Here is a 144,179-nt window from a genome sequence, read left to right on the forward strand (position 1 = left end):
GGAGAGTTGCGATAAATCAAAGATGTTTACAGAGACTCTTCTTGTGGAATAAGGAAAAAGCTAATTGCACTGTGCATATGATATTAAACTGCTTTCCAAATTGCACTGTGCACACTTTATTGCTACTCAGGGTTATATTACAATTTAATATCATTAACAGAGGATACAGAATGACTGTAAAGAAGGACTGTGGCACAACATTTTACCAGCTATACAGTAGAGTCCAAATGCTTTACAGGTAGTTTAAAAATACTAATGATGCATTGACTACCATAAGCACCTCTTGCTGAAATAGGGGGTAACAGTTGGATGTTTCACCAGGACCATTACCAATTATCATTCGAGAGAGATTATATGATCATCGTACAAAAAGGTTGATGTGTGATCAATCAGCTGGGATCAGGAATGATTTGATGCTGGTGTAACCTCTCTGTGTACAATACACATACACTTCAGTGCCTACAACATCCTTGTCTTTCACTATTGTTTAAAGAACATTATGTGTTCACTTGTGCTTACAATCAGGATTGTTCGATTGTAGGTTTAATGACGCACTCAGAGAAGCATCAGTCACTAAAGAACTGTGTTGTATTTGATCTCAACATGCTCAATATTGAAGTCTGATATTACTGGTCTTCATCAGCTGTTCAAGCACAAGCTGTTACTGTATGTGTGTTGTGCCAATTTATGTCCGGTAACCAGCCTGCAGATAATAATTACAATAATAATCCAGAAATATCCTTTCATTCCGTCCTTTTTTTAACTTCTCAACTGTTGAACTTATGTTGAAATTTAAAGGGGACATATTATGCCTATTTTCAGGTTCATACTTGTATTTTGGGTTTCTATTACAACATGTTTGCATGCTTTAATATTCAAAAACTCATTATATTTCTGACAGTGTCCATCTGAATATACCTTCACTTTTCTGTCTGAAACGCTCCGTTTTAGCGTCTGTCTCTTTAAGCCCCCCTCCCGAAAAAGCCCAGTCTGCTCTGATCTGTCAGGTTCTTCCATATATGCACTCTCTGTTTCTCTGTACCATCATTGCAGCCAGGACATGTCTGGAACAACACTGTAGCGGCACTTTCTACTTATTTTAGTTGTGACATCACAACCTGTACAGAAGTCCTGACGGCTTGTTTAAAGTCAGTTTCTGAATACAGGTTGTGTGCATTTCTCTGTGGATTGAGTGTTGTGATACTTTCACAGTATTTATGTAGCATCTTAACCTGCTTTACAGTAAAAAAAAGGATATGGAAATCTAATTTTTTACAGTATGGGACCTTTAAATACAACATTAAATACTAGTATTATTACACAGAGGCCAAAATAGGTTTTGAGTTTTTGAATGAACATTCACTGTAAAATTGTACACATCATAAGTTGATTGTAAGACATTAACAGATGTGTACAAACCTAAAATGTCTTGTCACTCGCTGTCTTGTCATGAAAGATAACAGTCATCTGAGGATAGATTAAATTTTCCTGACACAATTTCAGCAGCAACTATGAGTTTACAAATTCTTTACGTTTGAATTTAAGGCTGTACTGAAAAGAAACATGTCTCGACTTCTGAAGTGTATTGGTTTTAGTACGCCAGTCATGTTGGATTACTGTTATGACATACTGTTATTTTGAAACTTGTGTATAATGAAATCATGCAATCTAACTGCTTGGCTTTGCTATAAAGGAAAAGCAAATGTGCAAATGCATGCATGATTTATCGTGTGTACGTGAGTACTTACCTGCCTTCTTACATTAAATGATTTCATTAAATGTTAAATAAAAAATGAAAAAAGGTATTAACCCTTTCCCTGCACAGCACCTGACATGCTGCTAGGGCATTTTGCTGATCATTTTCCATGTTGGTGTTGTCTTTTTTACAGTCATTGCCTTGAAAAGATACCTACAGCAGTCCCTTGCATTTAATCTATTGAAGTCCGGATGTTTTTGCTGACCACATACCTGTATGCAACAGGGTCTAAACACATACGATTAAAGTCTTATACTATTCTTCATCAACAGACTTCGTTCAGCTGTACATACACAAGCTGTTATTGTATGTGTGTTGTTCCTATGGCAGCTCTGAGAGATGAAGTAGAGGAGTGGACGTCCCAGCTCATGTCTGGAAACATGCCTGTTGGACTCGCTTGGCCATCTGAGCTGCCAAAGTGGAAACAGTCCTTGGTCTTCCTGGAAGTGATAGAGGCACTTAAAAACGCTAGTAGTCAGAGACACTACCCACTACAGACTCACACAGGGGTGTCAAAATGTAGAACCTTTACATGTCAAACACTAATGCAGTTTACAATTGTCGAATAGTTTTTTTTGAATGATACATAAAAAGTATGTGTCATTTTAAGGAGAGCTCATTTGATTTTCATCTTTATTTATTCTTCTGTTGATCTTCAGTTAATGCAGGTAATGAACACAGCAATGATCAGCAGAATGTCATTTTAAATACATGAATCAACACGTAAAATGGTCCAATTTTGCAACGGCCCCTTACACAGAGGCTATTGCAAAATTGTACATATCATCTGATGACTGGAGGATAAAATGACTAAACCTAAACTGTTATGATTCCCACACTTTCACACAAGTTCACGTCTCAAATGTAGGTGTGTTCATCAAACAGTTAACAAGAAACTGTGACTGTGTTCACAGACGAGAACCTGTACAAACCCAGTGTGGCTTTAATGACAGTGAGTGAGCACTCACACTTAATTGATGACAATTGATAGCCCGAGCAAGTTGGAATATCCGAGGATGAATTGTCCCATCAGGACTATGAAGCTTTGTCTCATTTGCCTAGGTATGAAGTCCAATTTCAAAGCGTCTACATTTTTTTACTGAGTGTCATCATTAATTCAGATCACAGTAACTTCATTTATCTATTTCTATACCAGCGACACCTTGGGCTCCCCAGTTTTGTGCCTTGTTACGCAGAGAAAACTCTTGCCTTGGGCTAATGAGCATGGAGTGAGATGTCATGAACAAACTGCAAATGCCACCTTCAAAGGAGACATGCAGTGCCCCAGTTTTCATGGCCACAGGGAGCTGTCTGCCAGGACTAAGTTTAAAATTTTCTCTTGTTACCATAAAATTTCTGGTCAAAGATTACATGTGGAAGGAGTTAGAGTGACCTATAAGGCCCGGGTCTCAGGGTGAAACTATATAAGCTAATGTACAGTGTACATGTTTAACTAAAGAGTGTATATTATAAAGTCAAACACACACATTGTCATCATGCATGCTGACCTAGACTTACCCTACACGGAGGATATTGGTGTCTTGCAGCTGGCAACATTATTCTTGTCGTGTGTTCCCATCAAAGGCTGAAAACAGAGGTTGCACTTTCCTAATGAGGAAGTGAGGACAGAGCAAAGACTTTACAGTTTAAATTTGACATCAAGCATTTTTAATCTATCATACTGTGGCCTTTGTAATCCTCTATGTCTAAAGAGGAGTTTGGGGTTGTGGCTGAAACAGGAGAAGCCACAAGAGAGGACTTGCCATCCTAGGTATAAGTAAACTAAGGCGCCACAAGCTTTTAAATAAATAAATAAATAAATAACCAAGAAGCAAAATATGGGGTCACTGGAAGGCTCGATCACTGAGATACACCGGTGGTATAATAAGGGCTAATGCACTCTATTCATGTATTTTTCTCTCCTCTTCCTGTCTCTCCTCATCTTTAATTCCCTCCAAAAATGAAAAAGTGCAGTGATTCAAACAAGCAACAGTGATCATTTGAAGGGTCAAGGTCTTGTTGGACACTTCTGGTCTGCTCAGCAGGATATAGTCAAGAATTTATTAGCCTGATTGCCTTTGAAGTCCTCAAAATGAATGCAAGAAACGTTCCTGCCTGATCAAAGGAGGAAAGACATAGGAAATCAGAATAATGTGCTGTTTTGCTGGAGCTTAATGGATGATATTGTATACACCCTTTAGCTATGAGTTATTGGGAGCATTATGATATATTGAAGTGTAGAGTTGCTCAAGGAATAATATACATTTCTAATTATCTGCTGAGGGAAAATCTGCAAATGCAGCGAGCAATTTAGAAGAATTTGATTCAGCCTCAGTGTTAATGTCCTTAAAGCTCATCTGAGAGTTATTTTCCATCATCAATGCAGGAACAAATACAAAAAAAAAAATCATCTGGAAATGAAACTGAATGCGCTCAGTATTGAACCAATCAGTGAGGTGGACACCAACCCCTGACGATTCGCATCAATCATATGCACCTACAGTATTGTATTTACGACACAGCCGATATTTTCCATAACTATCCATGTAAATTAATGATGCATTAAACATCACACTGTATAAGATTAGGTGTTTGGGATTAGATGTATAAATTTCATCCCACTGCATGCTGTCATATCTTTGGCTGCTCATCTAACCTCTTCAAAAAATGAAAGGTAAGAGGGTTCATGCAGAAAGGCTCTCTGATGAGTGTCAAGTGGGCTTAGTTTATGAAAGATAATCTGTTGATAGAGATTAGCATGTGAAAGCAGAATCTATAGGCAACAGCAGAGATTTGGTTAGCGGGAGCGGCCTGGTTTCTGTTTGTAAGCCAAGTAGCATTTACCAGTCACGTCTGAGCAGACTTCTGAGATTGACGAAAGATGAACAGAAAGTTTTTAACAAATGGCAAGGTTTTAAAATGTTATAATTCAGTTTACTGTTTAAATGTGTTGTCCGGAAAGGTTATTTTCCTAAAGGAGACCTAAATGCTATTTCACGCCCAGGAATACAGTTCTGGTGGATGGAATATTGATTTGCCTGTTTGTTGGAATAACAATAGTCTATAATATATTTAACCTAAAAAAAAAAGTACTGGAATCAGCCTATAAAATATCAACCAAGTGTTGTTTTTGCGGAATAATCACAAAAGAAAGAGTAGAAAAAAAAACCCTATTCATTTGACACCTACAGTCAACATCAAACTTTACCATTGTAAAACATCAGGTTAAAACGAGACCTACAGGAAAGACACAAAAACCTGAAGGTAATGATAACATGTAAGACTGAATTCTGACTCACTGAAAAGAAAAGGGTTGATTTTTTTTATGTTCCATTTAGCGTCATCAATTTTGATCAGCCAAGCCAACTCAAACACAGAAATCAGGACGTGCATTAAGTCACTTGAGAAACAACAGTTACAGTCCAAATGTGGTTTAAGGCATCCAGTCACTGCCAGACATTCTTCTTTTCTTTCTTTGCACTACTGCCCACAGTTTAAGGGAGATTGGAATAATCATTTCAATTCAACAAGCAAAAAAAAAGTTTGACTTTGTACTCTAAATGCCTTTAAGCAAGGACTATGAGTCTGCATTTTCCAACAATCTGTTTACTTTTTAAATATTTTGTAGGATTATTCTTTACCCCCCCCCCCTCACCACACACACACGGAAAATGACTCAATATTCTTCTCTTTTGTTAATTTTCTGTATTTAACCAGACTGATAACAACTGCAAACATCAGCTAGAGGTCTTCCATATTGTCTTGCTTTCATCATGACCCAAGACATTAGCTTGGTTCATTGACACAGTGATGGCCCTCTCCAGTATCTCTGCTTCCCAAGATAGAAGCAGATGACTGAGAGCTTCCTGCTGCTCTGTGTCTTCTGTATCTGCGTCACTGCCTGATAATCCCAACTTTACCGGCAGCCTTCACTTGATGCTTTATCTCAACCTGAGCGTGCCAAAACAGATACACGCCAATATGGGCTCCACCTTCCCAAACAAGGGAGTATGCGCAGGGGTGTTGGGATCTGGACACTCATCGGTGATCAGAGTATCAAAGGTGAGTGTGTCAACAAGTCTCCTCTTTTATTTAAACCCGTACCACACAGAAGGGAGACAATTTGAGTGGGATTGTTTTTATCCAGTAACTGTACCTCTATGTCTTTTCTTTCAATTTCTCATGACAAACTAATTATGTTATTATAGCTTTCCCTTAAACAGTACATGTCAGATTTGATAAATTGGTCAATTTTTGTGGCGGACGACTTAAAAAGTCAGACTCTGAAGTTAAAGCTTGCCACGGTTCTTTTATATAATTTAAGCTTGTTACATGTGGTATTTGGAACGATGTTACATGATGTGGAATTCTGCTTTCATGCCCCCACAGTTGTCCATTGAGAGGATGTGTCATTTAAATAGACAATAACACATGGTTGTTACTTTTCATAAACATTCTGGATATCCTCAAGCCTCTTGAATTTCGTCCAGTACTTCAAGGCATTGCGTCAAAGGTCTTCTTGGTATGAATGTCAATTCTACTGCACTATACACTACATATATGTAACTAAAAGCTAGATGAATATCTAGCAATGTCGTGCTTTGTAGTACAATCAGCTGACAGCTCTTTGCAGTAAACCCTGTGAAGATGAGTGATGACTGCAAGGTTATAGAAGAGGTTATCGCAAACTCTTCACTGTCCATCTCACTTCATGTGGACTACACTTGAGATGTGACCCTAATGCAGCAGTACTTAAGGTCGTACTTTCCTCTTTTTGTCTTACTCTGGAGTTGCAGTCTTTCATTTGCAGTATGTGTAATTAAAAGACAGAAGATTGACAAAAGTTTTACAGGTTATCATCAGCATGTATTTTGCACATTTAAAACCATTATTAATGACACTATCTAACAGTGTGGCAATATCACAACAGATATAAACAACAAACAAAAATCAGCCGTCTCAATCCAGATTTGCAAAAAGGTTCTTTAATAAATAGCAGCAAACAGGCTGACTTTAAAAACATCAGTAGCTCTTCTGGGCAAATATGTAAGACAATAAGCCACCGGAAGAGCTATACTATCACTTTGTTCGCTGTGGAATATGATCACCATTTCTAGATACAACAAGCACAGGTTACAAAGAGGGTGCTGAGAGGATTTTAATTCACACCTTGCATAAGTAATGAACATGTATGAAGGTCCTTTTTGTGGAGAATTTGAAACTGGTCGATGCAATTGTGACAAACTCAAAGGAGGGAAAAATCTGTTTGAAATGGTTGGACAAGCAATGTATCGTTTTGATCCCATAGATAATGCCAGAAAACATTAAGCCTTGCCCCAACCCCCCCAAACATCCGGAGTAAACATTCCACAAACACAAGGACAGACCAGGAAGTCCTTGGAGGGATCTAGACACACTGTGGGGTTATCAGCTCATCCCACATTTTCTCTCTCCGTGGCTACGGTGAGTGGTGATGGCTCTCCGTTTTTACATTTTCTAAGTGACAACCACTGGAGGTTCTGTTGTGCTTCTAGGGTCATAATGTCCATGCCTTGTTGTCTGTTCATTGCCCCATTGTTTCCATTTGTGGCTTTCTTTGGACTGCTACTGTAGAAACAGTATACTAAAAGCCATGACGACACAGCAGCAAGCCACCCAGGGACTCTTCCGCTCACCTGAAGAGGAGAACTAAATTTCAGGGCTACATTGTTTAGCAACATTTCATTGATAGGAGAAAAAAAATTTATTAATGTAAAAACAAGAAATATAGAGCAATCATTGGCTTACCTATCCTGGCACACTTCCAGAAAATCCCTAGAAGCCTAAAAGGTAAAATAATTCGAGAAATTACAAGCAGGAACAATTACCTTATTGTTTTATTGCTTCATAAATTTAATTTGCCTTTTACTGCAACAAAACAGAAAGACAGGAAGGGCTCTGTTGTGGTGATATTAAGAGTTAAACATAGTATTTCTGTAAGTAAGCCTGTGGTATTTATGTCAAGGTGGTAGCTACAGTAACTGCTAGTCAGACTCCTGTCAAAATTTTACAAGAGGACTGAGCTCATTCCTACAAAACCAAGCAAGCCATCGGTTGAGAGAGGGACAGCAGGCAAGTCTTATTATCTCTGGTAAAAGCTGAGGCTAATGTGGCATTCCAGGCTTTCACTTTTCTGATGAGTTTGTCGGCCTTTGTGAGAGTGTGTGTCTGCGAATATACATGTTTAAAAAGCTAACTTTATTCAACTTCCAAACCGACCAGATGGTGTCAGCAACCCATTGTAGAACTTTTCTTTTATTGACTTAAGACGAGTTACATTTTCTACAGGATAATGTACAGATGTTTTTCTCTACAAAACATACATTCTTGCCCTCTCATGTCTTAGTCAACAAATCAATGAAGAGGGAAAAACTATTAAATCATCCCATCTGCTACACTAAGTGTCATGGGTTTGTCTGAAGAGGATGTCCCTCCCTGCTCCAATGGTGTGTTTGTGAGAGGAGTGTGTAAGCAAATGTGTGAGAGTGTGTCTGGCTGTCCCTGAGCTGTGCCAGACGTTTTAGAAGTGAATCATGAAGTTTGTATATCCAAGAAAAACAATGATCCAGTGAATATGAACATGTAGGCCTTCTGATACTTCACTTGCTTCAATTAAGAGCTTCATGTTAGCTGAAGTGTCATTTAGGCAAGTGTCCGTAGAAGCTACAGTGAGTTACAGTAGGATGGATGATTTTAAATTCAAGGGTTTATACACCAAAAGCTCAGCTTTATCACAGACCATTTATTGTTGGTAAAATTTAGTTTTATTACTACAGAAATAAATGGCTCTAATACTTGTTGAAATTGTGAACTAATGTTGAACTTGAAAAAAAAGTTGGTGACAGGACCTTGAAGGACAAAGCAGAATGTATAGCACTTACATAAAACGCATATCATTTGTGTGTCATGCGATTGCCTTTAGCATTGTCAGTGAATACTGACTGAAATTACAGGGGCCATAATGTGATCTTTTTCAATGTCCTTATTACACCCTAAGGCTTAGACTTCAATGATTAGTGTATTAACACCCCAATGATTTGGTTATGCAGCTTGATATAACATGGTCTCCCATTAAAAAAAACAAACAAATGCGGGTATTTGAGGGGCAAATTAAAAACTTCCATTGCAGTGTCGTTTTTTTTTAAGTATGTGAAATAGTATCTGATCATACCCGGTCTTGTTCTTGTCTAGCAGGCTGGGAGCCAGCGCTCTGATGTAGGCACAGGTACAGATCAGGAGGAGAATCACTGTCAACAGTGACTGGAAGTTGAAAATTGCCGACTGCAAGATGAAAGATAATTATATATTTAGTACAGACATGATCTTGTGCAGCTTATCAACAATAAGTCATATACAAATTTAAACCACAGACCTCGCTTCAGTTGATTTTCTGTAACACTGATGTAATGTTTGTCAAAAGGAATGTTGTTGTACCAGCTGTTCATTTTTCTATGTGACAAGAAGTGGGCTGGCTCAATGCCAGACAGGGGAAGCATGTTTTTCCTTAGAGTGCGAGTCAAAATGATCCTTCATATTAATTTACAAGTTCAACCATCTTCCTAAAAAGGTATTGTGGCTTTAGAAAAATCTAACTCTCATACTGACATATTCAATAACAGAGACCCAAGAGTGCTCTGCCTGGCTTTAAGCTACGTAACTTATTTTGGCTACAAGCTATATTTTTGCATTTCCATTGTCAAAAATTGTGGATGGTACCAATGTAACCACTCAATTCCATCCTGTTTTTTTCTCTGTTACCCCTGTGTTGTATCTAGCACACAGATCAGATACTAAAAGGCGGAGTTAGAAAAACTGCAGGTGAAGAGGAAATGTAGCGAGAGCTGGATGGCGCAGTGAGGAATGAAAAGATTTTTCATCTAGTTTCTGGCTGCCAATGGCTTCGATTGCATGTCCGAGCAATGCAGGAGGACATGTAAAAAGTAAAAACAACATGCTACTTATGTGGTTGACGTGGCTCTTACGATCCGGTAAGGGTCCAGTGTGCAGTTGAAACAAAAAACAAATCTAATGTTGAGCTGCACATCTGTATTGGTACGAAAAGGTACTATGCGGAAAGTGTTTGATTGAAACATGGCTACCACTGTTCTAATGTGTAGTGAACTGAACTGCTGGGTGGAAATGAGGCTGTAGGACCCCACTTCATTACAAACTGACTTGGGTGTTTGTTATTTTGTGCATTAAAAGGTATATTTTTCCATCTTATCACCTATGTGTCTGCTGATGCTTCTGACATGGTAAGAACTCCAAATGAAGATGATAATGAAATCATAGTTCTCCCACTACATTGGCTAAATCATTCCATACCTATGTGGGTATACATTTGTGTTCCTGTGGTTATACAGATATGTCATATACAGTTAGGAAACAGTTAAAACTCTAAATCTACAATATACTGGAGTGGCGCTTAGTTAGCCAACAATAATGGATATCTCACACACAGATGCTCAAAGATTTAATCAACTACTTGCGTCACTCTAAAGCTCCCAAGGGGACATTCTGTTTACTTATAGAAATATACGCATTAATCCAGAGACTGACTCAGTTAATGTATTATCATTCTGGGATGACCTCAAATGCACACTTTACAAGAGAAATCTAGCAATCACCTTTAAAATATTATAGGCAGATACTCCTAACATGGTGATTGACACACCTTTTCAGGATAATTGGACAATTGTATGCATTAAAAAATATCTTATTAATCAACAAACATTAATTTCTAAAATGTTACTATTGGGAAATACTTACATTATAGCATTACATTTTTTTGAAATATATGTGTTTTGTACGTTGTTATGTACATAGCCTATGATTTCCTGCGTGTACCCATCTTTCATGGCTGTTTGTTGTTGCTACTAAATTACATGTTTTATTCAAGAAGAAAGTTTTAATAAGTTGCTTGTACTTAAAAATTTCCGTCAAATAAGGTATCCCGGGACCTACCAAGTTACTTAGATTCGTGTTATCTAAGGTTTAAAATATTCCCGTTAATATGCTTAGAAACAACAACCTCGTAATGCCAATCCACAATGTGTTGCCACACACACACTAAAAAAAGTCCCTCTGAACTAAAGTGCAGATACGTGGCACACACCTTAAAACATTGCGATGCTTGCTTCGTACATAATTAATGTGATATATTTAACCTTTGTTGTAAATAGACTCGCATTGACACCGCAACTTAGCTTTACTTGCTGAAATAAAATACATTATAATTACAGAAACATACATGCGCTAGCTAAATTGACCAGATAGCTTTTAGCCCATTTAGCTATCTAATGCTAGCGAGCTAGTTTAGCATTTACTACACGTCCTGCTTTACACCGAATACTAACATTCGTTGTTATCAAAGTGTATTTCCGACACATATATTATGTAGACTGTGTGTTAATGATTATGCTCAAAATACGATGTACAAGAGCAGAAGCACTTGATTAAGACAAAACAATCTTACCATATTTGTTGTGAGTCAAAGCCACATCACACTTCCTACCCTCTGGAACGTACGTAACGTAACCCCAAAGAGGTTTACGTAACGTCATTACGTACGACGCCGCGAAACGTCTTTTGCTGATTGGCTGAGAGAACACAGTAGTTTAAGGTTGACATTTCTGTCAAAAAGCCGTCAACAAAGATAGCACCAATTCTCTCAGTTTATTACAAAAATGCATTCGGTTGGACATCGTAGTAGTTAGCCCATACGATACCGTAAGTGTGTGAGGAAATGTGTACCAACATTATAGTGAATTTAGTCGAGGCTGTAAGAGAAAACCCCTGATAAGCGGCGCGGATCCACTGCAGCACGTTAAAAACTGAAGGTAACTGTAAGAACCCTCGCAGAAGCCGGAAGTTGTTATAACGTTATATTCATACCGGCACTCTATGGTTATATTAAGTGGATGGATGGATGGTGTAAGTAGACTGAATTATAATACAATATGAGTTATGTGAAAGAGAAGGAAGTGTTCATATGTATCATAAGGTGCAAGTTGACTGCTGGAATAGTAACCTGTCTTCATTTTTGACATGCTGTAGCGTTAGACTTCACAAGCAATACAAACAATCATTAGTTTTATTATTTTTTTTGCGGTACATTTTTTCCCTCACATTAATCCCCCTCAACCCTTCCTTTACAGACACTCCTGGAGAGCTCTGCATGTAGAATCATGTTTTGCATATATTAATACAAGTTTTGGATTAAAAAAAAAAGCAAGCAAGTGTAGTTGAAACAGACCTACATTCCTGTTATTATGATGCACTTTTATAACACATGCATGCCTGATTACTTCAGTCAAAGCAAGGCTTGATTTAGCACCGGTATGTGTAATCTTTTTATTAGAGAAAACAATCTCTTTAGAATAACATTTAGAGTTCAAAGCCAAGAGTAAAACTTTCTTCAGGCAATGATAAATGTTGCAAATTGTGATTGCAGGGGAAGTGATGCTGGGAGTAGTGCAGAGACAATGGTCACGTGGATTCTTTGCAGTTTTGACCCTCAAAGAAAATATACCTTGAGCAAATGGGAATAAAAGATAGGCTAATTTCCCCACCTGTTTAGTGTTTTCACAGGTTGTATTGTGCCTCTAATCTTCACTGAGAGTTGCTTTACCGAGCGCTGCTTAGTCTTTTCTATTAAGCTGCTGTAACATATGCAGATATGAGAGATGTGAAAATGACCTGTTATTGTGTGGCTGAATCCCGGGTTAGCAAGATGTTGTGCACAACATGATACGGAAGAGTTGAGGTCAGGAGGACAACCTTGCAGGCTAGCGGTGTGTGTTTGTTTAAAGGATTGCCCGTTTGTTAAAATGAGTCATCTCTTCTACGGTTTAAATGTTGATGGGATTGCTGTTTGTCTGTGGCTCACTTTTTGTTTGTTCTTAGTAGATTTCAGATTACTTTGCGAACAACCAGTGAGGCGGTTTCTATTCTCAAATGTGTTATTAACTGAATTAATATTTATACCTTGCATCATTTCAGTGGAATTTAATTTGCTGCATGTAGCATGGATTTCTACATGTATAACTAACTCTGATAACAGTAGAGTTACAGCTATTATTTCAGATTATGTCAAGGGAGTATGTTCTGAGGTCTAGAGTAGTAGAGAAGTGAGACACATGAAGCGTAATACTTTTGTTACAAAAGACACATTGCTAATGATGTTAGATATAGGTCTGAAACTTGTTGTAACTAATCTCAAATTCTTTTCTTACCTCATGGGGACAAGAATATTTTAATCTATAAGGAGTTCTGCATTTAGATAAGGGATATCTTGTCGTAGCCCACTGCAAGAGACGAAGCACGACCCTGACCCATCAACACTACATCACAGTCTCCTCTGCAAGCAGCAAGATTATAAGTAGTAAAAATGTCCATGGTCAAAGTATAGTAGTTTTTCAAACATGGTCTGTATGTTGAGACATGCATCAGTCAATTTATGGTCACACATGCTCTACCCATAGGCGCTTGATTTATTGTAGTGTGTGTTTTATTTGCTAATACTGTTTCTATTTGTCAAGTGGCTTGGGGTAGTCGATACGTGAAAGAGCAATGGATCAAAGGCTATGGCACAGTCTGTTGCTGTTTAGGGCTGCACTGCTTTAATTCCTGGCTGGTCCTGATATCAGTGGACTAGCCACAGAGTTTTAGAAAATATCTGAGCATGAGAGGAAAGTCCAGTGAAAGGACAGCGATAGTTCTGGCCTAATTGCCCGGGCCCAATAGAGAGACAGTTTACTGCCTTTAAAGCTTTTTCTACTTTGTGTGAACTCCTCATTTAAGACACAAGTTGCATAATTAGAGGCCCTCTTTGTGACTCCTTTACCCAGTACTTCCTAGTTAAGTCTTGTAATTTCCATATGCGACAATGCTGAAAAAATTACAATAAAAAGGTTGAGCAAAAAATTACAAAGGGAGTAAGATAATAGGATAAGGACATCTGTGTGTCAAAGTCGTAGAGGAGCTTTGGTCGGTGATTTAAGCGTTCCAGTGATTGTGTCCACCGATCGAGTAACTGAACAGGAAGACTTTGGGATTGACTTTGAAGATTTTGCCCAGCTCTCCATTCCTGACAGACAGCCCTGTTTATTTAATTGGAGTGTCCTTCTGTCATTACCACAGGGTCATCGTCCCTGCACAGCAGATGTTACAGTAACTAATGAGTAGCCTGGCTCATTTTATGAGGTTAAAGTTGAGGTTAAAGTTGAACCCTTCAGCTCCCTCATCTTGTTCATCCCCTTTTGTCCAGCCGCACCCCTTCTTAAAGCACAAAGGGTCAACTTTTATCTGCTGCAAGCTTCTTTTTATGTACGTGTGTGGAGAGGGCACACGTGTATGTCTATGTCAGATCTCTGCTGTACTCATTTTGAATAACCTTGACCACCTGCTCTGTCAGCATATATGGTGGGGGATGCAAAGAGAGAATACTAAAAAAACTTGCTGTCACATCCTAACTTATAGCACTGTGTGTGAAGGCGCTCATTTTCATTTTTTCCAAACATGTCCAGTTTGGCTAACTGCCAATTTAGCTGTCCTTTTCCCTCCATCTCCACACTCTTTGCCCTGTAGTTAAGCAGCGAAGATGTCCAACTCACCTCTCACTTCACGTGGAAGCAGTAATCACATGTTCTGGCCTGGACATCCGTAATCAAGTAAAAGTTTATGAAGCCCTTTGAGAAGAAAAAAAAACAATGTGCAGCCAGGAAACCAAAAGGACATGTCAAGAACAATCTCATGGATCCAATGTTATCCTTAGATCAACATCTTTTGTAACTTATCTGTTGAACATAGGCTGCTTCTGGCAGGGGACTTAACTTTAACTGCAGCAGTGAATCAGTTAGCCAAGGCATTAGCCTGAGGGCAAGGTGACATTACCAAACAAGCTCGCTCAGCACACTTATCGAGCAGTGTAGGATTGGCAAAAAATGATTTAGTTTCACAGTATGAAGTAACTCTTAGAGCATGGATTCTACAAGTTTTGCTTAGCCTACTTTGCTCTGGCATGGCAATGCATCAAATATCTTGATTGTGATTGAACACATGACTTACAGGGCTGTCATGGCTCTTTGCTTCATATTTTCAAACATGATTCAATTCAATTCAATTCAAAAAACTTTATTTGTCCCCGGGGGGCAATTCAGGGCACACAGAGCAGCAAATAACAACAGTGCAACTATACAAAAACATTTTAACCTAACAACAAGAATAAGGTGTAAGAGAAGAATAAGTGTCATGATGGTTCCTAATGTAAATTTCTCCCAAACTATCCACCAAGATCTAAATAAATTTGAGGTGAGAAATATTCCACACAGCTGCAGAATCATGGTTCATTTAATGGTTGTTACAAAGCTTTGTGATTTCAGAGAGCTTAATTGAGCTCAGTCCACTCGAGAGTGGATGTTTCCAGGCTTCAAGTTGTAATCCATAAGAATCGAGATACGTTGTTCTTCGCAGCCGCTTTGGCGGTAAGATGTAACTACAGATGGGCCTCTGGGACCTCATCTCTTGAGCCGAACAGTGTCGAATGCAAATCTCACCTCCACGATTTAGCATGACACCTTCACATGCTCCATATGTCTGTTGATTCTCCATTGTGAGTCAGCATTAATAAAATGTTACTACACCAGTCAGAGATATAAGAGCAAGCCTGACGCTGAATTCAGTCTCAAACATTCCGTTTCATTGTACTTTTACTTGTCAGAATCTGGAAGTTCCCAATTTCCGAGTACAATCGAACGCAGCATAATCACCAGTGACGTTCTTCACCTGGGAAGACCAACCGCTGCTTACTGACGTCAAAAGTGTCAGTAATCTTGCGGCACATTTGAATAAAGCTAAGGAAAGTCGCCACAGACACACAGATGGTATTTCTTGGCAAAGAGTACAAAAAAGTACAAGTGCTTTCATAAGTCGGTCATATGATCAATCACTCACTTTTTGATAGATAGTAACTTGTTAGTAACTCTAGTAACTTAACTAACAGATTATAATTTTCAATCTTATTGTGTAAATCCATGAGATGTCATTTGACTGTGTGAGGCTTGGCTATCCAGACTCACTCTCAGGAATATATGTACTGTAGATCATTTGACACATATACACACTGACTAGAATGAGACCAACTGGGCATTTTCGTTAATATTCTTCTGTTTATCTGTAACGTTGCTGGTGGTCAGGGACCCCTGCGATAAGATGCCAAAATCTCTGTATGGTTCCACTGACTCAGACCCCATTGAAGACACGCACGGGGTTGTTTCTTGCCAAATCCAAGAAGTAATACAATGAGGCTCATTGATGCAACTGGAAGATCAACACAACCTTGCAACATCATGGAATGATAGGGGGGCTGTCTTTGAAAGAGGTCCTAGGACCTAAAAGGACTGCATATTAGCGATACATATGATAGAGGGGCTATGATTGAATATATTGCGATAATGTAAGAAAGGCATTATATGAGTGTATTGCAACTTTAAAAAATCTCTCTGAATGTAAGAATATATAAAGAACACACCAATTTATGCATATGTTGGAGACTCAAATTGCTGAAGACTCAAATTGCTGAAGACTTAAATTGCTGAAGATACATCACAACACTGCTACCAAGCGGTCGGGTTTAAACAACAAAAAATGAACCACTATCTGCCGCCAATCTTTGCATTTAAACTATTAAATAAAAATAGATAGTGTTTTTAAGAACCCATACAGTAATATAAAGGCATCTTGTTAAGAGTTTCTTAATTCCTGTCGTTGATTTTCTGCAGGTCATGAGTGGTACAGTCCGACAGATCACTGTAGCTTCGGATCCAGTCACCCCCTATTTCCTGCGAGTAGACTGGGCTGTGGACCTGGGTGCTGGGTTCACATTAGCTCTCACCGATGGCAACTCGGCATGGATCGGAGAAGGTAAAGACTACTCAAATGATTCAAAACGCAACAGTCTCAGGCCACGTTCGTTTGGATTGGACCCATAATTTTCAGCTCATGTGTTCTACGCAGACTTAAAGCTTTTGACTATTGACTAGACTGGGTTGTCACCAGGTTTACCATTAATTAGACTGTCCAAACCATGTAGGCACCTGGCTGAACCCCATCTCACAATATTGTGACTGTATTAAACATAAATCCTTTTAACCAGAGGGACAGCAGTGACCTTGTTTCATCATCCCTCTTCACTCCTGTGGTGCAGCTCACAGGTGTAGAAAGTAGATTAAATTCTACAAGGCTTGTCTTTGTGTGTGTGTGTGTGTGTGTGTGTGTGTGTGTGTGTGTGTGTGTGTGTGTGTGTGTGTGTGTGTGTGTGTGTGTGTGTGTGTGTGTGTGTGTGTGTGTGTGTGTGTGTGTGTGTGTGTGTGTGTGTGTGTGTGTGTGTGTGTGTGTGTGTGTGTGTGTGTGTGTGTGTGTGTGTGTGTGTGTGTGTGTGTGTGTGTGTGTGTGGTTACATATGCACATGAGTACATTTTCTCTGGAAAGACACCTGGAACATAACTGCTCCCTAGTTTTCTATTGCTGTCCATCTGCACAGTTGACAGGCAGAGATGGGGTTGTGACAGCTAAGTGCGGGCTTCTGAGTCGTCAGTGTTTCTGTGTTTGATGTGTTAATTGGGACCCTCAGCCCCGTGTGAGCAGCTGTGCAACAGCTGACGACATTCCCCTCAGTTTCTCTGCATGCTTACTTTTAAATCTTACATGTACATCCATGCATTTCAACATAATTAATGTTTATAGTTTTTGCTCTGGAGTCTGCCATCACCTCTCTGCTTTCTGTCAACTGTATGACTTTAAAATGATGCAAAAGTGAGAAAAAATGCCTCCTTTGTGTCCAGTTTCAGAGGATGAGGTGGCAAGTGAAGTCAATGATATGGGATCCACAAGGGAAAGATATCTTGAGGATCTTCTTCAAGCTCTAACAGGAGGTGAAGGAGGAAGAGGAAGAGGAGGAGGAGGAAGGAGAGGAGGCGACAAGGAGATGTATTCTTTCCACGTCACTCCAGATCACTGTCATCTCTCATATCAGAAGATCTGTAATGAGATCTCGGTGAGCAAAAGATTTAGGTTGATTTTTGTTATTATACTCTGAGTGTTGCGAGATCTTCACTGTTACCAGTATGGTGGTCTAGCTGACAGAGCCTTTACATTTTTACGTTTAAGTTAATATAATAAGTGGTAAAAAGACAGATCACACAAGCACAGCCTTAATAAATGCAGCCCCCTCATTTATTTCAATGGGGCTGGTGCCTTGGCACAGCAGTAATGTCAACTCCGGCAAAAATAATGCAGGGTTGCCTGGAAAAAACGTTGAACCTGGCTCAATTTTTGCTGCAATGCAATGCAACGTCATCAGGTATGTTGTTTAAGCAACTACGTGCAAGTGCACATTTCTGGTAGATTGCTTTGTAATGTGAACGCCATATTTCTAATGTTTACCTAGCAATCTTTGTCACAAAAGCTTAATGAAATCTATGTCACTGTGTTAACTTTTTGGCATCTGACCTTCAAATTCATGAACTTTTCTGAAAAGTTTTCAGAATCTGAAAAGCATGCCTCAGCCAACGCCACCAACAATGCCTGCAGGAAGGCACAGCAAGTGTAAAATGTGCATCAGTTATTAACTTAACTTAGCTGTAGATGGAGCATATCGACATTTCTGCATTCTTAAACCGCTTCTCTTGCCGACATATGGCTCAAGGTTGGAATTGAACTGCAGCTGTGAAACTGCTGTGGCTACTGTGGATCTGTAGCTGGACATTAGCTGGAACTGGTTTTGGGTGCTTTGCGTATTTTTAGACACATCAGACAAACAGTATAGTAATGAATCAAAAGAGGTATAGAAATTCATTAACTAAAGTGGGTAGTGTGAAACGTGAGTGTTTTGGAATCTGTGGTTGAAGATCCATTTTAGAGGGTTCTTATTCATACTTAATTATACAGATAAATGTATCGGTAGTTCACCCTTGAATTCCACATCATGCACTTCCCCCTTGTCTCTGTTCCCTGAGGATAAATGCATCTAACGACATACAACAAAATAGAAAGGAAGTCTTATTTTTTACTGGGGGCTGTTAAAAAGATAGGGTTTATAGTGTCCCCACATTAAAGCAGAATTAGAATGGCTTCAGGCCACTGTGGAAAAAGAAAGAGATAGGAATCATTCAGTCATCCAATACCAACAATATAAGGCAGTTGTCTAACCGCCACAGCTCATAAAGTTTGGGGGAAAAAGGTTTGCTGATTGAAGGTTTGTTAAATAGTAAGGTGGAGCTAGCTTGCACTTATGTAAACAATCAGTTCCCGGTATAAAAGCACATCTCTTTTTGAATTTATGCAGCAGACGCTGACAGAGGCATGTATTACATGCTGTGCTAAGGCGAGTTTTGCATGGTTCACAGTGACTGACAGGTTTGATGGAGTACAGGTCACTGTGCTTTCAGTGGATTTTGGGTTTATTCTTCCAAACTGTGAGAGGATGTTGTTGCCTCCGGGGAGCAGGTCACTTGGGGTCCTGGGACTGCTGTGCAGGTAGAAGAGACCAGAGGGAGAAGGCCAGGGGGTTAGGAACACTGAAGAGACCATAAAACCCTGATTTATGGACCGGGCTGTCCCATCTAACAATGTTAAACAACAGTTGATTAGACCCTTTTGCTTTTCTTTCTCCAACTCCCCCTGGTTTTCTTTGTGTCTGTGAGTGTGTGTTGTGTATACAAGTGTGCCTATGCGTGCAAGTGTCTGTCTGGACATGTACAGACATACTGTTGGTTTTAGATGAGCAATTAAATGTTTTGACCTGCATCTGTAGCTACACATGAAAGCATGGAAGGATAACCGTAACTTCTCCATCTTTCCATAATAACAATAAAATAGTAAAGCTGAGCCTGTCAGTAAAAACAAGCCCATTTAGTAGATGTACAATGATGGTCGTTCTCGTCCCGTTCGATTACATTGCAGCCTGGTTTGTGGCGGCCAGGCTGCAGCGCTCAGGCAATTTCAGAAAAAGTGTTTGCTATTAATCACTAACACAGAAATACATAGGGTAACTGCGTCAAGGTTCAAAAATATCAAAATTACCCTAATGGGTTCTTCCAGCCAGTGTATCAGGCCAGTAGATTTTCTGTAATCCTGCTGACAGACCGACAAAACCAAACTGAAAATATAACTTCCTTGGTGGATGGAGGTAATAATTAAATTGTGATTCAAATAGTCACAAGAATGGATATTTTAAACAACCCATATTTTTTGGTTGTGTTTTTGTTGATGATCAGATTCAGAAACACATAGTCCTACAGGTACACAAGACTTCCCAAAATGTAGCTCAGTTTAAGTGTTAATGTAAAATAAAATTCACAATGATGTTACCCTTTTGGTAACATTAGTTAATCAATGCTATTTTGAATGGAATAATAGATAACCTTATTGATATGACAGTCATTTGCGATACATTTCTGATGCCTTGATTATTGTTACTCTTTGTGCCTCATTGCATTCCATTAAATCACTGAGACTTCTTTAAAATGCATGATATCACAAGGGACTGAACCCAACAGGGACTAACACAGAAACAGCAGACACCATTTGACTTTTGTATTCCCAAATGAAAAAATTTCACTGGTTTGGACATGACATGAATTGACTTTTTGCAGTTGTGTAGGTGGAATTTATATTTTCCTTTTTTTGTGCAGGGAAAAGTTGTTGCCACACTAGACCACACAAATCTGTCCAGCCTCAAGTGTGCTTTTAAAAAATTGTAATCCATGCTCACATTGTTGCTGACAGCAATCATCACTGTGGAGTATGTGTGCGGTGGATATAAATCTAGGAATCCTTGTAGACTATATTCATTAAGAGCTAACTACCACTCTTGTCCAACACCTGCTTCTTTTCTTCTTTTTTTTCTTGCTCTCCCTTATTTTTTTCAACACATCAGAGGTTAAAAAGTACAACATATTTTCCCAGCCAGATAATTTCAGGTTGCAGAAATGACCAAAATGAGGCAGGTTTCCTTTGGGGATAGAAGAAAGGAGGCTGGAGTCAAAACAGGTGGTGAACTTAACCTGACATTAATATTTTATGAATATGACCCCAGAAGTTGTAATGATGAATGTAATTTGGGGGTATGTTGTTAAACTGCTACTAAGCAGGTGTTTTACATGGCTAAGTAAGACATTGTCTCCCCTTTAATGTCTGTTTAAGTACCAATCCGTCATTGGTGGAAAAATAAATATTCTAGTTCTGACAGTTGCTTATCCATATCCAGACACCTAATGTCTAATCAAAGGACTGTGGAACATTTAAGTTGAATTAACAGATCCTGTGTGTCAGTTAAGGATTACCTACATTTGGTTTCCAAAGGGTTTTAACTATATATATTTACATATTTGTGTATATATATATATATGTATATATATATACATATATATATAATAATTTTCTGCCTGTTTTGCCTCTCCTTGTGAAAAGTGAAAAATCTTTCGAAATACACAATGTAGTGCTGTAACACGCAGTATGATGGTCAGACACATGTCTGCTCAGTTATCCAGAGGCTTCCTGTCATTTTATAAAAATTGTCGCTCTGTCTTTGAGTCCCACCGAGCTACACAGTTTTTACTTCAGACCAGCTTTCTCTAATTCTTAACAGTTGTGGTAGCTGTAGCCACAGGATTCTGGATGAGTCTGGGTGGATGCATCTCACACTGACTGTCAATGTTTTATGTTTGTCAAATAGAATTTGTGTTATAGTTCCCTGGGGATTACAGCTGTGCAGCATGACGCCAGTACTTCATGTTTTCTTATTCTGATTGAATTATCCCAAATTCAGAAGTGTGAAATGATACAATATGTACTTTTGAGTGTGTTTATTCATTCACAGCTTGAGTTTGTCAACATTATTTACAAACGCTACCATTTGTAAATCATGTGCATGATCATATTTTAGTGTGGAGGCCAAAAGTAAAAACTTCATAGATAAGATTATGACAAAGAATTAAAGTGACATTTCAGCGTAAAATCATCCCATGGTCTTTTTCAACACTTGCACACATCAAATAAGCCTTTGAGACAGTGTTTTTTGTGTATAAACTATTAACGGAGATTAACGGAGAGCTAACAGCTGGACGTAGCTAACACTGATTAGCTCAAGGCATCATGGTGATGGCATTAAAACGGCTTTTTTAACCACTAATATTGCGCAAAATAACACCAAACCTCTGCAGTAGCACGGTTAGAGTCCATACACATAAAACGAAGCACCAACAATGTAGTTAGCAAACCCAGAGTTTATTTAAAGAGTGTTTTGAAATTCTTACCTACTGGCCCCGATACCAGCTCCTCTCGTAGTAAAGTCAATTCAAGTCGATTACCAAATGAAATCCAAAAGGAAGGAGACCACTGATGCTGTGTTTTATGTGTAAGTACTCTCATCATGCTACTGCAGAGGTTTGGCGTTATTTTGAGCAGTATTAGTGGTTAAAAAAAAGGCTTTTTAATGCCTTCACCGTAATGCCCCGGGCTAATCGGTGTTAGCCACGTTCAGCTGTTAGCGAATCTACCGCATTTCACTGTTAATAGTTCATAAACGAAAAAACTGTCTCCTTAATAGGTGACCTATTTCTGTCCTAGCCACTTTTTTTTAGCAACTTTGGTAATGCTACATCATGGTCCTTGTAACAATCATCAGTTAATAGGTGACTAGGGCCTTATAAGCTACATAAGTAACATTATTATGTGTTAATAGGACTGTATATAGTGTTAATTATAGCTTCATAAACATGTTTGATGTTAGATTATAAGACATTTATAAGCACTAATAAATGCTATTTTCCATTTAATTCAGTCATATATTTATTTTTAAATATTTCTATTTTTGCATTATTTTTATTTATTTTACAAATTTTAACATTCTTTATTATTATTTATCTTTTCTGTATTCTTTTATTCATACATTTATTGTTGCATTTCTTCTTCATTAAGCGAATGACATGTGTGTCATGGGGTCAACTTTTTGCCTATTGGTTGATAGACATCAGAGTTACCTGATGTGTGTAGCTAACTGCCAATCAACCCCTAAACAGGCAGGTTAACAACTACCTCCTGTCAGGAGATCACTGTGTTAGTACTGTGGTCAAACCAGCTGTCACTCATATCTCCATGGTCAAATCAGCTGACACTACAACTGTAGTGCACCCTCATACTGACATTCATGGTAGATGTCATCAAACAGCCCAGATCAAGCTGGCGATGAGAGCTAGCAACGGAGTGGGAAAAGCCAGCCATGAACCTACCGTGAGCATATACATATGTGACTATGTCCGGTTTTCAAAATAAAGTGCCGGGTGTCGTTATATTCACAGTAAGATAAGATTTATCCACATCACAGTATATAGTTTTTCACAAAGTTAATATTACGCATGTACCCCAGCCTTGCTATAAACATATTTTAACCCAGTGTTCTAGCTCTGGTACTGTGCCATAGAATCCCCTATGTTTATGGGAACATTCATGTTATCGGGGACAGACTGAGTACTGTCGCCCCTCACTTCCTGCTCTTTATCTGGCCTCACGCCTCTGCACGGCGGACGAAGGAGCTGATGGGACAAGCTGATCTCTGCTCCGTGCCCACATTTCCCATACAAAGCACCCTTGCCCATCCTTGAACACTGTCTCTTTGTCATCATGCACACAGTTCTCACCCACTCACTTCCCTGTACACTTGGACACAATCATTATTTTGAAATAGAACAAAAGGAGACATGCTCACTATATTTTTGCCCTCATATGAAATAATATAATGATTATATAATCATTTTTTATTATGAGCTGGACTTTCTGTCAGCAACTAAGATGAATACATATCTCCAGAATGTGCCAGATATCGTTAATCTTTGAATTCCAATGATGCCAACTTACTGTGATATTATTGATTATTTATTATTTGTTGATGGGGGTCATTGTCCTCAGATTCATGGGAAATGGTGGGATTAGTCTCCAGAGATTTGTTAAACAGTATGATAAGGGAAGCTTTGTGTCCCACAGTGTGTTATGGTATCTTTTTCACTGGGATTGTGTTCTTTTGGCTTTGTCCTCCACACCTACGTCCCCTCTTCTCCACAGGTTTGACCTTATGGCCTGGCTAGCTGTCCAGAGACGCACACACACAAACAAACAGACCACACACACATCGGATCATGTTGTAATGTCAGCAAACTTATCCTTAAACCTGAATCCTGAAAGATTTTACATTCACATCTTTTGCTAAATATATTTTTGCATGTTTTGTTACATTATGTTTCATCCCATATAATGTATGTTTGTTGTATGTTTGCAAGGTCTTTATCTCAGAGAGATGTAGGAAGCATCTCATCTCACTTTAGAGGTATTTTATTCTTCTGTCCGTCTTGTCCCGTCACGTTATCTGCATTGATCTTTAATTGTCATAAATCAGTCCACTTTGTCCTATAAAAGTCATACGTCTAATGCTATCATAGGCTGAAACAGCAGCTACAAACAATTCCTTATTTTATTGTTGTTTTAGTAACAGTAGAAAAATGTGGCAGTGGGTCGTGGATCACATACAAACAATCTGACCTCCCACACTTTGGCAGAATCTGGCAACAGTGTGTGGACTGACCTTTAACTTTATCTGTGTGTCTCAGGAGAAAAGCAGGAGCTCAAGAAAATAAAGAGAGCTTTTTAGCCCTTTGGTAACTTAAATCAATAAAAAAAAACATTCACTTTGATCTATCACTGTTATATAAAACTTATCATGCTGCTTGCCTATTATTTCCAGATTTATATTTTGTTTAGTGCATCCTTCCTTTTTCCATGCTGCACAGTAAGCTTAAGGTAAACTTCTAGTGATCTGGAATTCACATGTTTACTGCAGTAGGTCTTCTTAGAAACACTGAAAGTAAAGACAGGGAAACACACAACCTTTAGTATTTGAAAGCAGAATAAACAGCAGCTGCAGTGTCACTTCCAATGGTAATCCAGTAAATAAGGGTTGTGCTTCTTGTACTTTAGATCTCTGTATCTGGTGTCTGGTAATAAAAGTTAAACTGGTAATACCATGTTAACATGTTAGTCAGGAAAATTTATGGCCTTTAATGGTGTCAGTAGGTTAAACTTTGATGACTAAGTTTGACTCCTAAGTGAGTTTTGTACAGTGAATGTAGGACATTACACCATTCTTCAAAGTGTGGAAATACTGTATAATACCTAACATGTCAGAGTCTGAAGCCTTCGCATTATCCTTTCTGACGTGGCTGATTTATTGCTAAATTACTTTCCTCTGGAAGCACAGTGGAGATTTAGGTGCAGGTAGTAAAAGTTAGAGGAGGGGTCCGAAGAGAAGATGGAAGGGACTTTTGAGGTAAGAACCATGCTTTCACAGTTATCACGCCTTCTATGTGTGCCAGGGCTTGCCAACATTAGCTTTTTACTTTTGACAATTGCGATTATGCTTTAAAAATGAAAGAAGTGGTCTCCATTTGTAAAGATTATCTTTCTGTACAAACACGTCAAAACCCGTCTTATTTTCTGCATTAATCCAAATCCAATAGAAAATCTCATTGGCTTTTTGTCTGTTTTTTAATAAATACATAATACATAGGGACAGGAAAATGTGCACTCCAAAATAATAATAATAATAATAATAAAAAAATGGTTAGGTATTTAAATGTTATTGCTAAAGTGTGTGTGTGTGTGTGTGTGTGTACAGGGATCTATTTGAGAGATGTTGTTATATCTTTGAAGTGGACATGACGACTAACTCACTACTCAATCTCACGTTCATGACCAAGCCAAACATCAGGCATTTTTACTGGGCCTTTTCCTACACCAATCTCACTGTTTCTTATTAATGGTGGACCATCTTGCACAGACGAAGAATCATCGCCACGTCAACTTGCCGATGATTTATGTATCTCAGTGTCACACAAATGTCCTCTTAATCCCTGAGAGGAGCCTGCATTGTATCACTTTAACATCCTGATGTTTCTCTAGACTTTTATGAGTTCTTGGGAACCTCATCCTCCTTAGATCCTGGGTGGTCTCCTCTTTGTCCCCATCCTATGTTAAATCACTGATTTAATCAGCCTTGCACTGGCACTATTCAAAGATTTTATTTTATTTTATTTTTTACAGAATGATCTCTTAATCTATATTTTTGTTGTGCAACGATACTGAATGGTGTCTTTCTCTTACTCATGCTCAAAAAGCATGTGAGGACACACAAGCTTCTCATGTTGATGTCCATACTCATGGCATTTTTCTTTATTGCAGAGGGCAGTACTGTATGGGAGGTTGGTGGCGTTCAAGCCCCTAAAGGAAAACAAGAAAAAGACTACATATAAACAAGACCAAGAGTCTACGGGCACACTAGCGGCTCTGTGAGACCGTATGAAGCGAACCAGAAATGTGATTAGATCTAAGTATGTGAGAAGATGATTGAGGTTTAGCATTGAACTCGATTGGTTAGGGTTAGGGTTAGGTTAGCCCATTGGTTAGGGGAAAGAACCTGAATAATTTTTTACGGTTCAGATTTGATAGTGACCTTTGTTACTGGGCCTTTGAGCTAAATGCTAGCTTTAGCATGCTAACATTGTTCACAGTGACAATGCTAACATGGTGATGTTCAGCAGGTGTAATGTGTACCATGTTCACCAATCAGAGTAGTATAGAAATACATGTGCTTGCATGCACACACACACACACACACACACACACACACACACACACACACACACACACACACACACACACACACACACACACACACACACACACACACACACAAACACACACCTATATCTTTTTAATGTCTCTCCGTTGAATGTCTTTTTCTTTTAATACTTGACACTTTGACATGCTGTCTTTTGTTACACTAATGCCAGTAAAGCATCTTGAATAGAATTGAGCTGATATTATTGCTATTGTTTACTTATCATGCACAAAACATTGCAGAAAAGTTTGTTTTATTAGAGACTAGAGTGAGAGGTAGGGGAAATTTGACACTGAGAGAAAGCATCTGTCAAAGAAAGAAAAGCAAAGATAAGGCAGTGAAGCTGTGGTAGCGATGTGAAGTAAATGACCACTCAACATGCTAAGGTTCACCAGTGGAGAGGAAAACAGCTGTGTGGCCTGCCAGGACAGCATCAGTGCGGGACAAAAATGACAAGTATTTTATGGGAGCTTTTGAAGATGGCGGCTTTATTACAGTGGGTCTGCAACTTCGACACAGCCCAGTGAAGATTTAACACTTCGTCACCTTCTGGTTTCCCAGTGCATCATGAGCGGTACCTATGTGTATGTGTGTGGACAGGAGAATCTCCAAGGCAACAAGCAAACAAAAATTGTGCAGCTATTTGAAAATTGGTGTGGCAGCTTTGATGAGCACAATCAAGGTAGAACTGTTTTTCCGTGCCTCTGGGTATTCTCTATTTAATTTTAGGTGTTAACTGTGGATTGAGTCCTATTTTGTCAATTCAAAATTGAAGTGCTACGGTGGAATTTTGAAAATTTGACACATCAACTAAATGTTCCAAAACTAATGCATTTTTCTGTCACCCGCTGCAATGCCTCAACCCCGCTCTGTGACTTAGAGCCAAACTGCAATCCAAATGAGGAATGTTTTATTACATCTGAAGCCTGTCTGTGATTCCAAAGAGTCACAGACAAGAAGCAACAGAGAGGAAACTGTGTGCTCACTTTCATAGTGTATAGGTGACTAATGAATTCATCCTCCATTTCTCCCAGACGGAAGAAAACACCTCAACATCATAAAAAAATCTCAGACTTCAAAGAAAATGGGATGTAATGGTTTGTTGCACCTCTGCATTGCAAAGCTATGATGTAAAGGTTTTTTCACTGTAAGCAGGTTTTGGAAGCTGCTTTAGATGTAAGGTTATTGCGTTAATACATTAATCTATTAATCAGTGCCAGATTTTCTTTTCTTACGTGACTTTCCTCAGCTTGTCCTAGAAGATTCCCCGAACACCCGGGGCAGTTGGGAGGTGTAGTCTTAAATCTGTCCTGTTGTCTCCACCCGGTCGGTCATGCTCAAAGAGAGGCACCCAGAGATTTTGCTAACAATGTGCCATGAACTATATTAACTGTCACCTGTCAATGCAAAGGGAGACCAGTTGAGAACTGAGGTCCTCCCACATTGCTGAGCTCCTCAACTGTTCATGAATAAGGAAGCCAGCCAAACTGCAGAGAAAATGTGAAGATTTAATAGCTGGTGCTCATGCTCACTGAAATTTGTACTCTCATTTGATATCTCATTTTCCTCCTCCTCCCCCCCTACTCTTCATCCCCTCCTTTCTTCAGGTGCACCTGGGTTCTGTGGAGCTCCAGCCAGCTCCAGACCCTCTAGAGCTTAACCGGGAGATGATTGGCCAGTCCCTAAAGCGCAGTACAGATCTGGAGTCAAAAAACTGTCACCTGTTGGAGGAGAACCATAGACTAAAACAGGAGCACCAGAGAATACTCAGAAAGTAAGGATGAGGAGAGAAGGAGAGTGGCCCTGTGTTGCGTGCTGATTGATTTAAATGTGTGTTTATGAAAAATAAGTGATGGAGAGCAAATGTCACGTTCCAATGGAAAATACCCCAACAGAATCTAATTAGAGTATTTTCCCAAGATGTTCAGTGCTGATACTTGTTGACTTGTTGCTTTTGAAATTGCACTGCCAGCTGTTTACATGCACAGCATTCAACCAGTATGACATCATCATTGGTCGCCCTTTTGAGAGTATTTAAGGGTTCCACCCAGTGTTGCAAACTGGGTTTATGATTTCTGGGAACTTGTATGTTCTTTTTGTGTAATTGTTCATCTGCGTATTGATTTCTTGGCCAATGAATGGCCTGTTACCAGAGACGGAGGATGAATGTGACTTACTGTACGTCTGCAGGGTGGCGGCATCGGCATCATTCCTCTCAATTGCTTTCAGAAGGAAAACAAACAAGAATCCTCAGCTTTTGAAACATGAAGTTGTCTGTGTGTCCATGTGCAAGTGGAAGTCCATTTGCCTGCATGTATGTTTTTGTACATACGTTGTTGTGTTTTTCTCCAGGCTGCAGCAGCAGGTCGAAGGTAAAGCGATGCTGGAGGAGGAGCTGTACTCACGTTTTGTCCTGGTGCTGAATGAGAAGAAAGCCAAGATCAGAGGCCTGCAGGATGCTATCCGCCAGCTCCAAGAGACTGACGAGCAACAGAGAAATGAGGAGGGAAGACAAAGGTCAGTCAACACATTTCGCCTTGCTTCCATACTTTAAAATGCAGTTGAAACAGTGAAATATGTTTTATATATACGTTTTTTCTATGTTTTTCTTTTTTTTATACACTGTTTACCTATCTATGAATGTATGTGGTCATTATAAGAACCTCTGGGTCTGATGAAATGCTAGCTACCAGGGGTTACCTTGAAGTATTTATGCATATGAACTCCAGCCAATGTCAGGAGAATCAGGTCCAGAGTTGCCCTCGCACACATGTAGCACACAACAGGAGAGTGGTCATGTCAAGCACGATCTCACTTAATGGAATTTGTTTGATGATTCCGGCATCGGCCCTTACCGACAGAAGTCGGCGAATGTCGTTGTCTCTTCAGTTAGACATTTCTGTTGATGTCTTGTGGAATTCTCTTTATGTTCATCTATACGTCACCCTTGGATGTTTGTTTTCTTCTGGTATCAAACACGCCCACTGGTTTGCTGCGAATTCTCCAGACAATGAGCTACTCTATTTGCACATGGGTGCAATAAGATTTGTTTTTAGTTTCACACTTGCAAGTTGTATTCCCAAGCAGGTCAGCACAGTGCTGTCAGATCTGCGAATGTGTTTGCCTTACCTTTGCAGAACACAGACGGTGGCTATTTTGTTTCTTTACAAGCCTGTGTTATTCAATCTTCCATCGTAGCATAGATGGAAGATTTTACTCATAATCACTGTTTATGTATCTGGCTGTGCCACTGTCCCTTCTGTCGGTCAATATATGAAATATTAAAAGATGATTACCCAAAGGTTTTGCCAGCATATTAGAATGAAATGCTGTGTCTTCTAGATCATAAATTTACCTTAACTCAGTTTTTCATGTTTATTTCCCCCCACACTCTTCCTCATTCACACTGATTTTATGAAATATTTTCTCTTCCTCTCTCATTTCTTTTAGTGGCAATGAAGCAACTCACACTGAATACGGCAGTCAGGACAGAAGAGAGGAGACAGTCCATAGCATACATCAATCTCAGGAGCCAACTATTCTCATCACAGGTGTGTGTGTGTGTAGTGTCTAGTGTGAAAGTCTAGCTTCTTTTTTTTTTTTTTTTTTTTTACATTCGGAGAGATAACTAGCCAATTAAATAAACTATTCTCTGCCAACTCCGCAATTTATAATTGCGTATCACAAATGAATAATATAAAAAATGAAAAAAAAAAGTTCATTGTTTCAACAATAATATAACCTCCTTGCCCTCTAATTACTCTGAATTAAATAACAAAGACTTTTCTCTAAGGATGAGTTGATCCAATGCAATTCATAACATGATGAGAATTGGCAGTTAGCTGTGTATTTGTGAGTAAAAAAAAAAGCACAAATTTGTGTGAGTTTGATCACAGTGTTAGCTGAAGTATCCTCTATGTTTAGCTGACAGGATTATGATTGTAGTGCTGAATATTAAAGCATAAACACAAAGCTATAACGCATACGGTATATCAATTAAGCCTTTGTTACACTGCTTATTCTTAGCCCAGGGCTATTAGCTACCTCGCCTGGGGCTAAGTGTTGTTTAAAGAGGGTAGAGGACAGAGCCAAATACGCTGAATGCACTTTAGGATGTTTCAGAAAGTAATTTCAAACTTTGGTCTTCAGTTGGGACTTTCTCATAGGTCACCTTTTCTAGAAATGTACTATTGCAATGACGTACCATCAGCACATTGTGCTCCAATATTCCAGTTTCTTATACATGCGCCATGTTTTGGTGGAGCAGGGTGTGCAAGTATTGAACATGGCAAATCTTCACCCATTCCCGGTTCTCCTACCTATGTCATAGGTCAGGATGTGACTCAGTAATGATGCAGACTCTAAGTGAAACTCTTGAGTTTTTGCTTTCCTTGAAACGATTTTACTGTCTTATAAACTTGACAGTTGAATGTAATTGATCATGTAAGCAGGGGGTTTTAACGTTAACTTAAAAGCACACACAAGCAGAGAATATACCCTCGGGTGGCTGGGTTCTGGGAAACACTTTCAGTGAGTCATAAACCCACCCAGTGAAGTCTGCTGTGATTACTTCAACGCGGCCAGTCACGAGGTGGTCGTCCCTTTCCTGCATCACGCAGAGCAGGCGTGATGTCACATCTGCTGACTCATACCCCCCCCTACTATAACTTGCAATCTGCTGGGATAACCCACTCCCACCCAGCCCTCTCTCTCAATGGCTGTGCTTGTGTTCAAAGCCAAACTTGAACTCCCCCCCGAGAGGCTAATACAGTTGCAAAAGACATTGATGCTGTGGTGACTTCAGCAGGTTTTGTTTAGCTCTCATTTTCTGCACTTTCTCTGACTCACACACATATGCACACGCACCCAATCCTTCAGTAATGGATGAAGGTTGTACAGTAAATTGCACAGTATGGGTCTTGGCTCACACACTTTGCTGTTTGCAATCCAGAAGGGTTTTTACAATGCTTTCTTGTGTTTTTAGCTTGTTAGAAAAAAATCATCCTTCCTCTCTTCTCTTCGCATCTTGATGAATTTGCCCTCATATTCTCTCCATATTAACATTATGGGTGTGTTTCCAAAATTTGTGTTTTCCAAAGTATTTACACTAATTCAGCTGTCCAACAAATCCTTCTCTGGGCGTTTCTTTCTTGGCCATCACATGGGCATGGTAGAAACACGCAATAAATTCATATCAATGTTTGTTACAATACTCTAATGGATGCCTAATGCATTATTATTTCTTCTGGTTTATATTGTACAGCCTTAGTCTGGAAACCCCAGCAACCCATCAATTCACAGGTTTACAAATCCAGTGAACAATGAATACAATACGTAGGTTAAGGAAACTCACTGACATTTGTCCAAATCTAGTTCCCGCCCAACAGCAAACTGATGTTTTATTTGAATTTAGAAATGTACCCAAACTTTACTGACATAGTGGGCTACACAACCCCCATTTGAATTGCTTGGCCTCAGTTAACCAATTTGCCTTGGGGTGTGTTTTCATATTGCCAAGAGCCTGATAAGAGAGAGTAATGGAAGGGCAGCATTGGAGACAAAAGAAGACACTCTCTCTTTGACCTGTTCGCTCCAGTTTAGCATCTGATAGTGACAACATAGGAAGCATATCACTCACTGGGGATAAAAGAGATAGAGATGGAAGAAGGGAAATGAAAGGAGAGGAAGGAGGCAGAGTAACTAAAGGGGATGAGGGAGTGTCTGAGGGGTAGGAAAGTAATGGGTAAATGTGACAGAAGGGACCTTTTTAACAGTCGGATGGACTGTAATGTCAGACTTGATTCGCTCTTCATTCACTTTACTGTGAATATCAACAGTAACATTCATTTCACCATCCACATTGGAAGTGTTATCTTGTAATCAGACAGCTTATAAAGTCTTCTAAGTATTTCTTTTTATCTGACACGGCTGGTTAATCTGTCAATCTTTAAATTTGAATGGGCTAGCAGCAGAGTTAAAGGGCAAACAGGTGTGTTTGTGTCAGTCCCTATAGAAACGATCGGATGACCGGTCTTGTGAGGAATGCCAGATCTCGATTCCCGATAATGGACTTCAGGTGTGGAATTGTTCAGGGTTAACAAAGGTTATCTGAGGCTGTATGCCCTGAGACTGCCTCAAATGTGCCACAAATGACACTAATGGAGAATCAGTCGAAAGCAATGAAGACGGAGAATTTGGAACAAGACAAGACAGTGATGTCTTGTCTTGTCAGGCATTTAGAGGCATTTAGACAGATTTGAAGAACTTGCATTCCAACAATCAGAGGAAAAAGTGTAATTAGCCTCTTTAACCTTAGATTTGGACTGCCCTGATAGTTACGGTATATTATGTGTATATATACAGTATGTCTGTTTTGATTTTAAAGGTCAAGGTGCTATATAAATACTGTGAAAGCATAAAAACACTCAATCCACAAAGAAATGTACACAGTCCCTTTTCAGAAACTGAGCCTTTAAATGAGCCGTCAGGACTTCTGTACGGTTCTGATGTCCCATCTGTAGCGATAGAGAAAGTGCCACTACAGGGCCGTTACAGTCATTCCTCAGCTGCAATGACGCAGATTGTGCAGATGAACAATCATAAGAGACTGATTTTTTTTGGAGGGTGCTTAAAGATATATTTCAGACAGGGTCAAAAAAGGTATAATCAGTCAAACAGGTATGAGAAAAATAATGTGTTTTTTGAACATTAAAGCATGTAGAGTATGCATAGCAATGTTGTGGTAAGACCCATGGTATCAGAGCTGGTTTACTCAACAGTGGTGTTATGTGTGCCTCTATGTGTTTATGTGCGCTGTATATATTGTATGCAGGTCGTAATTTGGTGTGCCAGGGCATCCCTTTGGACCGGACTTTTTCTGATGAAGAAGATGAACAACCAGGCCGAAAGCGAAGGTTGCTTCACACCCCAAGCCCCGAAGCTATTGAGCAGAAATAATACCGCAGGTTAGTCAGACAAGTAGTGTATCACCATATTTGGTATCATAGTTGTTTTTGCCACCGCTTCCCCTAGATGACTTACATTTTTTAGCTGTTCACAGCTGTTTTAAGCCTCTCTTCACATAAAATAGTAGTTTAAGGACAAAAATCATCACTGGAGGGAGGAAGACATGGGGAAAACAAGATTATATATTTAACACATTAACACATAAACTCTCCAGTTTCCATTCAGTTAAAAAATAAGCTGTTCCATGTGGCCCTACATTTAACAACAATATAAGGAAATCATTCAAAGCTTTGTTTATTGGCCAAATATTTCTTGTTTCCCTAAATTATATATATATATATATATATATATTTTATTTTTCATTTTACTGCATTTAGACATACTTCTGAAAAACCTCCACAGTAATTGATGTAGGGGTGTCCTACTGAATTTTTATCCCTCATTCCTTCCACTCCTCCTATTTTAAAGAGCGTTGAATCATCATCAATTTTTCTTCATCTTTGGTGTTTCAGAAAAGCCCACACATGCACACTTCTTGGCATCCAACAATATCAGTTCTGGCCCTTGTAAATTTCTGCATAATTATCTGTTGTTGGTTTTTTTTCATCTTACACCTATATGGTATTGACTGCATGACTTAGCTTTAGTCTCAGGCCACACAAAATGTTCTCAGCAAAGAAAAAAGAAGCAAAATTACCAGTGACATTTAACTTCTTAAACTCTTGATTCTCCCTCTGGGATCGTTAATATTATTTCTAAAACATTTCTTTGGGTGTGATTTAGAAAGATGGACTCAGTGGTGGGTCTGACAGAGTTTAATGTTTGGGTTTTCAGAGGTGTCTCCTGAACATCCGGCTCATAAATACAATGTTGTGAGGTCTTTCCACATTCAACAGCTGCATGCTTTCTCATTCTGACACACTGCAATAGAATGACCAGAGGTTATTGGACTGCTGCCTTTTAGGACTACATATTGCCTCAGACTAACATTGCATCTTGATCGTATGCTACTGCTGCAAGGAAAGGAGTCTAAAAAACAACAACATTTATGTGATATATCTATTTTCAGAAAATGCAAAAATAAGCATTTAAGAATAACTTTAACACCTCCAGATTCAGTGGATGTTATCACGTTATCAATCAATACATGGTTCATCTGGTAAGTTGATCACCTCTCCTACATTTGTTGTAGAAACAATTTTGTTGTGGTAACATTTCTTTTAGATCTAAAAAATCTCATAACATCCTCCCACAGCTTACATATGGGTGTTGGCTGGCAAATAAACAAAACAGAAAATTACTGCAGTATGTCGTGTCACTTGGTCCAACTAAGCAGTGACAGCAGTAGTGTTTGTGTTCCAGTGAAAACATGCACTTCTCTCATTTGCACACTGGCCTTCGCGTTATATCAGATTTCATTTGTTGCTCACATCTTTTTTCATGAACTTCTTGGGCAGAATACATGTTAATATTATTCAGCCTTGGTTGATAACAAGATATTGAACTGTTTTTCAAGTACCTCTTCATATTTAAGGATCAAATACACTATACATTTTAATATGATGTTTTATTAGTGCACATTACAACTTCTAACTTCCCCCCCTCTCTACTCTCTATCTCTCTGCTTCTCTTTCTTCCCGCCTTGTCCCCACCCTTTCTCCTCCATGAATAGACGACGTCCTGGAATCATCATGAATGTAATGCCCCTAAAATCTAAGGCTTTTTTCTGATAAACAGGTTTTCTTGATCCCTCTCCAGTTATGTGGCAAGCGAATTTCGGCTAGTTCAACTCTCCCCTCGATACACACAACCAAAACAGTCACAACCAGGCAACAATGTCCTGGAGGTGTCCCCAGATTTGATGCCAGATTTTACCCCAGATTGAGAAAAGAAATTCTCAGAAAGCCATCTGGTTTGCTTTAACTGTGACAATTACCTGCCACAGCTCTCATGAGAGAATTGCTGCTTGTCTCCCGTCTTCAATAAATCAAGAGACGAGCAATTAATGATGCTATATTTTTCCAAACACTCAAGACTGCATACTCCATTCAGAGCTACCATCAAAACCTTGCCCAGATGTGTTAGTGCTCATGTGATAACAGGCCCTCATCCAGCGCTTCCTCAGGAACTGATTTAGCTGCTAATGACTTGGACAACGCGGTAGAGCATCTGGACCAGGAGTATGGTAGCAGTTTCCCTTCGCCCTGAGCTCAAATTTGGCTGCCAAGACCATCTTGCTTTGAGACTGGAGAAAGAGTAACAACTACTGAGGGACAAAAGGCTACACCCAGAAAACAGGGTGTCACCAACAACGAACCAAAGCCGTGTTGTTGTTGCAGCTTATTCATCATGCCTTGCTGATGGTTTCTTACCTCTTTTCATTATGAAAATAAACTATACACCATCTCTTTCATTACCACTTTATAAACTAGGATTTTGAGAACAATAATTGGACCTCCTTGTTTTCTTGTTTTCATCTGCCCTTTTAATCTGTAGACGTTCTGTGGCCCAGACTACCTGAATAGCGTTCTGCAGAGGGTAATAGGGTTGTGTTGTCTCTTCCTTTTCACCTCTTCACCTCTTCCTTTACCTCTGCTACCAGCTTTAGGTCCTGAGGTCATCACAGTGTGTCTTCACACTGACAGTAATGAACCTATGGAGATCTATTCATGGTCTTTTATCTGACCATTCTACCTTTGACTTCTGGACCTCCCTGCTGTTTTTTATGATTTTGATGATACCTAAATGTCTACTGAAGACCACGGGCGGCCGCGTGGATAATCCCACAACACGCGCTTGCTGGTTAAGTAATCCCTATAGGAATGTCACACTCTCTGCTCTATACATCCAATGAATGAGGCATTTTCTACAGCTCAGTGCATGACAACATGCAGTGGAGGATGAGAAAAAGTGTGAAAGATTAGGACACTACTAAATATTTCAATCGGTGGTTTCATTCAGAATATGACAATAGCATGCTTAGTTATTGAATGCAAAATATTCTAAAACAGGCCTGTTTGTGTTCTTTCCTTCTTTTGAATTGAACTTGATGATATTCTTTTCTAATCCAAAACATATTTTGAATGTTTCCACTTTCAATCAGTTGATTCGAGAATATTTTAATTTGATTTTAGATGTATCCAATATTTCTTGGAAATGTAAGAAGAAAGTAATATTTTATTTATTTTAACGTGATGTATTGTAAATGTTCAAACATTTTCTGGGTTAATATCTTTTGTGAAATGTCTTAGAAGACAAGACATTTTAATTCAACCTGACTTGAATAAACATTTTACTTTTCAAAACTTTTGCCTTTTCAGTATTTTTTAAACATCATCGCCCAAGAAACAAGACTGTTTTTGAACAGTCATGCGCAAATGAAATCTGTTTCAATGAAGCCATTTATGTCACAATCCCACCACTCCTGGCTCTGACTCTGCATCCACACACACCTCCGCATAGAAATCGTCGCTGTTGCTCCACAAAAAGCCATAATTAAAAATGTGTTTCAAGTTTGACATCTTTGTTTTTCAGTTCAGGACCATTTCTGTCCTGAAAGGTTTTATACTGTCGAGTGAAAACATGACATGTCAGAATAAAACAACACACTGGGGATGCTTTTAATATACAGTACTGTAGGGGTGTAATTTGAGAAGGAGTTGTTAGTGTGAAGATCATTGATCCTAGTAAGAATGTAACGGTTAAGAATTAACATTTTGTTTTTAGAAAGAATGTATTTTAAAATAAAATGTCAGTTTATTTTTTTATTAATACAAACGTAAAAGGAAGGAGATATAAGTGTAATTGGTTATGATTTTGCATGAGCTGTAGCAGTTGTACAGTGTGGCCTGTGTGGACACTTTTATATTAACTAACTAATGAAGAAGATACATATAGTTAAGTCAGTGTTTCTACTACAAGTTCCAATTTGAGCAGATAATCTAATTATTCTTTAAAGCATCCAATTAATTTGCATATTAATTAAATGGGTATTAAGCAGCAATCGTTTCTGTTGTGTTGGAGCCATATAGTAACTGCACTTTAATTTCCAACGGTAGGCTACAAGGCCTAAAAGGATTTTCAGGGCTTAACCCGCTCTGCGTTGGCTTATACTAGCTTCAGTTAAATTGTAACTAATTGACAATTATGTTGAAAAGTTGGTGCGTGTTGAATTCCTATTAGTCAATTGATTTTTTTATACATTTGATAGCATTTTAAAACCATGGAGTTACAACCACAAAGCCTTCTGGCAAGGATCAACAGGGCAATACAGCAGCCCATTTAGCTAAAAGGGTTAACGTTGTTTGTGAGAGAGTGATGAAGGCTGTGCCAGGTTGAAATTAAACATTCAGTCACTTATCATCGTCATTCACTTACTGCGTGCACCTGTAGGATCCCCATCATCCAGGGAGTCTTCCTGCTTTCCCGCCACGGAGCTGCATTAAGACAGAGTGGTCTTTGTTGTCAGGCTTTGCTGTCCTCTCACTGCTCACCGCCTTATACTGTAATGTCTGAAAACAACTTGGCCCTGCATAAACCATGTTTGAAAACTGAAGATGACAGCTATGAGAATATATAATCAAATACTCTGTTATGAGTAACAGTCTACTCATCCTTCAGACATGTCAGACCAATTGGCGAATGCTTCCACTTTGGATTATCGCATCACAGTCCTCTTGAGAGTAAATCATCCAAATACAAGATTCAATGAAATCAGATGGGCAAAACAGATTTTAAATGCTACTTCATCTGTTGTTTTATTTTTACAATTCAGAAATTGAATTGGTTGTATTGTGCCAGTCATGTCAGACTGCATTATGTGTTACTTCTTTTTCTCACAGTGGGCAGTACAGCTGTTTCTGCTGGGGGCGGCACACAGATGAAAGTAAAGCAGTGGGCATGCTGTTTAAAACTGAGGGAATATATTTCAGGGTAATACAACACCAGCAGTGAGCCTTCCTGTTGGACCACTTTGAACTGAATGTGTTAGCTTCTGCAGTGTCTGTAAGAGACCAAAGTGAACTAGTCTTTACACATATATATGCTTTACTTCTGGCACAGCCTTTATCTTCTAGTATAACACAAAGACCATGATATTCAACATATGCAACTACTTTCCATATTCCGAATATTCATAGATGATGTAAAAATAAATGTAGTGGGAGATGTCATTGCTTACATACATACTATAAAAAGCTACAAAGCTACACACACTCACACACACAAGCTACATATACTGTACATTTCAGGTAAAAATCTGATATATATATATATATATATATATATATATATACATATGAGCTTTTTACCTGTTCATACCTTAACGCATTTCACAGGATTTTTTCCAACCTCCTCCCTACCCAGACTTTTTCAGTTGTATGTCAGTTTATGACTCACCTATCATAATTACTGCGGCCACTAGAGGCCGCCACCACTATAAACGTACAACGCGGTTGTGATAAGCTGCTTGTACAAACGACCTTTGGGGGCTTTTCAGGGGAGGACAGACTTAGTTTACCGCTTATTTTATCACCCTTTAAGTATGTAAAAGTTGGTACATATTCACATTTTTGTTTGCTAAGATAAATCGGAACATTTCCAAGTGTGTTGGATTTTGCACGTGAGAGTGCTACTTAGAAATGTACAGCAATGTATTGTTACCACTAAGCAATTTAAAACATCCTTGTATGCCACCCAAGCATTCAAATGGATGACCGAAACGGATTTTTATTGCCGTTTTACCAAACAGCCTTTAAAATGGTAATTTGAACCAATGAAACCAAAATGACTTTCTACAGTTGAATTGAATTTCCCTCATGACTGGGAATGCATTATGTTATTATCTTGACTTCCCTCTTCTTCAGAGACCAAAGGATCGACGGGCTATCAACATTGCCTTCTCTCGTGTAGGCCTAATTGCTGCCTCGTTGAATAAATAAGTGCCTCACACACCCATTTTTTTTTTCTGTGGTTGAAGTACAGTGACTCCTCTGGGAGATGTCAGCATAGGGATTTGTGCAAATGTCATAGATTACATTTTTAAATACGTTGGTACTAAGCTGTCAAATATGACACAAACTTAGTTTGAAATATTGTAATCCTGAGTCCCCAGAGGTTGTGTATCGGGTGATTATAGTAGAAGCGATGAGGTTAGAGAATTAAATGGTTCCCACAATGCTGCATTATCTTAACTGCAATTGCCAAAAATCTGTGACATGGGAATGGTCTGGTTCTGGTTATCAAACCATTATCTCCACCCCCTTTTCTCTCTCACTCACTTCCTCTGTCTTTGTTCCTTTGCCATCCTCTCAGATTAAAGTGGTTTGCAAGAAGGTGGGAGATGCGGTGAATCATACAGTTCCAGTCTGATGAGCCTCTCAAACTGTCACCATCAGAACTCGATCCACTCACAAGGGCTTTGACGCTGAGGTTTGGGTTGGGTGGTTGAATCACAGTGTGATGAAATCTTGTAACCAATGAGACAACAAATTTGTCATTTCTCAGGAAAATGTGTTAACATGTATTAAATTTCAGGCTGCTCTCATTCACTGTTCATGAATACAACTACATAAGGTTATGCACTGTCATTTGTGTGTGATGGGTTAGGGTTTCACCAAGTGGTGTTCGTGTTTCGTGTCCCCACTAAGTCAAGCCACAACATTTTTTCTTATCCCTAGTCAATTTGATGTCTAACCCTAACCGCCATTGGTTGTTTGCCTAAACTTAACCGGTCACGTAATGTCAGTTTTGCTGCCTAAACCTAAAACTGTCATATTTTGTTGCTATGACAATACGGCCGCTTCACAGCGAATGTAATATTTCGCGAATGTAATATTTCGTAAGATATATGAACCTCTTTCATAGCGCTAAATAGAACATTATATTTTGGAAGATATCATATGAATTGTTGTGCATAACTTTTCGTAAGATATCATACAAACCGGTTAATGAGAATAGACGTCGCACATTTAACGAATAGGCCTTATTGTCATAATGACTCAGCCTCACTACAGCCACTCTGCTGTGATTTTACCTCTCACTTTTCAGGAGGTGATGATTGACTGACTGTCTCAGTAGAGCTGGAGTAGGAAGGACATCCCTTTTCGAAAATGGAGCCTTAATCTGGTCTGAAATTTGCCAACACCCCGTGACTCAAGAGTAGAGTGATGTGAAATTGTGAAGACGGAAGTGTGGAGAGAAAAATAAAGCACCAGATGAATGACAAAATAAAAGGTAGACAGATATCTGGGTTAGTCTTACTCATTTTCAGTTGATTCATTGGTTCTGTGAATTTAACATAGTTCAACCTCTATGTCACTATGGTAACTTATGCTGGGAAACTAGTTGATCTGTTAACGGAAATAAGTCAGAATAACTGAAAAAAGTTTGGTAAATTCTCTTTATGGAACAGTCCTCGATGGCTCTCACTCGAGGCGCCAATTAGTGGACAGTGGGGAAAGCCTACAACACCCGTCGGACCGACTGACAGTCCACCAGCTGTCACCGCTGTGACTGACACCTGCTTGTTGATTGACACCTGGTACTGTGGACTCTAGACACTTATGCCACTGGTGCAGCCGTCCACACCATGGCAGTGTGCAGCTTCCTTTTCTTGTCTTTCAATTATTTTTATGTTGTTCGGAAGTCGTAGAAATGGGTAGGCGTGGCATTCAGCTGCTGCTGTCTGGTTGTGTTTCTATTAAAACAAAGTTCATAGTTTACTGTAACATTGCTGGGTCTAAAAAATGTTCGACTTGGCTTGCAAGGTTAAAGCAGTAATAACCTTTATTGGAACCTGACTGATGATATCATAACATGCCTATGACTACTGATCTCTACGTTGGCACATATATGAATATACATTGCTGTAGAGAAATCTTTTAGACACTATTTGCCTGATTCAAGTTCAATATTTAATCAATCTATTTGACGTATTTGTGTTTTATTAATGATCATTGATTTACTGTTACAAATGTGCACTCGTCTGACTGCTAATGTCATGTTTATTGTTAACACTGTATGTCTTTCACAAATCTATAACTACATTTTAGGGCTCAATGTCAGAAATCTGTTTGACTCAAACACCAATATCAGCACTCGCCTCAAAAATCTCATGTTACTTACACAGTGACTTTTTTTGCACAGTTGCATAAAGCTTCCTTCGTGGTACTTTTTCCTTAGACAATATTGCTAAATATGGTTTTTGAGAAAACTCTGAATAAACATGATTAAAATCCGTTCCTGTCCTGTCGCTTACCTCGCTTGGCCTCTTCCTAAAGCTGAAGGGATCAGCTTCGGTGGTCTGGGCCTCCGCACTTGGCTCCAAAGGATCAGGGTTCATGTCTGTCCAGAGGTAACTTCATTTCTCCACATTTTCTGCTCCAAACAGCGGGTTCACTCACACACACGCATACACACACGCACACGCACACGCACACACATACACACACACAAGCTTGTTTCCCTGTGCCTTGGGAAATCACAGCAATCTTTGTATTCCCTGCGCATCACAGGTTTGGCTTCTCTGACTATTGAATTGTACATTGTGTTTCACACTGTTATTCATTTTGTTTATTTAAACAGTAGCAAACATATTAGGTGACTTCAGGGTTATTCCAAATTTTCCTTTATTCCACTTATGCATAAATTGAAATTAATTTAATGATTTTCTTGTACAGAATCACAGAATAATCCTGATTTGGATGGAAACTGTGAGACATATAATCAATAAAACACATTAAAATCAGAGCAGCTTTGGCCTTCCAAATTGGGAGTTTCACTAGAACAGATCCCTTGGGGTCAGAGCAATGTGACGCCCTTTTTACACTGTCTGAGGTGGCATGGGGCCAGAGGTAGACTACCTTTTATAGGTCATGTGATATTTAGGTCATCTTGGGGCCCGCACAGCGGACCAGGATCAAACACTCTTTGATTGGCTCTTTGACTCATTGATTTATGGCTACTGAAAGGCAACAGGAGTTCCACGGTTACATATAGAGACGTTTTACACTGCAGTAAGTGACTTGCAACTTTTAACTTACAAGTAGTAAAATGATTAAATGATTCCCATAACTCTAAAACTGAGTAGTTGTTAATTATGCTGGGGTCAGGTGGCAAATTCCAGCCAGAATCAGGTCAGTTTGAGCTCGTTGTCAAGTTGTTTGGTTAGAGTATGAAACCTGTTTACTGGTGCTTTGACATCAGAATGTAATCTATCTTTGTCTGAGACTGTTATTGATGGCGGCACATGCACCTTTGTTTTCTTCTGCATGCTCAGAGTTCAAATTTTACAAACTGCTTACAGTGAAGATGTGTTTAGGTGTCATTTTCTAATTGTCTAATGGAGACTTAATGCCACAGTAAATGGCAGGTTGTACATGTGAGATAGGAAATTAGTCAAAATTGACAAGCTGTTAACTCCAGCCTCCCCTGTTAGTCTCACCTAGTGCTTCTGTCATCTCTTTTTCTGACTGTGGCTGTCCAGACCAGTCCAGCCTTGCAGAGGAGTGATCTACTGTGGGTAACTTGTGCAGAGCCCTGAGACCTGATTACAATGCACACAGGTATGGAAAAGGCACCCACAACTTTTTACAAGGGCCCTCAGGCTTCAAGGACAATCTTCTGTGTTAGAGGCTTATCACCTCTAAGGATCTCAGTTGGTGTGAGTGCTTTCAGAAGGCAACACCATGATTTTAAACTTTAATTAAGCTGTCCTCACAGTAGAGTCAGCATCCTACCATCACCATCTATACTATCAGTGTGAAGCCTCTCTCTGGCTGTTATTAAGGAACAATATAAACATAACCATTGTGTAACCATCTTCTGGTCATTCATGATGTTGGACTGGTAAAACAAAAAAGGCTCCTCTGTCAAGTATGTTGGAGGAGATTTGTATATTCACTTTTTCATTTCTGTTGATCTTAAAAGATTAATGAGTTGAGATGAATGTTGATTGTTTTATGCAATGAGCACATTGGCAGTCCTCAATGATCCCCTTCATTAGTTGCAAGTGCCTTTTTCTATACTATACTTTGCAATCACTCTGCATTGCGTAATCTTAAAGCAAGATGGTAGCACAATTGTATACAGCTAGCTTCTTAAAAAGTCACTAAATGTTTATAGTTACTATACAAACATGGATAGGTCTTGAATCATTTTATGTTTAGGTTACTAAAGTTGCTTTGGCTCAAGGAGGATTCCTCATACACTGAAACCCCAAAACGGATTTTTATCAAATGGCAGTAAAGCGGGTTGCCAGTCCTTCAGAGTGCATATTGTAGAAAAAATAACTTGCATAGACAGCATATATGTTTGCACCGAACACTATTCTGGTTTTACAACAGATAAACAACTAATTGCATTATACAGTGTTTTATATTTGTTTGTCACGCTAAGAATGCACATTTTAATGTTGAGTCTAACTCGAATCAGACAGAATCAAATGATTTGCTGTTCTGTGAAGACAGACCAGAAAAGACACGACTTATCCCACACTGCTGGAAGTTATAATCACTGCCAGACAGAAGATTACCTACCACAAGCACACACACACACACACACACACACACACACACACACACACACACACACACACACACACACACACACACACACACACACACACACACACACACACACACACACACTCACACTCTCACACTCACACTCACACTCACACTCACACTCACACTCACTCAGCTAAGCCCTCCTACAGATGCAGCAGTAGCCAATCCTGGTGATTATTAGGCAGGAATTGATCAACTGTGGTCCATCCTCTCCCCCGTGTGGAAAAGCCAAGCACAGAGGTTAACAGTAAAGCACTGTCTGCTGACTCCCCAGTCAGGTAGTCAGATGATCCATTTCTGTAGATGAACCCTTTTTTTCTAATCACGTACTTCATAATATAAACCCACAACCACATTCCAATTAAAACTCTAAAATGAAACAACTTATTCTAAGTTAAACTTTATTCATATCTATTTTGTCTGTGGCATCTCGAAATATTAAAACTGTCTAGCCTGGCTCAATAGGGTGGATGGGAACTACTCCCTCCTAATATTGACAGAAATGTGTTGGAGCCAAACAGACTGTGACTCAAATTCAACCATGACTGCACCACCCCGTTTCCATTGCGCACCCTTGGATATGACTGGAGCGCTGCAGGGAGGGCATCAACATGAAACTTTAGTAATCAACGATTTTGATTATAATATATGCATCACTCACTCATAATAAAAGTTTGTTTTGGCATGATTAATTTGCTCTATGCAATGGAAATATGAGATTTGGAACTTGTCCGAAGTGAAGGTGCGCTCACTCTAAAATGACAGATGTAACGCCTGCACAAATGATCCACGTGATTTCGTGGCAGATGATTGTATTCTGATTGGATGAGAATGCACATCTCAGGCACAGGGCCAAATTAAGTTTTCCCCCTCTCCTCCCCAGGGTGTCTCATTCACTTTTTAGATGGGCACGCTGCCCCTCCTCTCTAACACTGACGAAATAACAGTGTGCGTTAGGCAAAATTGAACTCGTTGCTTGCCAGCACTTCGCGGTTTGTGTCACTTCGTTCAGAACCAGGATCATCCCGGAGTGGGACCCTGCAACTCTGGAGCATCACGAAGAGAGAGGCGCGCCGGGGAGATAAGTGCTGTTGCGCCGCTGTTGGAGTGGACATATTTGGGCAATTTTTACGTACCCATGTTACACACTGAGACTTACTGGATTTAAGGACAAATCGATGTTTCTGCATTTTATGGACTAAAACGCATTTAAACGTAAGTTATTTTCTGTATTATATGAACTATAAATTGAGACTTTTCCTCGATGCATGCATGCATTCTTGGCTTTTTGCTTTCTCAATATTTAAACTTGTATTATGATATGGAGCAAATATTAGACACGTAAAACAAATAAATCCGTTTCAGTTAACTTCTCAGTCTACAAATTGTGATGGACGCACCCAGTGATGCCGTGTTGTCCTTAGATAACCTACACTGGTGTGTCCCGCAGCTGACTGAGGCAAGTGAAATTCCGAAATCAGCCTTGCGGATTGGACAGTACTCCACAGTTTTAGAAATAATTTCACATTTTTTACTATTCTGAAATTACAATAATGCATGGTATTCATATGGCTGATGGACAAGCAGCAGGTGTTTCAGTGCAGAAAAAGGAAAAAGTCATACAAATGGCACCAGAACCAGAAGTCAAAGACTAAATTTCTTACTGATGACTCTATCAGTTTTTTAGTTCCCAGTAGATCATTTTGTTTCATAGCAAGGAGCATCTACAAAAATCTGCTCCAAATTATACGCCTGTGATGCTGATCTTTCTTTGACTGACCACTATCATCATTATACAAATATATAGATATTTATTTATATTTTACATAAATGGGAAATGAATATGCAGTAAGCGATGTAACGTTATTAGGCTTGGACATCTTTCTCTTATTGTCTCCCCAAAGTGTAATTTAAGTTTCCATTAGGGTGGGTCTGTTGACTTGGTATAAGTCACAATATACCCACCCTTTATACTTATGATTGAGTGTCTCATTTTAGTAGAACAGTTTTCAGCTTCCACTGCGACCCACCACTTGTGTTTATACAGTGGGGTGGAAATGAGGACAGGGGGCTCACTGCTCCTGTTGGTTCGGCAGTTTGACCCAACAGGAAGATTTATTTTTTACAGGAACAAATTAAAATTGTCTGCCAGCTAATGTGATATGTCAGATAAACGTGATGTCCCTGGTTTCCACAAGTTGTTTTTAAGAGGGCAATAGATCCATTGTTATATAGAAAAATGCTTTATCAAAGTGTATTTATTTTTGTTTAAAGTTTATATCATTTCATTCCTGTTAGTATTGCTTTGTTAAAGAAAGGTTTTAGGCTTTCCTCTGAAGCCAAGGTGTGATAGAAATTATCTAAAGCAGGCTAATCTATTATAACTCAACAAATGCATGTCTCCCTCTGTGGATTCAGTAAAAAAGAAAAAAGAAAACCTAAAAGAAACAACATAAAATGAAAAGACCTTGTATGAGATGTATCTAATGTTCATTTTAAATTTTTTTTCCAACAGATGATACCATATATAAAGTATATCCTGTGGTTGTGTTGTCTCTGTGAAGCTGCAACTGCAACAGGTACGTTTGAAATGAGTAAATGCTTCTCCCTCTAGCTCTGTCTTTCTCATGTCGCTCCTCCCTCTCTCCTCCCCAAATCTCCCCCTCGCTCTCTTCTTTTCTTTATCTTCCTCCTTTTCTCCCTTCCCCTCACCCCTTCCCCTCACCCCTTCTCTTCCCCTGTCCACCTGTGTGAGTTTCACCAAACGTATAGTTATTTGTCACATTCAGATGACGTCCGTATGCTACAGCTTATCCGCAGCAAACTGACCGATGTTTCAGAGGTGCCTTGCAGCGTTAAAGTTTCACTCTGTTCTTAAAGTAGCAGACTGTTACAAGCCCCCTCCAGTCTTCTTGTGAAGCCTGCAAGACTTCACTCAATGGTGAAGGTGACAGTGTTGGCCATTGAGGTTTACATCTCAAGCCCCGCTGGCCCCCCCTGACACTCCCGGTCTCTGGGTACGGATGGACACCTTTCAATTAGACTTGGTTCTCAGTCTTGAAATAACAGCTGGTTTCATCCTTCATCCTAATAAGGCCCTCTATTAAGGCACACACACTCATGCCTCTGGGGCTGTCCCACCACTGTTTCCAGAGCATTCCCCACATTGTTCCCTGTGAAAGTTGAATCTTCTTCCTCTCTACGGGGCTAAGCGTGATTCAGCCTGTTGCCATTTGTTTGTGTCTGGTATCCTGTCTGACATCCCCTTTGCTTTGCCTTATCACATAGAAGTGGAGTGAGATGAAGATACAGTCAACAGTGGACAGATCCCGGGGGGTGGAGGGTTCATGACAGTAACAGTTCATCTTGTCTGGCTTAGCAGTAGTGTAATTCTTTAGTTTTTACAGAATATCCAAAATGTGGGATTCCATTAAATATCCTTAGATAAAGTAGAGAGTCATAAGAAGGGAGATATACAATATTGTCCAGTGTGCAGCACGCTGATGACATTTTTGAATTATTTTCTGTGGTTCTACCTGTCATCATCATGAAGGTGAATGAGGAATTATTTGAGAGTGAAAACTAACATGCACATAACTCAGTAGTGGCCAAACATGAACTAATGCAACCACTACTCCACTATTTAAGCAATTATCTTTAACTTCATACAAACATGCTAGTGTACATACACTGTAGTCAGTGTTGAATGTGTTCCCACACCCAGCCTTTTAAGGATGAGGTTTGACTTTCCGACAGTCATTTTGAGGCCATGATGCATGTTTTCTTTTATTAGTCTGGGTGTAGTTGTCACACCCCGTCAATGTAAATGAGTCGGGCAGTTTATAGTGTCTACTTGCATCAGTTAGAATGAGTGTAAACAGAAGAGGCTTACTTGTAGGAATAAAGTCGGAAAAATGAAGAAAACAAAGAGCCGAAAAAAACAAACAAACAAATAATACAGTAGTGACTACATGTACATGATTTGGAAATGCATTTAACCCTTTTTCCTTTTTGCATTTCAGCCTCCAATGCATTATCGATAATTAGACCAGTCACTGGGTCACTCTCTGGGAAGGTAAATCTTCCCTGCTTCTTCTCTACCATCCCAACGTCAGCGCCAGTGATTGGTCCCAATGGAACTGCCATTTATAGCAGAGATTACTTGCGAATCAAATGGACCAAAATAGAAGGAGAAGTGGAATCCACAGTGATGGTGGCACAAAATGGCGTCATCAAAATAGGCTCCAGCTACAGAAACCGAGTATCAGTACCCAGTCACCCTGAGGATGTAGGTGACGCCTCACTGACAATGGTCAAGCTGCGTGCCAGTGATGCAGGCACATATCGATGTGAGGTCATGTACGGCATTGAGGACACCCAGGATACAGTTAACCTTGATGTCAATGGTAAGAGATTCATGATATCCTCTCTCTGTCATACAAACGACTCTAAAATTGCTTCCCCAAGATACTCTCTGAACGTACAGGGGGGTTGCTGCAAGGGTTTAATAATAGTGAAATGCAATACAAGTGGTGATAGAAATGTAAACTATATGAAAGAACTATGGGCGCCCTTCTGCTTACTTTGATAGAAGCAGCTACCCAGTAGTTACAGAGTAACCACAGTTTTCAGTTCATCTTTTAGAGGCAATGCCCTTCTAAAAAGAGATGAGACTTCGGGTCCCTGTCCATAACAACCACTGCAATGTGTTCAGCCAGTCACCCAATAAGCCATTAGACTCCAAATATAGATGTTTTCCACATGGTGGCAGGACAAAGGCTATGCTATAACCTCATCCATCCCTGTCATCTTCAGTGCCACCTTGTCAGTGGGGTTACCAGTCCTTACCTATTGTCATTATGTGCATTCTATGTGTCACTTGAGAAGTATTCTGGGAGATATAACTCATTTTTGAGATGAAGAAAACATGGGTGGGGTGGGGGATACCGGGATAGTTTTGGTTTGCACTGGTTTATAATCTGCACAACCTCTTTTCCAACTATCTGCAATGTTAATTAGGTGCATCAATCATATCTTTTGCATTTGTTTACTGTCCACAAATATGGGGATTTCAGGGCCATGGCATCATCTGCACTTATCTTGTTCATTTGTGGTGAACTGTAGAGTACTTCCCTTATCCTCTTGGTTTATTGCAAAGTTCCCCCTTTCCAACAAAGCTGAAATGGTGTGTGTTTTATTTGACATAATTTATAGCACAGAAATTATGCTGATGAATTCCAGATCACTATGTTCATGTTTCTGCACAAAACTTCATTAAGTTTCGTTTTTGGATGGTCATTATTTAAAATTCTATTTGTTTCCAGGTGTTGTGTTTCACTACCGCGCAAGCACCAACAGGTACAATTTTGACTACCAGAAGGCCATCCAAGCTTGCCAAAATATTGGAGCATCCATTGCTACATATGACCAGCTGAAAGCTGCTTATGAGGATGGCTTTGATCAATGTGATGCCGGCTGGATTGCTGACCAAACAGTGAGGTTAGCTGCCTTTAATGATCTGGCATAAAATAATTTATTTTAAAAATGCTATTCAATATTTGACTGTATTCTGATGTAATACATGCATACATATATATAGTACCAGTCAAAAGTTTGGACACGCTTTCTCATTCACTTGAATAGAGAAACGTGTGAATCTTTTGACTCCGACCACCTCCTGTACATATAATTTCTCTCTTTTTCTCTACCTTTACAGATACCCGATAACAAAGCCAAGGAAAGGCTGCTATGGCAACCTACAGGCTAAACCTGGTGTTAGGTCATATGGGACCAGGAAACCTACGGACACCTATGATGTATACTGTTACGTGGACAAACTAGATGGTGAGCCAACCACAAAACTAGGAATTTCTAGTTCTAATCAATGAGGTGTCATTTAGAGGCATCGACACACCCTCTGAAATGATGAAATCCCCAAATGATCTCAGTGCCAAATCAAATTATTTTCACAGTTTATAAGACTGCTGTGGAAACACATTGCTTTATTTGAAATCTGCCTTGGTGACAATGTGTGATTATTTCTTGTGCCAAACAATTTCACATGTTGTAGAAACAGAGTTAGGGTTAGAGAGAAACTCAAAATAGTTTGACACTAAAGCAGGTATCAAAATTCATTTTTTTACCATAATGGTTTTTGAAAAAGTTGGCAACCAATTTGTAATAATAGGGTTTTTAAATGTCTTTGGCACTGCTTATGGGAATTCATCAATCCTTAGCCAGCAGTCATTGTCTGTCTGTTAATTATCAAGCCTGTTACTGCTGATGGACTCACAATCCACTCAGTGTTTTATGAGCGTTATCATTTCCCTTTAAAACATCTTTGACTCCAGTCAGCCCTTTGTAGTTGCTTTTTTATACCTGGGATTTATACAATGCAGCCCTGCAGTACAAAATATACCTTTCAATTATTTGAGCATAATTTCCAAATAAATAAGTCGTGAATATAAAGCCATCAGTCAGTCTAGTGACATTTTTATTATTGGTGTTATGAACAAAAGTAGACAATGGCTGTTGCCAGAAAACATTTTCTGCCAGAAATCTGGTTGGGTTTAGGTAGAAGAAGTTTTAGAAAAAGATCTAAGTTTGGGTTAAAATAGACCCTTTCTGGTAGAATGCCCTAAAGGCTAACTTTAAGAATAGAGCAGGACCCAAAGGGAAGACCTGTCTGGGTTTAAAGCATCTCCTAATCTCAATGCCATTGTAAATCACTGGGATGAAACCAACATCCATCCATCTTCAACTGCTTGTCCCTATCGGGGTCACGGGGGGGCTGAAGCCAATCCCAGCTGACATCGGGTGTGAAGCGGGGTACACCCTGGACAGGACGGCAGTCTATCGAAGGGCACATAGAGACAAACAGAGACACCTATAGGCGATTCAGACTCATCAATTAACCTAACACGTGCATGTCTTTGGACTGTGGGAGGAAGCTGGAGAACCCGGAGAGAAAATGCATGGGGAGAACATGCAAACTCCACACAGAAGGGCCCCAGCTGGGATTCGAACCAGGCAACAATGCTAACCACCACAGCACCACACCGCTTGAAACCATCATGGCATATTTAAAATGTTACACCAAAGACTAACTGAAAACATGTAGTCAGTCAGTCTTTCTTGTAAAGTAGTTTGTTTTCAACTAGGATCTCACCTTTCTGTAGTCTTTCATTCATATTATCCTGCAGGCAGAGACAAATGTTCATAATTGCCATCGTGCAGTGACCTTTGTGAAGGTAAGACCCTTACACAAACAACATGAGGGAAGGAAACATAGAAGGTGTAATCGTGTCCACTCACCCCGCAGGGAAACCTAATGTCCTGAAGTACAGACACATTCATTGACAGGCGAGGCACATTGTCTGCATTGCTATCCCACCTCAGATTAATATAATGAATGAACTACTGTTGTCCTAAATATGATCGGTGGGAGATGTTTTGGGTCTGTGCCCTGCACAGCTGGGACTTTTGTCAGCTGTTTTTGGTCTACGTCTCTTCTCAAAGGTCAGAATGATCAAAATATCTGTAGTTTGAGATTACTCCAAATGCCTTTTTAGCTCTGATTTCACAATAAAATGACTGTCCATCTGTTAGTGATACAGTACATGGAATTGAATCCTCAGACGTGATCTGTGCTCACTTAAAGTAATCAGATTTTGTTGCTAGGATCACTGATGATATGCGCCATTGAGTCAATGCTCCTTGTAAACCCTTTTTTCATTTTGCCATCCTTATTGCAGGTGAAGTGTACTATGCTCCTGTGACCCAAAAGATGTCTTTTGAGGAGGCCAGTGCAGAGTGTGAGAAAAGGAATGCTGTCCTTGCAAGCCCTGGGCAGCTCCATGCTGCCTGGCGACATGGTCTGGACAGATGTGACTATGGCTGGCTCTCCGATGGCAGTGCACGGCACCCTGTTGCAGTTCCCAGAGTGCAGTGTGGGGGAGGCCTGATCGGCGTCAGGACCATGTACCGCCACAGAAACCAGACTGGCTTCCCAGAACCAACCAACAAGCTTGGAGCTTATTGTTTTAAAGGTAAACTCACTTAAATTATTTAGAACATGTACAGTATGTCATCATGGAACAAAGAATGACCTGCATATGGTGTGTCATATGTTTGTATGACAGTAGTTGAAGTCACAGACCATTCCCTGTCAAAACCAGGCCTGGACTGTGAGGAGCTATGATCTCATCTTCTAGTTGCGTCTGCTCCCCCCGTTTCTTTGCACCACCGTACACATTCCCACATCTGAACCAGAATTGTGGAAATCATGAAATGGTTACAATTTTGGAAGATATGGAAGATTTTCCTATGAGCGTTGCATGTTATTTGCCAGACCATTTGACTTTTCTGTCTCACATTTTAGTTTCCCGCCCGTTTCCTTTTGGCAACTAAAATTAGCCAAGTGGAGAGTAAAATCATAATCAACTATGTTTACTTTAAAAGAAATGGTAGTTTTTATTCTAATGGGTTAATTTGCTTGCAAGCTTGTGAACAGTCAGTCAGTCGTTTTACTTTCCATATTTGCACAATCCACGTAGAAAATAACTAATTTCATTCTAGCTAAATTCACTATATTGGCTCACTTATCGGTAATCAGTGAAGTTTTCCCCTCTAAAATTGGTCTTGTTCTCAGTCTTGGTCTTGGCCTCAGTCTCAACAATCCCATATCGGTCAAGGCCTAATTTAAATATTTAATTTTATAAAATATGATCACATTTATAGAATGCCAAAAGTCCAGTGAATTGTTATTCAGATCATAACAAAGTCAAATATACATTTGGGGATGTGGAAATTCCTCAATTGTGCATTCTCTAAACTCTTATTACTTTCTGTGCACTTGCTTGTAGGACAAACACTTAGATATGCATGGTACTGACACCTTGTTGCAAACCATGCAAATAAGTGACCATGGGAAGACAGGAGAATAGCTACGGAGCCTTATTAATAATGACACTTCATGGTTCACTGGACGTTAGCAGAATTAGACTAATCCTTCAAAATGTGAGTGTTGTTAACTAATCAGTGTCCCCAGGGTAAAACCAAGTGTCTCCATCGAGAGAAGCAGAAAAACTACCTCACCTGTCAGTCCTTTTAGTCTCGCTATCTAACTCCCTTTTTGCCTTTCTCATCTTGTTTCCGCTGTCAGAGTTTGCCCTCTGTCATTCTCACTTGTACTTATCAGAGCAGACGTTTGGATAATGGACAAAGCTACTGCTGGACTTCTAAATTCAGTCATCCTCAGTGACCCCTGACCTGGCCTTTCCATCTTTACAAATGAGAGGTTGGACAGATAAGCCATCTCCTGCCTGGCCATTTACTGCCCCGAGCTATGCTAGCTCTTGTGGTGATAAGTCCCAATGGAGTTCAGAGGGCACACAAACAGGCCACCCTCACCTCCTGCTCTGTGTATTCCATGTCATCCCTCTCAGTCCTGTTGTATTTACGCCCCGTCTAAGTGCTTTTCAAGTACCCTTGTTTGGTTGGAATCACTCCATCATTTCCTGTTTTCCCACTCTCAACAATATCTAAAAAAAAATTATGTAAACCTATGTCAGTTAAACTACACGGAAAGACAGGGAGAAAGGAGGTTGGTGCAGAAGGAAAAGTAGGATAATTGGTCTCTGACTTGTCTCTACATTGGCCAGAAGAAAACAAAGGCCTCAGTAATAGCATCGGTGAGATAATGCACTCTCTGAGAGCAGGCCCTATTTTTCCTGTTAGGGAAAAAACGTGTCTCACACTACATCAGAGATAGTTTCATGAAAAAAGAGGGCTAGTACGTAATTTTCAACAGCTGGCTTTACACAAGCCATCTGCACCAGTGAGGAAAGCTTTCTAAGTTTCTTTTTATGGGTGTGAGTAAATGAGAGAGTATGTGAGGACAGAGAGGCAGGGGCTAACATAAGTTAATTCAAGGGGAACCTCAGTATCTTTCAACCTGAATGTTGTCAGACATTTATACTAACAATCTGAGTCAGTGGCAAAAACAAGCAAATTAAGTGGACATATATTGACAGTTCACAACTTCCACATGCTATTACATTGTACCCTGTGTAACCACTTAATCACAATAACAGGGGAGAATAGGGGTCATGTTAAAAAACACCAAAGTTACCCTTTTAAAGGGATTAACTCATTGACAAAACCTCAAGAAAAAGCAATTAATTAGTGAGCATTTGAAGACCATCACTGAGCTCTGAAAATATGAAATCATAGGGTGATGCTTAATGACAGGACAAAACACAAGTAAACAGCTTTTTTTGGAGAGACAGTGCACAATGTACAAGAGATGATGAGAAATAACCAGGGAAATGCTAACAAAACAACTCCTTAAATTCAATTCCAAACAATTCCTTAAAGTGTATATGCTGTTTAGTTCTTCTGTTACAATCATTTGAATCCAGAAATGTTTAAAGAAACAATCAAAGAGCACTTAGTTTTTCACAGAAAATAGAACACTTTGAAAGTGACCTCATCTACCAAACTATCCAATATCATCAGACATAAGAAGCAGTCTTAAATGAAAAACACTTTGATAATATTGACCTTGCTGATACCTTGATATGTTATTTGCAAACAATTCTGGTGAGGATAAAATCTTTTTTCCATAACTTAGCATCAGTAAACCTGTTTCTTTGAGAACATTGCGCAAATGAATGTTAGTGCCGTTTATAAACAACGCTATGAGTTAAGAGAGGAAGTCCTTCACAGTAAGGTTTCTAGGAAACTTTTTACTCCTGGTACTTTAATGTTAAGTGTCACACTGTTATTGCAGCTGTTGCATATTGCTCTTTGGTTGCACTGACTAATAAGGCTGGTCACAAGCTCCGTGCTTCACATACTTACACGGTATAAAACATTTAGATTTCATAGTAATTGTATCTGTTTCACACACCATGCATGTGTGAAACAGATACAATTCTATAAAAATACATTGGATCCAAGTAATCTTGGCATCTTTCCATCTTTTCATTTGTGTGCTTATGTGTGTTTCCTAGGAAGGACTCGGGTGATCAATCAGACTTCCTTTGTGGATGTGTCTGTGGTAGAAATCACCAGCACCACCGCTTCGCTAAACCCAACATCTGAAACTGTGTCAGATGCAGAACATTCTCCAGGCTCTGCTGTTCCCACGAATCCTCCATCTATGTTCTCTACCAGCATGACTCCACCTCGCCCCACACCAGCAGGCCAAGAAGAAGAGTTAATCACCACAGTTGCACCCACCATCCAAGAGGAACATGAAGACACCGATGATGTGGCACCCACACCAGATTTTAATGTTGATGACTTTGTAAATGAAAATGAAACCTTTGTGGAATCCGTTCCCCTTCGCGGTGACACATTCCCGGGTCCCCAACACACAACAAAGAGCACTGATACCACAGAGTCAGTGAGCAAACCCTCAGAGGAGCCAGATGATCAGTCAGTAATTGAGATCAGCACAATCCAACCTGATGTCGCCATACCAGATGCCTCTCTCAGCACAGAGCCTATGTATGCAAAGGGGAGCACTGAGGAAACTATTCTGGATTCTGATATCACTACAGCGTTGACCTTCAACCTCACTGACACTCCAACAGAATCAACTGAACTGACCAGTGAGGAGGCGTTCAGCTCTTCAGAATCACCCTCAACCATTGAGCTTTATTCAACAACACCATTCCCAGACTATGATAACATCGAGACTGAGTTTGCCGTAGAGGGACTGCCACCTACTCAGCCACCCCAATGGGACCTCTCATCCAGCCCAGCAGACAGCACTACAGTCGTGGATGGAACAAAAATCCCTACAGCCATTCCCACTGACACCACCTTTATGTGTAACACCCAACCTGGCAGTGAGGTGGAAATCACCACCAAGGGTCCATCAGAAACTACCAGCACTGCTACACAAACCACACCTCAAACCCAGGATGTAGAGACACCAGCTTTCGTCTACAAAGAAGAGAACACATCTGCAGCTGCGAAAGCTGGCACGGCCCCCATGGACGTTGGAACCTCAGCTGAAGATGTGACATCGCCAACAAGTGTACATGTCTTCGATGAGTCCACCACTCTGGTGCCAGAGCACAGCGGTGACTCCCTGGCAGAGGAGGACGCAGTAACAGAGATTGGCACAGAGTTCTTTACATCAGCTCACATAGTGTCCACAACCACCACTCCAGGTACAGTGGCTTCTGATGAAAAGTCCATCCAAGTGACCACTGCCATGCAGAATGTATCAGGTAAGACATACCAATATTACATTTAACCTTTGATGTTCGTTTTTTGGCAACTTTGTGTTCAGTGTAAATGGTTCTAATTTTTGTAAAAGTTTTTAAGTTTGTGAATGTGTAATTCACATTTGATTCTGCAAATACGAAATTGTATTACTTGATCTTTATTTTTCCGTAATAATGAGATGGTAAATAAATAGAGGAGTGCAAGACTAGATAGTCAAGCTTTTACCATAATTGTTATAGACTGGCCTGTAATTTACTGAACAATAGTGAATAGTCTTGAATAGTATTTTTGCATTCTTTATCATAATGTTACATTGTACAGTAGCTGGGAGTATGGGAAGCCTGTGCTGTCCAGGGTGCTGAAGTAGAGAGAAAGTTTGATTTTAACTGCCAGTGAAATGCATAGTGGTTGGAGTAAACTGGTGTAATGTAAACACATTATAGGCCATGTATAGGGCCTCTCCTGATAGGTAATTGGATTTTTCTTAGAACAGAATAAACACCGTTATTGTCCACTCAAATGGAAAAAACGAATAATCAGTGCATATCTTAATTAGACATAATAAACTGCTACTAATATCCAGTAAAAGTAATTTGTTGACTATTATGACAAGGTTAGAATAAAAGATCTCTTAAAGATGTTTCTCATTGCTGTGGGTACCCTATATCATCTTCATGAAGGAAGTTATTCAAATTCATTAAACAAATGATGTGAAGCGTCCTGAGCTATTAATCTGGCTTTCCTCCTGGTTTGTGTGGTGTACAGATTCACCAGCTGTCTCTGGGGGTTCCTTATTATTTTTCTGGCAGTATAAAGCATTTTTGTGAACTTGCTTTTGCTACTAGCCCCTGCATTACCGCACCAGCATGTGATGCTGTAGAAAATGGTGTAAACCATCCTCAGGATGTCTTTGCTCAAAGCTATTTAGTTTTCTTAAAAGGAACAATCTTTGCATTACCCTCTTTATAAAAAAGTAACCGGAATTTTCATTCAAATTTAAGTTTGTGTGTAAAATAATTATTCAACCTAACCAGGTCAAATTCATGATCAAACAACTACAGCTCTTCAAATTAGTATGATATTAAGAGATGATTGAAACTTTGTGTTTGCATCAGGAGTCAATTCTTTGCATGTTTCTTACGCAACTTTGTTAGGTTGAAGTGTTTTGTTTTCCGGTTCCTTCTGGCTCATGTTTGTGTGTGTTTTCAGTGTGGACTGCTGCTGAAAGACTCCTTAGCCCTAGGGCCACCTCCATCAGCTGAGCAGATGTCCCGATACTCATTGTGACTGACATAGTCAAGCCAGAGAATATGATAAAGAGAGAAGAAGACAAAGAGAAAAATATAGGCAGAGGACCGCAGTAGAGAGAGAGAGAGAGAGAGAGAGAGAGAGAGAGGGGGGGGGGGGGCAGGATTAGGATCATATCATATCATTACATGAAAAAACTAAAACTAAAAGCTTGACATGAAACATAATTTACCAAGGTTGTTATCATCTTTTAATATAATCTGTATTGCTGTTTATTTTTGGTGATATATGGATGACTAAAATGTTCTTATTTGATTGATGTCAATTAAGTTATTATAGAAAGATATTTAATTACAGCAAAATGAGAATTTTGACATACGTATTTCGGCCTTGACTTTCAGGTAAACAGGCAATACTCTCATATGCAAACAGCAGCTGCATTATTTGTAATCCTCTAATGTGCTCTCCATCTGAGCTGCAAACATCGCCATGGTGACTCATTCCTTGTCTCTGAAGAGCCGCTCTTGTCTGATGAGAGGGATCTGTTGAATTGGAAAGGATACAAGTGCATTACAAGCACTGGTCATTTTGCAGTGTTTTTTGGAATTTGGTCTGAGTCGTGGTGCTGGTGCCTGAGAGACACAGCAGCAATCTGTACTCCAGGTTATATACACTCTAGACTGCTTGTGTTCATCAGCACTGTGTTTATGCATTGTGGTAAGTTTAGTTGCCAAGAGTATACAGTACATCACATAACTTGTAGTATGTGAAAGCAACACAAAATATGTCTGAGTGTCTTTATGCCTTGTGTGTATTTGCACTGCAAATCACTATGCATTTGCAGTATTTCTCTCCTTCTGTATGCGCCAGCTTACTGACAGCCAGCCTGGCAATAATAGAGATTTGTTGGCAGTCTATGTGAGTAAGCACACATGCCTGTTTTCGGCACAGACTGGATACCACCTCAAGAGGTGATGTCATTTCTAACGCAAAGCCTTCCCTCTCTGTGACAGCTGGAGGCTGCCCGACCAAGGCAAGTGATTCTAGCTACTTTTTACTGCTACATCATGTGATGTGGCTCAGCTGAGGAACTCCCAGACTTGTTTTGCCCTCCCAGCTTGTGTGGAAAAGGCTTATGGAAACTATTGTGGCAGATGGTGTTGTCTGGCTGCATGGTTACAAAGTGCACAGTAATATCAATAAATGAATATGTAGTATTGTAAAATATGTCAGTGTTATTGTCATGTGACACACATTTTTGATAAATAGACAGTTAATACCAAGTGTTTAATTTATTATGAAATATTGAGCCTGTGAGGTGTGCCAGCCATGTGATAAAAAGTTCTATTTAACATTCATTTCAGTAACGCGGGGTAGTGTGTTGGTCAGTCAGGTTGGTCCATTGCTGAGTTCCTCAGGTTTAAGTGTCTTTCTGCAAAGTCAATATACAGAGAGAGAGGCGTACGAGTAAAAGTTTGTGTACCAAATGATTTCATGTTGTTGTGTGTGAATGATCATTTCCTCCTCTTTGCTTATACAATCACTGGTACACAATTCAGGCCCAACAGGACCAAACTGTTCAGGATTAACTGTAGCTTTGTTTTTGCCACCTGCCCTATGCATATTATTCGATTTGTCAAAAACATGATGCTGTGGTTAACCCTCAGGGCTATTTTGTATTAATTAATGGCATTCTGAAAAACCTGTTCTCTTAAAGAGGTTACGGTAATCAAGTGAGTCAGAGAGATGAAGATGATCCAAAGATGAAAGGTTGTTATTTGGGCCAGTCTTCATGGGTGACATGTTCCTTTCTACAGACACAAAATGTGGACATTCAGTGGGTGTCATCTTTTTTTCTAAAATAGAGGAGTGTTGACTCACACCCTTTTCTTAGCTTCAGAAGTTAAGATTGGCATTTATTAGATCACTATACTGAGCTGCGTTGTAGTTTAAGGCAAGGAGGTGGATTTTTTACAGCCAGACATCATCTTGTTAATTTATATTAATTAATAAATAAACAGATCCATTTGAGGCAGCGTAGCGTATATGTGGATGATGATACAATTGTATTAACCAGAATTGAATGCTGCTTGTTTGTTAGACTTAAAGTTAAGAGCAGACTGCTAACATCTGAAATCACTTAGTCTGTTGACTTCTGATTAAATAATATATATATTCTCCTCTAAGCATTAGACTGTAGTGATGTTGTTTTGGGTTGTAGTTTATGGTATGGTGTTCGTGTTATCCTACCGGAGACTTTGTTCTGAATTAGATGGATTTGATATATACCATACATGTTTTTGGCATACTGATATACTACGATTCAAATTTTGTACTGAATGTGTTACCCTTTTTCAGGGCTAGTTTACCTTCCATGTAATTTATTTAGTAAACTATAGTACCCTAGTAAATCAAAAGGTCAAGACTTTGTTAAGTCCGTGGTCAAGTGGCCTCTTGATAATATTTTCTTTCCACATCGATTGAGCATATAAATCTTTTAATTGTGGTTTGGATGACGTTCAGACAGACGTTCAAGAGAGATTTGTTTGCAGTGATTTGCAATGTGTATTTATTATAGAACATTTTTAAAAGAATGATTTTGTGAGAATACTCAATAACTTTGGAGGCTTTGTGGGTGCGACAACTATAAGTTTTTCATTCTAACTCTAAATTCTGACAATTGAACACAGAAATTCGGGTTAATATATATATCTTTTTGAATTGACTTGCTTATAGATGCAGCAATAGAAGGAGTAGTTCTTGCAGCGTGTTTCATAAGTGTTCAGGTACTAAACTTTCTCACTCTCACTGAAAAATGTGTTGTCTCCCTGTTCAAGCTGAGATAAATCTGGTGACATCACTGGGGTTATTTTCTTAGACAAGGCCTCCCCCAGAGCAACAGTCCAGACTTGCTAAAGTTATATAGTAGTAATCCCCATGTCAAGTAAATGTGAAAAAAGTGGAATAGAATTAATCAAAGATTAATCTTGAAAGGTGCCTTTCCCAAACCTGTAAAGTCTCCTTTCACATGAAGTGGTGAATCTTTGGTGTTTTCCACTGACAGTGAAAACAACACTTCTTAAGTGTGATGCGTGTGTGTGTGTGTGTGTGTGTGTGTGTGTGTGTGTGTGTGTGTGAGAGTGTGTGTGTGCGTGTGCGTGTTTGTGTGACTATCTGTAATAGGCTGTCGTACTTACTACTCCTGGGACTTTAGAAATAAAATGTGTTTCCTAGGGTTTTTTTCAATTCATAAGCTACAGTTTCAGTTGCCTTGCAATCAGATTGTCACAATCTTCCCTTATGTTCATTTATTTTCTTCTCAGTTGACCAAGCTCTACAGTCACAAGATTCTCAGTCTCCCGCCATACCAGTTGTGCCTGACCATCCCACCCCTTCAATTGCCGATGGTGAGCCCATCCTGCAGAGTGGGGACCTAGATCTCTCCTCCCAAGCTGCAGTAACCATCACTCCAACTGTTAGCTTTATAAATGGTAAACATGAGATCACACTGGAGCCACAGAGCCCAGAAGAAAAGGAGGTCAAAGGTACCCAGATATTGACAAATGTGACAACTCTGGGGGCAAGTGATGAAATAACCACAGTATTTGATTATAGTTGGACAGATCTACCTGTTGATAGATTCACTGAATCTACAGAGGAACCGACAGCAAACCTGACCTCTACAGAGATCCCAGATGTTGATTTTGATGTGTATGACCCTAATGTAATCCCAATAGTTGAATCAACACCACCTCACATACTCCCTGACATAGATGAGCTGACTACAAAAGGCTCACCGCAGATAGACAAAACCTCTATTCCAGCCTCAACAGAGGATGACACAGAATCAAAAAGTACACACAAAACTAATGATGGCTTAGCTGCTACAGAGGAAATGAGTAATGTCACAGCTACCTCTGCTGACTTTGTTCCCACAGTAACACCAGGTGAGCCACAGATCACCAAAGCAACTAAAGAAACACAAACCACAAAGGCTGATGAGGAAACTACCTCTGTCATCACCACATCTGTACGAGAAGACGTAGGCGAGTCAGGGAGGACTCCCACATATATGAAAAGTGACTCAGTAGTGACTCAGACAGAGAAAGCTAAGGACCAGTCCCGTGTTACTTCTTATACTGGAGTTTACACAGCCAGGGATAAAGCTGAAACCACAGCGGACACAATGATCACATCTGCCCCTCCAGCTGCTGAAGACAGCACTCAGTCTACGTTACAGACTATGTACACTCCCTCCCCTAATGACGCTGATGGGGAAACGCTAACATCAACAACTATTAATTCACAGAGCTCTACTCAACATGTGGAGGGAGGGAAAGAGACCCAACCTCCAAAAGCCTTCACCACAACGGCTCCTTCAACATCTGGTAGTTCAGCCTTTTCTGAACAGACAGCCAAGACTGAGCTAACACCAGCTATAGATGTAAGACTGACTGAATCATCAGTATCTGTAGCACCTACACTGGCTGAAACTTCAATAGCTACAGTTACAAGTCAGGAAGGGAGTACAGCCAGCCAAATGCTTTCTCTCTCCCCTACAGAGAAAGTTGTGACTGATGCAATGTCTACACAACCATTACATACCTCTTCAGAAGCTGCAGCATCATCTTCAAGTGCTACAAATACATCAAATCAAGCAACACAGAAGAGTGAAGTAACATCACAAACCGCAGAAATGTCAGGCACAGATAAAACATCCATTCCTGCCACTGGTGAGTTGGAAAAAACGTCAGCTCAGAACACTATGTATGAGGAGTGGAAACAAGATGAGACAACGACCCCTCCCTCTCATAAATCTACTGCAACCGCTGCTTCCCCTTTATATAGTGCTATTGAAATGATCAAGACAACAATGGCCTCTTTCACTGGATATTTCAGTCAGTACTCAACACAAAGTGCATCACTAATGCCTGAATTACTCAAGGAGAATGCTACTGGTGTCACAGATGAAACATCCTCACCTGTGGCTACCTATACTTCTCCAGTTATTAGCACAGTCAAACCAGATAGGTCTTTTTCAACTGCAGCAGCAACAGTGGACATCACAAGTGTAACGGATACTGTAAGTGGCATTACAGAGACAGGTTCATTGCATCCTAGCATTCCTGAAAAAGTAACAACAACAACAGAAGCTATTGCTAGTGCGGATAAATCATATACAGGAACAACACAATATGAAACAGCTCATAGTTCAACCACAGCTGACAACGTAGCTTCTTCGTCTTTCAGCACTGAGATACGAACGTTCGTATCACAAGAAATGTCAGAGATCACAACCATTGAAAGTATGTCTACTACTTCTGCAATTAGCTCCATTTTCACACCCACAGATGAGGTGAGTTCCGAGGGCCAGACAATGTCACCTGACACATCAAAAAGTGGCATAACAGAAAGAATAGTAAAACCATCAGATTCAGAGGAAACATTAAGGACTACAGTTTCTTCTGGAACCAGTGGGACTCCAACTCCCTTGTCTGCATTAAGCACAGGCAGTGAAGTGACTAGGAAACAAACAACAGTTACTGTCATCACTGACATGGGTCAAACAGCTACATCTTCTGTTTACAGCACTGAGAAACCAATCACATTCTATGAAGAGACACAAAAACCAACAACTTTGTTACAACCAAGCACATCTGCTGCAATCTCAACAAAAACAATGTCACCTCCAGGAGAGAAAACAGTGTCTATGGATTCTGATATGACAGTAATAAGCTCAATAACAATGTCTCCAAGTTTGGAGTCTATTAAGTCGTCTACTGTTTCAGAGAATTTTAGCACCAAGCCTTCAATGGTAGAATCCACCACACTCAAAACCTCAATAACAATGTCTCCAAGTTTGGCTTCTGTTATATCAACTGTTGCTACAGACATTGAGGATGATGTTATCAGCAGTGAGCCCACAACAGTAGAGTCCATCCCTTCATTCAGTGGATCAACAATGAGCCCTGAAACAGTGTCCTTGTCACTTCGCACTACAACTTATAGTGAAAGATCTGAGGATATCACAGTTGATTTCACTGCAGAATCCTTGCTGTTGGCAACTACCCAGCCCTCAATGTCTAGCACTGAGACTCCAACAGTGCCAGCATCACAGAAGTTTTCAATCAGTGCCACATCAAGGCCAGTTGTTAAAACAACTTCTTCACTCTACAGTACTGAGAAACCTACATCAGTGTCACCTGAAACACAAGAGACCATCACCACAAGTCAGACTAAGAAAGCATCAGTAACAACAGAGGCAAGTTCTACATTCCCAACAACAGCAGAAGAGAGTTCAAGTGAGCTGACTACTCAGGTGTCCAGCAAATATACAACAGTTGCTACAGGTTCTTCATTGTTTAGCACTGAGAAGACAAAGCAAAGTTTGATTGTACCAACAGTGGAAGATGGCTCAAGTGACCAAACCCCTGACATGTACACTTCAACCTCTTTTGTCACAGAAGCATCTTCTCTGTACAGTAATGACGCATCAACAGCAATGTCACTAGGAACATCAAAACTTCAGGAAAGGGATAAGACAAAAATGCCATCACATACAGAAGAAACATCAGTTTCTCCGACCACAGATGAGACGTTCAAAAGCTTAATAACAATGTCTCCAAGTTTGGCTTCTGTTATATCCTATGTTGCTACAGATATTGAGGACGATGTTATCATCAGTGAGCCTACAATGGTGGAGTCCAATACCTTATTCACTGCATCAACCGTGAAACCTAAAACATCATCATTCCTCACTCCCAAGGATACGGAGAGTTCTGGAGACAGCACTGATGGTTTCACAGAAGAGTCAGGCTTAACATCAACAACTGTCTCTTCATTGTTAAGTACAGACTCACCATCAGTGATACCATCACATGAAACTGAAATAAGTCATGTTTCAAAAGCAGTTTTCACTTCAGCTTCATTATACAGTACTGAGAAACCAACATCAGTGCCACCTAATACACAAGAGACCATCACCACAAGTCAGACTGAGAAGGCATCAGTAATAACAGAGGCAAGTTCTACATTCCCAACAACAGGAGAAGAGCGTTCAAGTGAGCTGACTACTAAGGTGTCCAGCAAATATACTACAGTTGCTACAGGTTCTTCATTGCACAGCACTGAGAAGCCAACAACACTTCCAGTTGAGGAACAAGACAGTGCTGTCACAGTTGAGACAGAGAAGTCCTCACTTTCTCCTGTTACCGCTAAGACACAGCAAAGTTCGATTGTCCCTTCAACGGATGAAGATGGCTCCAGTGACCAAACCCCTGACATGTTCTCTCCAACCTCTTCTGTCACAGTTGCATCTTCTCTGTACAGTACTGACAGACCAACAGCAATGTCACAAGGAACATCAGAACGTCTTGAAACAGATAGTGAAAAAATGCCATCTCTTACAGAAGAACCATCAGTTTTCCCAATCTCAGAAAAGACACTCAGAAGCTCAATAACAGTGTCTCCAAGTTTGGCTTCTGTTATATCATCTGATGCTACAGATATTGAGGACAGTGTTATCAGCAGTGAGCCCACAATGGTAGAGTCCATTCCTTCATTCAGTGGATCAACAATGAGCCCTGAAACATTGTCCTTGTCACTTAGCACTACAACTTATGTTGAAAGATCTGGAGATATCACAGTTGATTTCACTGCAGCATCCTTGCTGTTGGCAACCACCCAGTCCCAAATGCCCAGCACTGAGACTCCATCAGTGACAACATCACAGATGTCTGAAATCAGTGCCACATCAAGGCCAGTTGTTAAAACACCTTCTTCACTCTACAGTACTGAGAAACCAACCTCAGTGACATCTGAAAAACAGAATACTCTAACCACAATTCAAACAGAGAAAATCTCACCTACACAAGATTCCAGTTCTATTTTCCCAACAACAGATGAAGATGGCTCAGGTGACCAAACCCAAAACATGTTCACTCAGAGCTTCTCTGTCACAGCTAAGTCTTCTCTCTATAGCACTGAGGCACCAACAGCAAAATCTCCTGTTACACAAACTGCTGTGTCGGACATTGACAGTAAAATTGTTAGCAGTGAGCCTACAATGGTGGAGTCCAATACTCCATTCACTGCATTTACCATGAAATCTGAAACACCATCATTCCTCATTACCACAGATACAGAGAGTTCTGGAGACAGCACTGACGTTTTCACAGAAGAGTCAGGCATAACATCAACAACTGTCTTTTCATTGTTAAGTACAGAGTCACCATCAATGACACCATCACATAAAACAGAAATAAGTGATGCTTCAAAAGCAGCTGTCACTACAGCTTCACCCCTATACACTACTGAGAAACCAACATCAGTGCCACCTCAAGCAAAAGAGACCATCACCACAAGTCAGACAGAGAAAGCAACAGTAATAACTGAGGCAAGTTCTACATTTCCAACAACAGGAGAAGAGGGTTCAAGTGAGCAGACTACTGAGGTGTCCAGCAAATATACTACAGTTGCTACAGGTTCTTCATTGCACAGCACTGAGAAGCCAACAACACTTCCAGTTGAGGAACAAGACAGTGCTGTCACAGTTGGGACAGAGAAGTCCTCACTTTCTCCCGTTACCGATAAGACACAGCATAGTTCGATTGTCCCTTCAACAGATAGAGATAGCTCCAGTGACCAAACCCCTGACATGTTCTCTCCAGCCTCTTCTGTCACAGTTGCATCTTCTCTGTACAGTACTGAAAGACCAACAGAAATGTCACAAGGAACATCAGAACGTCTTGAAACAGGTAACGAAAAAATGCCATCTTTTACAGGAGAACCATCTGTTTCTCCGATCTCAGAAAAGATACATAGAAGCTCAATAACAGTGTCTCCAAGTTTGGCTTCTGTTATATCATCTGATGCTACAGATATTGAGGATGATGTTATCAGCAGTGAGCCCACAATAGTAGAGTCAATTCCTTCCTTCAGTGGATCAACAATGAGCCCTGAAATATTGTCCTTGTCTCTTCGCACTACAACTTATAGTGAAAGATCCGGAGATATCACAGTTGATTTCACTGCAGAATCCTTGCTGTTGGCAACCACCCAGTCCCCAATGTCCAGCACTGAGACTCCATCAGTGACATCATCACAGATGTCTGAAATCAGTGTCACATCAAGGCCAGTTGTTAAAACACCTTCTTCACTCTACAGTACTGAGAAACCAACTTCAGTGACATCTGAAAAACAGGAGACTGTAACCACAATCCAAACAGAGAAAATCTCATCTAAACAAGATTCCATTTCTACTTTCCCAACAACAGATGAAGATGGCTCAGGTGACCACACCCAAAACATGTTCACTCAGAGCTTCTCTGTCACAGCTAAATCTTCTCTCTATAGCACTGAGGCCCCAACAGAAACACCACCTGTTACACCAACCGCTGTGTTGGACATTGACAATAAAATTGTCAGTATTGAGCCTACAATGGTGGAGTCCAATACTCCATTTACTGCATCAACCATGAAATCTGAAACATCATCATTCCTCATTACCACAGATACAGAGAGTTCTGGAGACAGCACTGACGCTTTCACAGAAGAGTCAGGCTTAACATCAACAACTGTCTTTTCATTGTTAAGTACAGAATCAACATCAGTGACAGCATCACATGAAACTGAAACAAGTGATGCTTCAAAAACAGCTGTCACTACAGCTTCATCACTATACAGTACTGAGAAACCAACATCAGTGCCACCTGAAACACAAGAGACCATCACTAGTAGTCAGACGGAGACAGCATCAATAAATACAGAGTCAAGTTCTACATTCCCAACAACAGGAAAAGAGAGTTCAAGTGAGCTGACTACTTGGGTGTCCAGTAATTATACTACAGTTGCTACAGGTTCTTCATTGCACAGCACTGAGAAGCAAACAACAATTCCAGTTGAGGAACAAGACAGTGCTGTCACAGTTGAGACAGAGAAGTCCTCACTTTCTCCCGTTACCGATAAGACACAGCAAAGTTCGATTGTCCCTTCAACAGATGTAGATGGCTCCAGTGACCAAACCACTGACATGTTCTCGCCGACCTCTTCTGTCACAGTTGCATCTTCTCTGTACAGTACTGACAGACCAACAGCAATGTCACCAGGAACATCAGAACGTCTTGAAACCGGTAACGAAAAGATGCCATCTCTTACAGGAGAACCATCGGTTTCTCCAATCTCAGATGAAACACTCAAAAGCTCAGTTACAATGTCTCCAAGTTTGGCTTCTGTTATATCATCTGTTGCTACAGACATTGAGGATGATGTAATTAGCAGTGAGCCCACAATGGTAGAGTCCATTCCTTCAATTAATAGATCAACAATGAGCCCTGAAACAGTGCCCTTGTCATTTAGCACTACAACTTATAGTGAAAGATCTGGAGATATCACAGTTGATTTCACTGAAGAATCCTTGCTGTTGGCAACCACCCAGTCCCCAATGCCCAGCACTGAGACTCCATCATTGACAACATCTCAGAAGTCTGAAATAAGTGTCACATCAAGGCCAGTTGTTAAAACACCTTCTTCACTCTACAGTACTGAGAAACCAACTTTAGTGACATCTGAACCACAGGAGACTGTAACCACAATTCAAACAGAGAAAATCTCATCTACACGAGAATCCATTTCTACTTTCCCAACAACAGATGAAGATGGCTCAGGTGACCAAACCCAAACCATGTTCACTCAGAGCTTCTCTGTCACAGCTAAATCTTCTCTCTATAGCACTGAGGCACCAACAGAAACATCACCTGTTACACCAACCGCCTTGTTGGACATTGACAATAAAATTGTTAGCAGTGAGCCTACAATGGTGGAGTCCAATACTCCATTCATTGCATCAACTATGAAATCTGAAACATCATCATTCCTCATTACCACTGATACAGAGAGTTCTGGAGACAGCCCTGACGCTTTCACAGAAGAGTCAGGCTTAACATCAACAACTGTCTTTTCATTGTTAAGTACAGAATCAACATCAGTGACAGCATCACATGAAACTGAAACAAGTGATGCTTCAAAAACAGCTGTCACTACAGCTTCATCACTATACAGTACTGAGAAACCAACATCAGTGCCATCTGAAACACAAGAGACCATCTCCACTAGTCAGACTGAGAAAGCATCAATAAGTACAGAGGCAAGTTCTACATTCCCAATAACAGGAGAAGAGAGTTCAAGTGAGCTGACTACTCAGGTGTCCAGTAATTATACTACAGTTGCTACAGGTTCTTCATTGCACAGCACTGAGAAGCAAACAACAATTCCAGTTGAGGAACAAGACAGTGCTGTCACAGTTGAGACAGAGAAGTCCTCACTTTCTCCCGTTACCGATAAGACACAGCAAAGTTCGATTGTCCCTTCAACAGATGTAGATGGCTCCAGTGACCAAACCACTGACATGTTCTCGCCGACCTCTTCTGTCACAGTTGCATCTTCTCTGTACAGTACTGACAGACCAACAGCAATGTCACCAGGAACATCAGAACGTCTTGAAACCGGTAACGAAAAGATGCCATCTCTTACAGGAGAACCATCGGTTTCTCCAATCTCAGATGAAACACTCAAAAGCTCAGTTACAATGTCTCCAAGTTTGGCTTCTGTTATATCATCTGTTGCTACAGACATTGAGGATGATGTAATTAGCAGTGAGCCCACAATGGTAGAGTCCATTCCTTCAATTAATAGATCAACAATGAGCCCTGAAACAGTGCCCTTGTCATTTAGCACTACAACTTATAGTGAAAGATCTGGAGATATCACAGTTGATTTCACTGAAGAATCCTTGCTGTTGGCAACCACCCAGTCCCCAATGCCCAGCACTGAGACTCCATCATTGACAACATCTCAGAAGTCTGAAATAAGTGTCACATCAAGGCCAGTTGTTAAAACACCTTCTTCACTCTACAGTACTGAGAAACCAACTTTAGTGACATCTGAACCACAGGAGACTGTAACCACAATTCAAACAGAGAAAATCTCATCTACACGAGAATCCATTTCTACTTTCCCAACAACAGATGAAGATGGCTCAGGTGACCAAACCCAAACCATGTTCACTCAGAGCTTCTCTGTCACAGCTAAATCTTCTCTCTATAGCACTGAGGCACCAACAGAAACATCACCTGTTACACCAACCGCCTTGTTGGACATTGACAATAAAATTGTTAGCAGTGAGCCTACAATGGTGGAGTCCAATACTCCATTCACTGCATCAACTATGAAATCTGAAACATCATCATTCCTCATTACCACTGATACAGAGAGTTCTGGAGACAGCCCTGACGCTTTCACAGAAGAGTCAGGCTTAACATCAACAACTGTCTTTTCATTGTTAAGTACAGAATCAACATCAGTGACAGCATCACATGAAACTGAAACAAGTGATGCTTCAAAAACAGCTGTCACTACAGCTTCATCACTATACAGTACTGAGAAACCAACATCAGTGCCATCTGAAACACAAGAGACCATCTCCACTAGTCAGACTGAGAAAGCATCAATAAGTACAGAGGCAAGTTCTACATTCCCAATAACAGGAGAAGAGAGTTCAAGTGAGCTGACTACTCGGGTGTCCAGTAATTATACTACAGTTGCTACAGGTTCTTCATTGCACAGCACTGAGAAGCAAACAACAATTCCAGTTGAGGAACAAGACAGTGCTGTCACAGTTGAGACAGAGAAGTCCTCACTTTCTCCCGTTACCGATAAGAAACAGCAAAGTTCGATTGTCCCTTCAACAGATGTAGATGGCTCCAGTGACCAAACCACTGACATGTTCTCGCCGACCTCTTCTGTCACAGTTGCATCTTCTCTGTACAGTACTGACAGACCAACAGCAATGTCACCAGGAACATCAGAACGTCTTGAAACCGGTAACGAAAAGATGCCATCTCTTACAGGAGAACCATCGGTTTCTCCAATCTCAGATGAAACACTCAAAAGCTCAGTTACAATGTCTCCAAGTTTGGCTTCTGTTATATCATCTGTTGCTACAGACATTGAGGATGATGTAATTAGCAGTGAGCCCACAATGGTAGAGTCCATTCCTTCAATTAATAGATCAACAATGAGCCCTGAAACAGTGCCCTTGTCATTTAGCACTACAACTTATAGTGAAAGATCTGGAGATATCACAGTTGATTTCACTGAAGAATCCTTGCTGTTGGCAACCACCCAGTCCCCAATGCCCAGCACTGAGACTCCATCATTGACAACATCTCAGAAGTCTGAAATAAGTGTCACATCAAGGCCAGTTGTTAAAACACCTTCTTCACTCTACAGTACTGAGAAACCAACTTTAGTGACATCTGAACCACAGGAGACTGTAACCACAATTCAAACAGAGAAAATCTCATCTACACGAGAATCCATTTCTACTTTCCCAACAACAGATGAAGATGGCTCAGGTGACCAAACCCAAACCATGTTCACTCAGAGCTTCTCTGTCACAGCTAAATCTTCTCTCTATAGCACTGAGGCACCAACAGAAACATCACCTGTTACACCAACCGCCTTGTTGGACATTGACAATAAAATTGTTAGCAGTGAGCCTACAATGGTGGAGTCCAATACTCCATTCATTGCATCAACTATGAAATCTGAAACATCATCATTCCTCATTACCACTGATACAGAGAGTTCTGGAGACAGCCCTGACGCTTTCACAGAAGAGTCAGGCTTAACATCAACAACTGTCTTTTCATTGTTAAGTACAGAATCAACATCAGTGACAGCATCACATGAAACTGAAACAAGTGATGCTTCAAAAACAGCTGTCACTACAGCTTCATCACTATACAGTACTGAGAAACCAACATCAGTGCCATCTGAAACACAAGAGACCATCTCCACTAGTCAGACTGAGAAAGCATCAATAAGTACAGAGGCAAGTTCTACATTCCCAATAACAGGAGAAGAGAGTTCAAGTGAGCTGACTACTCAGGTGTCCAGTAATTATACTACAGTTGCTACAGGTTCTTCATTGCACAGCACTGAGAAGCAAACAACAATTCCAGTTGAGGAACAAGACAGTGCTGTCACAGTTGAGACAGAGAAGTCCTCACTTTCTCCCGTTACCGATAAGACACAGCAAAGTTCGATTGTCCCTTCAACAGATGTAGATGGCTCCAGTGACCAAACCACTGACATGTTCTCGCCGACCTCTTCTGTCACAGTTGCATCTTCTCTGTACAGTACTGACAGACCAACAGCAATGTCACCAGGAACATCAGAACGTCTTGAAACCGGTAACGAAAAGATGCCATCTCTTACAGGAGAACCATCGGTTTCTCCAATCTCAGATGAAACACTCAAAAGCTCAGTTACAATGTCTCCAAGTTTGGCTTCTGTTATATCATCTGTTGCTACAGACATTGAGGATGATGTAATTAGCAGTGAGCCCACAATGGTAGAGTCCATTCCTTCAATTAATAGATCAACAATGAGCCCTGAAACAGTGCCCTTGTCATTTAGCACTACAACTTATAGTGAAAGATCTGGAGATATCACAGTTGATTTCACTGAAGAATCCTTGCTGTTGGCAACCACCCAGTCCCCAATGCCCAGCACTGAGACTCCATCATTGACAACATCTCAGAAGTCTGAAATAAGTGTCACATCAAGGCCAGTTGTTAAAACACCTTCTTCACTCTACAGTACTGAGAAACCAACTTTAGTGACATCTGAACCACAGGAGACTGTAACCACAATTCAAACAGAGAAAATCTCATCTACACGAGAATCCATTTCTACTTTCCCAACAACAGATGAAGATGGCTCAGGTGACCAAACCCAAACCATGTTCACTCAGAGCTTCTCTGTCACAGCTAAATCTTCTCTCTATAGCACTGAGGCACCAACAGAAACATCACCTGTTACACCAACCGCCTTGTTGGACATTGACAATAAAATTGTTAGCAGTGAGCCTACAATGGTGGAGTCCAATACTCCATTCACTGCATCAACTATGAAATCTGAAACATCATCATTCCTCATTACCACTGATACAGAGAGTTCTGGAGACAGCCCTGACGCTTTCACAGAAGAGTCAGGCTTAACATCAACAACTGTCTTTTCATTGTTAAGTACAGAATCAACATCAGTGACAGCATCACATGAAACTGAAACAAGTGATGCTTCAAAAACAGCTGTCACTACAGCTTCATCACTATACAGTACTGAGAAACCAACATCAGTGCCATCTGAAACACAAGAGACCATCTCCACTAGTCAGACTGAGAAAGCATCAATAAGTACAGAGGCAAGTTCTACATTCCCAATAACAGGAGAAGAGAGTTCAAGTGAGCTGACTACTCGGGTGTCCAGTAATTATACTACAGTTGCTACAGGTTCTTCATTGCACAGCACTGAGAAGCAAACAACAATTCCAGTTGAGGAACAAGACAGTGCTGTCACAGTTGAGACAGAGAAGTCCTCACTTTCTCCCGTTACCGATAAGAAACAGCAAAGTTCGATTGTCCCTTCAACAGATGTAGATGGCTCCAGTGACCAAACCACTGACATGTTCTCGCCGACCTCTTCTGTCACAGTTGCATCTTCTCTGTACAGTACTGACAGACCAACAGCAATGTCACCAGGAACATCAGAACGTCTTGAAACCGGTAACGAAAAGATGCCATCTCTTACAGGAGAACCATCGGTTTCTCCAATCTCAGATGAAACACTCAAAAGCTCAGTTACAATGTCTCCAAGTTTGGCTTCTGTTATATCATCTGTTGCTACAGACATTGAGGATGATGTAATTAGCAGTGAGCCCACAATGGTAGAGTCCATTCCTTCAATTAATAGATCAACAATGAGCCCTGAAACAGTGCCCTTGTCATTTAGCACTACAACTTATAGTGAAAGATCTGGAGATATCACAGTTGATTTCACTGAAGAATCCTTGCTGTTGGCAACCACCCAGTCCCCAATGCCCAGCACTGAGACTCCATCATTGACAACATCTCAGAAGTCTGAAATAAGTGTCACATCAAGGCCAGTTGTTAAAACACCTTCTTCACTCTACAGTACTGAGAAACCAACTTTAGTGACATCTGAACCACAGGAGACTGTAACCACAATTCAAACAGAGAAAATCTCATCTACACGAGAATCCATTTCTACTTTCCCAACAACAGATGAAGATGGCTCAGGTGACCAAACCCAAACCATGTTCACTCAGAGCTTCTCTGTCACAGCTAAATCTTCTCTCTATAGCACTGAGGCACCAACAGAAACATCACCTGTTACACCAACCGCCTTGTTGGACATTGACAATAAAATTGTTAGCAGTGAGCCTACAATGGTGGAGTCCAATACTCCATTCACTGCATCAACTATGAAATCTGAAACATCATCATTCCTCATTACCACTGATACAGAGAGTTCTGGAGACAGCCCTGACGCTTTCACAGAAGAGTCAGGCTTAACATCAACAACTGTCTTTTCATTGTTAAGTACAGAATCAACATCAGTGACAGCATCACATGAAACTGAAACAAGTGATGCTTCAAAAACAGCTGTCACTACAGCTTCATCACTATACAGTACTGAGAAACCAACATCAGTGCCATCTGAAACACAAGAGACCATCTCCACTAGTCAGATTGAGAAAGCATCAATAAGTACAGAGGCAAGTTCTACATTCCCAATAACAGGAGAAGAGAGTTCAAGTGAGCTGACTACTCAGGTGTCCAGTAATTATACTACAGTTGCTACAGGTTCTTCATTGCACAGCACTGAGAAGCAAACAACAATTCCAGTTGAGGAACAAGACAGTGCTGTCACAGTTGAGACAGAGAAGTCCTCACTTTCTCCCGTTACCGATAAGACACAGCAAAGTTCGATTGTCCCTTCAACAGATGTAGATGGCTCCAGTGACCAAACCACTGACATGTTCTCGCCGACCTCTTCTGTCACAGTTGCATCTTCTCTGTACAGTACTGACAGACCAACAGCAATGTCACCAGGAACATCAGAACGTCTTGAAACCGGTAACGAAAAGATGCCATCTCTTACAGGAGAACCATCGGTTTCTCCAATCTCAGATGAAACACTCAAAAGCTCAGTTACAATGTCTCCAAGTTTGGCTTCTGTTATATCATCTGTTGCTACAGACATTGAGGATGATGTAATTAGCAGTGAGCCCACAATGGTAGAGTCCATTCCTTCAATTAATAGATCAACAATGAGCCCTGAAACAGTGCCCTTGTCATTTAGCACTACAACTTATAGTGAAAGATCTGGAGATATCACAGTTGATTTCACTGAAGAATCCTTGCTGTTGGCAACCACCCAGTCCCCAATGCCCAGCACTGAGACTCCATCATTGACAACATCTCAGAAGTCTGAAATAAGTGTCACATCAAGGCCAGTTGTTAAAACACCTTCTTCACTCTACAGTACTGAGAAACCAACTTTAGTGACATCTGAACCACAGGAGACTGTAACCACAATTCAAACAGAGAAAATCTCATCTACACGAGAATCCATTTCTACTTTCCCAACAACAGATGAAGATGGCTCAGGTGACCAAACCCAAACCATGTTCACTCAGAGCTTCTCTGTCACAGCTAAATCTTCTCTCTATAGCACTGAGGCACCAACAGAAACATCACCTGTTACACCAACCGCCTTGTTGGACATTGACAATAAAATTGTTAGCAGTGAGCCTACAATGGTGGAGTCCAATACTCCATTCACTGCATCAACTATGAAATCTGAAACATCATCATTCCTCATTACCACTGATACAGAGAGTTCTGGAGACAGCCCTGACGCTTTCACAGAAGAGTCAGGCTTAACATCAACAACTGTCTTTTCATTGTTAAGTACAGAATCAACATCAGTGACAGCATCACATGAAACTGAAACAAGTGATGCTTCAAAAACAGCTGTCACTACAGCTTCATCACTATACAGTACTGAGAAACCAACATCAGTGCCATCTGAAACACAAGAGACCATCTCCACTAGTCAGACTGAGAAAGCATCAATAAGTACAGAGGCAAGTTCTACATTCCCAATAACAGGAGAAGAGAGTTCAAGTGAGCTGACTACTCAGGTGTCCAGTAATTATACTACAGTTGCTACAGGTTCTTCATTGCACAGCACTGAGAAGCAAACAACAATTCCAGTTGAGGAACAAGACAGTGCTGTCACAGTTGAGACAGAGAAGTCCTCACTTTCTCCCGTTACCGATAAGACACAGCAAAGTTCGATTGTCCCTTCAACAGATGTAGATGGCTCCAGTGACCAAACCACTGACATGTTCTCTCCGACCTCTTCTGTCACAGTTGCCTCTTCTCTGTACAGTACTGACAGACCAACAGCAATGTCACCAGGAACATCAGAACGTCTTGAAACCGGTAACGAAAAGATGCCATCTCTTACAGGAGAACCATCGGTTTCTCCAATCTCAGATGAAACACTCAAAAGCTCAGTTACAATGTCTCCAAGTTTGGCTTCTGTTATATCATCTGTTGCTACAGACATTGAGGATGATGTAATTAGCAGTGAGCCCACAATGGTAGAGTCCATTCCTTCAATTAATAGATCAACAATGAGCCCTGAAACAGTGCCCTTGTCATTTAGCACTACAACTTATAGTGAAAGATCTGGAGATATCACAGTTGATTTCACTGAAGAATCCTTGCTGTTGGCAACCACCCAGCCCTCAATGTCCAGCACTAAGACTGCATCACTGACAGCATCACAGAAATCTGAAATCAGTTCCACATCAAGGCCAGTTGATAAAACACCTTATTCACTCTACAGTACTGAGAAACCAACTTCAGTGACATCTGAAACACAGGAGACTGTAACCACAATACAAACAGAGAAAATCTCATCTACACAAGAATCCATTTCTACTTTCCCAACAACAGATGAAGATGGCTCAGGTGACCAAACCCAAAACATGTTCACTCAGTCCTTCTCTGTCACAGCTAAATCTTCTCTCTATAGCACTGAGGTACCAAGAGCAACATCTCTTGTTACATCAACTGCTCTTTCAGTCACTGACAATACAATTGTTAGTAGTGAGCCTGCAATGGTGGATTCCATTACTTCATTCACTGCATTTACCATGTCACCTGAAACATCTTCGATCATCATTACCACGGATACGGAGAGTTCTGGAGACAGCACTGACAATTTCACTAAAGAGTTAATCTTAAGTTCAACAACGGTCTCTTCATTGTTAAGTACAGACTCAACATTAATGACAGCATCACATGAAACTGAAACAAATGATGCTTCAAAAACAGCTGTCACTGCAGCTTCATCACTATACAGTACTGAGAAACCAACATCAGTGCCACCTGAAACACAAGAGACTATCACCACGAGTCAGACTGAGAAAGCATCAATAAATACGGAGGCAAGTTCTACATTCCCAATAACAGGAGAAGAGAGTTCAAGTGAGCAGACTACTCGGGTGTCCAGTAATTATACTACAGTTGCTACAGGTTCTTCATTGCACAGCACTGAGAAGCAAACAACAATTCCAGTTGAGGAACAAGACAGTGCTCTCACAGCTCAGACAGTGAAGTCATCACTTTCCCCCCTTACTGATAAGACTCAGCAAAGTTTGATTGTCTCTACAACAGATGAAGATGGCTCAGGTGACCCTACCGTTCACAAGTTCACTCCTACCCCTTCTGTCACAGAGGCATCTTCTCTGTACAGTTTTGACGCACCAACAGCAACGTCACCAAGAACATCAGAACGTCTTGAAACAGATGTGACAAAAATGCCATCACTTACAGGAGAACCATTGGTTTCTCTGATCTCAGATGAGACACTCAAAAGTTCAGTTACAATGTCTCCAAGTTTGGCTTCTGTTATATCATCTGTCTTTACAGACATTGAGGACGATGTTATCAGCAGTGAGCCCACAATGGTAGAGTCCATTCCTTCATTCAGTGGATCAACAATGAGCCCTGAGACAGTGTCCTTTTCACTTCACACTTCAACTTATAGTGAGAGATCCGGAGATATCACAGTTGATTTCACTGCCGAATCCTTGCTGTTGGCAACCACCCAGTCCTCAGTGTCCAGCACTGAGACTCCATCAGTGACAGCATCACAGAATTTTGAAACCAGTGCCACATCAAGGCCAGTTGTTAAAACACCTTCTTCACTATACAGTACTGAGAAACCAACCTCAGTGTCATCTGAAACAGGAGAGACTGTAACCACAATCGAGAAAAACTCAGCTACGCCAGATTCAAGTTCTACTGTCCCAACAACAGATGAAGACGGCTCAGGTGACCAAACCCAGAACATGTTCTCTCAGACCTCCTCTGTCACAGCTAAATCTTCTCTCTATAGCACTGAGGCACCAATAGCAACATCTCCTGTTACACCAACCACTGTTTCAGACACTAACAATAACATTTTTAGCAGTGAACCTGCAATGGTGGAGTCCGATACTTCATTCACTGCATTTACCATGTCACCTGAAACATCATCGATCCTCATTACCACAGATATAGAGAGTTCCGGAGACAGCACTGAAGAGTCAATCTTAAGATCAAATACTGTCTCTTCATTGTTAAGTACAGAGTCACCACCAGTGACAGCATTACATGAAACTGAAACAAGTGATGCCTCAAAAGAAGCTGTAACTACAGTTTCATCACTATACAGTACTGAGAATCCAAAATCAGTGCCACCTGAAACACGAGAGACCATCGCCACGAGTCAGACTGAGAAAGCATCAGTAATAACAGAGGCAAGTTCTACATTCCCAGCAACAGAAGAAGAGAGTTCAAGTGAGCTGACTACTGAGGTGTCCAACAAATATACTACAGTTGCTACAGGTTCTTTATTGCACAGCACTAAGAAGCCAACAACAAATCCAGTTGAGGAACAAGACAGTGCTGTCGCAGTTAAGACGGATAAGCCCTCACTTTCTCCTGTTACCGATAAGACTCAGCAGAATTCGATTGTCCCTTCAACAGATGAAGATGGCACCGGTGACCAAACCCCTGACATGTTCACTACGACCTCTTCTGTCACAGTTGCATCTTCTCTGTACAGTACTGACGCACCAACAGCAATGTCACCAGGAACATCAAAACGTCTTGAAACCGGTAACGAAAAGATGCCATCTCTTACAGGAGAACCATCGGTTTCTCAAATCTCAGATGAAACACTCAAAAGCTCAGTTACAATGTCTCCAAGTTTGGCTTCTGTTATATCATCTGTTGCTACAGACATTGAGGATGATGTTATCAGCAGTGAGCCCACAATGGCAGGGTCAATTCCTTCATTCAGTGAAACAACAATTAGCCCTGAAACAGTGTCCTTGTCACTTCGCACTACAACTTATATTGAAAGATCTGGAGATATCACAGTAGATTTTACGGCAGAATCCTTGCTGTTGGCAACCACCCGGTCCTCAATATCCAGCACTGAGACTCCATCAGTGACAGCATCTCAGAAGTCTGAAATCAGTGCCACATCAAGGTCAGTTGTTAAAACACCTTCTTCACTCTACAGTACTGAGAAGCCAACCTCAGTGTCCTATGAAACACAGGAGACTGTAACCACAATTCAAATAGAGAAAATTCCAGCTTCACCAGAGTCAAGTTCTACTCTCCCAACAAAAGATGAAGATGGCTCAGGTGACCAAACCCAGAACATGTTCACTCAGACCTCCCCTGTCACAGATACATCTTCTCTCTATAGCACTGATGCACCAAGAGCAACATCTCCTGTTACATCAACTGCTGTTTCAACCACTGACAATACAATGTTTAGTAGTGGACCTACAATGCTGGAGTCCAATACTTCATTCACTGCATCAACCGTGCAACCTGAGACATCATCATTCCTCATAACCACAGATACAGAGAGTCCTGGAGACAGCACTGACGATTTTATTGAAGAGTCAATCTTAACATTAACGACTGCCTCATCATTGTTTAACTCAAATTCACCATCAGTCACAGCATCACATGAAACCGACACAAGTGATGCTTCAGAAACAGCTGTCACTGCAGGTTCATCACGATACAGTACTGAGAAACCAACATCAGTGTCACCTTACACACAAGAGACCATCACCACTAATCAGATTAATAAAGGATCAGTAACCTCTATGACACCATCTGTGTCTGAATCAGGTAGTAGTTATTCTACTGAAGTAGAGAGTTCAGGAGATGTCAAATCTGCATCCACAGATGAAACTCCCTTAGAAACACCAACAGCATCCAATCAATCCTACCACGAACAAACAACCATAGCAATAACCACATTTAGACCATCAATTACATCCACATTTGAAGAGGAAGAAAGTTCAGGTGATAGAGAATTTACTACGATCACAACAAGACCCCATACATTTGAAACCTTTCAACCCATTTCAATCCCTAGTGTCACAATATATACCTCAAAGGAAACCTCTACATTCATTGACATGGAGAGCTCTGGTGGCTCACCTGAGGAGGATGATTTGGAGTCAAGTCCAGATGGATCTGGTGCAGGGGTATTCATTGATACTACCACAAAACCCCAGGAAAAAATTACATTTTCCACAAATGAGACTCCATCCTCAACTCATTCCAGTACACAGAATACCAAGACATATATGTCATCAACCAGGTCACCACACCTGACAAGCACTGATATTTACATTATTGAGCAGGGCAGTGGATTCTTCACGGATGACTCTGATCTCTACGATGGATCAACTACATTTTCACCACCAACAAGTTATCCTGTGATGTCCACGACTGTCACTGAGGAGAGTACTGACTATTCCCTGTACAGCACAGAGAAAGCTAAAACAACAACAGCATTGCATGATAATGAATCAACCAATTTTCCAAAATCGTCTCTAACTGCAGCGTCTTCACTCCACAGCACTGAGAAGCCAATCATATCAACAATATATGTGGTCACATCTCCCCAGTCTGTTAAGATGTCTTCAACAGATAATTCAACACCAAGTTCAGCCTTTACTTTGACAGAGGGAGAAAGTTCTGGTGACCAAACTACTGAGATTGTTACCTCAAAGTCATCAGTGATGGAGAGTGTAACATTTGGAGAAGTAGCAGGTGAAACTGAAACTTTTGTGTCAGTCACACCAACCTCTGATGAGCAGGTTACCTCACAGGAGGGTGAAATTACTCCAGATACAGAAAGCACCATCACTTCTGAAGCTACAGAGCCTCCTGTTTTGAACACTGGGAAAGATGAAGTTACTGGAGCTGAGCACATAATGCAATCATCCTATACAACTATGTCCCCCCACACAATTGGAACTTCAGTAAGTGACCACGCTACAGTTGATTCTACCACAGTAAGCCCTAGCAGTGACCATAAGCAAGATGGATCCACATCAATGTCCACTCCTGTTCCCTCCATTATATATCACAGTGTTACAGACCAACAGGTTGTGATCATTACTCCCAGTAGCAGCCAAGCCAAGACTGACCTAACTGAACAGACACCTACCATGGTCCTGCATGTGTCTAAACCATCAGCCAGTGCAACCATCATATTCACAGAGAATGCAACAGATGAAGAAGAACTGTTTTCTGCAGTTACAGACAGCATGAAGGAAGGCAGCTCCACCCCTGAGCTTATCACCAAAGATGATAATATCATTGATGCAGATAATATCTCCATAGTTCCCTCTTCTTCATTTTACCCAACCATCCAGACAGAGGAAGCTGGAGGTGTCACACCAGTTACAATGACACAAACATGGGAGGTAAAAGAAGAACCAGAGGGATCAGGGACTGATAGGGCTACCTTCTTTACTCCTTCACCGGTAACTTTATCTGCAACCTCAGCCACTGAGTCATCATTAGCCTCAGCATCTTCTGTACATTTACCTTCCACCTCAAAAGCATCAACTGTGGAAGGTGTGTCTAGTATGGAGACATCCAGTGAAGAGATGGTCACCTTGGCACCACAGGATATTTCAGCTACTACTTATCTGACCACAATGTCACCCTCTGAAGAAACACATGATTTAACTACACCATATACAGTTTTACCCATTGATACTCATACCAAACCAGTCCCAAAGCTGGTGGAGGATGCTTTATCAGGCAAGGATACTGCTGATAATTTCACTGAGTCTATCACTGAGATTGCTTCCTCATCTTTGCCTTCTCAAACTTTAACTGAAACAACAGACACAAGCTCAGTCACTCTGGTGTCAAGTGAGGAGTATATGGTCAGCACTGTTAAAAAGGAAGAATCTGTGACCTCCTCACCCACAATCATTCGAGCCACAAGTCCCGGCACAACAGATGAAACTTTAAGTTCGATTTCCAGGCAAACCTCTGTACCTTCAGTTGCTGTCACACCATACACACCCGTGTCCACTGAACATGGCACGGTGAAATCAACCGGCAAATCATCTGATGAGTCTTCAGGCGGTGACGACTCTGATGAAGGCTCCGGAGAGGCAACCTCAAGGTCGTCAGTGGATGGATGGACAGGATCTGAAAAACCAGTGACATCTACAGCCTCTTCACTGTTCAGCACTAAGAAACAAACTATTGCCCCAGAGGCAGGACATACAAATGAAAATATTTCAGGTGACCAAAACCAAACAATTACAACAGATAAGGAAGAGCACATATCACCAACCTCACCTGGAACTGCTTCTGTCTATAGCACAATGAAACCCTCTGACACAGAAGTGACAGACGTTACTGATTCAGACCCCTTAAGTGACCAAACTTCTGGTATACTGGCAACTTCTACTGTGAAGGCAGAGAAGGTAACATTTTCAGTAACCTCATCTGAACCTGCCACCAGAGAGCCTGAAATTGCATTATCAAGACCTGCTTCCAGTCTTTTTAGCACAAAGAAACCAACCGTCACATCATTTCCTGATGTTATAGAGAAGGATAGATCATATGATCACACTCATGTGACAAAGCCTGTGATACAGACAGATGCTCCTCTACACAGTACAATAAAAAATCTCCAAATGCTATCCACAACAACATTATCTCCTCCCTACAGCACACATATAGTTTCCAGCCCTCAGATCAGCACAAAGAAACCCACCACAATGACCTCAGAGGATGAAACACAAATGAGTGAGACATCCACTCTCCAAAGCACTTCAAAGCCTGATGTGATGATTCGTTTTGTCACCACTTTTGTACCAGAACCAGATACAACGCCATCTGAGTTGTCCTTCCAACAGGCCAGGTCTGAGATCACATTCACTCATCATCCCCACATTGACATCTCCTCTGAGAAAATGGTGTTGGCCACAATCAGACCAATGTTGCCCAGTGAGGAGTCAAGTCAGCACTTTGAACCTAGTGATGTGACTCCCCAGACTGGAGTTACAGCCACATCACTGGAAATTAAGACAACCGAAGCACCAAGCCGAGCACCTATAACCAATCATCTTTCAACTGATGCTGAAGGTACCACACAAGATATTGGAATCCAGGAAACATCTACTGATGCTGCAATAACTTCACACCCTACAGATGATTCTGAAGAAACAGAGCCTGCTTGGGTGCAATACACAACTCCAAAACTGGCAACTGACATAGCTGCAAAACCTGCAAAAGAAACAGACACGGCTGAGACATCTCCTACAGACTCAAGTGTAGCGGACACATCTGCAGACAGTTCAAGTGAAGAAACTCTAGAAGCAACAGCTTCTTCACTTTTAATGCAAACAAAAAAGATTCCGCCGCCAACTGTGTCCTCACTGTTCAGCACTGATACTCCATCAACAATCTCACCAAAAATGGTGACAGGAGAGAGGGGACAAACTGCCACTCCCCCCTCTGCAACTGAGAGAGTAACTGCAGTGTCACTTAATACAGACATTTCGACAGATAACGAAGGTTCAAAGGTTGAAACAACATCATCAAGTATTATCATTTTCACAGAAGAAGGTTCAGGTGACAAGACAACTAGTAACCAGCCAGATAAGCCAGAATCATCTACATTTGAACAAACCTCAGGTCAGAAGTCACCTGAGACCTTCATCACTGAAGCTTATACAACACAATACCCTGCTATGACCAGCACTGCAGAGTCACCAGAGACATCAACTTTTCTTGAGTCAGGACCAACAGGTTCTGAAAGCGAGGAGACACAAGATCCAGACCTAAGAAGCACACATCGACCCACCGATGTTACACATCCTGCTGGAATCTCTACAAGCTCAGAGACTAAAGAAGTGGTCACCACAATGTCCGCTTCTTTTGAACATACTTCAAATGTCCTTTCAGCATCAGCACCATCAAAGCCTGATGTTACGGTCCAATATGTCACAACAGTTTCCCCAGTACAAAAAACAACAAATCTTTCTTCCCAGGATATATCACTGACCACAACTCACGCCATGTTTACAAGTCATGAATCAACAACCGTGCCTGCTGTCTCATCTTCAGCTGCCGAAGCTGTGTCTGCTTTGGTGGAAGATGAGACGGTTGAACCTGAGAATATAGATTATCCTTCCCCGGATTATGAAGCACCAAACCTTGGCGTTGTAGAATCAATTCCACAAAACAATGAAAATCCAACACCCAAGAAAGTAGCAGTGTTCATTACTACACCGCCTGTTGTTTCGCAAACATATGAGAGTCAGTTCACTAAGTCTGTTGACTCAGTGAGCAGTACTGAAAGCATCACGGAAGAAAAGGCGACCAAGTCACCTGTAGTAGTAGCAGCAGTAACAGCTATCACGGTCATGTCTTCTGCCGCGGCTCCTGTCAGTGCAGCATCCTCCTCTAGTTCTGAGAGCGTTTCAGAAAGCACTAGCAGCTCAGAAGAAAGCATATCCACAGTAAATGAAGATTTGAGGACTACAAAGAAACCCAATATAAACAGTGTGGAGGAACATTCTCTTTCCCCAGATGAAATCCAGACTGTATTCAAGGTAGATACTACCACGGCTTCAAAGATGGTGTCAACTAGGGTTGATAGCACCTCTGTCTCTCCACACACTCAAATACCCACAATGACCCATACGGAGCTCACAACAATGACACCAGCTCAAGGACAAAGCCAGCCAGTTTTAGTTGCATCTGTAGCCACCACTCTGTCATCTTTTACCGGGAAGGATGACAACCCGGACATACTCAGCATTGACGGAGCTGACACAGGACTCAATATTGGGCACCCCGTCGATGGAGAGACTGTTGAAATTCCGGGTATGTTTCTTCAAATGGCTTTCATTCATTCATACAACGTAATAGGTAAGCTCAGAAAAAATTTCCTTTTTCCTTTTAACTTTTATCTTGCTTTTTTAAAATCTCCTAACAGGACTTTACTCATGTACAGAAAATATGTGTCTGAATGGAGGATCTTGTTACAAGAGCGGCAGCGTCAATACGTGTAGCTGTGCTCCTGGTTACAGTGGTTTTCACTGTGAAACAGGTAGGATAATATGAATAATTCCTCTCACAATTTCTCACTGCCTAAATACAGGAAGCATCAATTTAATCTTAAAAGTGATTTTAATGTGTAGCGACTAGAAATAGTTTTGTCTGTCTTTTTTTATTATTTCATTACGTCTGTTTCTTTTGCAGATATTGATGAGTGCCAATCAAACCCTTGTCGCAATGGAGGTACATGTGTCGATAGGCTGGCTTCCTTCACATGTGTGTGCCTCCCAAGCTACTCTGGGCTGTTTTGTGAGGAGGGTAAGTTTGTGGTTAATTTGATGGATTCTCTCCATAACTTCTATCTATTTGGTTTTAGATTAACAAAAGCTTGAACTATTTTCAAACAACAGAATAAAGAATTGTAACCTCATAGGCAAGTCTTGAATTAGGTAATGTGTTTAGACAATTAATGTTATCATTAATTGTCTAAAAATAAACTAGAAACCAGAAAAAAATAGACCACGAGTCATTCAAATTTCAGCCACACCATACTATATCGCTTCCTGTATTTAGTATTACATGTAAGATTACACTTTAAGCACCCAGGAGAGACCCAGAAAGTTGACACATTCTTAGGGTTCATCATCATCATTTCAGACATTAATTTCTCATGGAGAAAAACAACAGAAAATACACACTAAAGTTACACATTATTCTTAATATTTTCATCAAGGACAAGACAATCGAAAACATTTAGTTTCCTGGGTACCTTCGAATTTACCAAGCTTATCTGCGCCGGACATTTATGCAATGTAGTTGATGTATATGAACGTAATTTTACTTTAGTTTCCCAGATGTGCCCCACTTTCATCCCAAGTATGTTAAACCCAGGGCATCATCCCATTTCTCTTGACCAGAGTCTACACCCTTCATTTATCTGGGATCACACATAGCGAAAGTTTTGGCAGGAAAAAGGGAGAAAAAGTAACTTGAAGATGAACAACCCACCAGGGAAAGATTCTGCCACTGTTTTGTTAATGTTTTGAAGCTGGATTGAGAAGGGAAGGGAGGAACAGACAGTAATATACAGTGTATGTGGGGACTGGGGACGCATACGATTAGTATGGTAGTGTTAGGAGGAGGGTGTTGTCGATCTGGTGCAAATCTGTTTTTCCCGCATATCTCATTCCCTCTCACTCTTTCTCCCATCAGATACAGAAACATGTGACTATGGCTGGCATAAGTTTCAGGGCCACTGCTACAAGTACTTCCCCCACAGGAGAAACTGGGACACAGCAGAGAGAGAGTGTCGCATGCAGGGGGCTCATCTCACCAGCATCATCTCTCATGAGGAGCAACAGTTTGTCAATCGTAAGTTCAAGATCATAGTTGTAGATAAGTACATGAACCTGTTCAAGTATGAAAATGAAATGATAATATTGAAACAATATGTAAGTCATATCAAATCTACACATTTAGCTGTACATTAAATGCAGGAAAATTATTCAGACATTCGAAAATGCTACTGCTATCTCTCACTTCCTCCTGTACTTTCTGTAACTGAACAGTCTTAAAAAGAAAATATGGCAACAGAGAAACATAATCTGCTGTGTTTCACCCGCTATGGCAGGTCTTGGACAGGACTACCAGTGGATTGGCCTGAATGATAAGATGTTTGACAGTGACTTCCGCTGGACTGATGGCAGCCCTGTGGTAAGATAGGTTGCTTTCCCACATATGTTTTTCTCAACAAATGTGGCACAGAGACAGTGTAAATATGTGGAAGAGATGCCGATGGCAGATACAGTCATCTAGGGAGAGTCGTTCATTTCAGGGGCTGTGGTGACTTTCTCATGACGTACTCTCCTCTGCATTATATCACTACACCCTGGTGGGTGATTGCTCTGGTAATAAATCTGATATAGCACACACTGTAAGGCACCACCACCAGTGCGACACCAGTGCAAGAAAACCAATAGCTGCAACAATGCAAAAAGATGACGATCCAGTATAAAAGAGTAAGCAAGGGAGGGAAATGAACGCTGTTTAAAATGCAATGTTATGATGCAGTGTTTAGAAAACAGCACACAAGTGGGTGTGTGTTTGATATATTGGTTGTGGCTGCTGAAGATCGCCCTCACTAGACAGGAAAGTGGCTAATTGCTATATGCATCCGTGTCGTACAGATTGATGTCCTCACTTCAAAGATAAACCTCGAAAGACTAGAGATAAGGAAAGCATTGAGGCAGCCTGGGGGTGAAAAGATAAGCACAGGCTGCCTATAGAGACCCTTCCTCAGCTGAGAGATTGAGGGGTGATGAGGGTGTGAGTGACGCTGTGTATGGGGGAGTTTGGCAGGCGTAGACAGGTATGGTCCCCATTCAACCCCCACACACATCATAAAGTCCAGCCAGCAGGCAGCCACCCAGGGGAAGGGCCACCAGGCAGGCAGATACACAGATGGACAGCACCTGTGTTCAGCTGCAGAAAGACAGAAAACACTAGATGGAAGCAGCCCAGGGGGTCTGGGTGGGTGGTCACAACTACAGTGGATTTACAGATAGACAACTGTGAAATAATGATATTGAAAAACATTTAAAGAAAATCGATTTGGAGTGAAAACCAAGTTGGTGTATCTTCGGTTTCGTGTGTGTTTGTGCGTGTGTGTGTGTGTGTGTGTGGGCGGGGGGGCAAAGTTTGATTATTTTGAGGAGGACGCAGACTTGCTGTGCAGTTGATGGGTCACCCATTTGTTAACTTGAAGGGAGCTGAGCAGGAAGTCTCTGTGTTTTTTTAACCATAATGACAGAGTAGCAGAGCCTCAGGGCATGACTGGAGGAGTGAGGGGGACACAGCTTTGAAGAACCTGTTTGAACCTAGAATACGCTGAAAGACCGCAGGTAGCATCAGCTCCTGGTTGAAAACCCCACAGCACTACAGCTGTGTGTATACATTATTAATGCGTAATTGTACTTCTGTGTTTGTGTGGATTTTTGTTGCCTTCAGTATTACACATGTAATGCTAGGCATGCAGTCTGTGTGATGTAATGCCACCACACTTTACTATATGATGAATCCCTCTAACCCAGCGCGTGCAGCATTTACTGGATACTCATGTTTTGTATATGAAGTGACATGTTAATGTGTTATTGTTCATTAATGATCTTATTAAAAGTGCAATGCCTTTTTAGAAACATGTTACAGCTGCTCATCCTGTGGTATAATATAGGATTGGCTGAACATGTTATAAACATGTTGGTTTCTGTGTTTTGTGTTAGTAGATATACAGATCCAGCAAGTGTCCCTCAGAGCTGAACCGGTATGGGGTCACTAGGTTGCTAAGTTTAAATTGGCTCCTAGAAAACACAGGCCTTGAAGTTCTTGGGCGCCATGCCTGTTTTTAGGCATAGAGCAGTTTTATGGGACTAATGATGGAAATTAGCTACTGGCTATAATCTTGCATATTTACATGTAAATGTTTATTTATATGCACTGTCCCTGTTTAAAATAAATACATCTGAAATCTTGAATGTATATAATGCATTGTGCACATTGTCTAATGTGCAACTGCCCAGGTTCACAAATAATTTTCTTGTTTTATGGAAACACAGTAATGTAACAAGATGCATATTTTTCTTAAAGACATATAGTCATCATAATGTCTTACTCTTACTTAGTATACTCTACTCTTATTACAGCAATATGAAAACTGGAGGCCCAATCAGCCTGATAGCTTCTTCACTTCTGGCGAGGATTGTGTCGTGATGATATGGCATGAGGACGGCCAGTGGAACGATGTCCCTTGCAACTACCACCTCACCTTCACTTGCAAAAAGGGCACAGGTAAAATGAGTTTTGCATTTGCAAACAAATCATCTCTTATTTTATTGAACGCATGTATTTACAGAGGAACAATAGCTGTTACTATAAAATTCCTCACTTTAATGTTTTCTTCACCTCTGCCTCCCAGTGGCCTGTAACCAGCCCCCTCTGGTGGAGAATGCGCGTACCTTTGGTAAGAAGCGTGAGAGGTATGAGATCAACTCACTGGTGAGGTACCAGTGCAGGAAAGGCTTTATTCAGAGACACGTCCCAACTATCCGTTGTCGTGGGGATGGACGATGGGATAGCCCTAAAATCAGCTGCATGAACCGTAAGTACTGCAAGAATTGCTCTCAACATATTGTTCACTCACTGTATAGGATTTTCACAAACACTATCATTGTTTTATAGCTAATATATGATTTTTCTCTAACAGCATCGAGCTATCAGAGGACCTATATCAGAAATCATCAACACACTAGTCTCTACAGCATTAACAACTTCAAGAGAGGGCCGGACCAGGCCTTCCGCCTTCACCATCAGCGCTATCGGGTAAGAAGAGACCGGACTGAACATAAGCGGAAGAGACAGTAATTGGCCATGTAACATGGCACAGCTTCCCTGAGACGAGAGCACATGGCTGATGCTTGTGTGCAAAGAGGAAAAGGATTCCAAGAGGAAAAGCACAAGAGAAACTCATCAAAGAAACTAAGAGGATAACCTGTAGTTTTCTTGCATTTTGGATGACAATGGAATCTTATGAAGTGCCTTTTAAAAATATGTTGATACATGACTTTTCCCTGAAAGGGCACTGTTTTATAATGATGCCCTTGTGGATGAAATACAGTACTTTCAGCTGGCTACTGGAAAAGCAAAAAGTACACTTATGATTTTTTAAACTGCAGACATTTTTTGTTTGTCCTAAGCTCATCAAATTAAACATTTATGACTGTTGTCTAATACCTTTGTACAGCAACTTTACTATTTAAAATCACCGTAAGTGTTCCTTATTCATAAAAAAAAGCTGTTGTGAAATTATAGCGCTTATGTAAAGGAATCCTTTATGTCGTCATGCTGTTTTAAGCTGTACTTCATTTTAAAGAGCATGCATACATAGGCATACATTTAAGTCTAAAAATGCTTAACTATGTGTATTCTATGTGAAAACATCTTTGTTTTGTATGAAAAACAAAGAACTCATAGTTTACATAAATATATTATACCTTTGTAAATTTTTAATAACCCATGTTTCGAGAATTTTCACCAAATCGCTTAATTAATTGCTGGAGACCTGCTCTGTGGTGGCAGCTTTCAAAGTACCAAATTACCACCTTTCATTAGCTCCAGCTGTCAGTGGATGTCATTGATTTCTTGTCAAGATAAATGTTCATGGAAAGATTTCCATACAGACGTACTGATATTTCTTTTGTGTTATTTTTTTTTATTTTTTTTTTTACAATTTATTATGAGAGAGTGCTCTCTAAGTACTTACTGACAAAGCCTTCATCTACTGATGGAAATGGATGTCCATCCTCTATTTTCAAATGAAAGAAGGGAGGTGTGGCTATAGTAGCCGGTATTTTCTGCTAATGTGTGTTCAGTGCATAACTTACAATTAGTTTGCTACAGCATGTTTATAATAACTGTAATGCTGTTCATTATTACACACTAAAGATTACTGCTCTCATCTGTTGCTGTTGTGCGAGTGATGAGCCTGTGATGGTTTTCTAGGTAATGTTTTTCTTCTGGGCACTTAACTTTTCTGTTATTGTGGTCACTCGAAATCAGCCTTTGAGAGAATGTATTTTGTGAAACACTCAAAAAGACTTGAACGTAATGGCTGTTTAGGCACAGATGCATATAATTTATTTTCAAGCTGCTCTTGATCTCCTTACTTGTAAGATACCTGTAAAATATGATGCTGTCGCCTGTCCCAACAGTGCTCTTCATATATTTTTATTGTATGTTCAATAGGAGACCAGCCACAATCACTTTGTCTGTCTAAATAGGATGCATTGAAGATGAAAAGTGACCTAACAATACAGTTGATTTATTTGTGTTTTTACATTTTTAATGTCAGCAATGGACCAAAGAATATGGAGGGACCCATCGGCTGCAATTACGTTTTGTAACATTAACAAAATATTTGTACATGTCGATGGTTATGTGTGTCTCTAGCATTTTTGAAAATAGAAAAATGTGTTTTGTCCGCCTGTGAATGTCTGTGTATGTGCTTTAATGTGCATATATCATCTTTTTTTGTATTTATAACAGTTTTTTTTTTTTAATTTTACAATGTGAATGTCTGGGATGTTTGTCATTTTTTTTCAAGAGATCAAACAGTTTCTTCCTGCTTTAAAAATCACCAAAGAAATAAAAATATATATATGGATATTATATTCTAACAACATTTAATTTGGCCTTTTTAAGGAAATGTATTAGAAACACTATCTGGGGTTTGAGTGTTGTGTATGTACTTGTACGTAGAAGATTCAAAGGTTTGGTGGACTGGAGAGTCTTAATTGTCAATATTTCTTGTCTTTGTTATGTCTTCCTCTTTTTTTATAGCTTATGTAGTAGCAACATTTTCACCGTATCTTGATTATGTTTCAGAATAGGTAGGTAAAGAGGTTGAATGCATAAAAATGTTGGGTCCTCTTACATTAAGGTAGATTTAATAGTGAATAAGTAGTACAGTGGTTTCTCCAGCAGGTGTTGCTATCAGACTAAGACATAAACCTTGTTTGGCTTTGGAGCTTTTGTCTACCCGGTTCCATGGGAAAAGATGGATACTTAATTTCCTTCCACAACTCATGGAGACTCTAAACATAATGTAAGGAATTTACGCTGAATTCGGTGAATCGCTGCTCTCCAGTCTTGCGCATACATCAAACGCTTCTGAAAAACCCATCAGACATGCTCTACAAGCCTCTTGCTAGACAGACGTTACATTCAGGGGGAGCTGATAGGAAGTGGCAATATGAATTATAGCAAACATATGGAGTAAGAACTAGATTAGGGAGAAGTGAACACTTATGCTGAAATGGCTGATGCTGCACAACTGTGGACCTGCATGATATACGTACCACACTACAGTTTTTTTAAGTCGATAGCATGGCTGTAGGTGGCTCCTCTTTAATGTCAAACACTTGTATAAAGGAAGCAGACGAATTCCCTTGGTATAAAAACAGAAGCTTTTTATGTACATTACAATGCACTATTATTTCCAGAGTGCTTCCAGTCCTTAAGCTGCAGTGACTTGAGGTTGCCATTGACACAAAGCACTATTACCAAGGTAATAACATCAAGTTGGTCCATGTAATATATGTGTAAGTTTGGGTTGCTGTGGTTTTCACTGTGACTGCCCGCTCTGTCATTAGAGTAGACTTGACTTGTGATTAAAGGCTGCTCCTGGGTGCCCCAAGAGTAAAACCTATATTCCTGGCTCATGAAATGCAGATGTCTCATGGGTGATCGGCGGAAAAACCTGGCCTTCTCAGCCAAGTTCTCCCTGGGATTTAAGAGGCTTTCTTGGTTTGTTTTGGAAGGGAAACCCACCCTGGCTCCTCCTGATTTCCTGGGTTTACTTACAGGCTTTTTAGACTCCATTTAATCTGATGCAGAGTGTCTATCATTCACTCATTACTTGCTATTTTCCTGTCACATGATACTTAATTAGGAGCATTAGACTTGCTGAAAGTCAGCATAACATTTGATTGGTTGAAACCACAGCAAAATCAGTCAACAATGACACCGTGGTTGTCCACAAGACTGATTGCTCGTCAATTTAACTGTCTGCTTCTTGTATAAACAAACCCAGAGACAAAGAAAAGTTCACTTTATGCCAGAAACAAATGTTTTTTGCATTTACTTCAGTATAGTTACTCTTCAGATGTAATAGAAGATAGACTTTGCTGAAAATAATCTGCACAATCTCTTTCATTCTTCTATTGCTATCTATAATAGAAAGCTTACTTCATTGGACTTATCACCATCACATTTACATTTTACTGCTGTTTCAACCTAGATCTGACCCCATTCCCATGCATTCCCACAAACACTCTTAAGCCCTGTGTTACTGTTCCCTTTGTCAACTTATCGGTGGGCTGGCAGCCTGTCACTGAATAACAAAATGCCAAAGAATGAATAAATGTGAGGAGAGCCTGTGTAATCTTAAATCCTCTCAACGACATGGGTTCATGCCAGATACATGGCCCCTAATTTGGCAGTTTAAACAATACAGTTTAAATCTCTGCTTAAACTCTGTGTCTTTACATGATGAATGTTGATTTGGTTCCAGTCGAATTAAAAATGTTTATCGTTGAAAAAGGGACCATTTCAAGAATCGATTTGAAAGTTATAATCTTTATTTCAAACTGCTTCGTTGAAAAAGGTACGTGGTGATAAAATACAAAAATACCTTCACCTTTTTTTCATGCACAAGTGTATACAAATGCATACCTGGGAGAGACATTTTTAAGTTTTGCTTTTACAAACAATGTATCACCGTATTACTATGTAATGTTATTTGCAGTAAGTACCATATGTCAGTGTCCAGGGTTTAAAAAAAGAAAGTAAAATACAAATATTTAATTATTTTTGTTGGTTTCAATTCTTTATTCCCAAATATTTATTCAGATGAAGTTACTACAGCATGACTATTAAAGAATCAAGAATCAATCAATTAAAGAAATGTAGGAGTGATCTTCAGAATCGCCCAGGTCTTAAAACAATAGAGTGCTAGTGGAAATATACCATTTACTGCTTCTAACCTCACTAAAAAATTGTGAAACCTCACTGCAGTCAGAGTGGATTTCTATCCACACGTGTTGATTGCACTTATAACTACTGTGATATAAGATGAATTGTATTGGGAACTCTAAGAATATCGTAGTTTTTGGTAAAAGGTTGTGTTCAGGGCAAAAGAGGAAGATGCATACTTCTGATTCTAATTCTGCATGTAATACTCAGCTGACATATTGCTGTTTTGTAAACACTACACTACGCACAAAGTCAGCAAGTAACAGAATCTGTATTTTCTTCTTTAAAAAGAACATTGTAAACATGCTAAAGAAACTATAGTGACAGACATTAAAAAGTTAAAATAAAATAAAAACATTTTGTTAAAACAAACATACTGCACAAGGTTACAATAGTATAACTGTCTTTCAAATTGTAATTGGGAGTTGATTAAATGGGAGCTATTAATGCAGAAGAGGTCACAGTCTTTCGAGACATTTACATTCATTTTCTTGTTAAACAGTACATTTTATCACAATTCTTCAGTTTGGAAAAATAAATCGGAAGTTCAAGAGGGGGGAAAAGTTTTTAATTCTGATTTTAGAGAGATCCAGTTGAATACTTACTGCAATATAAAATGTATCTATGTAGCTATGTTCATTCTAAGGTCTTTCATTGATGTGATACTTAAATGGATAACATATCATTACTGTTTTATTCAAAATTTTAAATGAGCAAATATGGGCTGCAGTTGAGCATGAATGCTCTAAATCTTGAACTTCACACATCTTGTTATTCTGTCGAGGACAAACCAAGATTAGATCATTTTTCACAACCATCAAGTTCCTATCTCTGTCACATCACTCAATCACTCATACATTAACACTGTTGCATTTTCTCTGACAGTGTGTGTAAAATTAATCAATGCAAGGTTAGAGAAAAAGAAAACTTAATTGCTACAAAAATATTTTGTCATTCATTGCATATGGAAGTAAGATGTACAGTATTTGTTTGTTTTTTTAAAGTAAAAGAGGGTTATCACAGTTTCAGAAAGGTATTGAGCTCATGCTAGTTAACATCCAAAGCTTATTTGCTTTATTGTTGTGGTTGTTGCTGCTCTTTGGTGGTTATGGCTTCCCTACACCGACTGCCTCACTGCTCAGCCTTGTAGCAGTAGACACCGTAAGACTTTTGCATCTTGTCTGGGAAACCAACCAAGCGCACTGCAGCTTCTGTTGGACTGCAGTTCTTGCGGGGCCTGGAGATGGGGTAACGGACACTTCCGTCAGCCAACCAGCCAGCGTCGCAGCGATCGTAGCCCTCGAGCTTCCAGGCAGAGTAAATGTGGCCCACCTTGGCAATCTCTGCACCATCGTCTAAGCATGCCTGGACAGCCTCATCAAAGGTCAGCCTGTCTGGCTGGACCAGCCAATAGAAATGTCCTGACAGCAGAGAGAGCAAAACAGATGGTCAGGAGAATAACTTGTTTTTTTCTTGATGGGATTCAAGTAGATGAATGCACTCTTACATGCATTTTTCATAGATGAAAACATGTCAAATGTGTATATTATGGAGGATTTATTTGATTATGTTGTCCTTGAATAGTACAGAGGATATGCTGTAAAACTTCAGAATTCTCCATTTTAGTATCAACAAATGTGTCCATGAATGTTACAGAGGATATACTGTAAAACTACAGAGTTTTAACATAAATGGCACTGGTAATACCTGCCAGTGCATTATTAGCTTTTTTACGGATATTTTTCTTACAGTGTAGCTGTGAGTATATTTCCTACATTCATACACATTGGTATACCAAACTAGGACATACATAGTAATTTTGTTTTTAAGAAAACCATGAATTGCAATTACTTTTCTGGTGCAAGAATAATGAATAGACAAATAAAAGAAACTCACCCTTGAATTCAGGAGCAAAGCAGAACACGTCAAATGTCATTTGTTTGTTCTGAAGACCATAGCTTCTGATGCCAGGCCCATTGTTGACCCCACCGCAATTCACTCTAGGATTGGTGATGGGATACTGCACTGTGCCATCACTCAGCCAGCCAGCATTGCACCAGTCCAGGCCACCCTTCCAGGCCTCAAAAAGCTGATCAAAGGTGGCGACAGAAGCGTTCTGATCCAGACAAGCCTGCACAGCATTGTTGAAGTTCATTTCGTAACGGCCCATAGTGGGGGTGTATGGGAACACAACACCTGAGTGAGGCAGAAGAGATGAAATTAATATGATGATATGTCAACCTATCAGCCAGTGTTTAGTTTTATGTTAGTATATGTAGGCCAATTAGCCTTTCAAGTCCAGCATCTTGGGGCTAGGAATTAGGTTAAGGGGTCATTGCTCCCCAACTTTATGCTGGCCTGTTGTGGCCTAGTGTGATCCCATCGCAAGATTGTCTCTAGTTAATTGAGTGCTTGTCTACCTCTCTGTATGGAAGAAGAATTATTCTTATACAAACTGTTTTAACTGCATGGATCCAGCCAGAAGTAGTAAAATACAACTCAGAAGTCAATCTTTACATCAGTAAAATAGAATTAGAGAGAAACATGTAATTGATGCAGCAGACTTAATTGTAGAAATGCTCCGATAGTTATTCATCATTGTTCATATATGATCATCTGTTCAACTTTTCATTAAAAGATTTAACACATTTTAACAGCTGTATCAAAGTAGCAAAATGGTAATAATGTTTCTCAATTTATGTGTGCCTGTCAAGCATCCACCCAGACTGATCCCTCACACATGTGAAAAACTATCAACAAATAGTGGATTGGAGCCGCCCTTTGGTGCAGAGGAGCTCTAACACATGGCAATGATTTAGTGTGTCGCTGTGTAAAGTTCCAGGGATCCTTGTGTGGATATGTTAATAAATCTTAATTGCATGAAAAGCAGTTTCCCTTTGTACTGTATGGCACATTAAAAAAGTACATAGTGATTAGGAAATCTGATGAGTCTATCAGAAGTAGATGACGGTTTGGACTGGAAAAGAGGGAAAATGTGTGGAAGTTTATAGATGTTGAACTGTTGATGTTGATGTTGAACTGTATTCAAATATGATCATGGGTGAATCATTACAGTGGTGTGGATAAATCAGCAAAAGCTGTCTGTGCTTTCCCTTTTCCACAAGAAAAGGAAATGTTGGATGTGTTCAATAAGTGGAAACAAACATTGTTGAGGGAGATGATAAGGGTTGCCAACTACTTTAAAAAAAAAAGGGACACTTCATTGGCAGAGGGGGGCAAATTGCCTTTACTCTTCCTGGCGTAGTGAATCTTTTTAGCCCTTTTTTGTATGTGTGAAGTGATTTTTTTTTAACTATTTGACTCAAACATGACGCATACTTTTGTTTCTGAATATGGGACGATTCCGTTTTTTTAAGGGATGGTTGGCAACCCTAGAGATGATTAATCTTGAACTAAGCATTTTAAAGGGAAAGGACACATATGCTGTAAAATGACTTTTGAAAGAGCTCCTATGTTATCACAGCTGGTATATTAACACATACTTTAAGGCCCATACATAAGCTAAGTTTCGAAATAAATATATATAATAAAAAAAACTGGATTTACCATCAATGAGAGAACCTTGCACTTCCAAAGTAATCTCTAGCACGGTGTCTTCCACCCCGTTGATGATCTCACAGCGGTATGTTCCCATGTCATTCATGGAGATGTCAGTTATTGTTATGGAGGCATCTTCACTGTCGAACTCCTGCATAAAGACACGGTCCTCAAAGTTTCCGTAGGTCTTCTTGTGGAATCCCATTGAAAGCAGCACATCCTCATTCAGTGCTTCATCATCTGCCACCTTGGTCCATTTGACTCTCATACCAGTGCTACCAAAGGCCATGTGATCTCTGGACAGGAGCATGCAGGGCAGGGTGACATTGGTACCTAGGTCAGCAAAAACCTTAACTGGAAAAGAGGAAAACACAATATAACCTTATTAGGCGTATGGCTTATGATATTTAGACTTGTGGTGTATTGATGCACCGAATGAACAGCATGTCAGCCTCCCACTCTTTCGTACTCTAAAAGACGTATACTGGAAAATATGATGTAATGTGTATATAAACTAGAACTCCATTGATTCCAAAGATTGCATCCATAAATGTTTGCTTTGACTTTGTGCCTGGCTTGAAACTGATACAGCCTTTTTGAGAGAACACCAAAAATGGAATAATACCCAACTATTCCCCCTTTATTGGTCTTTCTTTATGTACATAATTGTTCCATGGCATGTTTTGGCATGTGTGTACTATAGCCCTATGTATTATTGTAAAACATGGCATACACACGAAAGCTTTATCGCACACAAAACTATCAGAGAGTCTGGGTGTATCCTGTTTGGTTTATTAGATACAGTATTGGACACCAGCCAGTCTTCAGCCCCTGGAGCAAACCGTCTTTGGTTTCTCAGCATTATTCCTAAAATTAAGTGGTTATCTTTTATCCACTTCATCTGATCTGTTTAAAGTATGTAAGGCACCAAGTGAATAACAAATGGAGTTAGCAGATAATATAGTTAATGATATACAAAATCTAGCTGTCTATTTTTATTTATTTTTTCTTTCGCAAATTTCCTCCTTGCACTCCTGTCCAAACTAGGCCACCCTTTAACTCTAAACAGTAAGTCATTTGTGTCTCACCATGGGTTCCCACAGTCTCCCTGACCTCCTTGTTTAGACCTCACAGGTTTGCTTAGTTAGAGGACCCCAAGCAGCAAGGGGCCGCCTTGCCCAGCGATAATATGCACCAGATGGATGGATGTACATGACCCCTGACCCCCACCACCACAGGTACGGCCTTGAACAATCAACCTTGTAAGTGGAGTCCAACTCTGCAATGCACCTGTAGGGTAATACAGTAATTACATAACTCAGTGAATCAACTGGCTATTTAGCTGTAAGTAGTCTGCAGGTATAATTACTAATCTTTTGCAAACATGCCGTTTTGGGCTGAATCCTGATGTGATGCCGTTGCCATGTATAATATTCACTACAAAATCCTTGCTCTGTTTGTGATTAATTTCCTTCCCACTTACTCAATATGGATGAACTGTGTCTAAACCAGTCTGTCTCTCTTTTCTGACTGAGAGGGCCAGCATTTGTGTTAAGGTGCCTCACTTTGAGCAGCAACACCGGAGCCATGACGGGAACATGGGCAGTACAGGAAATAACTTGAGCCACCGGCTTGCTGTCTTCTACACTAATGAACCATTCCTCCCCCAACACACATGCACATGCACATGCACACACACACACACACACACACACACACACACACACACACACACACACACACAGACACACACAGACACATACACACACACACACACACACACACACACACACACACACACACCCACACACACACACACACACACACACACACACACACACACAGATGAGTGACACAGAAAAGACTTCTAATCAACCCCATGCGGAAACTGCTCTAATCCTCCATTCTAACCACACAGTAGACGCGTGTCTGGACTTTGTTCCATGGTGCTCAGATCATTAGTATTGAGCTCTCCTGCATAAGGATTTAATTGTCATGCACTGCTGACAGATGTATCTACCCTTTAGTCCCACCTTGTGCCACTTTTCCCTCCAATTTTTTCATTTCTTTCATTCGACTACAAACCTTTTCATATGCTAGAGACTCCTTCTTTATATCTCACCCCACCCAGTAGCCTCATTCGCCTCTTGAATGGTCAGCAAGATGCCAGGTATTTAACAAGCTAGAAAACATAATTTTGTTGCTGAGAAGTACAAATGTCTTTGAAAGGAGTGTGAAACCAGTCAGGACAAGAGTCCTCTTTGCCCGTTCTGTCAGTGAGAAATGACTCACAGTTTTGCTGTGCCTCATAAATTCTCTGCATGGGTAGCAGTTGCATTAAGTGCAGTTGAAACCTGTGGAATCCAGAATGACTAAATTGCTCATGAAAAGCGCTGGCCAAAGCGTAGTTGAGGGTGACGTCAACACCAGCTTACCAGATGTGATGCCATCCAACATTTATGCCTAGACATTTCCAAATTTCTAAATCTTACTTAGGAAATGAAAGTAGATAGAATAAAAGGGTGCATTGTACATTGTAATAAGAGATGGAAGGAGGGGGCTGAATGACAGCACCTACATAATTCTGAGAAAAGCTTGGAATGAATTATGGTATACATACTTACCTAATAACTTAGATTACTAAATGAAAGGATAACATAAGAACTCTGTTTCTCAGACATATCATATATTCTGGAGCAACCTTGAAGGTAATGGTTCCTGCGAGACAGCAGTAGCAGGCATGTTCAAAGTAATTCCACACTCTTTCCTGTTCCTGCAGTTACCAGCAGACATGTCTCGTGGGAGAATGTGGCCCCAACCATGTGGGGCACACTACACTCATAAAGCAACAGACTGTTTTGTGTACTTAGTCTTTCAGGCAGAGAAGGAAGCTTTTTTTTCAGGTCACACCTCACCACAAGTCTCCCTGAGGTTAAAAGTAGTACCAAATTGTCACATTTAACTTACAATTGAATTGTCAAATAATTCAGAATGGCTTCTATCTGAAATCTTTGTGGAGTGCAGCTGGGATGAAAACACAGCAAAGAAGTAAATGAACCCATGTGCATGACAATAAAAGATCCCTGCAGCTGCAGCCAGGACCCATTGCCATTTTATGACCGAGCACAATTCTCTCTCACTCTGTTAAAGGTTGTAATAGCAAGTGATTGGAACCATCTGCTTCATCGTAACATCGAACTGTAAATTAACACCAACATTACAGTGGTCCAAGTCAGTGACCTATATTTTCTGAAACTACATCAGTGTACAATAATTATGCTTACAGTATAATTTGTGCTTTTTATTGAATGAACAAAATGTTTAATTGGCTCAAATCCCTCCTCTATAAAACTATGTAAATCACTGGAGGGCAGTCACTGCATGTTTATATTGTGTGTGCCACAATGTGCCACACCCTCTGACAGAGCAGCTAGATATGAGATGCTTTGCAATATCCCACAGCTTTGTTCTCTTCTGCTGCTGGCCCGTTTGTGTCAATATGGAGAAAGGATTAACGGAACACAGCTGGGACAGATACAGCAGGCCAACTCCTACAAACTAATTCCAATAAACTCTTTCCTGCTGTCTGTCATGCAGGACCAGCACAAACGTGTGGGTGTGAACTGCTCACAGGGGTACACATATGCAGTCCTCACACACATATAGTAGACTGTCATCAGAGTCATTTGTGAATTACCACAAATGCAAAAGAACCAAACATTGTCCCATCAATATCAAAACTCCTAGCCGAAACACATTTTCAGTCCCAATTCAGCCCCAGCCCATTTCCGCCAACCTCCATTTCCCACCCAGCCCTAGCAACAGGGGCAAGCCTCAGTAACCAACAACTACAGTGAGCATTAGACTTAACAGACTATTACCTCACAGGGAAAGACAGAGTAATTTGGCTGCTGTTCAACATGGGGCTCTATGGGTTTGGCTGAGGGTCATTAATCTTAACTTTACTCCTGTCAGGGCTGCCCGTTACTGTGGCGGATTTCCAAAAGCTCCCAGTGCTAGAGTGAGTCACTAGGTATAAGGAAGGGCAACGCCCTGGGAACAGAATACACCACTCCTATGGCTGATAAAAGCTATGCTGTATGGAACAAAAACGAAGCTGGTCTGAGCCTAGCCAATATTTTTACGTCATGCAGTCAGTGAGGTCATGTATAAACACACTTGTGCTGTATAGACACATACTGTACACAAACTGTGACATCACTGGCTAATGGGATCAATTCCAATATTGGATACAACATCATCATCTCCTCCCAGACTGAAACTATTCTCCCCTCAGACAAGCCCATTTCCTCACCCCTGAGCTAACACATGCCTAATTTGACATCTACTGAGTCAGCATGCACGGCTGCTGGAAGTGCATTAATATTTCTCATATAACATGAGAGCTGCTACTGTTTTTTTTTTTTGTTTCTCCTTTTACCACAGCAGTAGATCTATTCTCATTGTGGCTGCAACCATCTCAGTGTGTCATTCTGTACTGCAGGCAGATGTGAATTTGCATCATGGGGCTAACAGCCTGATGGCGAAGTGCAGGTGCTCTGTGATACCTATTTCTAGGTTTTCATTTTCTGTCTGCCACAGGAAGAAGACAGATAACTGATAAAAATGACAAAAAAAAAAGATTTTTCTGTGGGAAATTCCAAGTAGGAAGAACTTTCATCCAAAAAAGGACAAGTATTACTGGCCCAGATTTCAGGCACTTGTGACTCATTACAACCAAGTTATACTACATAAGTGGTGTGGTTCCCATTCACTAGTGCTTCCAGTGAGCAACTGTGAATGGAGGGGTGATTTACAGTTTTCACCATCTAGTTCATGCTGTTGTGGTCAGTATGCGGCAATTCAATGAGTGAATGGTAAGTCAGTGTGTGTGTGTGTGTGTGTGTGTGTGTGTGTGAGTGTGTGCGTGTGCGTGTTACCCCAGAGACGCCTCTGTTACCTCCTGCTACAAAGACCCTATTGTTATACAAGTCTGAGCTATGCTACCACTTTGCTCAGGTCCCTTGCACAGCTCATCCTCCAGTTCTTCTTTTTCTTCATGCACAGTAACCCTCTTGCACACACGCTCACATGCATTCACAAAAGATGGTAACAGACACACACACATTTTTTTTTTACATGAATTCAATCTTACCTGTTAGAGGTGCAGCAGATCTCGTCGGCTGACTGTATGCACTGCCAGTCAGGGCCAGGGTGATTATTGTGATGCACAGCAGACTCGTCATTTTCTATTTCTTTTCACACAAAGGGCCCTCTCTGATAAAAATATAAATATAAACTGCACTAAGTTATCTAAACTTTAAATTTTTCTAGAAGAGTCAAATGATAGCTTGAACAACTTCCTTCAGTTGATTTTTTTTATTTTATCCCTCTTTCTGTCTGTCTTTGTGCAGCAGCTGCCTGTGGTGCTACTGAAAAGTTTGGGCTCCTAAAAGATCCAGACAAGTGCCTTTTATTGAAGCCCTACATGGTTGAGACCACTCCCCTTCCCCTCAGCCCATCACCACGCACAGCTCTATACTGGCTCCCTTTGCCACATTATTTTTGAAAAACTCCCTCCTCTCCCTTATATATAATTATTACTATGAGTAAAAAATAGTTAAAATGACATAACTTTGGTAATGCTATTGGAATTGATTGACACAATTGTCTTCATTAGAGACAGTGAGTGAAACATAATCTTAAACGATAAAATTATTTTGCACCACATCCATCGTCCCATGACCTGTAGTCTTGGTGTTTTCACTCTACTAACTCTGTTTAATTTTGGTTTACACCCCATTCAATTATGTCTTTTTTATGGCCTCTTTATCAGGCTTCAATTACACAAATCTACGTGATTGACCATAAGTTAAATATTGCTGTCATGCATAGCTCTGAGCTCGGTAAATGGCCTGAACTCTTCCCTCTTTCCACACATACACACACACACACACAAACAAATGCTTGTGATAAAAGCGATGTGTAGGCACTTTGTAGCTCTGTTGGCTTATACGTACATTTGATGCAAGACCATTAAATGTAAATGGGTCATAAAAATGATTTAGGCCTACGAAAACCATATCCTCCTTTACGTCTTTTTTTTATTACATTCCTCTTCATTTTCATTCGTTTCCCTATAGCTATAGTTTCCCTTACTCTGTACATACATTTGAAGCTATGTTTTTTTTTTAAATGTTTGAAGTTGTGCTTACAACACCTTTAACTAAGAAGGTTAGAGACCAAGTCATCCCACTGATACACACCCTCCCCACAGTAAGACTTGATGATGATGACTCAGAGCACAACCAGCAGAGTAGCTCTAGACTAAGGACATAAATATGCGACCAGCCATAAGCAGGGAGGATGTGTGGTCTCTCCTAAACGTTTTCTCAGCCGTCCGGATTGTCTGTGAAAGATGGTGAGGCTGGGAGTGGAGTGACATGCTGCAAACGTTGTTCAGGACTTCTCCATCACCAGAGTTATTACAGCTGGGACAACTCTAGCTATTTTCTTTCTCTCTCTCACTCTCTTTCTCTATACTGCCATGTCTACCAATCCTTCACACCCCACAGAGATGTCAACAGAGCACATGGTGGGCCCCGTTGTATATTCTAAAGTCCCAGCTCGCCCTGGGCACATCCTCTCTGCCCCTACCTCCAATCGTCTGGAGATCTAAGAAACTGTTATATAAGAAGGCCGTAGGCCCCGATACACAGAGTGAAATTATAAACATACATGGCCCCACTGTGGGGGTAAAGAGAGTCCTGACACACACTGTGAGTTTAAACCAGAGCTGCAATCACCTTTGTCAGCATCCATGAGATACTTTGAAAATATCAAAGCCAATGTAGCCCCCATTATAGCAATTTTACCGTTAACGGCTTAAAAGCCAGCACTTCCTTTCCCCCAGCAATCGGTCATTTGTGAGAACATAATGTGTGAACATGTGTTTGAAAAAAATGACCTTTGTCTTACAATATTCCCATTCAGTCCTGCAAGACAAAATAATTCAAAGAAGAACTCTAGATCGCAGCGCCTTTGGCTTTGCTCGTGTAGGGTGGATACAGTGTACTTGCATGGTGGAAGCATAAAGGCAGTACAATCAATAAAAAGTGTTGCTGGGCTTAACATGTGTTGCCAATCACTCAGATATCTAAGCCACATAATTAAACTGTAAATATTTGTTTTTGAAAGAGCTTGGCAGTTCACATGAGAAACACAGTGCAGCTCTTGGTTTGGTGAATATGCATGATGTATTCTGTACTCATTTCAGGATTTCTGCTCAACATTAAAACTACTCAGTGTTCTCTGCTGATGAAAGGTGAGTGATGAAATGTTACATAATTACTGCAATTACTAGCTGCATGAAGGGAGACCTACAGTACTAATAATGAAGAATGATTTTTAATGACACAATTGTTTTTTTTACTTCATCTTGTTCAGGTTTAGTGAATCTAAAGGCAAGTAAAAGATCTTTGACCATGACATAATCTTTTCCAATCATTAAATGGAAGTAGATTTTGAGGACTTCTGATGACATTTAGTACAGCAAGGCCTCCTTCCACATATAATACAAATTTTAAATGGATTTCAAGATAATCAGCAAGGGGAAAAATTTAAACCGTTGTAGTAAATATTTGGTGTTTCTTCATTGAGATAAGGGTGGAGCTAATTCTCAAGTCATGTGCTATTATACTAAGTAGGGGGTACAATGAGATAATGTACCTGAAAAAGCATGTGATGGAAATATGGCATTCATGTTTGTTTCATGTATTAATTTGAAGAATGTGATGTTTTCGTCTGTTCCCTAGAGCTGAAGCCTCAGTGGATGTTACATGCTTCATGTACTTCGTGATTAACTGGCCAAGTCTGCTTCTATCACAATTTGGTCACATTTTGCTTTCATCAATACACCACCTTTTCCAGCTCTGCCAAATATTAAACATGCTAATTGAAAATATGAAAACAATGGAGAACATACTTGAATCCCTATCTTACATACAATACGTAGGCCTAGGCTTTACCTCAAACATGCGGTATGCTTAACAGTCTCTGTCACAAAACAAGCAGCCCTGGAGATCAGTATTGGCAGCTCCACGAATAGCACTTTTCCGGTATTGGCACGACTGTTGAGCAAGTAAGTCTGTTCATACGAGACATATCACATTAGTAAAAAGATGTGTGTCCATATTTTTGAAGATTTTTTAATACTGTATAATCTTATGCATCTGGATATGAGCACATTTGGGAGTACAGAATGTACTGGCCTGTATAGATGTATATTGAATGTCTTGTGGCTGAGAGGAGTCCCACCCAGAGACTCCTTCATGAGTCTGCTGTGTCAATGCCAAGTCTTGGGAGCCATGAGCGCATTCACAGCTGGCTCTCTGCAGCCAGAGCTCCAAGCTCGTAGACTGGTGGTACGATTCCTGTTAACATATTGCAGATCTCTGGGTCCCGGGCCATTGGAGGCATAAGGGCAGAATGATGTCCCAAAGGTGACAGTCTGGACCTTTGGGAGTCTCGTGTAAAAGGTCAAAGCTGAACAAGCACGGCTTAGCCTCATTCACATTAGCCACCGCCAAACATGTGGTCCTCATTATCTGCACCAGTACCAACACGTGATTAGACTTGGAAACATTTTTGAAGATGATGTGGGGATAATACGCTCCCGGTAATAAGGCAACATTGAAACAATGAAGTGAGCGACTGGGGCTTTGTGGGATGAGAAAGCAAAAGGGGTATATACGTAAGCAGAGCAGTTCTGACACAACACAGCTGGTGTGTCACAGTCTCATCTCCTCCAGATCAGGGAGGAACAAAGTGAGCATGTTTCATTTTGTGTTTTGTAATGCATACTCTGTCATCAGATTCTGAGCAAAGGTGGTTCAACAAATGGTGGCCTTCACTTGGCTTCTTTGGCCGTTCTGCATGCCATCTGTGCACACTGACTGAATGGTGGCCAGGGAGGCAGTGACAGAAGCATAGAGGAACTGTGTTTGGATTGCCAAGCCACAATGCAGAAGTTAAGAAATCGAAGAAGTTCAAGTGATTATTCACAGCCATGTGGATCAAAAGGTCAAAAAACATTAAAATATAGATTGAGATTTATTTTCTAACTTGTGATGAATGTCTGATGTTTGACCAGACACTTTTAAGTTATTTCTTTCCTGTTGTGATGGGATTGATTTAGTTTCCTTTTTTATCTTTGTTGTCCTACCAATGGTCATATCAATACCCAATGGTGGATTGTAATTAAATACATTTACTTGTTCACTAGTATACTTTACTTGACTGCTTCTGCAAGGCACATGATCATCTTATAAAAAGACACTTCCACCAAAAGAACCCACAGGTCATTTGTAAAAGCAGCTTATCATGACCCACATTTACTTTTATTGTTAGGCAGCTACCTTAGTGGCCGTAGTTATTGCGATGGGAGCAAATTAAGAATTCAGGTGACGGTGAATAAATCTGTTCGTGTCCCGTGTGAAACCGAAAATCTGCATAGACCTATTTTATTCCAGGAGTGCACTCAGCTATGTCACATACATCACATACATCACATACTTTTGTGTCTAGGGATCTGATAAGCCCAATATTCACTCTTTTTTAGCTCTGGTTTTGGTATCCACCAACTCATGGAGAAAATATCTAAATCTGTGGCTGCTAAATGCTCCATTATATGTTTCCCAGCTAGTTGCTGCCTAGTAGTAACAAATGCAAGTTAACAATCTCGAAACCTCTTCTAGATGGGGCCATACTTGATATTCAACTTTCAAAACATTCAGATTGAGGATTGTTTCTTCTTTTTGGCATCTTAACTGATAGAACACTTTTCCAGTTATCTGTGTTTTCAAGGTATCTGTCTTATATCTGTCAAGAGATCTTGGCCAAGTTTCAGTCTGCATCACATAGAACCCGTTATTTATATAAATGTGTACAATAGACCACACATCTGATTGCTTTACACTGTGAGGTAATTGTTTCAGTATTTAAATACTGCTGTGTCACAAGCAGCCATTTGTTCCTGCTTCTCTCTCTGTTTCCCTTTTCTCCTCTCTCTGTCCTTCTTCTTTCACTTGGCTGCCAAGCTCTCAGCGGGGGGCACGTGGGTGTATGACTCCATGTTAGCCACAGCTGCGGAGGACTGTGGGAGAGTCACAGCAGTTATACAACTTGAGCAATCACGTCAGTTATGTCAGCTCACAATGTTAATTCATGAGGTTAAGGTAGGCTGAATATTGGCGGTTGATAAATAAATTAATTGTATCAGTGTCGATCACTATGGAAAACGTGATGATTTTCTTCATAAAAGCATTGACGTTGGAAAGAACTGAATCTTTATGGGGCCACAGAAACAGAGATATTTCCCACAGTCATTTTTCTTATAACAAGATTGGGTAAGATGCAGATGGCTTATAATGGAAATAATTAGTCTAGCTGAGTTGTTTTTTATTTTATTTAAAAAAAGCTGTTCAACTTCACAATTGAGGTTGTGCAGCAATGTTTTTGGCACACACTCACAAAAACACACTGCAATTGAGAGAATACACATTATAGAGCACCTTAGTAACGCATGACTCAGAGCAGCATACGTATATCTGAGTCACGCCTCACAAAACAAATGGCCCATGGTCTGACTGCATAGTGAAGTTTATCTGGACGCTACAACTGTTTTCATTTGACTTGCGTTTGAGGTGAGCTAATGGAGTCTGTGTAGCCATAACAGAGTGAGTAACACCTGGAGATTGCCATGCTACAGTCAGGGCTCTAATAGGCACACAGTCTCCATCATTAACAGTGAAGAGGAAAAAATGGCATGGTCATTATCAAAAGTGCATACAGAAGAGATGCCTAGTTGCTTGTTCACACCAACCACCATGTGGATTTTCACTTCGCTTATATTGCTTAAGTTGCTTAAGTTGATTGATCAGGGGTGCTAACATTGCAGCAGATCAACACAACAAAGAAGATATTAATTTCCTCACTTACATTTCTCCAAGCAATCCCCTTTTCTGTCTGGTCTCAGTACAAATATGAGATTTCAGTCATTCTTTCCTTCATTTTTCATTAAACAATTACAGGACGTCAGGACAATCTAGACACATGCAAATTTCTTGCTCCAGTTGAAAAGCACAAATTACATGAATTTTGAATCTGTTTGAATGAAAGGAGCATTGATTTTGTGTGTAATCTTGCTGCACAAATCGTTCCCATGGTGGGCGGTGTAAACATGTCTGCTGCTAGTGTGAAATCTGTGTTCCTCAAGATTTCACTGACAATGGAACATTCAAACACTCCTTAGCTTTAAAAACATTAAAGTTATTTTACAGTATGTATCTATTTACATAGCCCCAAACCACAAATGACACATATTGACACGGCTTTACAATCTGTACAGCAATGCCTTTTTTCAACATCCCAGACAGGGAATGGTTTCTGTCTTGCAGAGACTTGAATCTTGCATGAGACAGCTATTACATCAGAGTCAGCATTATTTCTGCTTTTATCCTTGCAAAAAACATGCGATATTGTTCTGTGGTAATGCAGTCCAGACATTTCAGGGACAGGCATTGAAAATTAGCCCATGCTGAAATTGCTGTGGTGTGTGGCATTGGTTTATGCTACAAATGTATCCCTATACAAATAAACTTTAAGTAAATTCACAATCAGGATGCCATAAGAAGTTTATCCATAACCATTGTTCATTGAACTAACATTTTGTCTAAACATTTTGCCAAAATATGGTTGGAATAAGTATAAATATATGGAATAAGTATATGTATATGTATATTTATGTGTGTTTCCGTGTGTGTGTGTGTGTGTGTATGTATGTTTGTATGAAGGTGTAATTGTCTCTAGAAAATTCAAAACTGTTTAAGAAGATTTTCAAACTCAAATTATTGGAAAACAATGACCACTGTGACTAAAGCCAGAGACGCACAATGTTTAAAATCTAAAACTGTACACAGTGTTTTTAACAAAATGTTGTAACATAAAATGGGTTCAATGATGCAAAACCGCTTAAGCTCCTTTAAAGCAACAATAGTACATCTCTTTAAATGTTTTTGAGTGGAAAGCTGTAAATTCTCTACTGATGGAGCTGTGTAAATATAAACAAAACGGCGCCATGGAAACCTTGATGTAACTACAGTCTGTTGTCAAAGCCCACACATTTATCTTCAAGTTTTCTGGGATGCATTCACAGACCACACTGGCACAGTTAGAGAATTTACAGTTGTCCTGTGTACATTCATCATTTATGGGAAGCCAATCATTCGGTTTATTTCTGGTAAAGTGCAAAGATGCTAGTACTACTGTGACCTATAATGTGTCACTTCCCCTCTCACTGAGAGGCTATATTTTCTTCATTATTACACATCTGTGCATTACGTTTGACCTGTTAAAATACTTTACAGTCCTACTGTAATACTGGAAAAGGTGTGCAGTTAAAAAGGAGAATATCTTGAAGGTTTGAATGAAAAATGTTTCCTAAAAAAAATACAATATTGAGGGTTTTTTTTAACTCAATTTCCTTTTTCGCTGTGAAGTCATTATCACCCAATTTATTGTACTTAAAGAGATCTATGGTTGGAGATGAAATAAAAGAGAAACATTGATTTTTGAAATGCCTTGTTGAGCCTAAGTGAAACTGGATGCCAGGATGTGGTTGAAAACAGCTTTAGTTGAGAGAAAAATTCAGCATCGAATGACAATTGAGATATTAAGAGCTGCAGTATTCATGGTAAATTATTGCGCTTAATGAATAACACAGGAGCCTGCGCTACAGCCACATGTGCTTTTATTTATGATTGATTTAAGGTGCCATAAAAAGTCATACAATCCTTGCAGACTTCATGGTCCCAACTGGAGCTCTGGCCAAGGACACAGCCGGGGTCACTCAGCCACCTGCCATTGTGAATAAAAGACAGACATCAGCTTCAGTCGGTTTTCCGGCATGCTGTTTACATTTCACTTGAAACTAGACAAAAAAAGTGGGCTTTTAGCATCCATTTGCAGATTGGAAACAGATGGTGTCCAAACAAGAGCAGGATGATCAAAACTATAATATGCATTAAAAAATGTCCAAAAAAAACTACTCTGAATTACACGCACATTAAACATATAAGGAGCGGAACACTGCCAGTTAACCAGAGAGTCTTTAGCAATTGAGAAACCATTTCACAAAATGGTTGGACAGGCATGTGAGACATCAATGTGATCTCACCCAAGTTGGTAGTACAGTGAAGTTATAGATACCATATGTTGTTGGAGGCTGAAGGTGAGGATGTGAAAAAAAAATGGCTTTACGTTAAACTCGGATTTATTTCAAGGCATGTGTTTAACAGAGAGCGGTAATTACTCCAAAGCAGTTCCTTCATTTGTAAATGATTAGACATAACAAATCCACATGAAGCCAAACAAGAAGGAAAAGGTGATTAGAACATTCTTCCAGTTCTCCGATGAAGAGTGCTTCTGCAGATGTTTAGAAAAGTCTCACTTATTAGCACTCATATAAAGCTTTTATCAAACAACTTAAATGCCAAAATACACAAGTCACCAGGTACCCGTGCTCAGAATACAGACTTGTCAAAATAACACAAATATTGAATCAAATACGTGGAATAAAACATACAATATCAAACAACTGCTGCACACAATGCTGATACATGTGCAGAGACATACAGTATGTTTATGTGTTTACAAAGTCAGTTTACACACACACACACACATATATATATATATATATATATATATATATATATATATATATATATATATATATATATATATATATATATATATATATATATATATATATTTATGAGCAATTATCTCAATTCTCTCATGAACACTCATTATCGAAGCAGCACATGGAGCATGTTATAAGTATAGATACATCAATTATTTACACCATAGCAGCACTTTCTGATTGGACTGTTTATAAGATGAGAATATGTGCCGACTCACTGTTTGGAGAAAATATGCTCATGACCTGGATTGAACTTTTTATTCATGAGTGTAAGGGAACTGTCAGCTAGCTTATTGTCAATTAGCTTATTGTGAGACAATATTCAGTCCATGCGTTTGCCTTGCATTTATGAGGAAAAAGGGTTCCACCATGCTAAATGTGTCTGTAGTATCATGAGATGCCATGCCATTATCTGTCACACTGGCAATTATCTGTCACACTGGCAGTCTGACAGATAATTTACAGCTTAGCTTTTTATTAAAATGATGGTGTCACACCCCCATGTATTGGAACACAATGTAAATGTTGACATTGAAATTAAGGACACCTACTTTTGAAATTCTCCCCAAATTGCCATACAATGTGCATGCAGTGTCCGTTCAGCCTCACATAGTTTCTTAGTTTGATCTTTGGAGTAGATCAGTCTGTGATTATTGTCTGCCAGTATTGTTATTTGCTTCATAAAAAACACTGTTAAAAAGGGATGCTCTTGAATATGAGTTGTCTGATTGGCTAATTCACTGCTAAACTATTTCACCAAAGCATATGCTAATTTAAATATGAAAATGGTTTGAACTAAATCCTTTCACAAGTTTTGGGAGTCTCTCATAGACGAAATGTTAAGATGGTGAAAGCTTCAATAAAATAAAACTCAGTCTTGTGTATTGTGACACTTGTAAAGGCAGAAAAGTTTTTCATCATTCTTTTAGCCAACAGTGCAACGCCATCCAGCGCAGTTCCCCCCATTGCCCCAACCCAACTCCCTTCTCACCCCCTCCCCTAGCACACAACATCTCTTCTCACAGAAGACCCTTTGTGTAACAGGAAGCAGTGTGAAAAGAGCGAAGAAATAGGAGAGGGATGAATTTGTTCCATCCTCTTCTCTTGTCGATCCTGCTGAACAGACCCCTGTTTGACAGTAAATAATCCTTGGAAGGAGGGATGGTCGTAAACTTATTATTTATCCCTCAACATTGCTGGATGAATCATTACACCTCCCTTCTCTCTCTGTCTGTCTTTTTTTTCACACATCCAGTGAGACAATCATTTACATTCCCATGCAGGACAACGTCCTTCACATGCTTTGGCCTCTTTATTCAAAATAATTTTACAACTGCTGTGCTTTGCTCCAGGAACAAAGTGGAAGGAAACATGAGGCACAGCAAAATACAGGATAATGAGAAGAATAAAAAAGGCTCAACACCAAAGATTATTACTATAAAAACACTGAATACTGATCTTTTGCTTCAGCTTTCTCTCATTAAGGGTTTTATAGCAATGCTGGAGCTTTTCCCAGCATCTTAGGAGGCACATAGCCTGCAGTGTTGTATTTGAGGCAAAATCTGTGTGCCTGTGATCACACTCCAAGGTTAAGTGAGTATGATGTTTTAAGGTCAATGATTCATAGTCTTTGACGTACTTTACACAACACGACAGATCATTAAGTGTTCATTAAAAAAGTTCTGAAGTATTAACATTCGACAAAAGAAAAGCCACTCAACTTTTACGAGGCTGCCTTACAGAAACCCCCACTAAAATGAATGACTAAACAGAAAATGGGAATGAGTATCTTTGGGTATCATTTCATTGTGTTTGGGTGTATCCATAAACCTTCCATCTCTGCCCTTACAGAACATAGTATATCTTACTCTTGTTTTCTGGTCATGCTGCTATGTAAACACTATTTCAACCAGCAGTTGGCTGGAGGTGGGGTTTTGAGGTTTGAGGACCACCTTACAATTCTTTAGAGACAGGCCGCCCCCCTAGACCTCAAATGGGTTAAGCAACAGTATTATAGTGCTGTTTCAAGCTGTCCTTTTTTTCCACTGAGGTCCCCTAGATTTGTAAGAACTGAGGAAACATGGGTTTAATGAATATCTTTAAATGGGTCGCTATTATCAGTTCTGCTGTGTTCTGTAGCAGTAACAGAACCCTCTGCATAAGGTTCCATTGTTTCAGCAGGAAATTAAAGGTCCCATATTGTAAAAAGTGATATTTACATGTCTTTTTTTTTATTATAAAGCAGTTCGAGAGGAAAAAACACTGGGAACGTATCAACATGCTCAATCCACAGAAATATTTAAAAAAATGTGTCTTTCAAAAGCTGAATTATGTACGGTAGTGGTAGTGAGTAACAACTATTCTACAAACTATATGAAAGAGTGCCATTACAATCATTCTCCTGCTGCAGTGATGGTGCAGAGATGCCCAAAGTGCAGATATGGAAGACCAGGAAATGCTGACCAATCAGAGCAGACTGGACTTTTTCAGAGGGGGCATTAATACAGTAGAAAGGCGTTAAAACAGAGTGTTTCAGACAGAGAGTGAATAGGTATATTCAGGTATATTATATTTGTTGCCATAATAAAGATCACAGACATCGTCTGTGCAAACCTCAGGATATGACATTTTGTATGATGAAATATGAAGCACAGGAGCTATGATCCAGAATTTGTTCTGCAATCAGATCCAAGAAGGTTCAGATTTCTGCCATAGCTGTCCAACACTGGTGTGTTCTCGGCAAAGTAACAGCTCTCTTTTATTGCCAGACTGTGTAATGCTCTCTTCATGGCCGTTCCCTCTCATTCTCCTCACAGTCTGTTTCCCATTCACCCTTTCCCCTTTACACCTTCTTTCTTCTCTACCACTAAAAATGACACCCTCACTCATATGATACTCCTTTGCCCATGAAATGAAAATTACTATACAAAATCTAGTTATTTGCTAATAAAAAGTGACTGTGAGCCACAAAAATCACCTGTACAAGGGTGCAAAGGGAGGTGAAAATTGACACATGACTCACAGGCTCTTGAATACAACAGTCATTTCATTCACTCCTACCCTGCCTGTGAAAAGGCTTTATAGCTTTGGCTAGTGTATCTCTGTTCTAAATCAGCCTGGCTGATTGCGCTGCCATTTTAAAAGTGATGTGCAGCTGCCTCTTGCTGTTTCCCTGTTCTGGGGTCTGCTCTGCAGCATAAGAATAGCTTCCACATGTTCCCTACGGAGGAAGGCAATGGGAACAACGGAGGGCTGAAGAGAGGGGAAGAGGCTGCTTCTAAACAGTTGTTTAGTTGGCCTAGAATTTCCTATCGAGAACATCAGCTGTACTCAGCTTGTTACAATTGTGTCACAAGAGAACATGTATCCATCCACTATATAATCTGGTCCGTCAGCATAATTATTTATTCAACAGAAACACAGCATCATTACTTTTCTGTTGCAGGACTCTTCCGAAAGAATATAACAATGGACCACCATCATTGCATATCTAAAGAGGGTAATAAGTACAAGCAATGCAATTTTAGTAGAAAGTATAGATAAAAGATCCTGTGGAGACCCGTGTATATCGTCATGTTCACTTCACACTGAGCAGCACATTCCACCTCACCTGCTCTTTTCATGAGAAAAATAGCAGAACCAATCAAAAACTTGAAGAACCATGTGCGGAACAGAAATGTTCTTTGTGCGCTGCAGGTATATACAATTTGCAAGAGCTCCATAGTTCACTTCAAACAACCACTGTGGAAACTTTAACTTGTTGTGAGTGTAAAGATGGGTGGAGGTCGGCTTTGTGCTCACAGAGTTCATATTAACAATCTCTCATCTGTCTTTTATAATAGACCAGATGCTGCAGCTGAAAAAAAACAAGGCACACCCAACTGCCAATAGAAGCAGCTTAATGAGGAAGTTGCCCTGAGTTACATAATTCATTAAGATATCTCTCATGTACAATAGGAAAGATTGTGAGTAAAAGCCTTCATGTTGATTGGATTATTCTCCTCTATGGGATATATACTTTATAAATCATAACACCCTTGGCCTCGATGCCCTGCATGATGTAGTCCCTGCTGGGCAATAAAGCTCACTGGCTACTGGACACCAGGCTGTTTCCAATCTATTTCTCCGTCTTTTTCCAGCAGCGGGTAGTAATGTGACAAAAACATATAGTCCTGGAAAACCTGCGTAGGCTTAATGTTATATTATATTGTTGAAAAAAATATCTGTGAGAAACGGAGAATGGAAAGATACCAGTACTGTCATCTGCCTTGTTTCATTCTTAGTTATGTTAACAGACTTTACGGAGGGGATTTTTCTTTCAGAGCCCTCTGACACCATGTGGAAACTCTGAATGTGCCATTGGTTACCATCATTTCAGTATATAAAGTAAGGCAATTGCACCCTACTGTTTGAAATCGGTCGGTAAAAGCTTAAATGCTGTGAGTCACTATTTGGGCTAAATATTATTTCCTATTTTTTAGTTCTTATGTCAGCACTTGAGCAGCGCATATGTTTTTCCAACCAAGGCATTTCAACACCTTTGTGCTAGGGTGGTTTAACTTGATGTACAGTATGTTGAACAGTATAAAGTTTGAGTGCATGATACCGTGAACTGCCTGTCACAAACAGAAATGGAAGAGAGCAATTTCTTGTGTTAACAGGATGTATTAATGTGCTAGGTTGTCACAGTTAGTGTATGGGCAGATTAACTCATTTTGGAGTTCACTTTATGTTGACCCCCTGACAGTTTTGAAATACTGTGTTGTATGTCTACAGGAGGATTTGTCAAACCTTACCTCCAACCCATCACTCAAACAACAAAAGCTTAGTCTAAATTCAGAACTCCTCATAGATGCTTAACTCCATGGGAAACAGCCAGTCACAATGTTGGCTGCTCTCTGGTCTTAAATTATTTCTCCATGCTAAATGTACACCCCTCAAATGTATAGAAACAGCATCTCAACTCAGGTTAAGTCAAAGTGAAATTCTACACACAGTGGCCGCATTGATGTTTTGATTAATTTCCCATCTACCACAGGCAGTAAAAAGAAACAGTCAGCGGGTAACAGCAAAAAAATGAATCATTGTATCCTGTAACATAAAGCTGAATCATCAGAAGCGATTGAGGTCATAGCTGTGTCAGTTTTTTTCTGAATCACCCTTGGCATGAGCTGCAGCTTTGAGGGAGGCCCAGATTTGCTTTCAGTAACAAATGGACTTCAGTAGGCCTCAGTGAGATTACGTAACCCAGTAGTCCTGCCATCTACTTAACCATCAGAGCTATGATGTGCATCCCTTGTGTCCAGTTAGCAGAGGAGGTTGAACTTAATGTGTATCATATGGACACACTTATAAAAAGAATACTCCTTTACTAATCTTTCAACTGAAAAAATGTAAGACAACTATGAATATGATGAATATGTTATCAAAATGTAGAGAAATGTCAGCTGTATACCCTTCAAATCGATGTTCCAACCGTTCATAGATTTTGAACGGATTCGATTTATGAACACAAAAGAAAATTTGACCCATGCACACATAAATGTATAATGATGAACAGTTTGTCTCTTGCATATGTTTTGAATTGTCTGAAAAGATTGATGCCAACCAATTGATGATGTTTGGGTTTTTATGTTTTAGCTTTTAAGATTTGTTGGCTTAGATCACAGATAAAGAAACAACCGCTGCTCTGCTGGGCAGCAGCGAATGATTCTGCTCAACACTGATCCATTGTTACAAAAAATGGGGGGAGGGAACATTTGGTACCACTTACCTCTGAGGAGTCCCATATGCTTCCTCAAACATTTAGGGCCGCTGGGAGAGACACCTGAGATTTGTCTTTATCTGATAATGTTCTGTGGGAATATTTATTGAATAGAACAAAGCAGGGCAAGTAAAAACAAGTAAAAATCAAAACTTTCATTCTCTGTATGACTGTATGAGTTACATCTCCAGAAAATCAAATCTCACAATCCAACAACAGCTCTTCCTGGCCCATTGCCTCCCACTACCCACAAATGGCGACTGCCCATTGGCAAGGTTTTGACACACACACACACACACACACACACACACACACACACACACACACACACACACACACACACACACACACACACACACACACACACACACACACACACACACACACACACACACACACACACACACACACACAGCTAGTGTGCAATGCAAATTGATGACAGACTCATTGCATACAATATACTGTATATTGTTTGACTAACTTTTTCCGTAGCTCTGACTGTTGCTGTAATTGAAATGCTGTGCATCCTTTGGAGCTTCCTGTACAAACTCACATACGTGACCAGTATACTGTACTGGAAACTATGACTTCACTAGTGTGCTGACAGCTTAGAGAATTTGCATGTGATGAACAAACAGAAAACTCAACCCTGCTATAAAGTGACCCATTCAGGTAAGAGAAACTGCTCCTTTAATGCCAGCCTACAGATATTGTGCTGTAGGTTTACTGTAGGCTTACTGCCCTAGAAGTTGTTGAATCCCAAGTGTTGGACGAGTTGCAATACGTTTCTTATTAGTGCTTCTCTCATGATATAAAACACAAAAGCATGGGTGGATTTAGGAAATTAAGATGAATCACATAAAATTAATACACATGTGAAATACAGACAGCCAGGTTCTAAAAATAAAGCACATATTATGTGCCACCAACCTAAACAGTAATGAGAGGACAATAAATAACAGCAGTCATACACTTAATTGAATCTCCCAGAATACTCTCTCTCAATACAAGCAAACAACAATTAATGTGCCCTGGCCTCTACTGGCCTAATAGGGGCACAACATTTAATTAGCTGAGCTAATTCACAGGTTGGACAACAAAATGACATCATTAGTAGACTACTATGACTGATGTTTAAGTAGTTTCACTGGTTTAGCCTAATCGTTGCTCATATAGGTTACACTCACTAATCCTGAGGCATTAACACAGTGTTCCGCGATATATATGTATACATATATATATACACACCAATTATGCAACTCTTCCACCTTACACAGCCCTTAGCTACATGTTTTGTAGGCTATAACATGAAGCATTCCAAGAAACATAAAAACGATTCTTGGATGCACATAGAACTCAAAAGTATTACAACACTTTTTATTGATTGTAAATCCATGAGAAGAGTGAAAAATAGTAATAAAACCATGCGACTTCAGATTGTTATGACCAAATACATTCTAAGCACTAGTACTCCACAGGGTTGTGTGCTTGGTCCAGTACTTTACATTCTTTTTTACACATGACCGCTCCCCCTCCTATACATCATCAAATTTGATATGATTTCAATACCACATTGCTCGGCCTCAAATCCAACAAAAATGAATCAGTGAATTACAGTGAACTACAAAAATTGGCAGTATGGTGTCATAACCTGAATCTGAACATCAAGAAGACCAAATAAGTTATTCTGGATTTTTGCAAGCCAGGACGATTTCTGAATTATAGCTCACATCTGCTGCATGTTGTCATAAAACTCAATAAAGCTTTTCAAAGTATACTACTCTTTTTTACGTCTTACAGTAAAATCTGCCCTGAATAATGTGCAATAAATGGGCTCCAAAATGACAACTTTGAAAATCTCTTGTAATTCATCCAAATGACCCTGCTCAGGGGTTTCCTCATGCATATTTCAGTGCCCCTGTTGGGTAGTTGTCCTGTGAATTATTTATTTTGTGTCACTGCCGTACATACCAAAGTTCTCTAAAAGCCCCACATGATGATCTTTTGCAGCCAGGTCAAGTTGAGTGTCAAAGCACCAAACACCTCGTTCATCATTACAACACTGAAATATTTGAGGCTACTGCTTACTAACAGAGCAGGTCTGACTTAAGTTCCAAGTATAAGTATTATAATGACCAAAATTATATATAGTATTACGTTAACACTATACAACGCTTAACACAATGGCTTTCAAGCACTCACTCCACTTGCCTGTTCGAGTGGCTTCTAGATCTGGGTAATGACCGGATGATGCAGAATGGCTGATGTCATTAAACTAACACTATGCATTAGCACAGCTAACACTGTGTAGGGCTGATAGAGAACCATGCCGGTTACCGACCCTCAGAGGATCCTGTAAATTAATGTAGATGCGACACAATGGTGTAACATTATGCAATCAATGCAATGTTGATCTCTGGATGTCTTCAGAGAGCAGCTTGACTCAACAGACTGATAGAAAACATACATGAAAATTAATCTTGGCGGTGGGATTGGCAATGTATTGTACATGATGACGAATGAAGAAGACTAATGAAATGTACATTACATATTGTTCTTGGTCAATGGTCCTACAATATGTGCTGTCACATAAGATGCATTGCAAACCCCACCAGAGCATGAGCATCATATAATTGGCAGTTATATGTATGCAGCTGTGCTCTTTATCAATGTCTTATTCTGTTCTTTATGCTCTATAATTATGCCAGCACACCATTCACACAGAAGTGTTATCAACTTATATTGAGTTACCTTCCTCATACTGGAAAGGTTTTGTGAATGTATGATAAAAAGAGAATAAAGACTGGTATACACCAGAATAACTGAGGATCCATAAAGAGAACCCGGTAATATAAAGAGTAGATAGTTTTATTGCTTTTGCATGGTGATAAAAATGTAAGTGTTTCTCAGGAGCAAAATCTGTCTCAAACATCATCCAGGGAGAGCAAAGCTGCAGTTTGGGATTAGAAAGGCGTGTAAAACAAATGTCATGGCAGTGCAATGGCCACTGATTTTTTATATTGACCATGGACTTTCGGTTCTTTGTTACACAGGAGGGGAAATCACTGTTGCATAAGCAGGGTTTCTTTGTGATGTGCTGGTTTTGTCATTATGTCTATCTGAAATTGTCCACATCATGCTAATTTTCAGTAGTTCATTAGAACGCGACTACATGCTTTAATGTTAAAAAAAATACATTGTTTTTCTCATACTGTCTATTTGAAGATCCCTGTATTCATCCTCTGTCTGACACGCTCCATTTTAGCACTTGTCTCTTTTAGCTGACCTCCCAAAAAGCCCAGTCCGCTCTAATTGGTCACCGTTTCCGGGTCTTCTGTACCATCATTGCATTAACGGAACAACTGTTTGGAAGTCCTGATGGCTCATTTAAAGGCAGTTGTATGCATCTCTCTTTTAAGGTATTTATATAGCACCTTAAACTGATATATAATCAAAAGAGTCATGGAAATCTCTCTTTTGTACAATATGGGATCTTTTTGAGTTTTTTTCAATCTTCCTCGTAACCCACCAAATGATATCAACACACAAAACAAGCTTCAGAAAAGCCAGACATTTGCAAATCAAATTGCGGATGTTGACTTTAATATACAGCAGTTATGTTTATTTTCAATTGATTAACCATAGTATTATAGATTCTTTCCCAAAAAAAAGGATGCAGTGCTCTTCATGAAAGCATACTCAAATGAAATACAGCGATTTCTATGACCATCCATCCACTTGTGTTAAGCTTGTGGGAAATCAGCAGCTGGGTGAGGAGACAAGATGGATCACTTGAGTGACAGCCAGCAAAATACCCACAGAAAAGCTTGGTTAGGCTCGGTGACTGCAAAGACAGGCTGCGGCACAAACATAGATGTTCACACTGACACAAAAGCCAGTGACAGATTCATGCATGGCTTTAACAAATATGTGTCTGTGAAGCACACAACACATGCACACACACACACGTCTGTTGTATCATCATGAGCTCCTCATTGAGGATACTTACCTCGGCACTTTAATCTCAATGAAATTTGAACCCTAACAACACCTAATCTCTTTCAATGCAAATATCCTGTCAAAGAACTGAACACTAAAACAAAGCATTTGACCTCCTGTTCTGCGTCCTCTATGTGTTAATACATCAGAAAAGCACAAAACTGAAAGAAAAACTGAATTTTCAAAGCTGTGAACATATAGTATGTATGCACACATACAGTATATGCACAGAGCACATGTGAGAGGTGTTTAACGGTGAAACAAGCACAGCCCCATAAAGACTGTGTGGATTCAGCTGTGCGTCAACTCAAGGCAGTTTTATTGGAGATGAGAGAATCTGACTTTAAGGTAACACCCATCATGCAGTATTGACACGTGTGCGCTCAGTCACGGGGATATCTGTCCTACTACTTTCCTGAAATAATCAACATGAAAGAATATCTTATAGAATATCAATATTTGTATTGTAGGTACAAGACATGCCATTATTAGGAAATTGTGTTATTATCTGATCAACGGTTAATTGTTCTAAAATATTTGAAGGGCACATTTCCAGACATAGACACAAAAGTAACTGAATCCAGTCCAGAACAAATGAGCACCGGCTTTGAAAGTGTCTGTGACATGTTCACATTAAATACCAAATGTTACCCTGAGGAAGTGACTTAGTCGTGATAATTGGAAGCAAACTTCAAAACAAATGCACAGAGTTCAAAAAGAGACCCTCCTCTGCTTCCTCTGTGAATCTAATGACTCTCATTCATGCTCCCCGGGCACAATGTGACATTCATACCAATCAGACTCAGCCTGCACAAAAACATTTGCGCAGTCTTGGCTTTCTTCCCCTGATTTCTTCCATCCACCCCTCCATATTTTTATTTTGTATTATTTCTACATTATCCAAAAACAATTTATTGTCATAATGTGTACATAACAGAAAAACAAAAAATCAATAAGGGCATGGATAGCCTGTTTTTTTTATTACATAACTATCTATTGTTTCAAGGATTAAAAGGTGTTAAGTCACTGTAAATGTACAAAAGTTACAGAGAGAGCTGTTCTCAGACACGACTAAACTGTTAGTGGAACTGAGAGCATGGGCAAGGATCCTTGGCAAAACAATCCCGAAGGTTACAAGGTTGTTTCTCAGCATGACAACGAAAAAGAGCATCAGCAACAACAGTTTATAGTGCACTACAAAAAAATGACAATTCTTTAAGATGTGCCTACGCTGTGCAGTAGAGTCATGACAAATGAGGGGACACTGAGTGGAATCTAGGTGACATTCTTTGGCTGACTGCCTTTTCTCTGCCCACCCAGGGGAGTAATTTCACACTGTTGAGAGGCTCCTGCACACATTTTTCAAACAGAGAGAGAGAGAGAGAGAGAGAGAGAGAGAGAGAGAGAGAGAGAGAGAGAGAGAGAGAGAGAGAGAGAGAGAGAGAGAGAGAGAGAGAGAGAGAGAGAGGAAGCAGCTGGAATGGATGGTAACATTTGATTTCCCATGTGTGCACCTGATGATAGGTCCGATTTTGAGAAGTTTCATGGATTATAGAACTTTGGAGACAGCTTCAAAAGGTGAAATTAACTCTCTCTGGGCAAAAACAAGACAGAAAAGCACAACTGGCATGTTAGCTTAAAAATGGATCTCAAAAGCACTTGTCTTGTGTTTTCGCCCTTTTCTTTTGCTCTTCCGCTCCTCTCCAATCCTCAGATGGTGTATGAAAGCATTGGGGAGATGGGAATACACGGCACGTCTCTGATATTGGGACGACACCAACTCTTTCTTTTTTTCTGGGTAAATTCTCGAAAGGATTATCTATGCTTATTCCATCTTTTTCTTGACAGGTCGATAGAACAGCACTAGCTTGTTTTCTCTCCTAAGATAGGAGAGACCCAGAGCCATGAAAATACTTTGTCTGCTATCATGAAAGGCCACAATAATCCCCTGTGTTGAGATATATAGACTACTGTCATAAGAAAAGCAAAGAAAAAGCAAGTGGACATGAGAGGAATACAAGAACATAAAGCAACAGAAAATAGGCATTTTTTTACATGTTTGTTAGGCCAGGTTGTCTTAGAGGGGCCTGTCCTGAATCCTCTGATTAGTTTGACATATACACAGCAGGCTAAGGGAAATTGCATTTTGTGGACTGTTAAGTAGGCCCTCTTTGGATACACCATCCTCATCATATAGAGAAATGCCCTGGGCAGAGATCCTGCTGAAAATGAGCAGTTTGAATCCTTTAAACCCTCTTTTAACTACCACTTAAGCTTTTGGCTCAGTGTGTTTGCTCCCACACTAATTTCTATATGTCAGTGTTCAAGGTAATAGAGCAAAGGAGAAACACCAGGTGTATAAAGAATGAGCCCATTTTTTAAATCTTATTTGCTCATGGTCAAGGGTCAAACACAAACATTTTTGAACTTGCATGTCGTATGCCAGCAAAGTAGTGAGCAATAGTGTTCTCTTAATAAAAAAGGTAATTAGAAGAATCCATATCAATATTCAATTCATTGTGGATGTGATGTTTGCATCACCTTACTTTCATAATAAGCTTTCAATGAGAATACATATGAAATATAATACAGTTACCCTGCTTGCATTCTCTTCCATTACCTCCTACTTTTGCAATCTATTTATAGCATCTGCAGACCAGCCCAGTCAAGTACAGCACCTAAGAACGTTAAATTACAAAGTTATCCAAGTTGGCGACCATCCAAACTAAGTGTAAGACAGGTCAAAGGTCAAAGACAATCAGTATCATTCATTGAAGGGGACAATTTGGGAAACTCGGGTGTACCTACAGTCCTGCTATTTGGACACCTGAGGCAGACAATACAAGAACAGCAGATCTCTCTGGACCTTTCATCTCCCAGTAACCTACCAAGAGTATATTAACAAAAGAAGGAAGAAGAAAACTTCAGCCAATCTACATGAAAGGTTTCAGAAATGAAGAATGCGTAAACTGGCCTTATCCAATAGACAACATGTATTGTTTTTAAAGAAAAGGGAATCCCTCTCACTTGCAGAAGAATTACTTTGAGAAGAAGGTTGTCACAGTGTAGACATCGCTCTTGTTCCTCATACCAAACGTTAGGTCCTCTTCTCGCTGGCTGTGATAGGTATGTTTGAACAGGCAAATGACAACACAAGGAAATCACAGACATCCTGTGAGTTACATGCCACAAAACGGCAGGAAGCAGACAGCTGTGTGAATGCAGGTAAATGTCTTTCATCCCTTCTACCACGGGTATTAGATTCTTGCAGTCTTCAGGTATGATGGTGATGCTCACTGCAGGTCCAAATGTGGGAATAACCACATCTAATTTTAACCATTACACCCTAAAATCTTCTCCTTTTCACCCACATAGGATCATTCCTGCTTAGTGTTGCCCTTATTAAGCTATGATTGGCTGGTCACATTGACCTCAGCACATCATCAATCACTGCCGCCTCCAGGTGCCCCAGTTTTTCTCCCCCCGTATTTGTCTCTGAAGGGCCAATGCCATGATGGATATCACCATAGGGATATCGTTCATCTCTGTGGGGGCTGGTAATGGGGTGGGACCACCCCCACATTCAGGCACTGAGACATATGAGAGAAAATGTAGTGTAAAAGGAGGGGAGGGAGAGAGGTTAAACAACAAACCATTTAGGGTTGTATGTGTACAGGGACTGATGCTCTGCACTGAGTAAGATGTTTGTGAGGCTGCACTGTGGAGATCACACTATTTTACGCTGAAGATTATTGAGTGCAGCTTCTTTATCATCTTCCAGAAGAATATCACATTTAAAGGCTCTGGAAGAAAGATTACAGTGGATTTATCCAAGACAAGATATCCATACCATCGCATTTGTTGTTCAACATGTACCTTAACAGAGTGGCTGTGCACAATAAATAAAGTCTAAACAGCAGGTGGAGCTGTCAGTACAGTAAATGGACATTTTTTTCTTTTAAAACAAAGTGGGTAACAATGCATTCTTAAATAGATTTCCCTTTAAACTTGTAGTGTATTTTTTGTAGAAAAAAGCACATTCCACAGCAGATCATACAGTATTATTTACATTTCTATCAGTCAATGTTGTAGTATGGAGAATTTTTTTTTCCGTGTGAAAAGCATTGCAAGAAAATATATGATGACATTGTCATGATCCTTGTGTGGAGATTGGGCCATGGATATAATACATAGTGTTAGATGTAGATTATACAATTCAACACTGGATGATGTTATATACAATCCTTGAAAAAGACATGCAAATTGAGCTGCTACCATGGGGAATTTTAAATAGCAGTTGTAGCTCTGCAGCTCTCTCTGACTAAAATAACATGATACATGTTTGAAATAAGGTGACATTCCATTCAATTTGACAGGTTAGATAAAAAATAAATATTTGGACAATATCTGATATTGAAGAGAACGTTTGCAGCATTTGTTTTCCATTTCTCCAGCAGGCATTTTAACATCCAAGTCTATTATCAGGTGTAGTGTAAGTCAGTGAACAGCAGATAGCACCATTGGACACATCATGCTCCACTTATACATCTACCCTCTTAATACAAATGGACTTGAGTAAGGAGGCGGGTTAAAAGGAGTAGGTGGGTGCAATCACTGCTCTCTGTATGCTCATAATGTATATGCACTAGTCTCTCTCGTGACCTGTTATACCCTAAAATCTAATTTTCTGTCTAAAATTTCGCATTAAAAACCAAACATATTAAGTACAATATTTATTTTCTGAACAGTTCCTTTGATACCTATAGTTCATGCCTGTTCTCACAGTATAAAGTACATCAAAGAAGAATGGGGAAAAAAGAGAGGGCTGGGTGCAGAGGGGTGGATACTTGTCTCAAGCAGTGTACGGAAAAACACCCACTGCGGTGCACTGCATTATGTTACACGGGGGTGTCTCATTACATAAATACATGTGTGCTGTAACAATGCTGCAAGAAAGTCAAAGTATGATGGCACACAGTGAAGATGCACTACAACAGATCTTCAGATTTATTTGCCAGATTCAATGGAGGCTCAGTCTTTTGAATTATGCAACTAAAAGTTGTTTGTTTTTCTTACAGACAGACAGTTTCCCATAAAATGCCATAAACTGAGAGACATTGGTGGAAAGTTACACACAGTAACAGTTAACAGTTACTACTGCATATTAGGATTTTACAAAAAAATATGTATTGTGATAGACTATAATACCAAAAACCTGCTACAATTAGCTTCCCCTCGACAAACTACAATAAAGTCATGCTTACATGTTAATACATCAAAAGTAATAATCCAAAAGTGTACAGGGCGATTCCGCATACTTAGTACTTTAACATCTGATACCTCAAGCACATTTTGAAGAGATGCTTTACCCATTTTAATCAAGTGTCATGGCAATGTGGCTATCGTGTTCAGATGAACGGTGCTTTCCCAAACTCAAAGTTTTGTGTCATTTAGCAGATTTCGGTTGATCTCCAATGCTCCATTCCACGGGGGCTTCCGCCATTGAGACAGGCCAAACACCGTTTATCTGAATACAACACATTGCCATGACACAGACCTGGATTAAATGAGAAACGTATCCCTTTTAAATTGCAGGCAAAAGTGGCCTAAATCAGATTTTTCTTTTTCTTTTTGCTCATGCAGTGACTGAGATGTGTTTTTTTTTATGTAACGGTGCGAACAGCACAAGTCACATGGAATCAGATCTTATCAATTCAGTTTTGAGCCACTTTCATATGTCGTCTGTCCTAATTCAGACAGATGTGATTTTTTGAAATGTCACTTCAGTCTGAACAGTTATATCATAATTTATGCAACTTTTACGTCACTCACTCAGATGGACCTGACCAGATAACACTGGAATCTGATATGCGCCATTTTGTGTTTTTTAGTTATAAAAGTTGTACTCTGTAAGATTTTCATCTATTTAATTGTCTTTTAAGTTACTATCTATCAAAGCGTAACTTAAAACAATGGTGATTAATGACATGATCCACTAACAAAAGTGCTTCTTCTTGCCTTTTTGGCGAGTATTCCAATCTGTGTGTCTGTGGCGACATGGGCTAGATGTAAATAAGCCGCCATGTTATTGATGCTACTGACAGCGGTTGGTCTGGTAACATATAGCAGAGCGACTGGAAGAACAGAGGTGAATGCGTTTCAATAAAGTTTACAAAATAGGAAAAAAAATTAACATGTAGTACAACTTTAAATCAGAATTGAGCACGGAGGCTCGCATTGTGTACTTCTGTAGGCAATAATGTTAACTGATTTTTTTAAATGTACTGTATTGTTGAAGAAAAAATATCAGAAATGGTCCTTTTGCCCTCAGCAGTGGGAGAGCTGTGTTGATGTTAGTGTTTGTTTGATTGACAGCAGCTGGCAGGCTGAGCCTCTGCAGAAGAATGAGAGACAAAGTAAACAAGCTTGCGTAGTAGCTTACAAGACACAGGATAGACTGTTTAGTTATCAGTGGTATTGAAGAGTAAGGACCATACCTGCATTTAACTGGACAGAAGTGATTTTTCAAGGTATGTTTACATGCTTTTTTATATGCTACAGCTGAGCAGCTAAGTAGCCTACACACTGACTTTTCCCCAGTGAATGTTTATTTGGTTGCTTGTTCAACCAGCAGCCAAGCTGTGGTGATGCCTTTACAGACCTTACCACAAGCTCAGCCCTTTCCATGTTGGCACCCAATGGGCCAGCCTTCATGTTGAGGTGACCCCAAAACACAGGAAACTGCTGTGTTTTCACCTTCCAGGGGATAGCTTAGAGTACAACAGACTGCCATTCTGCTATTCCCTGGCCTTCACATACCGTTGATCTTACACTTAACCAATTGGTGGTTTGCGATCAACTGGAAGAATAGCAGTCTCCTGCCACAACATCAGGTGGGATATCTGGATTGCGCCAGACACACATGGGCTCTGGGCCACCCTGTCAGAACACAGCTGGATGTCCCTGCATCAGACAGTTTGCAAAACTGCAATGATGTGCAGCAGTGAGGGCGTTGAATGTCATTTGGGTTCTGGGATTCATGGCAGCTGGCCATCCAATGGTACTGCACATATAGCGCCAGCAGAGGTGGTATGCCAGCTTTCGCTTGGGTGCCAAGTAGCACAAGCCGGCGCTTAATTACCATTCCTCAAGTACAAGATGACCTGTGATTGGTTGGTGATTTTAATTTTAATGTAGATAATAGAGCAAGTGATTTTAACCTTGTACAGCATGTAAATGGTCGTACTCATAACTGTGGCCATACCCTCAACCTAGTTTTTACCTTGGGCAAGACACTTGTCTCATTGGAGGATTTTATGTCTGATCATAAATGTATCATGTCTGATACTTTTTTTTTATTGCCAATCACTTTAACCCAGAAACACACTGTAAATTGCCATCTCATTAAAAGTTAGGCTATTTCTACATTTTCTTCTACCTTTTCTGTGTTGTATCGAATTGGGTAATCATCTTTGCATACTAATGACATGATAAACCACTTAAATGATCTTAGTGCTTCTGATCTAGAAGTTGCTGCCCCACTCATGAACAAATCAGTCTCTAAAACCCAGTCATTAACCTGGATAAATGATGAGAGCTTAGGTGGAACACCACACGGCTGCTGGTCCACTATGCAAATGAAAGACTTGATGATCTTGTGGAATCAAAAAATTAAGGATGCGCAAACTGCCTTCTTCAATAATCTCATCCCCACAAACAAGCCATTGATGTTATTGGACCATCTCTGCTTGCTATTATGAAAAGGTTCGTCTTAACAGGCCATGTTCCTCAGTCCTCTCAAATGCCTGTAGTTCACCAACTGCCAAAGAAACTACAACTTGATCCTAACATTCGGACAAACTACAGACGTATTTCTAAGCTACCCTTTGTTTCGAAGAGTTTAGAAAAATGCTCCAATCGCTCCGACGATGCCTGAAATTAAACTTACATAGCTCAAAGCGTCTGCGTTCGTGTGCACGGACCATGTTTCAACCCTCACTGTCATCAACAGAGAAGGTGACATTAACACTTTTGTTTCTTTTACACTCTGTCTATGAATTTGTATTGTTTTTGAATTGTGGTTTGTTGAGTGTGAGACACACATTTTCTTTTACATTTGTTAATTTTGGATATTTATTGGGGAGCGTCGCCAACACACATGGGAATGAAATATTGTGTTATTCAGTCTGCATCTGAGACCACTTGACAAGAGGTACTGTTAATGATTTTATTCGAAAGGGGAAAAACAAGTTTAAGGGCAATGTACTTGATAAAAGTGAATGAATGGATGAATAGGCAGAGAGATAGGAGTAGTGGCTTTGGGTGAAAATAATTGGTGTTTCAAAGTAAATATCTTCCTAAGCTTTAAATTTGAATGGTGGACAGCTGAAAACTGTATTCAAATATCTAAAGTCTGGATTTTGTCCTCTCATAAGATGGATCCAGTGAGGGTTGGGGGTTTGTTGAGGTGGGAGCTGAGGTTTCACTTTTTCTCCCACACAAGCCATTCTATTCATGGAAGACAGAAAAAAATCAACTTCATCAAAACAAAACAAACTGAACAGAGGCCCAATCTGATTAAAATGTGTCCAAAACAGTCTACTGCTACAGCATTTAAACCAGGTGATTACAAATTCCATTAGCTGATCTTCCACTGTGGAAATCCTACCTAATGGTAGTGATTAGGCCCAGTGGGTCCTTGGTTAGTTTAGAAAGCATCAAACTATGCTCAGTGTTGAGCACTCTTCCCCTATAGTCCCCCTGCTGCTCAGTCCTGCTGTGAGGTCAGTGAGCTTCAGCTAAACCTCAGATGGCCTAGTAAGAGGAAATTACTTTTTCTTTTACCATGATATTAAATGTACTCGGTTGGTTTGATTTAAAAGGAACGCTTTTAGAGTGAACACATAGGGAAGAATAGATGCTTTTGGTGACTCAAGTAAAAAAAAAATGTCAGCTTCTTTATACCCTTTGACTTTTTTTTTTAAAGAATATATTTTTTTGGCAGTTTTTCAAGCCTTTATTATATATATAGGAGCGGAAGTAGGGGGAATAGCAGAATAGCGGCCGCAGGTCAGAGTCGACCCAGTGGCCGCTGCCTCGAGGACCTTCAGCCTCTTTACATGAGGCGACTGCTCTAACCTTTGCCTTTAGTCTCTAGTTTGCAAGGATCTCCTTTTTCCTGGCTGATCCTTTAACCTCTTGCTCTGTTTGCTGACATGAAGTGGTGCGAAGGAACACTCCTAACTCACCCCCACCATGGCTGCTGCCTCCTGGCTGTGCATTATTGAACATGCTGCAGCACGGCCAGAAGGCAAGACAGGTCAGACTCACAGAATCAGGATCAGTTGTAGTTGACAAACTATATTCGTCAACTACAACTGTGAATTAGGCTGTTCTGAGACAACCATGCAGCACATTACCATTCGTTAATAATCTTTGAGTGGATCCTGTCTGCCTTTTAACGTCGTTGATGTTGAGTTCAGGGGTCCTAATCCCTATCAATAAGAGTAATTTGGAAAACTAATTGCAAAGCAATACACTGAGATTTAAGAACATTTGTGTATATGGAGTGCCTACCATCCCAGCTGTGAAATAAGACAACCCAGTCAATTTCTGTTTCCCAGTGAAACACATGGGAGTCAACAAGCCATCCAGATGTGGCTCCTCTTCCTATGTTACATGCAGACTCATTAGAATACACTGACCCCCCTGCCCATCTGCAACCACCTGCACCTTTTAGCGGAGATGGGCTTAAGGAGACAGGCACTAAAACAGAGAGTTTCAGACAGAGGGTGAATAAAGGTTCATTCAGACAGTATGAGAAAGGTAACAGCCCTATTTAGACAATCTTTGGTGTATGGTTTAAAGTGCAAGGCGCAAGTGTATTTAAGGCATGTCGCCACTCTTGCTAGTTAGGTGAGCCATATTCTTGGGTCAAGGAGCAAAGGGGTTCTAGCCATGTTTGTGTTTTGTGCATAACATAAATGAAACCAATCAAACTGTCATCTCCCATTTCCTGAGCCAGGTATACTGGCGGCAGGCACGTTCCTATTTTATAAAGAGTTGGTTCAGGAAATTGAAGAAGCGAGTGGTTTTCTGCTGAGGAAACATCTCAGTGTCCTCTGTCCCATCAACAACTACATTTGACTGAACATGAGCAAATACACCGATAATCAATTTAACTGAGGAGGAGGAGGAGGGCTCTCTGTGTGTACCGTAACAAGCTTGATGCCATCCAAATCCATTTATATGTTAAATCATCCATCTGGCACCCATGAATGAATGATTTTCAACCCCCTCTATAGGTCCCCGTAGGCTGTTGCTTTTTATTGTGTATACATGTATTGTGTTGTACTATGATAATTTTCTTAAGTTTTCTTAAGTTTCTTTATGATCAAAGGTTGCATTCAGTAATTGTAAACGTTTCCATGGGCACAGTAAGGTCTCTGCAGCTAAATTTGTGGGACATTTAAGCAGCAAAATTTAAATTTGACAAAAGGGAGATAAAACTGAACTTTTATCTTTTGACTTCTTAATGTCCACTATTGAAGTAATATTTTGCTCATTAATGATGTATTTCACTCATGAGGATTTAATCAGAATGTTTATGGATTAAACATGTGGATTAACCTAGAGCCGTGGTAACTTCAGTCTGTGAATCACTAATCTTACTACAATATGACTAATGTGCCCTGTAAATAGCAAGGAAAAACTGCACCTTTGACTTAAGACCAGGTTTTTGTTGATCAATGGTGCATTTGCTTTCTGCTGCCTCAGGATAGCAATGCACAAACAATGAACCTGAACAACACTCCCATGGGCGCACAGTAGGGTGCAAGTTTGCGAACTACACAACCTGGGCACTGGGCAGGGAAAATGACAATTGCGCCTATCTGATACCAGCAGTGACAGTTGGCGTCGTTGTCTACGCCGCTTGGTGCAAGCTAGAGCTTGTGTTGTTTTTTTAAACATTAAAGCATGTACACATGTTCTAGTAGAAACTCAAAATATGTATAAACCTAGAAATGAGCATTACACAGTATGTTTCTTTTAAATCATAAACATGGACACTGATGATTTAAAAAACATATTAAGTATATTTTCAGACACCACATATGATACATGATTCTAATGATTCTATTGATTTTCTCTTAGTCAGGGACATTCGACCCCAGGGAGAAATACCTGTCTTATCGGTGCTGCTGCAAAGCAAAACTATAGGTCTACAAGACATGGATGATCAAGCATTGAGTTCTCCTATACTTTCACAGAAGTAGGCTAACTATCCGGTATCCTGTATGGGGCAGAATTCTGAAGTATCTGCACTGCATAGGTCATCTAATGTCATACTGTAGCTCTCCTGATGTCTAATTTGTCTTACTTCTTTCTTCAATCTGGGTGTTTTATTCTGAGGCTTTCAGTTTTTCCAGACTATGACATTCCAGTCGTGTGTGTGTGATGCTCATACTTAAACAACCTTAAGGTGGGAGAGGGATCACCGGGAATGCCAAAGCAATTAATCTGGTGCTCTAGGTCACAGTGAGATGTACATGGGCAGAATTTCATCAATTCGACCTTGAAGTAAAACCATAAAGGGACTATTTTGCACATATAGCATTTTTATTTTATTTTTAATTCAATTTTGATTCAAAATGATGCAAATGAAAACCTCCCATAGCACAAAACTTTAGAATTGTTAGCCATTTGTGAAATGAATATAAATGTGCCATCTGCAGAGCTTGGATCATTGGCCTCTGTTCAAGAGCAGATACAAAATTGAGTTACATTTATACAGCCCTGGAAACTCTAGCTCAGGGCAGTGTGCTAACTTCTGTACCTACTACAGCATGAAGAGCGGAAAAACTTCAGCGTAAATATTCAAGTATTTACATACGAGTCATTATCCAATCACTGCCACACACCAATGCACAAGATGATGAGGGGGGTAGTACCGTGTACTGGGAGACACTGAGCTGGAGACTGGGTGTGATAAGTGAGTGGTTATGTTTTTGAGTGTGCATGATGATACCAGCCGCAAATACTTAGCTGTTCCTTATGACTGCAAGACCAGCTGGAGTTGGAATCAAGATCGCAATGTCTGGTTTTTCCTTCTCTTTTCCTTTTCCAGGTGTTTAACAGCATGCATGTGCACACTTTAACTCCCTTTTTGATTGCTATACTGCTCCTCAGTCTGGTTTGTATCTGCAATCTCCAAATCAATGATGAGGAAAGAGTTGAAAACCAAGCAATTTATTCTTGTGACTGGATACAGAAGATTACACCACCATGATTCAAGCACAGATGTTGTTATTGTTTAAAGTAAGTGTTTTGACAATGACCTGTCAATTCTTTTGGCTTTAGGAGAGTTTTTCCCATGTAATTCAGTAGAATGAACGGAGCCATGAAAATTGTATGTATGGAAAACCCACTTCACCCCGACCCCCTTAACCCCCCCAACTATACCAGCTATGTGTGTGTGTGTGTGTGTGTGTGTGTGTGTGTATGATAATACCACCCATCTACACTAAATAGCACAATATTAATGATATTCGACTATAGCCAGACAGTGGAAATTATACGATATGAACCTTGGACATTTTTTGTACCTTGTTCCTGTGAAAACTTATGATAAACAGCCAATGCTCAAGGGTACCTTGTGCATCTTTATCAAACGCAGAGCGGCCACGACAAAACGTGCCCAAAATTATGACTATGAAAATTATGATTATGTAAATTTCGCTAATTAAATATTGCGATAAAATGCTATTTACTTCTGTATGCGACGTATCGGGATTACAATTGATTCCAATTCAACATTTATATTACACATTCAGAGCAACTTTTCCTAAACCTAACCAAGTAGTTTTTATGCCTAATCCGATCCATGCAGTTTGAAGCCAAAAAACTAAGTAAAGTTTTGTTTTTAATCCAACGTGAATCATGTGTTTATTATAATTGTGGAGAGTCAAAAAATGTTGGTATGTAATAAGTAGGGAATGAGAACGGGTTTCAGCTGTTCAGAAATGTTGAGATTCAGTGTATCTGTGGTTTTCAGAAACATACAATGACAACATTTTATTCTGGCTAGTTGCAGCTGGGCTGGACAAAACGGCTGTATTTAACACCCTGGGAATAAGAATGGACTGAATAAGCATGTGCAATTCGGGTTTCTTTCCAGAATTGACATTTGCACTTATTTTACAAAAAGCTGTGTAATGCTATCACCAAAAACTTTCACGGATATAGTTAATAAAAAACGTAATATTTCCTTTAACATAAGCAAAAGTTAATCATGACTTAACTAGAACTAGAGGTTCTCATCATAACGAGAGGTTGTATTATGTTTCCTTCCTTACAATTAGACATTTTGTTGAATTGAGGTAATTTTTCTTGTAAAACTGAGAAGATTTCTACCGTGTAACAAACATGTTTTTCCATAATAGGACAGCTGACAAATTTTTGGTAGTTGCTGTATAGAACCAATCTGCTTGCAAAAAAAATTGCTGGAACAATCTTTTTCAGTTGAGAAATAAAAATCCGAAAAATTATTGTAATCAACCATTTTGTACAATGCTCATGTAATTTTTAAAATGACCTTGGTGATGCCATAGGTGGCAGTTGGTACACATGTTACAACCTAGGGTTTTGTACTGTATATCAATTCAACCAAAATCTGTCTCAAATGAATAAAAGCCTAGAAGCAGAGTGAAAAGTAGAAACAGCAGTAGAAAGTAAAATAAAATTAGACATTGCTGGAGCAAAACCACCAACCAGTCTGTGTTAATGTTGCGTGTCTTCGCTACCAGTTTTGAAGAGAAGGCCCCTCTACAGGTCAGAAAACTCTTTGATACAGAGAGAGTTAGTCGCTTAGACACAGCACAGGTGACAGATATACATAATGCATGGCAGAGGAAGGAAAGGCTGGATATAAAAAGAACACTAAGATATTCACAGTTACATATACAGTTGAATAGAGCCATACTGTACAGTTGCCTGTACTATTTTATTTAATAGTCTGAGACAAGCACAGAGTACAGTCAATACAGTTTTCAAACACGGTAACAGTAGAGAATACACAGGTACTGTATATACTGTATATATACTGTATATATCTATATATGTGTGAGCTTTCGTGGACATAGAGACAGCCCTAAACCCCCGCCACAGCCAACTCCTTCTCCCTCAGGCTCAGAAGGCAGTCTGAGACTGCACTTTAGTGCCCAACGGCGGAGAACAGCATTAAAAGGAAAGTCTTAGGTCTTTCCATCTGTTGTTCTGTTCTGGGTCAGGCTACAAGAGCTGCAGTAAAATCGCTTCAGTGATCAAAAATTACAAACTTTGATGTCAGCAGCAGTAAGGTATGCCCAGCAGTCAGCTGCTCACGTCTTTCAGAGTTCCACAGATAATTCCTTCACTTCCTTACAGATTTGTTCTCCTTTGTTTTTAGATCGATACTGCAGGTAAAGATCAACTGAGTCGGTCAGTCGATACAGATGTTGATGATGTCTCTAATTAGCAGCAGAAGATTAATGATGCAGACTAATTGGCCCCATGAGTTTGTACTTATCAGAGTAAAGCTGATTTTATGGAAGTAAGTGTGATTTGGCCGCTCGTATTCTTATGCTTTCCCCACACTATAAGATAACTGGTGTGATGTTCCCAGTTTTAGGCTAGTCTAAACATATTATCTGCCAAATTATACTGAAATGCAAGGACATAATCTTAATGGTACTGACTGGTAAATATCAAACATGTTTAATATGTACAACTGTAAATCTTTTAGTGTGAAGGAAACAGCAATTGAATACTTGTGTATAACAGTAACATGGCTGCCAACAGTGCAAGTAGAACATTGTCTCTAGAGCCAGGTGAACAGTAGAAGAGGAGGATAAGCTTGTGGTACATAACACACACAAGTGTTACCATTGGATGACGACAGTGCGCCTCCATGTTTGTTTGTTTTCTGTAGTCATGTCTGATAAGGTGAGATTCTGTAAGATCCCAAGTCCCTGGAATCGCCACTGTGAAATAATTTAGGAGAACACAAAAGTGTGTGTGTCTTGACTGTATCGTCTGGTGCATGCTTCCTTATGTTTAAAATATTAGTAATTAGCAAAAGTTAGATCTAACTAGCAAAAGTTAGAGGTCTGTAAACTCAGTTAAGATATTTTAGTTTATTTCGAATGTTTCTCCAAAAAATAATAATAGACACATATATGTACATACACATATATGCACATACATATCTACAACAGTAATCGCATTCATCATGAAATAAATATCCGAAAAGGAGTAGGAATATGAATATCCATTAGTGTGCACCAGGCATTACACAACTTGATTTTTATCAGTTGTAAATCGGTCCCACTTGTAGGTGGGTGATGTCGAAAGTTAGACCCAGGGAAACATTCATTGAACATTTGACGGAAAAACAGTGCAAATGAAAATACTTTGAAAGATCTCATTAAGGATCATATTAAAAAGATATTTAGCTGGGGAACATAGGACCCTGGGAAGATAAGTATGCTCCAATGTATGCAGACAAGAGGTGGCCTGAAACATTTTCCAATATCAACGTTTTTGTTTTGTTTTTTAAACCTTTATTTATTCAGGGGGAGAACGCCAAGAACTCTCTTTTTCAGGAACGCCCTGATCACATTCACACATGGAAGCAGCCCAGTACATCCACTGTCTCCTCTGCTGGCCACTGAGCAGCTCCATTGAAGCGGTTAGGGTTATGGGCCTTGCTCAAGGGCACCTCATTGGTGGTAATGAGGGAAGGGAGTGTTGCTTATTGTTAGGTTATAATTTGTGTTGTACGGTTCTCAAGGGTTTTAAAAGGAAAAATAAGTGACTGTTTAAGGTAAAAAGAAACTTCAGATTTTTGTGTATTCTCAGGAAGCACAGTTCATCTTCCTGGTTTCCCCTTGTCAAAACTGAATTAATTTGCATTGATAAGACACCGCCAACAACCTTAATTAAACTCAAACTCATTTGGATCTTGATAGATATGAACTGATGTCAGCTGTCAGCGTAAAAAAGTAATATACAGCCAGTAACACAGGATGAGAGGAACTGAGTTAGTGTGTAAAGCCAGGCAGGGTGGAAATAGCTGACATGTGAAACCTATGAAGAAAGAGGCTTAGCTAAGACCCTGTTGACTCTGAACAGGGGACTAAAAAGAAAACAGAGGGGAGGGGAGGGAGTAACACACTTACACGCATACAAACCACAAGTGGACATACTCCAGGATGTCTTTGTGAGTTGCTACCTCCAGTATAGAAGTTAGCAACCATGCAGAGGGCCTCATAATTATTCCTTCAACAGGCTGGACATTGTTAATCTTAATCTGTCTCTTATCTCTGGTTCCAGACGAGGGGAATTAGTGGCCTTCACCCTGCCACTTGGCTTCTCTTCATGCCTCAGCCATTTCTCCTCATTACGGCATTACAGGACCATGTGGCCCAATGCGATACCGCTGCAGACCACAGCTAGCTCGTTAGCCCTTTTCTTATTTTGCCTGATGAATGATATGTGCCCTCTGTGGCATCGGCTCTTCAGGTTCTTCAATCATGTTAAAATTATAATAGAGCTCATTGCGCTCTTTAAGTGCACATGAGCACAGATATCTACTGTAGTATTGCATTCACCAGGCGAGATAAACACGCACACACACACACACACACACACAAGGGGTGTTCTTCCTTATTCCTCAACACACTTCTGAATACCTCAAAGCAATGTGTGCATTTGAAATTCCCTAAGCTTGTTTTCCCATAAGCATTATCTGGCTTTAACTTGGCACAATTAAAAAGGAAAAAGATCATTCTAATTTATCATTTTCATCTGGCATCCTTCTTAACCAACAAGATAAACAAAATGAATACATACATACAGAGACTGATATATTTATCTTCCACTGAGAACCAATTTGCACCTGCCATGATTCACATGTTGAAGCTGGCCTACAGCATTTCGGTAAATACAGAGTTACATAGCAGATCATATGCATTCAATTCACACAGTAATCCCAGAACAGGCTATGCCAAAAACAAGAGATAAATAAGTAATGAAGAAGTGAGTGGAGAGAAAAACAACAGCAAGAATGGAAGACAATATGAGAACATTGAGTGAAAAAATGATGAAAGCGCTGTGCATCTTATCTATGAAAGGTTTTATGCCCCTTTCTCTTTTCAATTAAAGATATAACCCTGGTCTTGTCTCAGGAGGATGATACTTTCAGCATGGCCCTGCACCATCTGATTGCTATTTCACTAATGTTATTTTTATGCAAATTCTTTTTTTTTTTTTCTCCTCGTCTTCTTTTTCATGTCCTAATGAAATGTCTGCTATGCTGGAAGCATTGCCCTCTCTCGCTACATGGAGGGAAATCACTAGATACAAGTCTTAACACTTCTGAGCGTTGTCTTTACTTCCATGATAGTGTAAAGGAGACGAGCTGAATGCGTTCAGGGTAAAGCGGTTCTGATGATACAAAGAAAAGAGCTGATGTTGTTTCTATATGAGATACCTTATACATAACCACAATAAGATCTCAACAAGGGTATTACAAAAGAAAAATACTACGAGTAGCAATTTCCTGCCATCGTTAAATTTCTTGGCTCCAAGTTCATTGATTCAGTAAAAGACTTTACTCCGTTTGAAATTTCTTAAGACTCAAAAAACAGAGCCCACCTTTGCATACTTTGTAATACTGAAGCCAAAATACTTGATCAGTAGGAACACCAATGTTTAGCCATGCTGCGTTGCCCTGAAATTTGGTATACATATGTTGTATTTGTAATCACCTTGGTAATGCTCTGACTTTTTATGTAGTGCCACCATGCAGTCAAGATTTAATTTTTTTTCCCTAATACTTTGGTTTAAGACCAAATACCTTAAAAATAAATGCCATTCACGTTAGCCTCTGCTACCCTTTGTGTTTAGTCATCAGCAAATGTTAACGTACTAAAGTAAGATAGGGAGTATGGTGAAAGTTCTATAAATATCAACATGTTAGCATTGTTTCTAAGAGCATGTTGCCAGAGAACAGTTTATGCTCATCCTACACAATGTCATTATTGGATTGTTTTAAAATAATAATTAATCTGAGTTATTTACAATAGACACATATCAAGGGAAACAAAGCTTTTAGACAAAAACAATCATGTAGATATGAACTTACTTTACTTGAGCTGTTTCACATATGAACTCCTTTGTCAGAAGAATGAGGTCAGGAGAAACAACATTTGTAAACAAAAGTTCACAAATGTTGTTGTTTCTCAAGTTAGACATTTTTGTTGCCATCTTTGTGTAACTCACTCGTCTTCTTCACCCTTGTTGGTCTGCTTTTTTCCAGGTTCGGCAAGAAACTTCATCAACATGCACACTCATTGCTGTTAATACACCGCAGCACAGTATTTGGAGCTAGCAGGGTAAACTGCATTTGATGTCCGGTCCAGCTGATTCAGACATTTATGTTCACACATACAGCTCAGCTGTCGGTAATTTTAGGTTAGCAGGGCATGTGTGCAAGGGGCTTTAGTTTTAATTTCTCTAATTATTATCAAGGAGTCCACACAATATCATATAAGCATGCTACAACATTGTTATTATTCAATTTAGCTTAAACAATACAAGACACTCAGCTCAAAGAGTTAGTGCTAAAAAGCCATGAGGTGAGGATGAAAAACAATAAGTAACAACTCCACATCTCACAGACCAGCCAAAGAGTCCTTTCAGTGCTGGCAAAAGCAAATGGCAGAGAGAGGAGAAGGTTGGAACTGAAAAGGACATCCAACATATTTTAGCACAAAGTTCTATACAGTAGCTAGAACATAAAGACTCTAGTACTGCCTAAAGATTTATTTTGAACATCATGCTACTGCTGTTCATATTTGTAATGAGTGTATGTTTGAACTGCGGACTTGTTAGCTGCAGTGACACATTTTACCGGAGAAGTATGTTTGTGTGAAATTTACGGAAGTCCTGACAGGCAAGTTTAAAATTATTATTTTTTTTTTCAGGCATTGTTGGCTAAGTTTATCTCCTACTGTATATCAGAGATATTAACTCATACGTAGGAGTTAATTATCTCCTACACAGGAGATAATTATTCGTGAGAGATAAACTTTGAGGCTTATTTGGGCTGTTTTGTTTTGGGCGAGAAAACTGTGCTGAATGAAGTGCCTGACACACGATACAAAGGGAAGTGAAATTGAATTGAAATGTAGCATAAACAACATGTTTTACCTTACAGTATTAGTTAACTACTGCCGTGTTCTTCTCAAAGAGAGGCAGAGTACTTCCCCAAAACAACAGCAAATAATTTTCCTCTTGGCACGGGGTCTCACTGGGGTCAGAGATTGCAGTCATCCTGGCTTTCAGCCAAGCTGTTGGTGCAACCCCCGAGCCTGCATGAACACAGAGAGAGCCCTCCTCACAAAGCATTTAAACAACAATAAAGTCATTAAGTTGTTGTGATTGGTTCTGTTGCTGTTGCAGTCCCTGGTTCCATCACTCCCTGACTGGCTCTCATTCGTTATTGAATTGAATCCTCTGCCCCATGGTCACACAGATCCTCCAACAAACCACCAGCTCCTGGAGAAAGAACACTCCCTACTGTAGCTTCACTTCCTGATGGACTGATCCTCTCTCATCTGACTGCACCTAGTTTTAAACTGGAGCTTATCTGCAACATCCTTAAATTATTATTATTATGCCATGTTAAGTTGATAATAATGTGAAAGCATGCTAAATCATTTTTATTTAACTTCTATATGTACACAGTGAGTAACAACAAAACTTAAATTATATTGTGTCAAAAATCAGCACTTTATGTTTAAAAATCCCCACACTACAAATGTTTGCAAAACATAATTGGACTGCGCATAGTTGCAGATTTGGGTTAAACAGTGCAGATATATAGTCTGATGGAATCATATTGTGAAGAAACTGCATTTTTCACATGGCTACTCAATATTCTTAATCACATCTGATGGGGGACCATGAATATGGTGTCTGCAGGCAGCGTAAACCTACCTTATGTGTATATGATGCACCTAGATGTAAGAAATGCTGTACCTTTGTATCATGCGTCACTTCATTCAGCATGACTTTCTCACCCCCAAAAACAGCCTAATTAAGCATCAAAGTTTATCTTGTAGGTAGGAGATATTTACTTGTACGTTGAAGTAATTAATCTCATATGTAGGAGATATTAACTTTAACGTAGGAGATAAACTTAGGATTGCCTTTCAGGACTTCCGTAGAGGTTGCATGAGGTGTGAACATAAGTGAAAGATGTATAGTTAGAGATGCACAATACAATACAAGGAAAATGAGACAATAATGGATTACATTGAGCTGAGGTTGTCACATACACAAAAGACATGTATTGGATAACAAATAAGTATCCTTTTGTCCAACTTGTTTTCTGTCTCAACATCCTTTATTTTGATTGATATTAACATAATATGTTAACACTGCATCCCATCAACAGTGTTGTCTACAATAGGACAGATGGGCTGCAAAGATGTAAGCATTCTAAAGGTTATTTTACTGTCCTTGTTATAAAACAAAGGCAGAGAATCCAAATGGCTCAGTAATTAAAATGTCATTAATTTGTGGTCTCTTATCAGACCTCACAGACAGCTCTTAATGTAGGCCTGCAAGGAAGATAGAGCTTGTGTGTTCCTAGACAGCACCACATACTGCCACCGCTCTCACATCAGCTATCTCAATAATGTGATATATATGGCTTTAACAGACTGTACAGCGTTTTGACAATTAGCCAATTACATTTCATTTGTGTAAACTGGGATTGGTTTGCAGAAATATTCGGCATGTGCAAATATCTCATTAAAAAAGTAAATTGGGTTTCATGATCACTAGCTTTGATGATTCATAACCTTTTCGCCTCACATCAGTGACACATGTTCACACACAAACGTGTGCTTGTGTACACAAATATGTAGTAATGCATATACACATCTCTTATCTGATGCATATTTAGTTGGCCAGGCCAGCATTCTAATTTCAAGTCAGACGTTTTAATTTCATAAATTGAAGCGCAGCCTGATATGTTCTGCTATTGCCTCTGAATAATTTTGCACACATAATATAAAAACTAATTTCTTTGTTGTAATTACACAACATACAGTAAAGGAATATTCCATGTTAAGTCAGATGAGAAATCAAAAGACAGAAGACATTAGACTAAACATGATATAAGACAAAGAGAGGAATGGGTCATTTAACAATATTATGCTTGTTTTAATAATTAACTCTCTAAAGGTCCACGTCTGCTGCTTTTATCCATTTGAGTTCCTTTATTTCTGCCTTGTGTGCAAGGAGTGCAGCTTTGTAGGCAGAGCCTGACATTGCCAGATCAAATCTAAAATGCCAGTTTATCTGGAACCTCTCAGTTAATTTTTAGTTTCCAAGGGGCATTATCAACTGTCGTCGATCAAATGGACCCAATTGGATAGACCTACAACAACCAATCAGACCAATGAAACCTGTGATATAGCGTTGAGTGACAGAAAAATGTAAACTACAAAGTGCAAAGATGAGCTGTGATGGTGTAGCATCAAAATGTCTGTGAACCAGTTAATGCCATCAGAATATGAAAATAGTACTTCAACAAAAAGGGTCATGCCTCAATGGCGCTCCTTTTTTAACAAGCTATTTTTTTGCTCCCCGTAGTGTCCCCAACGCACGGGTGTACAAGGCAAAAATCACGATATCACATATTTCCCGTAGAGTGCAAAGGCTCTGCAAGGTGTCAGTTATCGTTTCAAACCTAGCCGATATGAGGTTAAAGGTTGGGATTTGCATGGCCAGGGTCTGGCCCACTTTTAATTTGTCTGAATGGGAGGGGAACCGGATGTATCTGCCAGAGAAAATAAAACATAAGCTTCTAGATGTGTCAATTTCCCAGGCTACTGTATTCATGTAGCCCATAATATTACTAATACAAAGAACAAACAAAACAACAATATACTGTAGTTTAACTAAATAAAATAAACTAAATGCCCAGATAGCAAACAGGACAACCATATTGGCAATGATACTAAGTCATACAGCTGTATATATTGCATAGCATGTTTGACACATGGTGAAGTACTGTAGAAGAAGAGTATAGTAATCAGAAGAGGACATTTACCAAGTCAGACTAAAACTCTTAGATAATCTTGTTTGAAAGATCAGCTTAATCTGATGAATTTCCTCTATCCGTTGATCCCATCTGTTTGACCCCTGTAAGAGTTTCGCTGCTCATGCTTGAACTGAGTCTGACTCCAGAGCATAGCTGGAGGAATGTGCCATGTTACACTCATGGTGCAGTTTAAAAAGGCTGAGTGATGACTGAATGCATCCAAGGCATTCCACCTGTCCTGGTGGCTGAACAACAGGCAGCATTGGTCCTGGCGATGTTTGAGCCCCAAGCCAGCCAAAAAGAGGCTGCTGTTGTTGCAGACCTAAGCTAAAAAGAACACAAGCAAGGATAGATGCCGCCATTTGCAGGGCAATAGTAGGTTTTAACTGCCTGTTTTACTAGGCTGGGATGCCGATGCAGTGGAGTCGCTGCTCAGGCAGCTACCACACACCGTTTTTAAGCTCCGACTATGCAGACTCAATGGTTCTGCCCCAACAGGCTGCTTTATTAAAACAGCATCCACTCTAGTTTCTGTGTGGAGGGAGACAAGTGCTCTGCTGTTCTTGTCGATGTTTTTCTTTTCTTCTGCTTATTCAAGAGATTTATCTTTCCCCAAACACTGAGAAGTACGCATCCAAACAGTTGGCATGTTTATATTACACACAGGGGCATTGTAGCCAGCAGGCCAGTTACTGGTGGGTATGTTCATCTATTCATTCTCTTTATGACACAGTGTGATATAAGGACTGGTTTGACGGAACTCCCTATACATTCAAAATTATTACACAAGAAAAGTATAAATAAATGAAATAAAAAGAATGTGCTGTCTGATGAGCTACATATAGTGCAGTATCACTATTAGCTGCCAAACTGAGGATCTTATAAATTTAGGTCTCTCATATCAGTGTGAGAGACATAAGTAAGTATATTATTATCACTTCTCCTGGGCTGCTGCTTTACTCTGATTCTGGTATGATACCTGTAGGAATGCAATATTTTCTTTTTTTAAAATAAGCCTTCAAAATCAGAGAAACGCTCTCTGTCATAGCACTACACAGGCCGAGCGAATGTTCCTCCTGTAGTTGATTAAGCTGTCATATCACATCTGCATCGGCAGCAGCAGTGCTGACGCCTGCGTTGAAACCCCTCATTAGTATTTCAGTGCATGCTGATTGCTGATTGACCAGATTGAGATCGCAGGCATCAAAACTATTGCATGTTCCCAGTCATATCCTGCCCTATATTCTCCTTCTTGATCCTCTCCTGTCTCTCAAGCTTTAAAGGTTTCATAGGGTTTAGTTCAGGTTTTAACCCTCTCCACATCTGACTCCGGGGTTCTTTTAAACAGAAGAGTTTGAAAAAATGCATAAAAAGCTTACACAGTGATTCAGCAAAGCAAACAATAGATTAAAAAGAAAATAGGATTCAGTTTGTATTACATCCCCAAATATACTCATAAAATATAATTTTACTGAAGA

The 144,179-nt window shown here is 40.0% G+C and overlaps 5 protein-coding genes across 6 annotated transcripts; 3 read left to right on the forward strand and 2 right to left on the reverse strand.

Moving 5' to 3' along the window:
• Window positions 1-6,696: 6,696 nt before the first annotated feature.
• tmem167a (transmembrane protein 167A) lies at window positions 6,697-11,329 on the reverse strand. The gene is made up of 4 exons (XM_083912320.1): window positions 11,271-11,329; window positions 8,967-9,076; window positions 7,544-7,578; window positions 6,697-7,431 (listed from the first exon to the last, which is right to left on the reverse strand). The coding sequence occupies exons 1-4, from the start codon at window positions 11,271-11,273 to the stop codon at window positions 7,361-7,363; spliced, it is 219 nt and encodes a 72-aa protein (XP_083768446.1). The 5' UTR covers window positions 11,274-11,329; the 3' UTR covers window positions 6,697-7,360.
• Window positions 11,330-11,451: 122 nt separating this feature from the next.
• LOC310946186 (DNA repair protein XRCC4-like) lies at window positions 11,452-36,084 on the forward strand. 2 transcript variants are annotated; one of them, XM_083912564.1, is made up of 8 exons: window positions 11,452-11,524; window positions 16,576-16,717; window positions 17,638-17,849; window positions 28,130-28,296; window positions 28,875-29,039; window positions 29,973-30,073; window positions 33,355-33,487; window positions 35,161-36,084. In XM_083912564.1, exons 2-7 carry the CDS (start codon window positions 16,579-16,581, stop codon window positions 33,477-33,479), a joined length of 909 nt encoding a protein of 302 aa, XP_083768690.1. In that variant the 5' UTR covers window positions 11,452-11,524; window positions 16,576-16,578; the 3' UTR covers window positions 33,480-33,487; window positions 35,161-36,084. The 2 variants fall into 2 exon arrangements, with proteins under 2 accessions (XP_083768690.1, XP_083768689.1); XM_083912563.1 differs by having other exon boundaries at window positions 11,464-11,634.
• A 5,057-nt stretch (window positions 36,085-41,141) lies between these two features.
• Window positions 41,142-52,115, forward strand: LOC310946338 (versican core protein-like; the record flags this gene model as incomplete). The annotated part of the gene is made up of 5 exons (XM_083912780.1): window positions 41,142-41,145; window positions 48,076-48,459; window positions 49,378-49,552; window positions 49,770-49,897; window positions 51,808-52,115. 5 exons carry the CDS (start codon window positions 41,142-41,144, stop codon window positions 52,113-52,115), a joined length of 999 nt encoding a protein of 332 aa, XP_083768906.1.
• Window positions 52,116-77,372: 25,257 nt separating this feature from the next.
• Window positions 77,373-91,082, forward strand: LOC310946340 (uncharacterized protein; the record flags this gene model as incomplete). The annotated part of the gene is made up of 8 exons (XM_083912782.1): window positions 77,373-84,708; window positions 84,821-84,934; window positions 85,087-85,200; window positions 86,095-86,253; window positions 86,513-86,595; window positions 88,581-88,725; window positions 88,853-89,035; window positions 89,141-91,082. 8 exons carry the CDS (start codon window positions 77,373-77,375, stop codon window positions 89,296-89,298), a joined length of 8,292 nt encoding a protein of 2,763 aa, XP_083768908.1. The 3' UTR covers window positions 89,299-91,082.
• A 1,973-nt stretch (window positions 91,083-93,055) lies between these two features.
• hapln1a (hyaluronan and proteoglycan link protein 1a) lies at window positions 93,056-102,460 on the reverse strand. The gene is made up of 4 exons (XM_083912864.1): window positions 102,179-102,460; window positions 97,033-97,377; window positions 95,362-95,661; window positions 93,056-94,886 (listed from the first exon to the last, which is right to left on the reverse strand). The coding sequence occupies exons 1-4, from the start codon at window positions 102,267-102,269 to the stop codon at window positions 94,597-94,599; spliced, it is 1,026 nt and encodes a 341-aa protein (XP_083768990.1). The 5' UTR covers window positions 102,270-102,460; the 3' UTR covers window positions 93,056-94,596.
• Between the last annotated feature and the right edge of the window lie 41,719 nt (window positions 102,461-144,179).

Source organism: Echiichthys vipera (genome assembly GCF_963691815.1).
Source record: "Echiichthys vipera genome assembly, chromosome: 4".
Classification (NCBI taxonomy): domain Eukaryota; kingdom Metazoa; phylum Chordata; class Actinopteri; order Perciformes; family Trachinidae; genus Echiichthys; species Echiichthys vipera.

Bases quoted from the DNA above. Each gene is read 5' to 3' on its own strand.
- tmem167a (XM_083912320.1), bottom strand. The intron at 7,579-8,966 runs GTATGATCAGAT...TTTACCTTTTAG, and splicing joins CTAGACAAGAACAAGACCGG to GCTTCTAGGGATTTTCTGGA. The intron at 7,432-7,543 runs GTAAGCCAATGA...TCTCCTCTTCAG, and splicing joins CTGGAAGTGTGCCAGGATAG to GTGAGCGGAAGAGTCCCTGG.
- LOC310946186 (XM_083912564.1), top strand. From the start codon at position 16,579: ATGAGTGGTACAGTCCGACAGATCACTGTAGCTTCGGATCCAGTCACC. The intron at 28,297-28,874 runs GTAAGGATGAGG...GTTTTTCTCCAG, and splicing joins CACCAGAGAATACTCAGAAA to GCTGCAGCAGCAGGTCGAAG. The intron at 29,040-29,972 runs GTCAGTCAACAC...CATTTCTTTTAG, and splicing joins AATGAGGAGGGAAGACAAAG to TGGCAATGAAGCAACTCACA.
- hapln1a (XM_083912864.1), bottom strand. From the start codon at position 102,269: ATGACGAGTCTGCTGTGCATCACAATAATCACCCTGGCCCTGACTGGC. The intron at 97,378-102,178 runs GTAAGATTGAAT...CCTCTTTTCCAG, and splicing joins ATCTGCTGCACCTCTAACAG to TTAAGGTTTTTGCTGACCTA. The intron at 95,662-97,032 runs GTAAATCCAGTT...TGCCTCACTCAG, and splicing joins GCAAGGTTCTCTCATTGATG to GTGTTGTGTTCCCATACACC.